Source organism: Vicugna pacos, chromosome 31, assembly GCF_048564905.1.
Source record: "Vicugna pacos chromosome 31, VicPac4, whole genome shotgun sequence".
Classification (NCBI taxonomy): domain Eukaryota; kingdom Metazoa; phylum Chordata; class Mammalia; order Artiodactyla; family Camelidae; genus Vicugna; species Vicugna pacos.
The window spans coordinates 396,371-540,549 of record NC_133017.1 but is presented as its reverse complement, the minus strand read 5'-3'; the positions used below and the strand labels follow the sequence as shown (position 1 = coordinate 540,549).

Below are 144,179 nucleotides of genomic sequence, written 5' to 3'. Positions count from 1 at the left end.
GTCATATGATCAGCTGTGCTCTTGTCTGAACCTGCCGTAGGAAGGTAAGTCTTTGGACGGTAGAGGCAGTGTTGTGGGCCCTGTGGAAGTGCCTGACCTGCTGCCCACCCATTGCAGACTTACCATAAGTACATGTGGAAATGGGAGCTGCCTCTTGGAGGGCTGGGAAGAGGATCAGGAGAAAGATCCTCTGAAGCAGAGAACCCTGAAGATGTAGCTCTAGTTCTAGCCCTGCCACTTATTAGCAGGTTGATATGTAACACCCCTGAGTCTCAGTTTTCACATCAACAAAATGGGAAAACTCTGTTCCATACTCTTCTCACAAGGTCATCATGTGGGTCATGTAACATGATAAAAGACCAAACAGTTTGTGGATTAACAGCTACTTAAAAAAAAATTATGCAAGATGACATGGTGAGGTCAGTGGAAAGAAATGGGCTTGGGATCAGAAGGCCTAGCTCTGGAACCAGCTTGAGCCCTTACTTATTTTACTTCTATATACATTAACGTTTAATTCTCTGACCCCCTATTTCCTCATCTCTAGAATGAAAATATTTATACCTGGCATGCCTGCTTTAATGAAATGACTCATTATGTGAAAGTAGAGGTAATGAGCTTGTAACTGCACTGGCAGAAGGGAAATAACCCTGAACAAGACAGCTTGACTCCTGTCACGGTGGAGCCTGCAGTCTCTTGGAAGAGATGATGGCTGTAAAACTACTTTGCCAATTGTAAAGCAGTAAGAAATGTTTAGTATTATAATTATTGCTAATGTTACAGCATAGAGGAAGGCCATTCTAGGTAGACTTGAAAAATCAGCCATTCATCTTGTTCTATGGTTCCAAATGTTCCAAATATAGGCAAATGCTCAGCAATTTCTGCACTGGTTTTCAGAAACTACATGAGATCTGCTCCAAAAAGTTGAATTTATTTGGGTTTCCATATTTAATTATCAAATATATGTGTGAAAATACGTAGCAGAATGTTTCAGATGTTTATAAAAAAGTAGTTATGTTGACACCAAATCAGATTCTCTAAGTTTGTAATGGAATGCTGGGTATCAGGAGGGTCTAAGAGAAATTCCACTACAGTTCTCAGGCCACAGGGACACCATAAGGAATTCCTTGTCATTTTAGTAAGTGTGGCTAATTCCATCACGTCCTGATGGGCTGTGTCAGTGGTCATAATGCTCTCCTAGAGGCATGGAGAGTATGGCTGCTGTTGGTTTACCTACAATAGTAAAGACTATGAGGAATAGCCCATCGTATCTGCTAAGAGTTTGTCTTAAACAATTTTTTTACATGAAATGTAATTGATTTACAAGATTATATTAGTTTCAAGTGTACAACATAGTGATTCACTATTTCTATAGCTTACAATCTATATAAAGTTATTATAAAATGTTGGTTATATTCCCTGTGCTCTGCATTACATCCTTGAACTCATTTATTTTATACCTAATAGTTTACATTCCTTAATCCCCTTCACTGATCTTACCCCCACTCCTTTAAGTGATTTTCATTTAATATAATGTTTAAAATAAAGGCTAAAGTTGAGGTAGCTTTTTGGCTTTTTCAAAAATAATTCAAGTTGCATTTATATTAGTTTTCTTTTCAGTGTGTTCTGGGTGACAGCATACAAAATTAGCTTTCTAATTCTGTTTCTTATATATTTGAGTGGATTTATACAAAAGGGTCTAAAATAAAAAGGAAGGCCTTTGCATTCAATGGGCATCTTCTGTTTTATATAGTCCTTCTTTTAATTGTTTCTTATTGATACTACTATACCTGCAAAAAAAAACCCAAAAAACCAAGCAAACCCAAAAATCAACCCCATACTCACCTTTATGTGTGCAGTTGGGTGCATCTTCATAACCATTGAAAGTATTAGTAAATTGAAAATACTGACACTCATACTGTAAGGAAATACAGGCATGGAAATAGAAAGTAGAGGAAAGCCTTGGTAAGCTGTCTGGTTTGGCTGCCTTATCACTCAGACAGATGCCTTTTCACATGGAAACTTCAGAGCATTTGCTAAATGATGCTCCTTCCCCATGGGCAGCAGGAGGTGAACTCTCCAGTTAGGACTGTGTTAGGCCATCAAAAGAGGAGGGGCTAGTTGGGTGGAGGTCTCCCCTTGGCACCTATTTAAGCCAGGAGGGGATGACATTTGGCATCCATGTGCTGTGCTCAGCAATGGACTTCAAACCAAACCCTTACAACAATTTTTGGGTTAGTGAGGACATCACACTCAAGTCCTGTCTGGTGTTTGGGAAAGTGTTGCTGTTTTGAGTGCAGTCTCTTTTGCTCACAGCTTACTTTTGGGCCACTCGGGGAATCGATGCTCAGAAACTCTAAAACTCCTGGAGCTATTTTCCTGCTGGCTTTAGAAGTCCTCGGCCCGATGCTCTCATGTGTAACACAAGGTCTTGCAGCAAGGAAGCTTCAAAGGCAAGTGCTCACAAAGAAATGAAGAGGGAAAAAGTCTCCTGAGCCAGGGAACAATTCTTCAACAACTCCTCCTTTACCTGTAATGGTGATACGTGTTGTTTCACCCAGTGGGGCAGAGTTAGAGAATGAGAGAGTGGTATTTTTCTGGCTAATAGTTTCACTATTTTTCTTTTTCAACCCAAAGCTTACTTCCTGGTCACCTTTCCACAAACTCTCTGATAAACTAATAGATCTAAGACACAACTAATTCCTGCCAATGTTCTGCCAGGGTAATCTCTGAGCCCTGAGCCTGTCCTGCTGCTCCGAGAGGCAGGTGACCAGTGGGCTTCAGTATCCCAGTTAGTAAGGACAAATAAGCTGGCCACACACAGCTGTTTTTTTGTGTTAGGCCATTGCCTGAAGCATCCTTCTCTATCCCCAGCACCTGGAATGATGTGGCGGTTGTATTAGGCAGTTGACACATATTGGTTCAGTGAATGAGTACAGATGTCTCCCCTGTCTAAATGGAACATGTAGCCAAAGAGGACAAAATTATCAACTTTACCAAGAGTGGATGTTTTGCATTTCTGAGAACTACAGATTTGAGGTGATAGCTAGTTCATGAAGCCTCTGACCTTCCCAAGAACACCTTCAGAGGTATTTCTTTGGATAAAAGACTTGTAAACAGATAATAATGTTACAACCTTATGGGAACTCAGAGAAGAAAGCATGAGCTACGTATGGAGGAGAAGATATCTAACCATGATGTTGAAGTATGCCTGGTTTACCCGAGGAGGTGAGGAAGGGCATCCTGAAAAGAAAGGTCAGTACATTGCAAAGGAGACAAGGCATAACTGACATGGCCCCTGGGGGAGGGGCAGGGGCAGGGAAGGGTGGGTGGGAAATCAGGCCAGTTGTGTTGGCGGGGAGCACCCTGAGATAAACCATGCTGTCAAACATGAACTTCTTTTAGGTTCTAAGAAGGAAGCGGTAGAAGAATTGTCGGCTGCGTGGTGACAGAATCGGATACTGAAGGACTTCTGGGTAATCTCCGAGCGCTTAGGCTGTCCTGCCCCTCTAAGAGGCAGGAGAGTGGGCTTCAGTATCCCAATTAATAAGGACAGATAACCTGGCCACACACAGGGAATTTTTAGCAGCTTATTTGCCATCACAGAGAGCGTGTGACATAAAGGACACACGGTCATCGTTTTAATAACGTGTGAGGTGTTGTTTGATTTGGGGCATGAAGCTGACTAAAATGGAAAGACAAATGATTGTAAATGAAGACAGAGGTGCTGCCATTGAGAGGCTTACAGTGTAGCTGGGAGAGGTGCTGGGAAGCAGTACCTTACCAGACGCTGGTAGATATCAGTGCAATTGTAATGGGAGAGTCTCATTTCGTGCAGTCCCTTTCCTTAATAGGGAGTAGGTGGCTAGTTCCAAGCTACCACAGAAGATGTCCCAGCTCGAATGCACAAGCATTGTGAAACTTGATCCAAGTAAGTTGGCAAGGAAATGGAGGCTGCATTTAGCAGATCCCAGGCAGACCCTAGGACTCTGGCTGGGGCAGGCAGGTGGTAAATGCTCATTGAGTGTGGGAAGAATTGTGTCTGTTGTGGGAAAATCTCTGAGCTGGAATTACTGAGGTCTGGATTCTTAATCCTGTGGTGTTGGAAAATTCATTTAATTTTTCTGGGCCTCGGTTTCCTCATCTGTGAAACAAAAGAAATGAATGAGATGCTTTCTAAAGTGAATGTTATGGTTTATTATTTCATGAACTGCAGGGAAAATTCTTACCCACACCTGGCATTGGAAAATATGGGGAGTTTTCAAATAAACAAGTGGGGATGCTTGGCTTTCAACTGAGCATAAACATCAAGGCATATCCTGTACATTTTATTAGAGAAAAAGAATCAAGGTGAGAAGGAAGAGGTTCTCCCTCAGTGCATCTAGGAGCTGTGTGAGCCCCCAGTAGTGTCTGAGGTCAGAAGGCCCTTCCTGTCCTCATGTCCAGGAGGGCATTTTCCCCATGCAAATGCCAAGATGGCACTCTCTCTAACCTGTGGGTGAAAAGCTGTCTGTTTTGGACCTTTACATTTAAGATTTTATTCAGACACACTCCACAATGGGAAGGTTGTTCTTAAGAAGGGTATTTGTTGAGAATCTAGTGAGTTTGGGATGACACACCTTGGGGGTTATTAGTTTCATGATTTGACCTGAAATGAGCAGTCCAATTTAGTCAGATAAAAGCATGGAATGGATATGTTCTCTTTGATATGAGAGTTTTCAGGACTCTTTAGCCCAAATAATTAACATAAAGGCAAGAAATAGTGAGAGAAGAGTTAAATGACTGAGGATAGTTACTGCAAACTGAAGAGAGTGGAGACTGACATATGAGGGATGCCCAGAACCTGAGCCCTTAGTGGGACAAGGTGGGGGTGGGGGAAGAGGACTGCAGTACTGGGTATCAGGCTGGTGGATGGAGGTGCCAATGAGAAAGTCCCAAACGAAAAAGTGAATTTCCTTCTTGGTTATGCCTCCAATCAGAGTACATATGTGGTGTGGAAAGTAAAAGAAACAACAAATCAAGGAAATCAGACTAAGTTAATCAGGTTATTTTCCAGGAACTGAAACAAATCCATTTGGCATCTAGCTCTGACATAAAAAAGTGTTTGATCTGCTCCCCTGTATCTTGAAGGTTTTTGGACTGGAAAACAGACTTGATTTTAAAAAAAAAAAAAGGAAGAGGCCATTGTGGGCCCTAAACACTACAGAGTGCATTTGCTTCCATGTGGGTTAACTCTTCTTTGGTCTTTTTAATAAAGCAGTGGAGTTTGGGAGACTTAGACACTAAGCAGTTTCTCCTGGGACCCTGATTAAATGAATAGTGAGTCATACTGGTGATAATAGATCGGAGAAAAGTGGATGTAGGAGTCCAAAAATGTGGTTGTAGAGCCTGTAATAATGGCTCTGTTCATGGACTGTTATTAGAAGTTTTGATGTCTTCAAGTTCCTGTTAAAACCAGACAGGCTTTATCCTGAGAGTCCTGCCTGAATGGAACCTCCTCCTACCCTTGGCATCCAATTTGTAGCAACCAATTCTTTCTGAATATCTGTGATGATCTACACTATAGCTGTTGGGTCATACAACTCCCATAATGTGGAACTGGAGGAGACATGTGGAAGAGGCTGTAATGTTCCCATGGCCCAAGAATAATGTCCACTTGGGGAAAGTGACTATGACCTTGGGAAGAAATGCAACTTATGGGTTTTCTTACTTGCATCAAGTAACTTTTAGGTGATTTAGCATTGAGAGGGTTACGATCTGTATTACAAGGAGCTTGCCAGGCTGTTGTGAATCCTTAACCATCTCTTTTGGGGAACTCTATCTGTGGGTCATTCATAAAGTCAGAATGAAAAGAATTAAAAAATGGAAACTCCTAAACAATAACAAGCACAGTAAATGAAAAACTTAATCAGAATAGTAACAAAGACTTTATATTAAAAGCTAGAATGAACATAAATAGTATAAGAAAACTAATAGAGGATTAAAAATATGTCAGGTTAAGGAAAGCCAGAATACAGTGTTGATAACAAAACAAAGTGAGAAAACTAAACCAGAGAATTGGGAAAATACCAAAACAAAACAAATGTCTACACTGTTAAAAAGGATTAAAGTAGCCAACCTAATAGGAAATTCAGAATATTCTGCCAGGAGAATAGTTTGGAATCGTATACAACTACATGTGGTATGTGATTATCTTTGGGTGAATGGGATTATGATTTTAAAAAAATTCATTTCGCTTGTTTGTAATATGAGATTTCTCTGAAATTATCCTGCATTGTATATGCAATTAAAATTACAAGGAAAACCACTGATGAAAGACATGAAATTAAAATACGTAGACAACATTCAGAAACAAAAAAACATTAAATTAGACTAAATGATAAAAGTACGAAGATCAAGAAAGCAGGGAATAATGAATATTCCACAAAACTTTACAAACCAGAAATTAAAAGATTAAGAGAATAAAAAATATACTACAAGAATGTTAATATTTCTAAAATTTGAGAGAGTATGGGATTTTTCAAAAGGAGAAAATGAAAAAGCTTAAGGAGTTGTTGGGTTCAATGCTCTTTTTCAGGGGCAAAGCTGGAGCATCCCCTCAGCTTGAGGTTCCCACCCACGTCCTCTGGGAGGAGGTCCCAGGGCAGAGAGCAAATCTAGCCTCTCCAGCTCTCCTCACATTGAGGGTCCCGGCTTCTGTGACTTTCTCAAAGTATCCAGCAAATAGTGCGCCAGAATCAAATTCCCCTTGCTCCATACACCAACGACAGAGCCGTCAGAAGTGCAGGCACCCTCACAGTTTCTGAAAATGCCTGGAGCGTGGCAGCTGCGTGTTGCTGCCATTCTTCATTGTCTGGGCTGTTTCGTCCCTGCGCTGAGAGGCTGCTGCAGTGTTTGGAGGCCGGCTCTGAACTTCACACATCCCAAGAGAGGAAGGAAAGGAGGAACGAGAGAACGGATGTGGTCTGGGCATCTCCTCCGTGTCAGGCGTTGTGCTGGGAATGTCACTCCTATGCTCCTTCTTTTGATCTTTCCTGTATCTCATAAAATAAACATTTTAATGCCAGTTTTGCAGATGTTGAATCCGAGGCATAAAGTTCATGTCATTAGCTCAAGTTTACATCCAGTAGCAGAAGTCTAGTTCTAAAACCCTTGAGAGAGGGCTCCTTTCTAGAGGAAGAAGTAAGCCTATGAGGATGGAGGCTTCCCACTGAAGCCAAGTCAGGTCAATGGGTGTCAGAACACATCTTCCTGGTGGTCCTAGTTAGTGTGAGGGTGAGGTTGAGAGGGTCCAAACATGTCAGCTCTTCTGCTGGAGAGGAGGAAGGCCTGCAGCCATGGGAAAGTAGCAGAGAGACTAGAAGTCAGGCTGGCAGAGGCCCTTACAGAGTGGCCACCAGACCATGGGTAGCCACTGGCATCACCTGTGAGCTTGTCAGAAATGCAGTCTCAGGCTGCACCCTGACCTATTGAACTGGGGACTGATGAATCTGGGCATGGACATAGGAAACTGACCAAGCTCTTTGCATGATTTCTAAACACAACAAAGTGTGAGAACCTCTGCTGTAAGCAAGGAGTTGGGTGTGGGATTTGAAGGCAGGGTGAGGAAGCTGAGCTGCTGGGGTAGAGGATGATGAGTGGATGAGGACTCTGAGCTAGTCTACAATATGAGAGATGGGGCGTGATGGGAAGGATAAGAAAAATCAGGCATCAAGATAATGGGGCCAGACATAGCAGTGGGAAATGGCCTCCGTTTCCAATAGCTGAGTGTCACCAGCAATCCCTTTCCTTTCCCTGAGCCTCACTTCTTTAGGTTCAGGTGATGGAGGGGCTGTTGTCACTCATCTCATGGGCTTGCTTTAAGGCTGCAAACAAATTAATATGTGTGTGTCCTTGACATATAGTCAGTGCTCAAAAAGTAGTGTTTGAGCTTGGATTTAAACAGATAGCTGAGCGGGTGGTGTGGAAGAGTGATGGGGACAGCAGTGTCCTTTACCCTCTTGCTGACTTTGGCCACTCAGACAACTTCTGTGGTTGAAATATTCCACTCCCATCTCAAGGCAGCCTGCAGTTACTTGGGAAAGTAAATCCTCAACTTGGACTCATTGAAACAATGAAACAAACAGTTTGCCTGTCTTCTGTTAAGGCAAAAGCTGACTACGTCCCATGAAAGATAAGAGGGATGGGTGTTCTCCAAGTTGTAAACTTTGTGCTGTGTGGAGAGTGAAGAAGGAGGTTGATTCATGCCACCCGAGGCTGGGGGGGCATGTGGCATGAAGGAAAGTGTCATGTGCTCGGAGGGAAAAAAGACCCGGATACGAATCGACCCTGCTCTGGGACTTCCTAGCTGGGTAACCTTAGCAAATGACTTAATCTTTCTGAATTGTAGGTTCTTCATTTCCATAAGGACAGTATTGTGAGGACTGGAGAACAATGAAGGTGGAAGCACTCCTCAGGGTGCCGGGACCCTGACAACTTGTAGGAAATGTTCTCCACTTCTCAGTTCTGCCCCTGGCCTTTGCCCTGAGGGAGGCAGGGTTCCCTCTCCCACGGCTGCACCTGAGCGAGTCCCCCTCAGCAAGGTTTGTTAAAGGCCCTTTGAAGACTCCGTGTCTTTAAGGATCCCATCTATGTTTACCTGGCACAGCTCTTTCCCCTGCACATACTTCGCATTCCCCTGTCTTCACTGGGCTGGGGAGAATTTTCAGCAAGCCCAGCGCTCAGCTTCTGTAAGTAACAGAGGATGTTTCGGGCCCTGGGTCCTCTTGCGTCCGCATCCCCGAGTCAGGACAGCCCCTCCCCTTTCTGTCTGTCTGTGTTTGGAGTTGGGAGTGGGGTCTCTTTCTGGTCGAGGTGAATGAGACTAAGGCAAGAAGCAGCGGGGAAACGGCCTCGTTTCATGACATTGATGGTATCATGAGGCCAGGAGGACTGAGGGGAGAGGGGAGCGTTTCTCATTTCTGTAATCATCTCCTCCAGAGGGACAGCAGCAGAGAAAGAAAAATCAAACAGTCTGCTCCCTTACCCTGGGCTCCATAATTGACCTTTCACTGTCTGCATTTTCATATTTGAGTCTGCAAAACAGAGGACCCACACAATCAGCAACAGATGGCCTCGTGCCATCTGCAAGGGACATGAATTCAGTTAGCATGCACATTGTCATCCTAGGGCGGTTCCAGGGGACTGCTGAAAAGACAGCAGGCCTGCTTTGCAAAATAGATAGAGAGCATGATTAAAATGTCTGGATCCAATTGTATGTTTAATTACAATCCCTTTTTTATCTCAAAGACAATGACTTGTAGCTATTATGACACAATATTGAAAATGTGTATGACACATGGTGGCACTTGGAAGCTGATAGGTGGTCTGTGTTTGATCAAAATGATCAAAGATCCTCACCATGGAGGCCCCCTCTCCTTCTCTCTGATCTGATCCACTTAGATGAGCAAAATATGATTCACAGGAGACAGTTTATGTGATTTTCATTCCCCGAGGGCAGAGGCATAATTTTTACATCACCATTTCCCCTAAAAACAATGGGAGTTTGACAATGCTCATAAACACACAGTAATCCACCCCGCACTCCGTGGCTGTCTACAAGGCATCTCTCCTGCTTCAGCTCTAATTTACTCTCCTATGTTCAAACATTTTTGAATTTTATTATTGGTATGATCAGAAAAAGACCAAAAAAAAATTGAAAGTTCTGAGAGGGAACTTTATTATTTTGGTCTATTCATACAATAAGATATTTTGAGGACTTTAGAGAAAATTAAAGTTGAATGGTGTGTTGACTGTGAATTCTAACTATTTGGTTGAGGATAAAGATGGAATTTCACTAGGTAACTTGTGGAAGCACTGTCAGCTAAAATTGCTGTTGTGTCTGCTGCAAAAAAGAATTTATACTGGAATTTCTTTTCCTGCCCTTTAGCTGAAACTCTGAAAGGCAGAGAAATAAGGCACATCAGTAACTTGCTGGCGTGCCTCATTGTGGGGATTTTACACATGTAACCAGCGTTCTGGGGAGAACTGTTTGCAACAACTTGATGAAAACATTCAGTACTAATTTGGATGACAATTTATCAGATGTAATTATGCATTTCACAGCTACGTAGTAGTATATATTTCACTTCTTGAAGGCTTTTGGTTAGGTTCATGTAAAACTTGGGTTGTAGTTCCACATACATTTGCTTCTCTCTTCTAGCGGTTTCCTGCCCTATGTTGCTCTCCTTTACATTGGTTATTGTTGTGTAAAGAAAACAGAAACATTCTTCACTAGCAACAAGAAACTGAGTCAGGTATTTCTTGTGCTGCTGCTCTGCACACAGTACCATGGTGGGGGTTGCGAGGGGCTTCGGCTGACTTGTGCAGGCTTGAATCCTGCCCTCAAGGATTTTACAGCCCCATGTAAGTCCACAGTGAGTCAGATCTAAGAAAGAAAAAGATGAAGAGTTGGATGGAAGGACAGATAAGGAGAGATGCAGAGTTGGAGAGGGAGGGAGGAAGAGAGCTTGGGTAAGAGGGTGGGCAGTGGAAAATAAATGGCTACAATTCTTTAATCCTTTATCTATTGTGTCCAAGGAAGGGAGGAGGGCATTCCAGGGAAAAGCTCAGTTTACTGCCGTAAAGCTTTGGCTCCAAATTCTTTTGTTGGAATTCTAGCCACAAGTGGCTCAGATAGACCCTGGGTGAATCACAAACTGTTTTTGTATCTGCAGCCTAAGGTTTATCCTAAAAATAGGCTGAATGACCTATTTAACTTTTACCCTAGTTCAGCCCTTTAGATTATTTACCAGCAGCTAATATTTACTGAGCTATTATTATGTGCCAGGCATTGTACTAAGTGCTTAGTAAATGTTTTCTCATCTAGTCCTCACCAAACTCCCCTCTGAGGTAAGGATCACTACCCTATAGTAAAAGAGACATGTACTCTATCAAAAAAAAATCCAACAGAAGCTGTTAGATAATGAAAAGACTATTTCCTTTGCTGTCCTTGGCACATACTTTTGGCTTCAGAAACAGCGCCACTGTCTTGATTTGTTTATCTCTGCTGTACTTTCTGTCATCCAGCACTTACAGCTCTAGTAATTAAAGGGGAATCAGCAGTTTATGAAAGCACAATAGACTTAGGGGAGGATGGCTTTGTTGGATCAACAAAATTTAACTGAAAAGTTATCACTGCAAAATCATACACCAGGGAAATTTTAATGCATAAAAATCATCTTTAAATTAAAGTGCTAAGACCAGAGTTTCAAAGACATTTGTTTTAATGGTGCCCCATTAGCTGTGTAAAAAAAGACCCCAAAACTTTTGAGTCACTATTTTATCTTGCAAAAGTTACATATTCTTTGTAGACAGGAACTGTCTGTTAAAGTAATATTTGACATATCCTGAATCAAAAAAACTTTACAGTGAAAGGCTGACATCTATTTACTATGTAAAAAAAGGCTGCTGTGTATTTTTACTAGCAGAATTTTCCTTTAATAAGGCAGCCAAATGGCATCTACACACAACAAACCAATTTAGAGCCAAGACCTATTGAATACCAACACAGCATCACATGTGCCTAGCAATCCATTTTTCCAGTATTACTCTGACTTGGTACTGAATTTGTATAGGAAATATGGTGTTTTTTATGTTTTGGGTTTTTTTGTTTGTTGGTTGGTTTTTTGGGAAAGGGTATAACAGTAATAAAAAGGCCTGGTTAATTATTTATTTGGTGAACTTTAATCTTTTCAGTGCTCTCAACTTTGATTTCATTATATTAGTAGTTGATCTTCCTTATTTAAGAAGAACAAACTACAACTGAGCTATTTTTATATTTTTCAATCAAGTAGAAGCAAAATCTGTATGTTTGGCCAATTCCAACCAAGATCATCTGTCTAAGTCACTGCAGTTAGGAAGAGACCAGACAGAAGGCAGTCATCTTGGTAAAGAGTTTAAATCTGTGTGTAATCTCACACAGGTGCTGCTTCCTGTGCTCTGGAAAATCCCTCATCACTAAGCAGGCGAACTGAGCCATACCTGCATTTAAGTAGAACACCTGGACCTACTCTTTCCTACTCGCTCATGTTCTCCAAATCGTCCCTAAACACAGGGTGCTTTAGCACAAGTCTGACACCAGAGATTTGTAAGCCCTAAGTGCACTGCCAAATCAAGTTTGATACAAAACACAGCTACCTTTTTTGAATCAAATACATTACAGATATGATACTCCCATCATCTATTTCAATTAGTCAAGCCTCAGGTAATTTATGGGGTCATTTCTGCCACTAGTAATAAATTTCATAAAGGCATTAACAATTAAACAGGGAATTTTAAGGAAGGTTGAAGCCCAACATCTATTAAAGGCCCTAGCTAGCTTCATTGGCCGTGTGCTCTTTGTTTTCCAGTCATATAGCCATTGGATGGGAAAGTCCTGAAAATTAAATATGGGTTTAGTTATTATCAACAAGATGCTAGTTTTAGTGGGTCTCAGTTTCCTTAAGAAAAAGCACATATTTGTTAAACTCTAAATATCTAATTTTTGCTTAATGGAGCTTAATTAATGCTTAGATTTACAGTTATGGGAGGCTTTGTAATTAATTAATGACTATGTATTGTTGGTGTACTCTGGGCCTAGCATTATGCTGGAATAACTGAATTTATAAGTGATCAAGCAAGCTATCAGTGTACTTTGTGTGGCTTTACACGTGGCCTTCCAGTAAGCGCTTTCTGTGGAATTTTGGCATTTCACCTGAGGTAGATGTCAGGGATGTTCAGGGAGAAGAAAGAATGGCATTGAATAGGTATGCCTTTTATGGCTGTCATAAATGATGCAGAAACAATAGGGATTGTGTGGAGGAGGTCCTTAATACATGTGTACACTTCGATAAACACATCTGAATACATCTTCAAGTGTTAACATTTTGAACTGCTGATCAATTCATAACATTGAATTTATTACACTTGCAATGCTGTTATGTTTATTGCTTGAATTCCTTGGACTCAGTTGCTGTTAGTCAAATTCACTGTCTCCAAGAAGGCTTGGAGGTAAAGAGGTAGGAGCGATTGGGGACTTAGGGCATGGTGGGATGGAGGATGTGATGGAGTAGGAGGGGCACAGACAGCACCTGTCAATTGTACTAATGGGTAGCAATCAAGAAGGAAGGCTCTGAAATGCTCACAAAGCAGTTTCAACTCGAAGAGGATATTGCTAGTTTAGCAGAAAGCTCTGAAGCACCAAATGATACCTTATATTCCTGAAGGATTGAGATCGAGAGAGAGAGAGAGACTCTACAGGGTACCTTTGGAATTCAAGGTAGCTTGAATCTGGTCCAGATGTTCCTGAGCAGAGCTAATGGGAGGGCCCCTTGGAAGAGCAGGTGTATATGCCTTGACCTGGTAGTGATGCAACTTGACATTGAATCAGACTCAAGTGCCTGTTCACACTGGAGCCTAGTCACTCAAATAATGGAAGCATTTAATTTTCTTTTCCAAAAGTTTCTCAGCAGTGTGGTTTGTTTTTGATTGAGTGGATGCATAGATGTGATAGTGAATGTATAAAAGAAATAATAGGCTTTCAGGTTTAAGAATTTTTGTAAAATTTATTTTGGTTTCAAAATAATTGAAATTGTCATAGGTTTTTTTCTCTGAACCTCCTACTTTGTGATGTGAATGGATAAATCACCCAGATCAAAGTTAAAATATTCTTGTATCAATTTCTTATCTCTAGAAACAGCAGGGATAATTAGGAATTGCAAGGATTGCAGAGAGCCTGGGAAGTGCGTGAGCAGAGGAAAGGTTTCCATGAAGAGAAAAGTAGGCAAGGCATGAGCACCCAAAAGTGGAAGCTGAAGTATTCTAGAACATAGGCATAGAGTTGGCCTTTACAAGATTATCAAGAAGTGCAAAGTACTGGGAAAAGCAGCTAATGTTCAAAGCTAACAGTTTGGAGAGAAATGGCTCCTACAAGAGGAAGATGTGATATAATACAGACATAGGATACTCACCCTAAAATTGTGTGAAGTTCAAAGAATTTTTGGCAGGGAGAAATAAGTTCCAAAATAGATACCTAATGGAGAGGTGGTGGGAGCTTCCAAGGATGTAAAGTGGAGTAACCCAGGCTGAAAATAATGGGGGTAACACATTGACCGAGGAATAGGAAATGAGTTTTGTGAAGGCAGGGGTCATGGCAGGAAATATTTGATTTCCCAGCTGTGGCCCAAAGCTTGGCACACAGTGGGTAATTAGTGCTTGAAGAGTGAGCAGAGTGGTATAGATGTAAAAAGAAGGCAAAATTAGCAAGGATGGGAGAGCATTTGTTAGGCAGTAGGATAAAAAAAAGATAAAAATGATTTTCTGAGTAAAAGAAACTGTAAGAGTGAGCACAAATTTGCCTTTTTATGAATGAAGTTTAGGTTGGAGCAGCTAATCCTGAAACTCTTTCTTGGGAAATATCTTTCTAAGTTTTAGAGCTTGTTTTCCAATCAAGACATATTCACCTGAGAATATAAAAACAAGATAAAATTAAATGGCCCTCTCAAGTAGTGTAGCTGAGTAGCACTCAAATCTGTAATTGACAGCTGTAGCCCACGTGTTTCTACAGCCAAAGAGGAAGGAGCAGATCATCCCTGCCATCTCACTGCCTAGTCGTACCTTGTTGATTTCAAGTTTGTTGATCACCTAAATTATTTTGATGAGACTGCAGAATGCTTTTCTTTTGCACCCACTTTCTAAAAATGAGAGTATATATAAATTTTTTCTATATAGGATCCAAGTGAGAGATACCTTCTTTTTCTTCTTTTATTTCACAATCATCTACTCTTCCTGGTGCTTTCAATAAGGTATTTTGTGGATGGGGACAAATAAGGAAGACTTCAGTGAGTTAAGGGACCTGAGACTAGAATTTTAATGAAATTCCTGGAGATGATTCACTGTCATCCTTATTCAGGAGACGAAGCAGGACAAAGAGCCTAAAATGAAATGGTAAGAAACCTAGTTCTTAATTTTGGTGTTTACTTCAAGGATTGATCTAGAGGTATTATGAAGAGCAAAATGTTCTGGGTCTTTATTCTTTCATAAGCCACGCAGGAGGCTGCCTGGGAAACTTTTCTTCCCTGATGTGGCTGATGGAGGTTCATGCCAGCAGCTCGGTTGAGTAGCTGCCTCCCCATGCAGTATCCAATAAAGAGATCAAGCTCTTCACTTTCTCTTAGGGTTTTTAGTGGAACACAGGTTGGTCTCAGAGCTATTATTTTATGTTTTTGTTAAATCTCTGAGGTTGAGGTTGATTAACTTTTAGATTAAGCTACACTCTGAAATTAAGTTTAAAATGTCTAACCTTCGAATAGGGATGGAATTCTCACCAGTCATCATTAGAATTCACTGATGTTACAGATTTGTAGACAGATGTTATCCATTAAGATGAAAGCAGAAAGAGGCTATAAAGTTGACTCAGAAGGCTAAGTACTTTACCTTCAGGGAAGCACATATAAAAATCTGTTCTGAACTATATATATAGTAATAGTTAAAGCTCTGAACACCTGGTTCTTAACTGGCCAGGCAGAGTCATATAAAATACTGACATACCTTCTACTTACTGTTATTTTGATCTTTAGGCAGGTTACTGTTTTTATTATGCATGCTTAGGAATTTAGTCTCAGTGATCAGCCAACCCAGAGGGCATTTAGTGAATGCCAGCCTTGTGTGAGCACAAACCTAGGATGACGTCTAGGTCAGGACTGGATTTCTCAGTACCTGCCTTGGTCTAGGTCTTGGACTAATGGCAATAATGGTTAAGTTCAGTAGATTTTTTACCTTTAGTTTTTACACCTTTCCTCAGTGACTTGACAAGTTGACATTTTTCAGACAGTTCAGAATTGCAAAGCGCTCTATGCCTGGCTCAGTTAGCTGTGCTGGTTGAAAACACGACACTAATGAGGCCAAGTTTCAATTCCCACATGGCCTGGGCTGTTCTGAAGGTGAAAAACTGTCCCACAACCCCAGGCTGCATCTCTACCACTGTGTAGTTTCTTGATCTGCCAGCAATCACCATGTTTCAGTAGGAGGACCCCTCCAGAGAGAGTGGAGCTCAGGGAAGAATGAAGGTCATGCCCTGTGATGACAATTCAGTAGCAACACCTCTGTCAATAAGCATCATCCTAGTTAGGGTGGCCACAGATGGGAGAGAGTGGAACCCAAGAAGAGCGTCGTAAAACCGTTTCCATCTGTGTAACGGAATACATGGAACACAGTAACTAATTTTCACTGAGCACTTCCTGTCTATCTGCTATTGCTCAAAGCTTTTAAAATATGCATCGACTTATTTAATCTTCATAGCAATCCTATGAAGCAGGTGCTTTCAATAGCCCTGCTTTATTCATAAGGAAATTGAGGGATGCAGACCTTCATCAGGTTGCTCCAAGTGCATACAGGCAGGCTGATCCCAGAGCTCTTGTATTCACCTCTGCACCCAACACAGGCACTGCTTAGAGAGGAAATGCATTAGCCTGCCAGTCAGCTCTCAAACAGATGAGAGTCACTGAAGGACAAACTCCCAGCTCTCGGTGAATGGAGCTACATAATGTTTTTGACTGTTGCTGGACCACTAAATTCACCCATTAGCTAAAATTAGTTTATGAAATTTTCATCCTTTCAACACTTGTGACACCTTAAACTAAGAAAACGTGGTCTTGAATGTTACTTGGAAATGTTTTTGGGTGTTTTTGAAAAAGTCTTCTAAATTAAAAGCTATCTCTATTATCCATCCAATAAAGCATCGTGTAAGTTATCATAAAAAATTGAACTAGACATTAGAAAATCAAAGTAAAAGACATCGTCTCCCATTGATCCCAGCTTTCCAACTGTCTGTTCATATCCAAATGTCCTTGCTTTTATGCTTGAAATGATAATTGCTCTTATTCTTTAATCTGCTGCAGTGTGCTTTTCTATCCTACTGGAATTCCCTGCAGAGCATCATTCCTCTCCGGTAGGTCAACTCTAACTACCTTCTCTGGGTCCTTGTGGTTTTGCTTGCCCCTTCCCTAGTATTCGCTCTTTCTCCTTAGCCCAGCTCTTGTGTTCATGATGCTACGCCATACCATGCCATCTGAGTTTCTCTCACCTCTCCTGTCTGTTTCCCTCACTCAGCCTGGCCCTGACATAGGTGTTGCCTTCCCTTCTGGTCCTTAGTGCTCTCTTCTCCTCATACTCTGCTCTCACCCTTTGTGATCTTATTTTCATTCATGTGACCAACAGGGACTTGTAGATGGGAGATGCCAAAATCGAATCTGTGCAGCCTTGAATTCACTTCTAAGGTATTTGCCCATCTCCTTGCTATTCCTTTTCCTTCTGATTGGCCTACAAACATTTCAGATTCAATTTGTCCAAACTGTGTGCCTGTCTCCAGACTGTTCTTGAATTTATGCCTTTCCAAGCTGGAAATCTGACTTATCCATGGCTGTTATCTTTATTCTCTACTTCCAAGGCTTTGCCAAGTCCTGTTGATTCTATTTCTAAAACCTTTTAGGAATCAGTCTGTTTTCCAATTCTATTTCTAAGGTCAGAGTTGAGACTTTTCATCCAAAATTACTGAGCACCTACTCTGTGTCAGGCATTGGGCTAGAAGTACAAATGTAGATAAGGGATCATTCCTGCATCAGGGATGCTAACATCCTAACACCATGGAATAAATGATTCATAGAACTGAGACTAGAGCTCTTTCTGTTTGCAGGGGCCAAGGATATATTCCAGAGTTGGGGGGGCAGTGTGGGGAGACAGAGAGAGAGAGCACGAGAGAGAAAGGAATTCAGAGGATTTATGGCAGTATTAAAGAGTCAACCTTGTCTCTAGGCAACCATGACCTTCCAGTTTCCATTAACCCACACTCCTCTGGCCACACTGACTAGTCCTCCTTCTTCCATAATCCTTTCCACCAGGTCTGTTGCTTTCCCATTTGTCTCCAAGTCACCGGAGGACCTGTTCTGTGTCAGGAGATAAAGGTACTTATGGTTCAGGGGCTAGGATGAGACTTGTTCAATTTCAAGAATTGGCAAATACAAATACAATTCTTTAAGGAAAATCAGGTTTCTAATATAATATATTAAGTTACTTTGACATATTTACTATGATTCTTATTCCTAAAGAAACATATAAAAGACTAAATGGAACAAACATTTCAGCTATTGTTTTGTTCATATGATCTTTGAGAGTGTATCCAAGAATATTAATTTGGGGAAAAGTTTCAGTTACCAATTGCATTCAGCGTGGGTTTTATTTACTTATTAACATACTGAAACTCTCAGTTTTCTGTTTTGCCAAAATGTGTAATCCAAAGTGGAAGTTATAATTTCTTAATGTTATACAGTGTTCTAGAGGCTTTCTGGACATAAATAATATTTCAGTGTTATTTTATTTAATTAATAATAGAAAACTATTTTGAAACTATAATATCACCAACAGAGCAAAGGTATTAATCCCAAAATTATTATTCTGCTTTAAGGGTAGGTATATTTTAAAATTTTTATTTGATGAAAACATCACCCTATTCTTCTGTAGAACACAGAAAAAAATTAGGAACTAAAATTTTACTGATAAAAGTTGGTAGTCATCTCAGTACATGGACAAAATACTCACAGTTCTCTTTGAACATTTAAAAGTCTGTTGTATCATGCTCTGGACAAGCTTTTAGGTTTAAAAAAAAGTTGGCTAATTGACCTATTTTAAACTCTTCTCACTATGTCCCCAGTCTGAAGACCAGAGTGCTTTTCTAAAGAGCTGGATTTTTTATGAGGTGTTAAATAAACATTGCCAAATGTGACTTTGTGGAGATCTCTGCACCCTCATAGTAGAGTGATGCAGGCTACTTGATCATTTGTGTATCCTTAATAGCCCACAATTAACCCTTCTTATAAGGAAATGTGTGGGATGGCTTGGTTATATATAAATCATCATGAATAGAATGCATTTGTATTTATGTAGGACCAAGGCCAGGAATCCCTCCATTTATCCATTGATATTTGTTCTGCAGACTTAAACACGTTGGCAGGACAGACTGCATGCATGGCATCTTGAGTAGTGATGCATTCTTGATACACTGATGAAGAAAAATTGGTAAAGCAGCTTAGGTTTCTTAGATTTTTGCAGGGGGAGGAGAAGGACTTTGTTTCAAGAGTACAGTAATAATCTCTTACCTCCACATAGTCCTTTCCATTTCCCTGTGTGAATTGTCCCATATTCACTGCCATGATCCTCCCAGCTTCCCTGAGAGCTGAGAAGGGCAGGTGAGACTCTCAGTTTGTAGTGGAGGAAACTATACTCAGGAACATTTGCTTGAAAATGTACTGAAAATGGCCCTCAAGTCCATTGTCCTTACTTATCCTTTCATTATAGGAGTCTCAGTGTGGTCTCAGGAAGTTTGAGAAGAAAAAGCTTTTTAAAAACTTTAATCTGTAGCATTTGGTTGCTCAGGCCCTAGACCAAGCTGGTGGTTCATTTTTCTGTAATTGGGAATTTGATGACAGAAATCTAGCCTGAGAATAGTATGGGAATGACTGGCAGAGACAAAGAGGACATTTAGGCATTGATGGAGTTGATGGAAGTGGAGGAGAAAGAGAACTCAAGTAAATATTTTAATGATTCCCAAATGAACTTTAAAAGTTTAGATTCTAAATACATTGAAGACTCATTATAACATTGTTTTTGAGGTTTATGCTTTAGAATGAAATTAGAGGTGAAATCTTGACCCTTTTTGGGTGAAGTCTCAATTTTCTTAATTTAATGAAGAATGTTATAGTCATAGCTTAATAGTAAGGCTATGCCTACTTTTTCAATAAAATAGCATTTCTTCCTTTTGAAAGTGTTTGCTAAATAAAGAAGAATAAATTCTTCTCTTGTTTCTCTGGTTATATCGATGTTTGTGTGTGTGTTGTCCTTCTAATCTAAGCTGTAATTTCCAAAAAAAATGGGAGCTAAATATTATACATACTACTCGTACAATAAATATTTGTCAACTTAAATTACCTGTGCTTTTCAGGCAAATACTTACTATATAATCCATGTGCCTATGCAATTTCTCTTTTGTGCAGTTGAAAATACTTTTTAATAATGGCTTTTAAAATAATGGTTCTAGTTCTCTCATTCATGTATATCTACCTACTTAAAATAGATTTGATCTCAAATTCCATGGCTATTAAATGTTACGCATAGGCACATGCCAGATATAATGATTGCATGGCTTTTTCTAGTATGAAGGTCACTATGGCATCATTTGGTGATTTAATGCTGTACTTAGTTCAGATTTCAGCTCTGGGACATCTTACCTGTGAAACTTTGGGCAAATGACTGCAGTGTCCTCATCTGACAGCACTGAGGATCATTAGAGTGTTGTGAGAACCAAATGAGGCAGGACTTGGCATATAGTAAATTCTCCTATATTAGATGTTATTAAGATTATCTTGAATTGAGGACATTTACATAAGTGCTTGCTCCAAATAAGATAATTATAAGATAAGTGATATCCTTGAGTGGCAGTTGAATTGCTTTCATAGTTCACTTTTCTGATCTGAGTAAAAATGTTGTGGATTTTATGTTTCAAGATAAAAACAGATATTAGAAAATGTTTGGAAAATTAAATTATATAATCAATTCACATTTCTAATTGATTTTTTTGTCACAACTCTGGACATCAGGTCTTATTTTAAGTTATTTTTTAAGTAGTAAATATATAGTATGTATTTGCTTCCTTTGATGTGTATAATTCCCTAGTGTGTGGTCTGTTCTCACCACTACACTGTCTTTTCCAAAGATGACAACACCTCCCGCATGTGTCCTTTCATCATCTGAAAACACTGCTGGAGTTACTACAACTCTGAGATGCTAAATCATGCTTTAGTCTTGCCAGGAATCCTTTAGCTATCAAGTGTTTATCAGCCTTTAAGAGGAAAGTACTTCATTATTACATAAAATCACTCATTACATGGTTGGGTGGTTTCATTTGTTTGTGTGGTTTCTGAAAGCTGCAGGAAGGAAAAAAAATGCTACACAGATTTGAGGGACCTCAAATGTAATACACAGTATAGTAGAGATTCCTAACTTTAATCAATTAAAAGTATTTGCTAAACTTACAACTGCCCAGGCCCCTTCCTTGAAGATTCTGAGCAGTAGGTCTGGGGTGGGGTCCTGAATCTGTATTTTTAACAAGTGTGTCAGATGATTCTTCTGATCTGGCCAGTTTGGAAAACACTGCATGTAGAAACCTATGAGAGTACAAGAACAACCACAAGGAAACATTTCTTTATTTTCCTCCCATTTTAGAAATATCAGTAAGCAAAGAGAAAGAGTAGTAAAATAACCTATAATATTATTTCTCAGAATTATTATGGCTGTTAACAAGCATTGCAGGTGGGGGCTCCAGAACCAGACTGTTGGGTTCTAATACTGGGAGGTAGCCAAGTCATGGAGAAGCTGCATGTAGGTGTTCTGGTTGCCAGCCCAAGTCTTTGATTCATCCCAGCCAAGATATGTCAGTGAAGGAGCCTAGAGGTGATTCCAGCCTCCTGCTGTCATCTTTAGCTATCAAATCTTCCAGCTGAGGTCCCAGACATCATGGAGAAGAGATAAAACATTCCTGCATGCCCTGTCCAAATTCCTAAGTCACACAATCTGTAAGCATAGAAAAGATGGTTGCTGTTTTAAGCCACAAAATTTTGGAGTCTTTTTTTATGTAACAATAGTCACTGGAACATACATCTTTCCAACTCCATGAATGTAGTAACCGTATGTCTCATTCATGACTTAATCTTTGTCACCTAGCATATAATAGCCCTCAAACAATTGTTGAACAATGTATTATGTTTTAAACAAGACTTCATTGTCAGGAAACTAGATAGTTTTCCATTATACTCTGTGATTCCACTTTAGCCTTGGAGTAAAGACCTGGATGTGGAAATGCTGAGTCATAGAATATGGTAAATGATCTTGATATGGAGATACTGAAACATTCAATTACTGTTATTGCCCATGAATAATCATCCAGAGAGAGCCTGTCAAAGTTAAACCATTGGCATGTAACTTAAAAAACTAACATGTGCCAATTAAATGCACAGGACTGATTTATAAACCAGAGTGATGACTTTTGAACACAATGCAATTTAATTTAAAACAAGAGGTTTGCTAGACTGGTGGTTCTTCACTTGATGTCCAGAAGTCCAAGAAAGTTGTGAAAAGACGTCCATAGGCTATGTCAAATATTTCTTCAAACCTAATTTATCTTACATGTTCTTGAATTAAGGCAAGATGTTAACAAGCATGATGAGTTTCATTTCCTTTGGCCAGACTTATAAGTCATCTCATGTCGCTCAGGCATTCTGATGTTGAAATCATAGGAATGTTGAGGTGTAGTTGCTTTAGCCATATGCTATTAGCAGAGCCACATATTAGATAGTGTCTGAACTGAATGCATCTCACCCATCATTTCACCACCTCTGATAAGATACAGTGGAGGTAGCCAAAATTAAAGTAAACAGTGCTCAAATTTCTAAATCCTTATTTAAATTATTTACTCATCATCATAGCCTTATTAGTGATTTATAATATATAATATTTATATTAGTGATTCCATAATATTACTGTGAGTACTTGCTGATTTTGAATCTTTAGGTAAGACTTAGATTTTGTAACAGAGCACACATTATGTAATATAACCTGTTTGGTCATCAAAAACCTTTCAAATCATGTAACCTATGGGGACAAAATACTATAAAACCATAGGGACAGAAGTTTGAAAAATACAGATGTGTGTACAGGAGTGTCACTGACAGTTGCTCCAACACTGAAGAACATATTAGGTTGTTTATTAACACAAACTTATAAGAAAGGGAAATGGATTAGTTTTTTCATGTCTAGGATAGTTAGAACCCCCCCATTCACTGAAGAGTAAACATAATTGCAAAAACATTGGGATTTGGAGTCAGAGAACAAGGGGGTTAAATTCTAAGCAGATGATCCTGGACAGTTCCTGGACATCTGTGCACCTCATCTGCAATGTTGGGATAATATTAACTCAGAGTTTTGTGGAGAATAAATGAGCTAACATATGAAAGATCCAATCATAATGGATGGCATACTGGTGTTCAGTAAATGTTAGTGGAATTCAGATTTATTTTCTGGGTGTCTGTCACTGACTTTCAGGATTGGGGCATCCTCTGCCTTGGATAGTAATGTAAACATAATAATTCTGGATTTTTTTCCAGCCACAAGATAATTCATGCTTATGCTGATTTGTAATTTTCCCCAACTGTCAGGTGAGTTTACACTTTCTTTATGTTAGTTGCATTACTGATAACCAAGTGGGCACCACATTTGAAACCATTTCATTGCATGAGTTACCAGAAAGATGATGAATGGTATCTGTTTTGTCTTATTTTAATGTCAGGTCCAGAAGGTGACATTTTCTGATTGTTTTTAATCTCTGAAATGGTATCATATATTTTGGAACTTGTAGATAAAAGTCTACAGGCATCCACAGTGCCCATGAATGAAATGTAGTCAAGTTAATATTGGAAGTCAACATAGAATTCACTTGGTTTTGATATCATTTCCATTGTATTGATTAAGAAATCAAAAACTACAACTAAGTTAAGAGAATCTAGGAAGAAGAAGAAGCAAACTAAGTAATCATCTAACAAAACTCTCACTTAATGCATTTGGGGGGCTAGACGTTCACTGTGGCGAAGCACAGAGACTCGCTCTTGGGAATCACATTTACTAGTCCAGTGCTTTTCCCAACAAGTCCCTGTGATTTTATAAGTCATGAAATTGATATTACCAAATTAATAACAAAAATGTAGATCCTTAATTTCTAGTTGAGCAAATGCTTCATACAAGGTTTGAATACGGTCCTTATGAAAACACTGGGCAAAACTTAGAGAGTTCCTTTGCTATAAAAGGAATTATAAAATTAAATTGGAATATAAGGTGACTTTATAGTGACAAATCTTCAGGTGATTGCAATAATATTAGTGTCTTTTGTATACTTCTCATTTTGTCTTGAGTTTTAAATCCAAACAAAGTCACTGGAATAACAAAAGAATGAAGCAAGTCCCTGGATAGGTTTGAAGCTCAGTTTGATTTCATATATGGTTAAATTGTATGAAAGCTCACATCTGTCTTTGGACAATAGAAACATAAAAATGTACATTAAATGCTGATAAAAGTTTGATTCATTATTTTTCACAAATAAATATTTGATACTGTTTTGATTCATGGGCCCTGAAAGCAGATAGGTATTTAAACCTACAGAGTTTATATCTCTCTTCCTTTTCTTGGAAGTGAATTATTTTTAAAGATTTTTTTTCTAAGCTCCCCTAACATACCACTATCAGATCAGAGCAACTTGACAGTCAGCCTTTGTCAATTCAGTAACAAGCGCAGACTGGACTATATACACTTACAGCTGAGACTGCACCATGGATTCTAATCAACTGCTTTCTTTAATCATCTCATATTTGTTATTCTGTCTTTTGGTTATAGAAACTTAAAAAAACGAGGGTACATAGATTGTTTTACTCCAGCAGTTCTCATGAATAATTTTTCTAGCTCCCTTCCTTTTTTAAAAAAGTAAATGGGACAAGTACCTCCATTTTTGGAATAGAATTTTAACAACTGTAACTCTGAAAAGGGCAGAGGTAGAAGTGAGAATTTTACAAAGGTGATTAGACACAGTTACATATTTATTCTTTGCAGTAAGGGAACTAGAAAAGATAAAAGAAATAGTAGATTATTTGCTAAAAAAAAAAAGTTTGTCAGTAGAATAGTGCCCAAGAGCTGTCTGAAATATTGTTTGACTGTTTTGAATCTGTTCCAAGCCTTCTTAGGTTGATCCCACCCTACACCCTGCCACCTCCAAGTCAGGTTACCTATGATGTTTGTTGTTTGTTAATTGCCTGGGAGTGGGGAAGGGGATTGTGAAGAGGGAAAGGAATAGAAATAAAAGTGCTTTCTTTGCAAAATAGGGAGCATCCATTCAACTTTCCCCATTTTACATATCTGAAAGGAAATAAATCAGATGACCATAGTGAGTGATGTCAAGAGTTTGAAAAGGAATCACTGATTATTTCTAATAGAAAAATCCCTATATCTTTTAAATCCTCTGGTAATTGTTTCTTTAGGTGTCCAGGTGTAGGAAGTGAGAATTATTGTCTAGCATCTATTATCCCAAGATAGCAAAGAAAGCTTAACCATCATGTGTTCCTCCTGTTTAAGCCTAAAGTATGTCTACATGATGATGGCAACGTGGGAAGAAGTCAGCAACAAGTCTTTTTGAAAAAAAAAATTTTTGTTTTTGCAATATTGTGTCAAATATCCAGTTGGATTTTCTTCAGGCTGGTTATTTGACTGCTGCAGGGTGGAAGGGAGGGGAGAGAGGGAGGGAAGGAGGGAGTGCTGCTGGGAGGTTTGGGTTATTTCATCTCTCTCTGGTGCAACACGTTGGGGTCAAGGCTCACTGACTCCGTATAGCTGAACCATATGAAACTGCTGTTTTTATTGGTCAGAATGGTTGCATATCCGTGAGTTCATATGCTGTAACTTATTAGATAACAGTGAACACCTATGCTTTCATTATCCATTAAGTGAACAAGTAATTATTGGATCCCACTTTATATAAGAGGATGTAAAAAACCAAAAGCTCTTCTATAGCCCCTTGGCTTGAGACTTGCAAGCTCTTATTTCTTTTAAGACTACTTAAGTAGTCAGAATTACTTAGTCTTTACATAAGAGTGACCAATTTGTACATATAATTTTCATCTTAACTTTCTATTTAACATGAGAAAAATATTCCATGTTATAAAATTTTCATAACTCTACTTCAAGGGCTATAAAATGTTCCTTGGTGGATAGTTTATTGGCCATTCCTGTATTTCAGGTACATTTAGGTAGTTGGCTTACTGTCTTTGTGCATATAGTGTTTTTCTGTTATTCAGGTTATTTCCCTAGGATAGAGTCCCCAAAGTGGAATTACTTGGTCAAAGGGTATGAACATATAAAAAAATCTCTTGATACACATCAGCTGGAAATAGCTGTATTTTTAATACTGCTTGAAATATGAAGTTTGACTCCTCATCAGTCCCAGGATATGTTAAAAACTGTTTAAAATGACTTGCTTGCATGGTGGTCCAAAACCATATGCAATGACAATGTCACAGTCTGGATAAAGGAAAAGGTTTGGAGTTGCTGGTTTCAAGAGAACCACTAGCTTTTCTCAAAGGGAATGGCCTCTGAGTAAGCTGATACCAAGAAGAAAGACCAAACTCCCGATGCATGCACGATTTCTTAAATTTCTGTTTGTAATTATTTTGCCTTCAGGAAATGAGGGAAAAGGAGATCAAGTTTAAGCCTACATTTGGGGACTTTTCTAAAGAATACATTACAATTTTCACTCCTTGGGAAAGAAGAAGTAAAAGACAGAGTAAGTGTAGGTTTAGATAGTGTGTTTTTGCTTAAAATATGTGATAAACTAGAGGGAATTTAGTATTGGGCAGTAATATCCATTGGAGCATATTTTTAAATCCCTGCATACTTACAGTAATGTCTCTTCCTCGGTAAGATAAAGCAATTGAACTAATGCTAACTAGACTGTAACTTTGAGTCTGAGGAGAACATAAGCTGATGAAGACTAAGTGTCTACATGTGACATCATAGCACTTGGTGAGAGGGGACCTCGGGGAGAGAGAATGGGACGACTGCTGGGTCAAGGTGTGGCTGCTGTGTGTGTCGGCCATCTTGCTTGTTCAGATGATGCTGTGAGACCAGCTTACCCTAGAATCCAGATATAGGGCCCAGCCATGCCTCACATGGGGTCAACATCCCGTAGATCATAGCCATATCCAGAAAAGGAAAATGCCAGGACCATGAGAATATCCTGCTTTGGGGCCAGGGCAAAGCATCAGGAGGCAGGTCAGGGCCTCTGGAGCCACTTCCATGGGAGGCAGTAAAGCACAGTAGTTTGGAGCATGGATCCAGACAGCTTAGGTTAGAAACTGGGTGCCACTCCTTGCTAGCTGTGTGACCTCAGATGAGTTCTTAACCTCTCTGTGCTTTAGATTACTCATCTGTAAGATTGGGCTTATAATAGCCCCTGCCTCAGGGTGGCTTTGAAGATTGAGTTAATACACAGTATGTGCTTAGAATGATCCTTGGCGTTAGTAAGTGCTATGAGTATTTTTTTCTCCCAGTATATTAAAATAAACATCTAAAGAGAGTTACAGAAAGCTTTTGGTTTACCAAATGGGTATATTTAACAAATTCACCTCTTGCACACACAGTATAGTGACTGTAGGACAACTTCATTTGGGGATTAAAGCAAAAGTCTACATCCAATGTGATGTGAGATGTGACAGATGGGCCTCCTGGTGAACCCCAGGCAAGGCCCTGGCAGTCAGGCCACTGCTTCCTTCCTTGATCACTATGCTGATTAAAGAGCTGCCTTTTCCTTTTTTAAGAGTGCTTCCCTCAAGTGAAGCATTTGTTGTGCTAGGGAGCAAATTTGGTATGGTGTCATTGCCTCCTCAGCTTCCGCAGCTACCTCAGAGCAGCCATTTTGAGCAGAGAACATACCACCGAGTCTCCTGCATTAGTGCCCCTGAGATCTGGACAGCTACGTGTGTGGAGCACTGTGCTCGGGACCAGGGAGAAAGTCAAATTGGGACATGCATGGAAAATTCATTGTTCTACTGGTGCCTTGACACTGGGTGGTTGAATAGCAGGTTGGATGCTGGTCAGAAGAAATAGTGCAGAACAAGACATAGGATTTCTTTTGTTTCTATTCTGGTCAGAGGAAACCGAAGAATCTAAGACTTACAGGTCAGTACCAGCCATGCCACGCTTTGGGAAGCAATCTGGAGTAGTTATGCCTGAAAATGTCTAATTCTGTGTTAAATGTAGGAGATATTACAGATCCTTCTTTGTAATTAGACATTTGAAAGGGCACTGTAGAACATTCATACCTGTCTACAAGATCTTTACTGAGGTCTAGAGGACCTCAAGTCATGGTCAGACTTTCAAAAAGCATTGTGCATTTTGAAGAGTGGTACCTGAAATACAGACAAAGGAACCCTAGGCATTTTCAATTTTCCAAAGATCAGATATTATGGAAAGGTGTGTTATTTCATTTCCAAAACACAATCTCACTTAAAGTTTCAACAAAGAATTGCTATTGACTTTAGGTCACTTGTATGTGCCTGTAGTAAAATTAAGACTGTTTGCTTCTTTGAACAATTCCATTTAGCCATTATGGAAACCGTTTTCATGGTTCTTCTCCCTCTTAAATCATTTTTCCTTGTTTCTCAGTATCAGTGTCTCAAAATAAAGCATCTAATTATGAGATGCTCAAAGCATCTTTGATCTTTTGTTTTTCTTTAATATATACTGATATATAGATATATATATAAAGTTTATAAACAGCATTTATTTAAATTATGTTTTTTGACAGTAAAATGGGCTCTCATAGACCTGAAAGATATAATTACTTCAAAAATGACAGGTTAAATGAAATTTAACTGTCTGATTCCAGAGATGTTAGCTATGTGTGAAAAGAAAGACTGCAACATGTGAGTTCAAGTTCAAAGATTCATTAAAATTCATGGCAAATCTCATTGGGAGTGAGTTAAATTGGAAAATATTGTTAAAACTATAGCAGAATATGCATTATACCTCTAGGGGTCACTTACTTGGAATTTTTTCTCACACGTGTGCCATATACCTAGATTTTCATCTGTTCCAAGTGTGGTACTTGAGCTTACACGATGCATGTTAAATCTCCTGCAAAGTGAACTTCTCCCTTGTCCCGCAGAATGATTTCTCCCCTCACCTCACACATGCTCTTGCCAGGTAGTTCTTTCAGCTGTTGAGGTCACTTAGTTGGTGTGCTGCTTTGTGTCTGACAGGAGAGGTAATGAAACAGCCTTGGAGATAAAAACTAGTTGTCAAAGATGCTGGGAAAGATTAAAGACAACCAGAGAATTTGCTGGAGCAGCATGAAAAATAAATTACCTGAGTGAAGTAATGATTAATGAAGCCACTCTTAGGAACCAACTAAAATGGTTAGAGAGTGTTCTTAAATACTTTAAGGGGTGTTTCTCTTTTTTGGTTTGTGCACACAGGGACACATATTGTAACATTACTTAGAATGACTAATTTAGAAATAAAGGGTTTTTAATTAGGTGTTGAGAAATTGGAATATACTTTCTCACCATTGCATAATCCTGACTTCATTCCTCATATCTTGCCAATGGCCTTTTGAAGTATGAAACTTCCATGGTAATAGAATCATTTAATGTATTATCAAGAATTATCCTTGAGGATAATTTAATAGTTAAAATAAATTGGCACATATTAACAACTTTCCTCTGTGGGTTATGCTATTCACACACGTAAGTGCAATCAGCATGTTTTATCAAATGATCAGCAAAAAGCTTTTGTTACAGAAGAACGGGAGCACAAAATCTGCAGGCTAGAAATATTTCAACTTGAGCACATTCATAGAATAACGGAATCCCTGAGACAAAAGCTGTAAATTAATATCATCAATTTTAATTTTGGTGAGGGTGAAGAGAACAGGAAATGGCTAAATTTAAGTATATAGATTGATGTACATATACTTTCTAGATGGGGGGTGGCAAATAGAGCTTAGGAAAATAAAATACTTTTCCATTTCCAAACACTGTGTTTCATATTAAAGTAATTTATCAAGAAGTTATAAGTTATAAATCTTGAGCTTATGACTACAGCAAGGGCCTCGGCTTGATCCCAAGCTGCATAAACCCTGAGATTCCAGCAGATCTGAAAGGCTTGTCATGTGCTTGTCTGGGGACTATTTGAAAAAAAGTCCAAGAAGCCCCCTGAGGAGGGTGAGTCACCATAAGGCAGAGGAAGGTTTGGGGAACCAAGCCTGTATGAAGTGGGGTGGGGGCAGTTCTGCATGGACATCTCAGCTTTGTCTCCTGTGTGGCACAGTTTTTCCTGGGGATGATGCCAGATCCCAGTGGAGAAGACTCACAGTGAAACCAGTAAGAGAGATTTTCCCCTTTATCACTAAAATGTCTGAGATGCTAGGGAACATAATGCAGCGCCACTTTTGGGACCAGGTAGCAGAGTGTGGAGGAAGCGGGGGGCCTCCATATGGAGCTGAGTGGGTTGCCTGCAGTGCACAGATTGGGGTAGGGGTTGGCGGGGCTTGATCACCTGCAGAATCACAGGCAGGAGTCTCAGGAGAAGCATTTTCTCCACTTCAGCAGAGGGGCCTCGGGTAGGGGTGACATCAGGAATGCTTGAGTCTGCTACTACTTAGGCAAGATGCAGCATTGATGGAGGACATGCCTCGGGGTATGGCTGGCTTGGGAGGTTGGCGTGGCTTTGGAGAGTTCATAGTCTCAAGCCCAGTAGAAGGTGTCACTTCTCCCAGTAACAGGAGAAGCTGTAGGAGGAATGCTGAGTGGGATCTGGGAGAAGTCCGGATTTTGAACCTACTGAAGCTGTCCAGCAGCGGCTCCCAGACTGGCAGGGGAAGTCAGACCTGGGGGGAGAGGGTGAAACTAAAGGAGGAACAGTGTTTCATGGCTTATACTCTTAATTACATGTACCCCTCCAAACTCACGTAGCTTCTGGAAAAGTGGATGTTCTATGCTATATTCATTTTATATTTCTGAAAGTACAAACCAAGAACTCATCATCTGGTAACAAAGAATAGAATTGGCACTGTTTATTGAATGGCCATTAAGTGTTAAGAAATATCAATATCCTCTTAAATGGAGGTGCAGAGACCAACATGCAGATTCATCTTGAAGGCCGATGTGGTGGTGCAGGGACTGCTGAGATTCCCTAGGTGGCCAAAGAGGTCCTTCTTTGTATGGATAGTATTTCAGACAGCTGTGTCCCTTCTGTTCACCCACTTCTGCTCTGTGTGGCCACCTCACTCCCACTTAGATTGCTTTCCAAATCAGAGACTTAGCTAGCTCTCAGAGTTAATGTGTGTCGTTCCTTCCCTCTAATCTGTAACCCTCTGGAATGATTCAGTGAGCATCATTATACCCATCTGATAGATGGCAAACCTGAGGTTCATAAGAGCCAAACAGATTGCTAAAGTGGGCAGAAAATAGAGGTAGAATCTTCATGCAAGCCTAGATCCATGTCTTCTTACAACCAATGATCTGTAAGATGTTCTCTTAGGATAAACTGCTGCACTGTAATTAGGGGTAAAAGACCTTACACATAAAAGATTCACTTTTTAGTGCAATTGTCTCATTTAATGGTAGAATATACTGATAGTGTTTTCCCCAATATAGCAAATATGATTCAGTGAAGGAACAACCACATAACTCAGTTATAAATCTAATTCTCCAATTTGGCAAATCTTTAAGCTGTGATTGAGTCCCTTGACTCGTCCTTATATCTAACTTTGTATAAAAGCTATAATGACAACTCTTTGTTTCTGAAAAAGAACAATGGCCTCTAATTGAGGGCTGTTTCTTTAAGAAGAAAGACTACATGGGATGTACCATAAATATGAAGAAATATGAACCCAAGTTTGGTTTCTTGCTATGTCTATCTATTAGGATAATTGCTTTGGTCTTGATGCTGGGTTTATCTATATACAAATGGATAAAATTTGTAAGAATTATACATGAATATTGTCTGTTGTGCAAACACATCATTAGCAAATTTGTGGGAAAGAAGATTGGGTAAGAACAGAAAGTGATTCATAGTTGGCTTGGAAAAGCTAGAGGTCTAGCACAGAACCAAATACTGCCCTATCTGGTTATTTAGCTATCATGTGTGTGATCTTTACTGTCTAATTAAATTATAGCCTCCTGAAAGCAAAGGCCACAACTTATTCTCTGTTTGTACTCTCTGTAGTGCCCTAGTGCAGGGGCAGGCAGAGAAGACAGCCATAAAAATTGTTTCTGTATTAAAATGCAACCTTACAACTAACCTGGATCTCAATTCCTGCAAAGGCATATGTTCTAAAACCACCTCCTCTGCATCCATTTTATTTGACATCCACAGTGACTGTGTGCAAGAAACAAAGTTACTCTCTTAACCTGCAAGGCCCAGACCAAGTGTCAACTTTTCTAGGAAGCCTTGCCAGGCTCCTCACTAGGGGCTACGTGCATTCTTTCTGTGTTCAGTATATACTGAATGTGAGGCATTAATCTCATCTATTAAAATTGATTTAATATATCTGTTTTCCCTTGGGGCCCATGAACTTCTTTCAAGGGCAAGGATCACATTTTTCTCCACACATGCAGCACCTCCCCCAAGTCCCCACTGTCTGATAGGCTGGTCCTCGGAGTCCTTTTTAAAATGATGACCATTTGCATGTGAAAATATACTCATTTGCATATGGAAACATTTATCTTTAAGAAGCCAAACCAGCTGTATCCTAATTAGGAATCGCTAAGTTATTAGCTTTGATAAAATGTGAGACAGCTCTTAAAGTGGGAAACATGGAAATTAAATCCAGGTCTTCAGTACCACCACATTACTGGGATATCACATAGTCCCATGACTGCCAGCTTCTTCCCTTCTAGGAGGCAGTGGGAAAAGCTCATGTTCTGTGTGAACGGGAATGACTGAAAAAAGTGAGAAATCAACCGTTCTCTCTGTGATGTGTAAATATGATGTTACTTATTTGAGTCTTATCTGCAGCTTCTGTGTAGAAGGACTATTGCTGTTTGACTTTTCTTTTTATACCTAACTTGAGTAATAAGACTACTTGAACAAATGCATTTCTTCTCTCCCACCCTCCTGCCCAGCAGCCTGGTCTCTCCACATCTGTGGTTTTCCATTGATTGCATGCCACACAGCTTAAGGCTGAGCCTCCCTGAGTCCTTGAAATGTTGATTTTCTCTTCTTCATTTTTAAGATAATAGAAATATATCTATTAATAATACAAACATTAAGACATAATATTTTCTATACAGTTACTTATTTATAAAGGTGGCTTCAAATAGGTCCATTGTTTGGTTCTGTTGTTAACAGTTACAAGATGTTTGATAATGACATTATCCTGGCTCTATTCTCAGGTATCTGAATGTTACCTTTAAATTACCAAAATGGTTTCCTGAATTTGTACACAGATCTAGCCCTTGGCCTATAAATCTCAATACTGCCATTCCATTTTGGTTCTTGGTGTAAGTAAAATGTGTGTTTCTGTGTCCATATCCTGTGCATTGAGGGAAGAGATTTTTCTTCTCCATTTATAATGGCTAATAATCATAATTGCTAGTATTTTTCTGAAGTTGGGCAATGGGATACGTGATAAAGAGTTGTGCTGGTGCCGCTTGCTGTAACTGACTTTATGAGTTATAACTCTTACTCCAAATGAAATACAATTTTATTTGAGGTAGATCTGCAAGTGGGAGAATGACTATTAATACTGTAATTCTAAAATAACTAATGTACTTGGTGTGAAGCCAGGTACACTGTGAGTTCTGGAGTTAAGTGCTCTTGTGGGAAATACAGAGAGAGACTTTAACATATGGATTCTCAGAAGAAAATGCAACTGTTCCATACAAGAAATATTGAGTTATTCTTAGTACTTTTTAATGCGTGGTTGACTCTGTATTTTTGAGTGGTGCCATTTTTAACACTTGGCAATGCAAACCAAAGATCTTCATTTCCTGGGGTAATTTTACTAACTCACCCATTCATACAACAAGCATTTAGTGAGGATTGATGGTATAGCCCTGTACTTGATTTGATGAGAAATACAAGGAAAGTGGAAGCAAGATATGTCTTCACTGGATTTATAATATTGTTAGAAAATAAAAAAAATATATGTGTATGCACGTATCTATATAGATAGGTACACTTAAGTATGTGCACACACACACACACACACACACACGTGACAGGTAGAAGGCAAAATGGAACTTCATAGTAATGTATTAAAAATTTACATTGCCTCCCCTCTATGCCATGATCCAGGCAGAGGTTTTAGAGTACCTGCCTTTGAGAAGCTCATCATTGGGTAGAGGGATGGGTGGGCCAGATGGATGGGGTGATAATCAAGGGATGAGCCAACTGCCTTGTGAGACATTGTTGACATGATTCTAAGTTCTGCCTGTGAGAGCAGAGGGAGGCTTCAGAGAAGAAGGGGGGTTTGCATATGTTCTTGGGAGAAAGTGTAGTCACACTTGGTTTTGTGTACATACACACCGAGAGAGGGCAGAGAGGAACAGAGATGCCTGTGAGGTCAGAACCAAGTTACATCTTGCAAGAAGTTTACATAGCACAAGGATAAATATTTATAACTTATATTGTCTGTTATGTGCATGTCGAAGAGGGAAGAGTGGGAAGAGAGCCCAGGTGAGAAAACCCTCACAGGCAAAGGGGGAAGGGGTGGAAATAGTTACACATAAGGAGAGTGGTCCACTGAAGTGGAAGACCTTTCCCTAAAATGAGACCAAATTAGGTGGATTTAGGGATAAACAGCATCTGACTGAGGGCTTGGGTCAAACGAGAAACAAAAGCTGTTTAAAAAGATACAAAACATGATGCAGGTGCAGGTTATTTCAGTATATTGGTTAAACACAGACTGGCTTCAAATCAGGGCTCCATCCATCACCGTCTATCTGTATGATCTTGGGCAAATAATTTATTGTCTCTGTGCCTTAGTGTCCCCATCTATAAAAAAGAGGAAGTAATAGTTTTTACCTCACAAGGTTGGTATGAGTATTCAATGAGTCAATGTTTTTAAAAGTTTAGAACAAACCCAGCACATTGAGATAATATATGTATATATGTAACATATATAAAAGGATGTACACTAGGTAGTAGAAAACTATCATGGTTTCTTAAGCAGTGGGTGTTAAAATAAAATGGTGTGTCATGATACACAGGGCAGAGTGAGGGAAGTTCTGGGGGCTGGCCGATGTGATGGGGCAGATTCCATGGATGTCTGGATGAAGACAGTGAGGGCCTGGAGCAGAGCAGAGAAAAACCAAGAGGTTTGAATAGAAGATGTATTTCTTTTTTTGGGGGGTATGTATATAAGTTTTTATTGAAGTATAGTCAGTTTACAATGTTGTGTCAATTTCTGGTGAACAGCATAATGCTTCAGCCATACAGGAAGATACATATATTTGTCTTCATAGTCTTTTTGGCTACAAGTTACTACAGAATATTGAATATAGTTCCCTGTGCTATACAATATGAACTTGTTGTTTATCAGATTTTGTGAGAATCCTCTTATATTTCAAAGCTAAACACTCTGCCAGAGTTCAGTAGGTGTTCTGTGCAATTCAGTGGGTTTGTAGATGTAATTCTTGGTGTATTTGTGGGAGAGGGTGAGCTGTGAGTCTCTTTACGTGCCATCTTGGTACCACCACCCTAGAAAACATATCTCAAAGATAGAAAGAACTGTTAGAACTTGTGGGAGTGGGGTGGGTATGAGGATGTGAGAAGTTGTAGCCAAAGATGACTCTACTGTCGAGGCTTTGAGAAGCTGGGAAGAGTGGAGATGCCATGGACAACTAATGAGAGAGTTATGCATGAATGGACCTCAAAGCTACAAAAATGAAATCTACAGCTCTTAGCCTGAATGTGCTCAAATAATAATAATCACTAGCTAGAATTTCATCTTCCTTTGTGCTTTTCTGCAATTCTTTTGCCATCTTTTCTGGGAACAATTCAGGATGTCAGTGCTTTTTGAACAGAAAGCAAATTCTAAAAGAAGAGATTTCTGATTTAAAAATATGTACTTTCCAAGCATTTATTAACTTACAAAATAAGACAAAGATAAGGAAAAACTTAACTTTCCAATCCCGTGGAGTTTTACAGAATCAAGTTGAAAACTTAGTTCAGTTGGGGATAGAAAAAACACAAACAATGAAGTGCAATAAAACAAAACAAAAACTCGGTTAAGAAATGACCCTGAGGCAGAGTTTTAAATCTTAACGGTCAACAGGTCAGTATACTTTAAAAACTGTAATTATAGCTCTTAACTCTTCCCTGGGCTTACTGTGTCATGTTAGGGTTATTCACTCCCATATACCATAGCCCATATTGTCACTGGAGTTATCCTTGTGGCTTCTCCAGGTATTAAAGAAGCTTGATATGTTTTTGTTTCATTAATCTTTTCTCAGAGGCCAGTGATGAGTTCATCTGACTCTTTTCCATCAAGTTGAAAATTCTTTTCAATTAAAAACTCATCTCTACAGATGGTATTAGCATTAGGAGAGTCCTGTTCTGTCTAAAATAACAAATATTGAAATACTTCAGGAATTGCTCTATAAATCTTTGGAATTAGAATCAACTAAAGGGTTCAGTTGTGTGTGTGTGTGTGTGTGTGTGTGTGTGTGTGTGTGTGTTTTGTTCTGCTTTATTTTATTTTAAGTGAGTAAAAGTTGAACTGATGAGAATTTGGCCCATATGCTTTATTATTGCTCGAATGGATCAATTTCATCCCAGTGCCTGGACAATTTTGTCGCATGTTAATGTGAAATATTGTGAATATTTTAACCAAACTATCAACTATGAAATACTTTATCCAAAACATTATGATTACAAAGGTGATAAGAGAAACAGCTTAAACAAGGAGAGAATGCTCTGTTGAATAGGATTAAAAAGACCATTTATTGAATAGTATGGATTTCTTCCAAGCCCCTGTGTGCAGAAAGCATGCAACATGTAAATAATTCATCTAGAAATTCTATCATGAATTTGTTTCAGTTTCCACAGTAAAACCTGGACACAGAGGAGGAAAATACATCAACATCTGTGACAAGCTCTATGAAGAGACATTGGCAAAGCCTTTCAGGCACCAGGAGCAAAGCAAAATATAATAAATTCACTTCAGTGTCAAATTTGTGTCGGCTGAATAATGACATCACATGTCTGGGCTGCTATGTCACCGTAGGCTGCTCTGAAAAAACACATGGCTTTATGGAAATGGTTGTCACCCTGGGGAAGAAACCTTGCTGGCTATTGCCCTTCTAACAAAGAAAACACAGGCCATCCAATAAATGCAGCTCTGATGATCAGAAATGACTGGTGTTTGGTTTGGTCTGGTTTGAACTAATTGGCCAGCATCTAGAGAGAGCCTGCTGTTTATATTAGGGCATGAACAGTTACAGCCTGCTTTGGGTGTGTTCCTTTAAATCTCCAAATGAGGAGGAGCAAGGTTTTCAAACTGATCAATTGGCCTACTCTGCGTGGGTCTTAATGAGACACCTGTCTTCATCTAGCTCTTAGCAACTCCCTTCACGGTATTTTATAGGCGTTGTCTCACCAATCCTTAATGGTATCCTTGGGAGGTGTCAAGGACTCAGATTTATTTTCTTCCAGGGCAAACCGAGGCACAGAAAGGGTATGGTCACATTAGCCCTTAGGACGCATGATTCTGGGGACAACTCAACCTTCTTTACTCCAGCTAGTTGGCGTTTGAGCAGGCGTGTCAGACACACTTTATGGGAAGGAGGATGTGTCTTTCTCTCCTGGGCTGCTGCCTTCTTCTTCTGGGGTGCACAGAGCTGGCCAGGCACCCACTTCAAGGCTGCTTCTCCACTCGAAAGGTGCTGTGCCTGGGTCAGCAGCCATGTGAGTGGGGATTCCACAGTTGTTGTTGGGATGCTGTTACTGGAGTTTTCCTGCTTAGACACAGAGACTCCACTGCATGGTGATTATGTCCTGGGTAACTGCTCTGAACATCCTGGAGCTCTGCAGGGTACATGGTCCCACTGCACACTGGAATCGGCAGCCCCATGTCAGCTGCACACCTCCTGCTTTGTCAGGACATTGGTTTCCATCACAGTTAGTCCAATGGTACTTACAGTAGATTGTGGCCAAAATAAGCGTTTGGAATGGTTTATACTTAATTTTATTCACAAGGGCAGAGGCAGGACCAAGAAAATTGTGTGACTGAATCTGATATAAGGAAAAATACTTTACATATATATGAGTTTTCCACGTAAGAGCCTTTCCCCAAAGAATTTAAAGTTAAAAACTTTTAGACAATGCATTCAGCAAAAGGTTGCATATCTCAATCACTTAGAGTTTTCCTGTGTGTATGGGGTGTGTGTCTGTGTAACTGATTCACTGGATCCAGAGCACAGCCTGGGATTTTAATAAGCCCTCCCCTGTGAGTCTGATGTGAAGTCAGTGATGCCTCAGAGGGCTGCACATGCCCCAGTTCCTCTAGCCCTGCCACTCAGGAGTATAAAACATCAAGGGCAAAGTGAAACAGATAAAAAGATTTGTGGTTTCCTGACCAGACAGGGGTGTTTCCCATTCAGCAGTGTAATGTAAAGAAATGGAAAGGATATTCTAAAGGCAGCAGTTCAGGCTGAATCTGAAAAATGGACTTTAAGGCATGTAAAGGAAGCCTATGGAGCAAGCACAGTGAGAATTTCTGATGCATTTCTGTGCCCCATCACTATCCTAGTTCCCCATCCCTAGTCATTTGTGATAGTAACCCAGTTCTCTGTTGACTGCCTTTCCCTTTCTTGAAATCGAAGGACAGAGGGTATGCAGAGAAATGATGGCCACAAATTCAGAAAGGATATATTTCTCCATCTTCTTGAGCTTGGGCTGAACCTGTGGTTGATGTAATCAACAAAAACCATTAGAAGGGATGCCATATCCATTCTCAGTCCACATCTTTGAAAGGACTGGCTGCCTATGCTTCTCCTCTCTTACCTCCTTAGCTCAGGGGTTGCTCCCTCTTAAAACCCTACTGCCATCTGGACGTGTAGCCCAGATCACATGAAGAGGCTGCATCCAGACATTTTGTTCAACATTATTACCAAGCTCATGGCCAAGAACCAATATTCATTCTTGGCAAGGAGAGTGAACCATCTTGGGAATTCTAGCCCATTGAGCCCCAGATAACTGCAACCTCCATTAGCATCACGTGGAGCAGAAGTACCACCCAACTGAGCTTGGTCAACTCATACAATCCGAAGAATTAACACAACAGTGGGTGTTTTATGCCCACTAAGTGTTGGGGTGGTTTGTTACACAGCAACAAATAACTGAAACAAAGTGTATTTTCCAGTCCATGGCAGTCTGAAGGTGAAGATTTGGATGACAACTACAATTTCAATGTAGTATTTTGGCTGTACCTTCACCTACTTTGTGGTAACTCCATTCCCATCATGTTCTTCCCACATAATTTCTCTAAGGGATATCTAGAACATACAAATGTGGACCAGTCCTTTTGGCCACCATTTGATATTGGCTATTTTAAAATTCTCACTTGGATGACATCTCTGCTCTTAGGTGCTGTCTCTTTCCCCTGCTGACACTAAGAGTAGGAGCCCAGCCCCCAGTGTCTCTGAAGCTGCACTGCTGTTGACCATGATGGCTGCTGAAGATGACCATGGGCCTGAAGGTGAGGGCCCAGGGATCTGAAGCAAAGTGCCATCTCTGTTACTATTGCAGCTACTGGTGCCACTGGAACTTTGGGAAATAGCTCATTATTATAATTAGCAACCTATGTGACTATATATTTGTACTAAATAACTGTTTTTTCAATTGAACTAAAGAGTTAAGATGTACTGCTTAGCTGATTCTTCCTCTTCCTCTTCCTCTCCTTCCCCCCTCCCTCCTCCTTCTTCATGCAAATGTTCTAAGAACCCCGGATCAATGTTGCTGCAGTTGAAACACTTAGCCTACAAAGAGACCAATCAAACTGTTTTAATAGTGTCCAGGTGGGAGGCTTTTAGTCAGGTTTTCCTCAGCAGGAATTCCTGCTTCATTTATGTGGGCTAAAAGTATTTGACTAATTTTTTATTCTCTAAATAATATAAGTAGAAGATGAAATATTGTTCTCTTTTAACATAAATGATAACTTTAAAAACATCACAGCCTAACAAATAGGAAATATTTAAAAAACAAAGATTGGAAATCCAGAGAGCAGATTTTTGTCTCTAATCCACTAATTTGGTAGATCTTTGGTATCACATTTATTACACCAATATCTTGGGATTATTTCTCAGAAATAGGTTGTATGTACTTCCTTTTTTTACTGTTCTAAAGGACTAAAGTTGAAGCAGATGGAAAATATTTAAAGTAAAAATCATTGTTTGAAAATATGAGGATACATACAAATTTAATGAGATGGGAAATGAGAGAATAAGAGGAAATAAATACAAAGCAGGAGGGTATCAAGGTGGAATTGTCTTCTGAGCATATGTTATAGAGCAGCTCAATTCTCTTGAATGTGGTTTTGGAAGATTGGAGGGAAGGAGAAAGTCCATGTTTCCTGGGCATTAGGGCATCAAGAGATTAATGGGAAATTGAAGGGGACCTTCATGCCTGAAACAGAACCCTCTATGATGTTCTTCTTTGAGATCCTTAGAGAAATAAGATCAGAAAAGGATTCTACTAACTGATTAGGCTACTTCCTACAGTAATATGGTGATTGGACAATGATTAATCCCCTGTGACATTGGTGCATTTCCAGTGTCAAGAAACATCTTAGAAAAATGGAAACATCAGAAAGAACTGGAAAAATAGATGCTTTCCATACTATTTCACCCCCCACCCAAAAGACTTAAGGGGTCCCTTTTCAGAAAGTTAAATACTAATGTTGGAGAATTATTGTTAAATATTTCTAAAAGCAAATTGAGTTCCTTTGAGCTATGTTAAGCTTGGCAGTTTCCACAGTAGAGTATGAATAGGTCCTTGCTTAGTTAGCTTGGCTGTTTTTCCTCATAATGAACATCTGGTTAAATTCTTACATACAAATGTGAAGTAATTCTGTTTTTTGGAGATGCAGTTCTAGGAGTCCATGTGACACTTGGAACTCTCTTTAACCTGCCAAAAGTTGCTCTGATAACTTTCAAATTTTGAGACTCACTTTGTCAGACATGTTGGCAGGAGGCCTTTATTTGAGGAGTAAACCTTTTAGAAGTAGGACCCCTTGGCCAATTTGGAAAACTTTGAATCTTTGTTGGAACAATGAAGTTGAGTTCTAAACCCTTTCACCACATGTTATAAATATTAACAATGGAGGTAATGTGGGTGGTGGAGTTTTTTTTTTTTTGAAATGAGGATTTCAGTATTGGCTGAGATGATAATAAAGTCATTCACTGAGAAACAGAACAGGAAGTTGTTCTAATTTTATATTTGCCCACTTTTCATGAAGAAGAAGGGAACAAGAAATAGCTTCAGCATAGTAATCAAGTTCATAGGGTCAATAATAATGGATATAATGTGTTAGGCCAAATTACACAAGTATTTACAGTTTGAAATTTTGAGTAAGCACTTTGCTTAGTAGTTAAGAAGGCAGGTTCTTTGGGGCTTAAGCCCTAGCCCTGATCCTTATAAGCTATGTGAACTTGAGCCATACCAAACTTAAACAATTTGCCTTATTTTCTCATCATCACGCCTGCTAGGTTTAATAATTGGACCTAAATCATTAAATAGTTGTGAAGATGTATTTTAGTTCTTGGTATGATATCTGGAGTGAAGCACTAAATGCTCAATAAATATCAGATGTTGCTTTCAATATTACTAAACAGAAAAAATTGCCCATGAACAAATTTACTCACTTAGGAAGAAAAAGAAAAAGAATTTCTTGTTAGTGTTCCCTGGTATCTTTCAGATATGGGGAAAGAGAGTGGGTGAATTGAGAGAATTTCCACAATGATGCACATGAATTTAAGGAATTATTCCTTACATGAGCGTTTTACTTGTAATGCTTAATATGTCAACTTTAATGGTATTAATTCTTTTGGTACCCTTCCTTAAACATATACTGAGCTAGAACTCTTCTTCTGCCTTGCTGGACATGGAAGATCTCTAGCATCCCCTTCATTTTATTATTGAACCACAATTATGCTTCCATAAAACCAGCCAAGCAGCAGAGGCAAGACACTCTAGCCGCATGGGAGCATGGCACACAGCAGAATGCAGTTCCAAATTCGGAAGCAAGGTCAGAAAATGTCACTTCTGAAGATGAATATCAGAAGAGAAAACATTATAGATTAGTTTGTCATCTTCTCAACTGCAGATGTAAGCCCTCTGGTTGGAGTCTAATTTGTGTGTCACCCACAAAGCTATTTTGTTTCCAGATTTTTATATTGGAAATGCACAATGTCTCACAAATTCAGTCAAGGGCCCCGTACCTTTTCCCTGGCCCTGTCAAAGTTACTGGGGTCTTTACTTTTTTTTTTCAGAAAAAGAATGTTATAATTTACTCAATCACATTTTTGAAGGAATTATCGCCTTACTGTTTAGGGATGGTAGTGATTTACCTAAATTCTAGAAAAATATTAGAAGACTAGTTTATTGGAGGGTCAGCACTGACCAAAGACTGTCCTCCTGTCCTTTTTGAGAACTGTTCCTAGAAATGGATTGGGTAGCACAGGTTGTCACCCTTTGGTGGTACTTCCTGTGAGCATCACCCAGCTCCTTTTAAATGTAATTTGGATTCCTATGTGACTTTTCCTCTAGAGGAAATAATGGTCTTATTATACTCTAGGGCCACTCTGAGCCTTTGGGAGTTATGTTTATGGCTGTGAATTAATAATTTGTTGCTTCAAGTCAGTGTTACAGGTATTTGGCTCATGTCAAAATCTGGAAGCCCGTCACCCTCAGTTAATAGAAAACCAAAACCCAAAACACAATACATTGCAGAGCTGGACCTAGCAGAGGCTGCAGTGGGCCTTTTCAAGATGCAGCCACGCAGGGCCAGTCTAGGGCAGTCAGCATCCCTGCTGACCTTGCTCACCTGCAACCCTGCAGCGAGGACCTCGAAGCTCAGGAAAATCTAGCCTCCCTTTCCTCCAGCCTCCATCTACAGAGATGTATATTACCACACTCCTGTGAGGCTACGCAGTGTTCTGATTCTTCATAAATTGGCAGAGGGTGGGAAGAAAGTAATTCAATTGACTAAAGAATTAGTGAGGGTAACAGCTGAGATCCTGTGAGGTTTGCTAATCTCAGCTGCAGTTATGACGTCATCGGCACAGCATCAGAGAAGACACTCGATTTGTGCTGCATTTTCTTGGCCCAGATCTAATTCTACTAAAAACTGAAGGTGAGATTTTATTTCTTACACCTCAAGTTCTTGGCAAATATCCAGAGAAGTACAGGATCAAAAAGTAGTGTTTGTTTAAAATCTGTCTTGTTCGAGGGGGTAATAATAAGGCTGATGGCTGAGGAAATGTGTCTGAGAACTACAGAAAGGTGAATGCATATAATCAAAATATGGCTAATATTTAAACTCGCCCTCACGTCCACCCATGCCATTGGTTCCTGAACATCTTGGATCTTGATGTGGTTATAAAAACTCTTATCCTAGAAGAAGTAATCTCCTCCCACAGTCATTGAGGCCCAGATAATAAAAAGTTTTAATTAGACATGTCCTGTTTGTTCTCATAAAATCTAAAGAAAATATTGACTATTTTTGCCTGCCCTGTTTAGTTCATGGAGAAATTGTATTCAAGAAAATCCATATGCCTTTTGAGAACCAGTTTGAGATGGGGAATACTTTTCCTGGTTTTATATATATATATATACATATATAAAGTGCCAACCCAAACACAGCCGTGGCTGACAGCCGCTGCCCTCTGCTTTACCTGTGGGAAGTGGCACAAACACCAGGAACCTGTGCACAGAATGCCCCAGGCACCAAACCTGCAGTCTTAGAAGCCATAACAAGCTGATTTCTTCTCATGACACTTTGCCAGGAATATAAAGAAGATGGGTTACCTCTTAAACTCCTGGCTACCTCTGCTCCCCCTGCAGTCACAAGTTCTTCATTTATCTTTTCTTTTGGAACCCTGGGAAAAGTATGTCAAAGTGACTGGGTTTGCCAAAATTTGTGCACTTAACAGCTGGTGCTGTGACAAATGCCTGCAGAGAAGAGAAAAGATCCCTGTGTTTCTGAGTGTTATTTTCTCCCTTGAGAGGTTTCCAGAGACTTGAAAGGAGGGCCGTGCCAAGGAACTGATTAAATTTGCTTGTATGAAAATTGAAAGTCGGTGTGAACAACCCATTCTCTCTGCCTCTGCCCCTGGCCCAGCAGCCCAGGTAACCAGGGCTCCTTATCAGAGATGAGGGCTGGAAAATGCCAGCACAGCCCCCATACCCTAATACAAGTGGCAAGTGGAGGGCTGTTCCCTGTGGTCTCCATTGTTTAGTCTGGTTGAATTTTAAAACATGCTTCAGGAAGACAGTGGTCCAGATTTCCTTGGGGAGTTCCTTCATAGATGAAAACTTGTTCAGCTAATAAGTTGAAGATTTCTTTTGCTTCAGCTCATCCTAGTATTTTGAGACAGTCTTTGCCTCTTCTGTGCTTTGTGGTCTTAGGAAATTATTCAGTTCTCCAGTTTCTCCACATCTGAAGAAGGGGATTGTATCATCATTAAAATACTGCTTGGAGAAGACGGGAGGGAGCCGGAGCCAAAGCAAGTGTTTAAACCATCTGCTCCAGGACAAGTTCCATGTGGCCTCAATATTACTTCAGAAAACTCGAGGTTTTCAGAATCTGAAGAAAGCCCTGGTGAATCTTGCTGTTGGCCTGCTGTGTTGTGGAGATGCAGTGCTCAGGACCGAGAGGAGAATCTGGGCGCTAAGCCTGGTGGGACCTTCTGATATGAAGCCTTGACTGAACTGAAAAGGTCAGTAACATTTTTAGGGAGTGCTGACCACCACACCCGAGGCCTTTCTTCCACTGCCAGGCTCCCCATGTGTTGTTCACATCACTCCAGGGCTCTCCTGTCTGGTACCCTTACCCTCATCCCCATTAAGTGTCACCTTGGAGCTGACCCTGGGGTACCCCTCCTCCCAGCCACCTCAGGGAAGTTACCTTTAACAGCAGAGATTGCCTTTAAATGAAAGGAACATTTTCCAAACTCCTGAATTCCAGGTGCCTGGGACAGAAGTGGCAATTGTGGAACATTTTTTTCCCTTTGATACTGAGGAGCGGGGGTCTTGTCACAACACTTCCAATGTCATGCTATGTAAATAAAAGTATAGACGACATGTGAGAGCCTAGTGATATGCTTGTTGAACTTAAACTTGACTTCCGCCTCTGTTAGGCCAGTACCATTGTAGTTCCTAGTCTCTGGATAAGCAAACCAAGTCTTGGGAAGCTTAGGTAACTTGGTCAAGATTCCACAGTAAGAGACAGGATTGGAATTGAACTTAAGAACTCTGCCCCAAATCTATGTTCCTCAATCACCCTCACTTTTGGTAGTGGTGGTGGCTGTGACACTCGCCATGGCAGAGAACGTCTATTGATTGCTTATGCACCAGGCATTGTGATAAGTCCCTCATGGGTATTATCTTATTTAACCCCATTAATCATTCCATAAGGCTGGTAGATTTAAAATATCCTCTTTTTATATACAAAGAAAATCAGGCACAGAGAGGGAAAGGTTGTCTCATTCAAGGGAGTGTTCATGGTTGCCCAGCTAGTAAGCTGCAGAGTTGTGGATTCAAACCCAAGCAAGCTGACTCTGCAGTTTGTGCTCTTCCCACATACCTGCCTTCTGTGAGGACCCAGGCTTTGTCTCCTCAGAGATAGAGGTGGCCCTGCCACGTGGCCATGATGACATGCAGGCCTTCAGCTGTTGCTGTAGATACTGGCCCACTTATAACTTACTGTACTTGTTGAGGATGTAGTTGGCACCCAAAGGAGGCAGCAGGATGACAGAGTGGGCCCAGTACCACGTGGTCCATCATCTCTGTGCTTCCTTATGTAAGTACAGCTGTTCCAAGTGGAAGCAACTTCATCTCGCTTTAGTTTCTTGTCGCCCACTACACATGTAAAACATGATCAGAACGCCAACCAAATGCTGTCTTTCAGAAGGCCTCCCAAATTGACACCACATCGACGACACTAGGGAGAAAGAGTTTAGATTCTAAGCTCAAAGTCAGCTGGGATAGAGATGCCAGGTGACTATATCCCAAAGGGCTGAGAAGCCACCCGGGAGAAACACTGGCCTGAGGGAAGGAGGAACTGGGCAAGATGCTCCCCAGAAACAAAGCCTGGTCATCAGTAAGGAAGATGGGAGGAGGATTCTGAGTGTGGCCTGGAATATTTAAGGGGCTGTGGGTAAAATTTTAAAGAATTCTTCTATGCCTAGCTCTGTGGCACTGGAGAATAAGCAACACTGCTTGCTGACTTGCTCTTAGAGATGCAGAAGGCCTTCCCCTGCACTTCTCCCTTCCCCAGGCCTTCAGCCTTCCTGAGGCCCTTGTGTCCCCTGGCCAGAGTAGTTCAGGGATGACCATACAACCCCACTGGAACCAGTCCCTGGTCTTTTACAAAAGCCTTTTTTAGGAAGGAAGGCTTATTTCCTCAGGGATTTAAATCTGGGAGGATATAGCCTGTTGGTGCTGCTGGTGACCATGTTTTCATCACAAGACCCCTGTAAATGAAGCCATCATGGAGGACTGCAGACTTAAGAGAGAGAGACATCATCTGAGCCTTTGGATTAATGTTGCTTCCTGCGTAAACCAGTCTGATTTGGGTTTTCCGACTTTTGGCACCCTGAGTTTCCACAGTGGGGTTGGTGGTGATGGACTGGGTCATTTTTTAGTTAGATTTGATGGGGCAGACCTCTCTGAGCATCTGGGCATCTATAGACCAATGTGCTGATAGTGCACACCATTTCCCAGGGCAGGATTAGGGGTGATTTTTTTGTTAGAAACAATTGTTCCTTTGTTAATAGCAAAATATTGAATATACAATTTCAACTTTTACTAGAATTGTGAGGCAGTCCACTGACCACACTGCTTCTTTGCCTCAGCCCCTCGGTATTGGAGATGGAAAATTTTGTCCTCTCAACTCACAGGGAGGATGATGAGGGAGCTCACAGCTGTGCTTTTGCACACACACACATCTTATTTGTCCTCCTTTAGTAAGGTGAGGTTTTGTCCTCTTTCCTGTAACTTGGTTTAACATCTTTTCTAACCCAACAGGTTTCCAAAATCTCAAATCTTGTGAGGTCAATTGTGGGGTTATTTGTCAAATAAAATCATGAATTTATTATGATATCCTCATACTGGGAGCTGATGGTGACTAATAGCTTCTGGAGGCCAGGTGGTCCTCTTGAAAGGGACTGGAGTGAGGAGAATCCAAGTATGTGACCAGACTTGTTTTCCTGGCATGTGTATCTTCTGCTTGAACACACCCACACGATTCACAGGAGAGGTAAAATGGGAGGCTTTATTTGAATAAAAGCCCTGAAGGTAGGCTAAAGGCTCCACGTAAACCCAAGGTCATCTTTGTCCTCCATCTGGGTAGGAATTAGGAATTGTGCGTGAGGGGGAGACTAAGGGGAGCATGGGGCCCTTAAAATGACTAAATTTACTAGCTCCTCTGAATCAGCTTCCTGTACTCCATCTTGGGGAAAAAAATTCAGAGCAAGTGACAAAAAAGTACTTCCGGGCTTTTTGAATACCCTCAGGGGGGAAGGCTTCTAATCTTTCAGAAATCTTTCAAATTGAAGCTTAAAGAGAATGTGTGTGAGCTCTTGTGTGCTTTCCACACAAATTCTGCTTTTACTGTTAGTTGCATGGGGACTTAACTCTCCTGAAAATGCCTCTTCATGTTTACTGTGGATCATGAGATGAATAATGCTAGCGGTCAAAACCGAACTGTCTGCTGTGCCGTATAGAGTCTCATGTTAACGGGATTACTGGAGTACTGGATTGTATGCTTAAAGGTTTGCTTAGAGGACAAATCTTAAATTGTGTTCTTGTGCCAAAAATATATGTAAATAATAGGGTGAGAGGGAAGTTTGGAGGTGATGTCTGTTTCCTGGGTGTCTATGTACCTCCAAAATCATCAAGTTGTATACATTAATTATGTACAGCTTTTTGTATGTCAAAAATAAAAATCAAACTGGCCCATCTTTCCCAAAATGGAATTCTTCACTTCTTTTTCAATTCTAGTAATAAGGAGAGTTATGGTTGCTCCAAAGATGCTGATCAGTGTGCACTTCCAGCAGCAGAAATTAGAGGGATGGGATGTGTTTCTCTAAACAGATACATGTGTGTCTCTTGCCTTGTGTTCTACTTACATGGGCCATGCATGCATTACTCTGTGGTCATCGTCTGTTAAATAATGTGCTATTAATATTTTGCTTCCAAGATTTTGGTAACTTCATAACATACCCTATTATTTCTTAAAATCTTTTAAAAATTGAAGTATAGTTGATTTATAATGTTGTGTTAGTTTCTGGTGTACAGCCTAGTGAGTCAGTTATACATGCATGTACACACATTCTTTGTCATATTCTTTTTCATTATTGGTTATTATGAGGTATTTAATACAGTTCCCTGTGGCAAATGAACTTAATTACAAAAGAGAAACAGACTCACAGACATTGAAAACAAACTTATGGTTACCAAAAGGGAAAGGGGATGGAAGAGGGATAAATTAGAAGTTTGGGATTAGCAGATATACACTGCTATATATAAGACAGATAAACAACAAGATCCTACTATATAGCATAGGGAACTATATGCAATACCCTATTATTTTTAATTATGAATTTTTAGACATGTCTTTAGACATAAAATCTTTAGAGATAAGAGTACAGAGAATAGTGTAATGAACTGCCATCTACCTATCACTGAGATTTAATACATATTTGCTTCATTTCTCAAAGTATTTGAAAGTCAATCACAGACCTATACCATTCCACTCCTAATATTTTCTTGTATGTGCATCTCTAATAGAATTTTTCTATAAAAACACTAGTGTCACCACACCTATAAAAATTAATAATTTTTATTAGTAAACATAAGTAGTAAAGTTTTTTTAACTTTATGTAACAGAGAATGTATTTTACGTGCTAAGTTTTTAAGTTTATACTCAGAATCTTCTTGAAATTTATATCATTATCAACAGACAATAGTTTTGTTTTTTATATTTGGAAGAACCTTGACAGAACATAATGGAATGAAATATTTCTGGTGTTCCATCCTAGAGGTTTTATTGAAAAGCTCGCAGAATAAATCTACATCATTTTTCTCTCACATTCTTTAACATAATGTTTTCTTTTTCAAAATATATGTGCTCTTATCATGAATAATCATTTATTCCTTTATGATTTTTTTTGGTAGGAATTGATGGCTTACTCTGAGAAGAGCTGAATCTCCTCTCAAGCCCTACTTCTGGTGTACATGAGAACAGATGACATATTAAACTGTTTCCATTCTATGGGGTTTAAGTCACTGATATGTTGGATGGTCAGGTGTAAGAATTACCACATTAGACCAACAAAGTTCTCTCTAAGGACCTTATTAGAAACCGTGTATTTTCACAATGTCCATGGATGCTTTATAAGAACAGCTACTAAAAGGTGACCAATACAAAAGCTCATCCTGAACACTAGGAAAGAGCTCTAGAATCCCAATAAAAGTCATGTGTTGAGTTCCAGCTTGCATCTTACCTGCTGCATGAACTTGGATCAGCCAACTGACTTCTCTGAGCCTCAGTTACCTAATTTGTTAAATGGAACAAATCACAAAGTTATGGGGATTAAATGATATATTTTAAAAAAACCAATACTCCATTGATGTAAAATGATAGGGGCTGAGCTATGGACAGACTTCCAACTTCCAGAACCATGAGAACATAGGCCTCTGTTAAGACATAAAACCTGTGGTCTCTTGCCATGGTCACCCAAACTGCCTGATATAGGGTGAAAGGAAAGAATATGTCCTGTGGGTGGTGATCTCCTATTTTAGCTAAAAGATCAGGAAAGTGGGTGTACTTAGTAGTAGCAGGAAAGTAGGTGAAACATCATGTAGAGGAGGAACTCTGGCCTAGAATGACAGCTGGAACTTCTAATCTTGCCTTGGGCCTTGCCTGTCTGAGTGATCCTGGGCAAGTAATAAAAGATGAGAGCTTTTGGGATCTTAGGTTCCTAATTTCCAAAATGAAGACATTTTAACAACATATCTTTCAAGGTCTTTCTCCCTCTTAGAAGTTGGTTCAAGTTCCATGATCTTTTCTGCCTTCATCTGATGAAACAGTGAGACACTTGAGAGCTGTCTGGGAGAATTATGGAGGCATGCACCGTATAAGTGAGACTGAACCTCACCTGTCTTGAATAATACCTGCTGTTTACCTGTGAGTAAACATGCTAGTTTCTCTCTGGCATTCTCTCTGGTCACCAAGTTTTCTGGTACCTGGTCTTTGCTTTAAATAGTCTGTAGATAGAAATCATAGATTTTTTTTTAAATTGAAGTATATTTGATTTACAACATTGTGTTAGTTTCTGGTGTACAGCATAGTGGTTCAGTTATGCATATATATATACACGTTCTTTTTCATTATGGGTTATTACAAAGTACTGTATATAGTTCCCTGTGCTATGTAGTAGGACGTTGTTGTTTGTCTTTTATATATATAGTAGTTTTTATCTGCTAATCCCAAACTCCTACTTTATTCTCCCTTCCCCTTTGGTAACCATAAATTTGTTTTCTATGTCTATGAATCTGTTTCTGTTTTGTAAATAAGTTAATTTGTTTCAATTTTTAGATTTCACATATAAGTGATATCATATGACACTTGCCCTTCTCTGTCACATTTACTTCACTTTGGATGACAATCTCCAGGTCTATCCATGTTGCTGTAAATGACATTATTTCATTCTTTTTTGTGACCGAGTAGTATTCTACCATGTATATATACCACAACTTCTTTATCCAGTCATCTGTTGATGGACATTTAAGTTGCATCCATGTCTTGGCTATTGTAAATAGTGCTGCTATGAACATTGTGGTGCATGTATCTTTTTGAACTAGAGTTCCCTCCAGATATATGCCCAGGAGTTGGATGGCTTGAACATATGGTAAGTCTGTTTTTAGTTTTTAAGGTGTCTCCTTACTGTTTTCCATAATGACTGCACTAAATTTCATTCCTACCAACAGTGTAGGAGGGTCCCCTTCTCTCCACAGCCTCTCCAGCATTTCTCCTTTGTGGGCTTTCAAATGATAGTCATTCTGACCAGTGTGAGATGAAACCTCATTGTAGTTTTCATTTGCAAGAAATGATACATTTTTTAATTCAATAGACAGAAGCTGTGGTAGGGTTACTAATCCAGGTAAATGTATGTTAAACCTTACTTTATACCTTGAGAAAGTGTTTCACTTGTTTTGAGCCTGGCCTTGTCACAGCGATTTTAAATACACACACACACAGACATTAAATGGTGGCCCCTCTAAAGCTCTATCACCTCGAACCTGTGAATATGACCTTACTTAGTAAGGACCATGGTATTTGCTGTAATTCATGAAGGATCTTGCAATAACCCTGAATTTCCCAGGTGGGCCTTGAATCCAATGACAAGTGTCTTATAACAGGCAGAAGAGGAGAAGCCACAGAAGAGCAGAAGGCTGGTGGAGACAGAGGCAGAGATTTCAGTGGTGCAGCCACAAGCCAAGGAAAGGATGCCTGGACCCACCAGAAGCTGGAAGATGTGAGAAGGATTCTCCCCTGATGCCTTCAGAGGGAGCAGGGCCCTGATAACACCAATTTCAGACTTCTGGCCTCCAGAACTGTGAGAGAATAAATTTCTGTTGTTTTAAGCCTCCTAGCTAATTCATGGTGAGTTGTTGTGGCAACTCTAGGAAACTAATATACATACCTTTTTCTTGTCTACACTTTCATTTTATACCACTTCCCAATAGATCCACTAACTAGATTGAAACAATTTTGCATCTTACGGAAGACAGGCATGTTTCTGGAGTTAAGCTGTGGATGATTATGGCGCTGAAGGGTGAGTCATTATCAGCACACCAATATGCTTCTGGTTGAATATTGAGGGGGATCTTCCTGGTGATTACTGTCGGCTCAGTTCTGAAAGGCAGAAGGACAGTGGTAATGTTGAGTAAGATGAGGTTTTTAGCATGAACAGAATTTTTCAGCCTCAGTCCCAGTGATGTTTGGGGCCTGGTAATTCTTTATTGTCGGGGGCTGTTCCATGCATTGTAGGGGGTTTAACAGCATCTCTGGACTCCATGCAGTAGATGCCAGTAGTCCTCCCTGCCAAGTCCCCAGCTGTGACAACTGAAATTTTCTCCACACGTTGTCAAATGTTCCCTGGGGGCAGAATCTTCACACCTCCCCCATTAAGAACTGCTGTTTTAAAAGATGACAGATGTATAGGCTCTGGGATAAGGACAACAGTACAGCAAAAATGGCAGAGGATTTTCAAAGCAGAACCGTTTTCTTAACAATCATAAATGACCCTGTAACTTAAAAGTGGATGTACATGAGAAAATATCTGCCATTGCTATGATTATCACCCTGACAGTTTTTAATGTGAAAGAGGATCATCCTGTGACAGAAGAGAGATCTTTTCTCAGAGTGGAAAGTTATATATATATGTCTTTTTATATACATATATATTATACACGTACACACGTATACATATATACACATATTTCTGTACACATACGTATGAATGTATGTATGTGTTTTATACACATATGTAGATATGTGTGTGCACACATGAGTACATGTGTATGGCATGTATATGTGCGTGCATATGTGCAAATGCTTTGTTAATGAAGAGGCCTGCAGGGGTTTCATGGTCTTCATTGTCCTGCTCGGGAATTCTGAAGATATGGAGCATAATGAGTCATTTCTAATGATGACGGAGTAAATGAAAAGCCTTTGAGAAAACTCTTCTTTCAGAGCAGGTACAGGGCACATTAGTATAAGCAGGTTGAACTGGAATAATAGTGGTGCTAGTGTTTTCCAAAAGCCTTCATGTCTCTCATGGATCTAAGACTCGTCCAACTAATATGAAAGCAGAATTTTGTTCTTTCATTGTGTTCCCTGCAAAGTGCTTGTTCCCTATTTGGAGTGTTGTAGTCCTCCCCATGCAGTGCTGTGAGCCACCCAGCTGGGAACCGCTCTGCCTGCTCACACACACAGTTGCCCAATGTGTCTCATAAGCCACATATAATTACAGTGAATACATCCTTCTAAGGATACTCTTGTGGTGAGCCCGGGTCCTTCTGGAAGAATGTTCACTTGCGGAGAAAAATGCTCCTTTGACAGTATCTAAAATCTTCTTTTAGTAGAGAAGTGTCTATTTATCTTTACCTTTAAAATACATTTCACAGGGTGCAGGTAGAGGCTGAAATGTGCTAAGGGCTGTTTCCTGGCTTGGCAGTTGGACCGAACTGGCTGATGTAATGGTTCTCTGAGATCTTGTTAGAATGACACCCCTTTCCAGAGACAACAAGAACCATGAGATAAGCTCTGGAAACAAATCAAGGATTTTGTGAGAAAACTCCTGGGGTCCCAGGGAGCAAGGAAAACTGTAGGGAGTGTCTTCTTAAAATTGACTTTTGAAATTGAGTTTCATGAGTCACAAGTGTTCCTCAGATTGTCTACAGATATTTCAGATACTCCAGATGGTAACTGAGACACAGGTAAATTAGCTTAGAAATGAAGGAGAACATCAGGCCGGCAGACAGCTATGGGGTTTTCTTGCACAGGGTTATTGGGGGCAGTTTGAGAATTCTTTTCCTGCTTGCAGCTCATTCTCATGTTTGGAATGACTAGCAGTCTACTGGTGGTGGGAGCAGTGCAGTGCCCTGAGGCTGTAGCCCAGTTTGGAGCCATGTTCCAGGTGCATGTCATCTGGGAAATAGCTTTGTGCCTGAAATAATTAGTAAGATGCCCAGTTCTGGTTATAGAACACACTAGCAGGTTTTTTTTTTAATTGAAGTATAGTTGATTTACAATGTTGTGTTAATTTCTGGTGCACAGCATAGTGATTCAGTTATACATATGTATATATTCTTTTTCATTATAGGTTATTACAAGCTATTGAATATAGTTCCCTATACTATATGGTAAGACCTTGTTGTTTATCTATTTTATATACAGTAGTTTCTGTCTGCTGATCCCAAACACCTAATGTATCCCTCTCCCCTCTTGCCCCTTTGGTAACCATCAGTTGGTTTTCCGTGCCTGTGTGTCTTAGAGATGATCACGCTAGCAGACTTTTGAAGAGAACGGCACCTGCTCTCAGCCTGCGGTCCCAGGCCACAGGGTGCGGCCGTTTCAGTGCCAGTGTGTCAACCGCTGTGTGGATGTCGCTGGCGTAGGCTGGGTTTTTCCACCGTTAACTGGACAAGAACTTGTTCCTTACACTTTTGTTTGTAGAAGTGCTGGCTTCTGCCCACACAAGCAACTCCAAACTCCAAACTGTAAGTCTCATTTGTGGTTACTGGTATGGGACCTGATGGAAAATTTGACCATAAAGACAAAAAAAGTCATGTGAAAAAAAAAGTCCTCTCGTACAGAAATCAGGAAAGGATTCAAATAATATATTTGTGTAACCAGCACTTGCTTCCCTAACATTCACAGCAGCCTTCCGGCTACATGAGCCGGGTGGTGACAACACTGCCACCACCAACACTTTATGATCTGAATCCCCACAGCAGGGTCACCGGTCTCTCAAAACTAGCCTTTCCCTGCCAGAGTCTGAGGGTCTCCGCCTCTCTCTTTCCCACCTTGGATGCTCTCCTGGCGCTGCTCTGCCTCAGAAGTGGGTCTCTGCAGCCTCACCTCAGCTCCAGAAGTGGAGCGCCCCTCGCACCACAGTGTTATAAGTTCTTCTGTCTCTAAAGCAGGAATGACTCGCTCCTGCCTGGTGGATGCATCGTGTTAGGCCCCGCAAAACTCTCCTGCTGCCTCCAAGATATACAGTAATAACAGTAGCCGTCATATTTATATCTGATATAGGAAATGACTGTTTCTCTTATAGATAAGTTATAATATGACCTTACAATAAGATACTGTATCTTAATATTAAAAAAAACTGTGCATGGACTCATCTTTAGAGAACTTCACTCTTTTTATCAAACAAACAAAGTCTAAAGTAAAAACATATTTTTATTTTTTTTTAATTGAAGTATAGTCCGTTTACAATGTCATGTTAATTTCTGGTGTACAGCATAGTGATTCAGTTATACATGTATATATATATATTTCTTTTTATATTCTTTTTCATTATAGGCTATTGCAAAGTATTGAATATAGTTGCCTGTGCTATACACTAGGATCTTGTTGTTTATCTATTTTATATATTATAGTTAGTATCTGCAAATTCTGACCTCCAAGTTTATCCTTCCAGATCCCCTTCCTCCTTTGGTAACCATAAATTTGTTTTCTGTGTCTGTGAATCTATTTCTGTTTTGTAAATAAGTTTATTTGTCTCATTTTTTCAGATTCCATGTGTAAGCAATATCATATGGTATTTTTCTTTCTCTTTCTGGCTTGCTTCACTTAGTATGATAGTCTCTACATCCATCCATGTTGATGCAAATAACAGTATTCCATTCTTTTTTATGGCTGAGTCATATTCCATTGTGTATATATACCATATCTTCTTTCCAGTCATCTGTTGATGAACACTTAGGTTGTTTCCATGTCTTGGCTATTGTGAATAGTGCTGCTGTGAACACTGAGGTGCATGTATTTTTTCAAATTAGAATTCTTTCCAGATATAGAAAGTATGTCTTTAGAATACAAACTCCACATGCCTCAACCCCCCAACCAGGAGGCTTTTCTGGAAAATCCACAACATTTTCTTTCAGGGGGCTAGGTTTGTGTTTGTGTTTTCAGCGTCCTGGAAGCCATTCTTTAAGGAACCTTGTGACTGCTTTCCTAGGACCTGGGTCATTGGACAATTAGGGTGTCCCCACCACCTCTACTCTCAATTGATCCTGGGTCTGTCACGCCAAAATTTGCTTCAAAAGTCACTCTCCATCTACGCTGCATATGCCACTGCTCTCCATTTTGAGAATAAAAGCTAGCAAAGTGTTGCTTCTCTTCTTTTTTTCTTCTTTTCTTTCATACTCTGAAATGGAAATCTCATCCATGGGAGACACAGTGGAGGCACTAAGAGGCTGTAGGGTGAAGCCACGTGGATCTTGAGTGCTGGGGGCTGACTTACTGCTTTGCAAATCTCCATGTTGCACTATAACCACCTTCCACCTGACTTTCCACTGGATCTCTGAGTCTCAGAGTGGGGAGGAATGTGTCACCTTGTGGTTATGTGGCTAAATCGTTTATTCTCATAAAACATTGAGCGCAGTCAATGTTTGACAGACAGCCCGCCATTGCACCTCACTATCATCATCTCCATGAGAGAGCTGAATTGGCTTTTTGTGCCAAGATGGATAAAGGGCTTTTTAAGTGGCTGGGGTGGGAAGAGGGGGACCAAGTCAGGAAGCTGCCTCTCTCCCATCCCAGCACATCTTCCCTCTGCTTCTCGGTCTTCCTTGAACTGGAAGGTCTTCCTGAAGTTGTCTGTCAGGGGCTAAAGTAATGGTTGTAGAGCAGAGTCAATCAGAGGAGAGCAGTTTGCTATTTATGTTTGGAACTAACAGATCCCATAAGATCCCAGAACTGCGCATTGGAGCTGCTTTCATTTTTTTTTTTCTTATTTCTAGGGATACGTGACTTTCAAAATGGAAACTTGAGGAGTTAAAAAAAAAGTCATCAAATCACTTTATAAAGACTTCTTTTTTCCTTCTAATTTCTTTTATCTCATACAAGTCTTCATGGAAATTCACAAAGCTTTAAAATATGCCTAAAAATCCCAACAAGAATTGTGTCTATTTGTCTTCTGTCTTACCCACTGCAGAATGGCTCTCTAGGGTTGGCAGTTCTCACAGTAAATTCTTCAGTTTGGGGTCTCCACAGCTATTTTTGAGTACAATTTTAATTTTTTCTCTGAATGTGATTATAATCGAGGTAGAACTATTCAAAAGACTTAGAGTCTTAATTAATTGATTTTCTTAAAACATCAGGTGAATTTTTGAGCAATAATTATAAAAATTAGTGGAAATTTGAGTGGTGGTCAGCTAACGTGCATGCCCCCAGCATGGCACCTCACCTCAACCTGGTCTCACTGGGGAATGACCCTCACGGCACTTTTAAAATTAACATTCTCATTCCTTCCATTGGATAAATGGTTAACTTCAGGAGAAAAGGAATCAGATAGCATTTACTACTAGGTACTTTATATATTCTGCCAGGGAACTTTACGTTTTAAATATTTGAACTTGGTAGACTAAAGAAGAGGAGAATGGGACAGAAAATGTCAAATATGCACCTTGTACTTTGTGCATGTGAGAAGTCACCTTGCTGTACTAGGAACCCCGCACCCCTCTCTCTCCCCCTCAAAAACCCAGTGGCTGGAATGAATCAGGGGTCATTTTTATCTCATGCAAAGGCAGGATGGAGATAGATAGTTTGGGACCGGCATGGTGACTTCATGATTCATCAAGGATTTGGGCTTTGCCTTTGCCATCCTTGAGGAATGTGTCTCTTGTCCTCACGCTCCCAAGATGACATCTGAGCCCAAGCCAACTTGTACACATATCAGGGAGAAGAAGGGAAAGGGGAAAGGACAAAAAAAAAGTCCCACCGGCATCAGTAGCCTTTAAAGAGTTTTCAAAACCCTGTCCGGTCTCTCTGCTTATACGTCACTGTCTATAGCTTGTGACCACCCCTCTCTATAAAGGAGGCTGGAAAACACAGTCATTTATTTGGTTCTTTGTAACTGAACACTTGCAACCCTGGAAAAAATTGGGTTCTGCTGGACAAGGAGAGAATGAGTTGACTCTTGAAGAGGCGTCAGCAGCTCTGCACTCTTCTTATCATACAGCGTATAAACATCCCAGTTAGAGAAACACTTTATCGACTAGAGTCAACCCCTGAATCTTGACCAGGACTTTTTAGTTTGTCTTCTGTCTCTCCCCACTGAGGAACATGGCTCTATGGGGTTAGGAGCTCTCACAGAGAACTCTTCAGCTGTGTACATCCACAACCTGTTCTGAAGCATTTTCCACTGTTAGAGCCATTTATATTTAAACCCATTTCTACTGGTAGAACAACCCATCTAACAACCCTGAGCATTAAACACCTTAAAACTACTCATAATTCACTGACCGAGCGGCGGGCGGAGAGAGCGCGTCAGTCCGCCGGAGCGGGGAGCTGTGTGCAACTCCGCTTGGGACTCGTCGCTCCCGGGAGCCGCGCAGCTCCCTTCGCGGTAGCAGAAGCGACAGAGAGCGCCATCCGCGGACCCTGGCGGCGCCCAGGCCTCGTTGCGCGCGCCCCGCTCGCTCTCGGAGTCGGCCCAGCCCGCCGCCGGTGGAGGCTGAGGCGACGACGGGCGACCGCCGCGAGCCGCCTTAGCCGCTGCGGCCTTCGATCCTCCCTCCGCCTCCTTCTTTGCCCCCCCCGCTTCCCTCCTCCCACTTCCCGAGCTCCAGCGTGTCCCGGCCACGCTCGGTGTCGCTGCGGGAACAAAGGAGGAACCCGCGGCGGCGACACCACCTCCGCCTGCGGCTACGACCTGCTGCCGGCCGGCCGCGGCGGCTCCAGGGCGGCCGGCTTACCTATCCCGGAGGCCTCGGCCCGGCTCTACTGCGCCGGCGTCGCGCGCGAGCCCGGCTCCTGCCCCCGCAGGGAGAACAATGGCTCAGGAGACTAACCAGACCCCAGGGCCCATGCTGTGTAGTACAGGATGTGGCTTTTATGGGAATCCTAGGACAAATGGAATGTGTTCTGTTTGCTTCAAAGAACATCTTCAGAGACAGCAGAAGAGTGGCAGAATGAGCCCAATGGGAACAGCTAGTGGTTCCAACAGTCCTACCTCAGATTCTGCATCTGTACAAAGGGCAGATACTAGTTTAAACAACTGTGAAGGTGCTGCTGTCAGCACAACTGAAAAATCAAGAAATGTGCCTGTGGCTGCCTTGCCTGTAACGCAGCAAATGACAGAAATGAGCATTTCAAGAGAAGACAAAATAACTACCCCGAAAACAGAGGTGTCAGAGCCAGTTGTCACTCAGCCCAGTCCATCAGTTTCTCAGCCCAGTACTTCTCAAAGTGAAGAAAAATCTCCTGAGTTGCCCAAACCAAAGAAGAACAGATGTTTCATGTGCAGAAAGAAAGTTGGCCTTACAGGGTTTGACTGCCAATGTGGAAATTTGTTTTGTGGACTTCACCGTTACTCTGACAAGCACAACTGTCCTTATGATTACAAAGCAGAAGCTGCAGCAAAAAGCAGAAAAGAGAATCCAGTTGTTGTGGCTGAAAAAATCCAGAGAATATAAATTACTACTTGTGAAGAGACTGAAACATTGTTTTTATTTTAATGTATCGTAGGAAAACATTAAAGAGCAGATGCATGGCCATTTTTCTTTGATGTTCTCCAGAGTTTTACTTCACACTTGTCTGTCTTATAGTTGATATTTTAGGTTGTTTGGGTGTTTGTTACAGGCAGAATTGGATAGATACAGCCCTACAAAATGTATATGCCCTCCCTTGAATAAAATTGGATGAAAATCTGCACAGCAAACTGAAATACACAGATAACAGGGACAAAATTTAGTTCCCTCGTGCCAAACAATATATGTGAAATATCTGCATGTTTGCAGCATATCTGCCTTTGGGAATGTAATCAAGGTGTAATCTTTGGCTAGTGTTATGTGCCTGTATTTTTTTTTTTAAATGGTACACCAGAAAAGGACTGGCAGAAGTTTAACTTCTACCATAGTTAAACTTCACGCTGTTAATTTCTACATGTTCTTTGGAAGCAGGAAGAAAGCTATAAAGTGGATCAGACCTTTCCGTGAAACCAGTATTCGGTGCCATATGTGAGCCTAGTTAATTAGTCTTCTAAAAGCTGTCAAATAAGACATTCTGTGAGAGGTATACATCGCAACTGGTTACAAAGAGTAAACATCAAGCCAACAGGGTCTTGAGCTATCTTTGAAACTTACTGTGCTGGCCTGCACCAGAAGATATCTGCATTATTCTCATTGCTAAAAATGCATAGCACAGAACTGCACTAGGATTAACTTGTTTACAAGAAGAAATTAAAACTCTACGTTTGGTTTTCACATACAGTAGCTCTGTTGAATAACATGCATCTGAATTTTAAGTTGCAAAGGTATCTCAATAATTTTTCATGTGCATATTTTGTTGAGTGTTTTGGTTCAAGAAAGAATGTTTAAAGCTTTTTTAAAGACTTCAGTTCTTAATGTAACTGTACCCTTCTGCATGGAAAATCATAACCAAAATGGCTGCAGTAGACTTCTTAGTGGTATCCAGCACCACTTGCAGAGGGCTGCTTTATCATATTAATTGTACTTGGGTGTAGGACTCTAGTGTTCTTGGGTGTATTGCATGGGCTGCATTATCTACAGCATTGTACAATAAAAACTAGAAGAGGCAGTATACTTCACTGATGCTTGTCTGGTAATATCACTTCTGTGTTATAATGGAAGGTTTTTTGTGATGTATGAAACGTGTTTTTTTATATATAAATGAGTATAGTTAGATTAGTGTCGTGGTAATGCCTGTTTTCATCTGTAAATAGTTAAGTATGTACACGAGGCAATACTGATTTACTGCAGTGTTCAGTCTTAGTTTTTACTTTTATTCTTAAAGCATTCAGTTTTGCTTTCAATTTTCTGTATCTTAGTTTCAGTTAGATCTGCAGATGTGTATGGATAGTTCATATTTATGTATTGCACATAATCATGCTATTCAGCATTGATGCTATATTGTATTATGTAAATAATAAAAGCCATGTACAGAGGGAAACTTCCACTTGTTCATTGGGTTTTTAAGCCATAGTTAGAAATCCTAAAGGGGGATAATTAGAAAATGTTACATATTCAACTTTTTAGTTGCATATGTAGGCTTTGCATGGTTATATTGTAAACTTTTCCATTGCCATCCCTGAACATGATATATTCAAGTGAGAACCATGAGATGAGTGTTGTGAAACATCTTAAGTATGGTATGTAGTAGACAATTTAATTTTGAAGAAATGTATAGGCAACTTTTAGGATCAAAACAGTCTTAGAACTTGGGCCATATTTGTTCAGTCTTCACATCTCTTCTTTAATTTTTTTATTTCATTTTTTGCTTTATAAGTAACACTTCATGCATGACAATTTGTGTACAAAAACCGGCAAAGTTTTACCTGTTAGGGGTTTGGTTCTAATGTTGAGATGGACCCATGGGCTTGGTCTTTGCAGGTCACAGGTGTCATGTGAGATAAGAAAGAATAAGGAATAACAGTGACATGCTGACTTTGCCAATGCAGTTGCTGAAGTGAGATAGCAGAACCGTGGCTTCTCAGTGATGGAATTTGAAATGGAAATGCCTGATGCACTACCATCTGTCACAGTTCTTTGAATGCTGCTACTTTTGCTTCAGGTGGGAGGAAATATATACTGTATTTAGGATGAGCTAAAGGATAGTTATCTCCTAAAATACGAAGGATATTGAAGTCACAGTTGAGCTGAAGTTCTGGTATTTGGAAGACAAACTTAATTTTTATTCAAAGTTTCAAGATGTATTTTCCCTCTTAATGCTATCTCTGTCATCAAACATTTGATAGATTTTTAAATCTTAAGGTTTTGAAATCAGAGTAGTGGGTATACAGAAGACTTAGATGGGAAGATGATGGACCCTTCAACTTCATTGGTCTGTAATGATCTTTGAAATAAGTAGCATGAAATTGTAATAATTTCCATAATCATTTCTTATGAGAAACATTAATTTAGAACATTTGGCTTTGTGGATTTGATTGGTCAGGAAAATCAGTTGTGGAGAAGAATCAAATGTGTAAAGTAAGGCAGCTAGGAAGATTCAATTTCACCTAGACTCCTGTACTCAAACCTAAATTTTTCTCAGGCAGGACTATAAATGGGCTTTAACTTTGTAATGATGTACACTGAGATAGAAAACATTTCAAGAATATACCACTTTTCACCTTACAGATTCACTTCACATCCCCACTCCAAAACTGTTTTGGGAGGACAGTGATAGGAATTAGCTGTATGGCCTAGAGCTAGTCCTTTTGTCAAATCTATTCTTCAGTGGACTTCATCTGCAAAACTAGAGCCTCTGGTTTGAGCTGGTGTTTCCCACAGCATGAATTTGGAAAGGAAACAATTTTGAGTGGGATGGCATAGTGGTTAAGATTATTGTCCCTGGAGCCCTGCTTCTCTATCTGTAAATAAGTATAGTAACAATGCCCAGCACATAGTAAGTGTTCCCTGTTAAATTTTTTAAGAACTTGGGTTTTTTTAGAGCAATTTTAGGTTCACAGCAAAATTGAAAGAGGTAAGTGCAGACTTCCCATGTACCCTCTCCTGCCACACGTACACAGCTCCTCCGTTACCAACACCTACCACAAGAGTGGTACATTTGTTAAAATTAATGAAAGTACATTGACACATCATAATGACCCAAAGTCCATAGTTTGTAATTCACCATTGTTTTCTATGGGTTTGGACTAATCTATAATGACATATCAATCATTATAATACAGAGTATTTTCACTGCCCTAAAAAATCTGCTCCGCCTACTCCTCCGCTCCACCCCAGCCCCTGACAACTACTGATCTTTTTACTGCCCCCATAATTTTGCCTTTTCCAGAATGTCATATGGGATCAAAAAGTATGTATGTAACCTTTTCAGATTGGCTTTAGTTAATGTTACTCATTTAAGTTTCCTCCATGTCTTTTCATGGTTTGATAACATTTCTTTTTAGTGTTGAATAATCCATTTTCCAGATGTCCCTCAGTTTATCCATATACCTACTGAAGTACAACTTGAAGCTTCAAAGTTTGGGCAATTACGAATAAAGCTGTCATCAACAGCAGTGTGCAGGTTTTGTGTGGAAAAACTTTTCAACTCCTATGAGTAAATGCCAAATGTGATTGCTGGATTGTATGGTAAGAATATATTTAATTTTGTAAGAAACCACCAAACTGGCTTCCAAAATGGTTGTACCATTTTGCATTCCTGCCAGCAGTGAATGAGAGTTTCTATTGTTCCACATCTTCACCAGTATTTAGTGGTGTCAGTGTTCTGGGGTTTTGGCCATTCTAATAGATGTGCAGTTAAATTTCATTGTTTGAATTTGTATTTCCCTGATGACATGATGTTGAGCATCTTACAGGATTCTTAATTTGCCATCTGTGTATCTTTGATGAAGTGTCTAGTAAGGTCTTTGGACCATTTTTTAGTTGAGGCTGTTTTCTTACTGAATTTTAAGAGTTCTATATTTTGGATAAGAGTTCTTTATCAGATGTGTCTTTTGCAAGTATTTTCTCCTAGTCTGTAACTTGTTCTCTTGGGGTATTGTTGATTTTAATGTCCTAGAGTAATGATTTCTAGAACTTGGAAAGAGAATTGTTTGATAACAAGATTGGTTGCAGTAAGTCTTACATAGTGAAAAGGTAAAGGTCTGTAACTTTTAAAAACTTTAATGTGATTAGAATCATTTTTTTCAGCTGCATTAAATGAAGTTATTTGCAAGAAAACTAAAAATGAGCAAATGTCTACTAAGTAATCTGATAGCAACATGTTAAGCATGCTGTTATAATTGTATTTTTTAATTGGTACTACATTCACAGGGTTCAAAAATGGATTTATTGATATACACTGAAAAATAGCTTCTCTCATCCTGTCACATGTGTCCCACTCCAAAGACACATTTTAGGTACCTGTCATAAGTTGGAAGGTTTCTCTCTTCCACATCATGTAAACATCTGACTGTGTACAGAGACTTAATTTGACTCTTGTTTGCCTAATTGTTTGCAAAGTTCTTACAGCGATTTTTGTTCATAAATTTAGCTTATAATTTTGGAGAGAATGATGGGTGTGGTTTCTGGTTGATGAGCAATAGATTATACAGCCTTAATAGAAGGGTTTCTGTGGGTAAAGTAGCACATTGTTAATGAAAGTAATTTGAAATTTGAAAAAAAAAATAAAATAAATAAAAATAAAATAAAACTACTCATATAGTTTACTCTTTAGCTTACAACGTGATTTACACCATCCTCCCAAAGAGGCAGTCAACTGAGCATAGCCACCTGTTCCCCCCAGCCTCACCCCTACCTGGCCTTTAGGTAGAAACAGCATCAGCCTCTCAACCACTGCAGGGCTTGCTTTGAAGTCACAATTTGCTAAGCTGTCCTGGTCAAAGCAGCAACAGTTAAGTCTGCCTTTTTAACTGGAATATTTGTCTGTGAATTTCTAAGTTAATGCATTTTGACACTAACCTGGTTTTTTGATCTTGATTTTCTTCAAGTCCAATTTATGTTCTTAGTGCCTCAGAACTTCCCTGAAGTAGTCTTCCACCTAAATGATGCTACTTTTTCATGTAAACCCTGGGCTGTCGTCTTTACTACCCCATTACCTGAAGAAAAAGGTACTTTACAGTGTTTTTCCTGCCACATCATCTATAAGGTAAATCACTCCTTTACTCTTACCATTGCTAAATTATCTGCCTATGGCAAGAGATCACAGAGAAACTACTAACAGGGGTCTATCCACACTGCCTGCAGTCTCACGGGTCTGGCAAGAAACTCTTTCTATTCCAGACTTCTCCCTGTTCACGGCGCTCTCTTCTTTAGCAAGTTCCCTCTCATGATGCTTGCATCCTGAATGTCTCCTTTCTCTCTGCACCCGTAACTACATCACTAGCTCTGAACCCCTTCACCCATATCATGACAGTGAAATTATCTTAAATAATGAAGTAAAAGAAAAATGATGAGCAGAGTGTGAGAATGACTTTCCAAAGAAAACCCTGGAATGTTTCTGATGTATTTTAGCCATGTACACCTTTTTTTTTTAAGCTCTTTATTCATGAATTTGTGGTAGTTCCCCAAATTATATCTTTTTTTACCAAGTAAATTTAAAGTTCACTAAATTGCCTCAGATTTGATGAAGGACCAAGCTCTGAAATGTGATTGTTTAAGTGAGGCATAGATTAGCAAAATGATTTCCTTTTCTCTACGCATGGAAAAGATTATGCCACATTTAGTGAGGACATACTGGAATTCTTGACTGCAGTTAAACCAAGTTAGTATTTTCCTTTAGGTAGATGCAGAGTGGTTGAGTCTGGTGAATGATTCCATATAGGTGAAAACTTGGCGAGGAGCCTTATAACCTCAGACTGTGAATCTGAGCTGAGCCATAATTTCCACACATCCCTCCACATCTCTTAGAATACATATGGGGACTAAGTTTTAAAGAGATACTGGAATTATTTCCATTTACTCAAGAACTGAACAGAGCTATTAGGAAGAAATCTTCAAGTCTTCTTTGGGATGAAAATAATTCTTACACTGCTGCAAGACAGTGATGGAAGTTTTGTGAGCCAAGAGGAAGGCAGCTGAAAAGGAAAAGAAATGTCATTACGAGCATTTTCCACTCCTTCAAGTCGTTAAAATTGGCTAAAACTATTGAGAATGATTTTTCATTGCAATAGCTCCTCCTACTGTAACCTGTCAAAATAATGGTTCCCTTTCTTTCTTGATTTTTAAGTGTTACACTGAAGTAAGGTAAGTTTATTCAGAATCATGACTGTGCTGATGTTTCTAGAAGCATTCACGCTCTCAGGTGTCCCTTTCTTTCTTAATGAGCATAGGTTTTTTTTAAAAAACAAATTTTTAGAGCAGTTTTAAGTTTACAATAAAATTGAGAGGGAGGTACAGAGATTAGAGTTTGGACATCCACACACAAGAATAGCCTCCTCGTTAACAGCATCACTCGCCAGTATGGTCCATTTTTTACTAACGATGAGGCTACACTGACACATCACAATCATCCAAGTCCACAGTTCACCTAAGGGCTCACTCTTGGTGTCGTATATTCAGTGGATTTAGACAAATGTGCACGATTGGTTCTTAGTAGTGATAATACTGAGTCAACAAGAAAGTATACTTTTTATTTGATAATTATTAGCAAATTTCTCTCCAAAAAGGCTGCCCCAATTTTGACTCCCCAGTAAAGGCGTCTGAGAGTGCTCAAAACTCCAAGCCCTGACCAGAGCTTGATATTTTAAAAGTTTTAACTTGGTGGCCCTCTGAGAGGTAAGATCACCTATTATATTGGCAAATCATTAGTACAGGATTTAAATCTTAAAGTCCCGGGCAGTTTCCAGGAGCCTCATTCATGAAGTGCTATCTATATTTGAAAAACATGACCTAATTTCTTCCTTCATTTGGCTTGCCTTTCTTTCCACTGTTTAATTTCCAGGTGAAAATACCCTCCTCCTCCTCCCCTCTACGTCCTTCCAGGCTTCTGCTGAGTCCTGTTTGTTAGCCCAAAGTCAAACAAACAAGGGATGATCTTGTCATCACAGTCCCTTATTGCCAGAGAAACTTCTCTAGGCTAGTCCTGTCTCAAATCAGCAGAGACTGCGATGTTCAAATTGGAGTGTGTATAAAAGTCAGAGCATTGTGAAAAAGATTTGTGGGGTCTCCTCAGTAGGGTCTCATCCTGTAGATCTAAGATGGAGCCTTTAGGCTGTAATGAGGCTTTGGGAGGGGCAGCTAAAAAGCCAATACCTGATGGCAGTTAAGAAAGGATTTTATTCACCTGGTGACCACTCAGTCACCTGTAAACAACTCCACTGAAGCTCCTTGGTGCAGCCGCATCACATGCCCTTCCAACTGCTCTCTTCACTTCATACCATCTGGACCACTGTAACCTCAATGGAATTGGCAGAACTGTCAGGGGCATCACCATAACTGCGGTATGTAATTGTGTCTTGGGAAGGGAAGGAGGGAAAGGAGGCATCCAGAAGTAGCTCTTGTTTGTCTCAGAGTTTTTCAGCTCTCTCATCAAGTTTGTAGATGTTGCTATTAATTGGTTCAGCTGGCCTGGCTCTGCTGGCTTCTGATTCCTTTTGCTGGCTTGATCTGCACTTAGCAGGGTTCCCAGCTCATGTATGTAGTCAATACATGTTTATTGAAGGTTCATATGTGCCTGCAGCAGATGTCTTTGGAGAGTCTGACTCTGGGTGGGCATTTGGGTCCTAGAGGTATGAAGGCAACCAAGGTGGACGTGGTCCTTGCCCCAGGAGGGTTCACATTCTAATTGTCAAGTCCACTGCAAACTGTAGTTCTATCAAGTGCTACAAAGAAGAACATACAAGCTATTGTGGGAATGAGTAATCTAACTGGGGGATCAAGCTCAGAAAAGTGTTCCTTTGGAGCATTCAAGACCAAAAAGAAATAAAGTGAATCTTTAAGTCAATATTATCATCTGTTTTGGAGTACTTTAAGTCATTCTAATGGAGAGCTTTACAGGACTGATGGGTTTGTCTTCTAGAGTAGATGTATAATGTATAGGGCTTCTTAGTCTGGCTCCCTGGTTCATTCTTAAAGTAGGCATCTTTTGCCTCTTTTTGCCCAATATCCAGGCATGTGCTAAGTTCCCTGTGATCTTTCAAATATCAGAGCTAATTTTAGGCCCCAGATGTGGCTTCCAGCCAGAGCGGTCATGTGACCAGCTCCTGATGTGCTCCTGGAAGCACAATGACTACTCTCTGGAATGCTGATCAGACTTCTCTGAGCAGTGTGTTTTGTAGACAGATGACCCCATGGATGGATGAATGGTGAACAGCTTGAACATCCTTATGCACTTGTTTTTCAGATATCTCTTCATCACTGTATATAGGGACATCTGCCATTGGGATTCTGTGAAATAAATTAACTTATTATGATTTGACCAGTCTGCACAGATGACCTGGATACTCTGGTTTTCTTTGCTCCTACTATGCAAATAAGTAGTTACTAATACCTATTAAAGTAATCCAAAAAAAGTATGTGCTGTGGACACAGTGACATAATTAAGAATGCTCTCTGATCCACAGGGAGAAAGCTTTTAATGTGCTTATCACTGATACCATTGTAAGCACGTGAATCCAGAAGTGGCTGTGGAGTTGCAGAGTGAAACCTCTCTGAGCTAATTTCATATAGAATCTGAAACTCCAGCAGTACTCAAATTTGAGAATGCATAAACATTAGAGTGTCTGTAAGGGATTGATGCCCTCTGGCATCATAAGATGAAATATTAAGAAGCAATGGTTTGTGCTTATCAAAATCTGATGATACCCGTTTACCCTTCTGGAGAGTGACCTTGGACTGACTTAGAATTCCTGAAGTGACTCAGCGATTGTCCAGGTCAACTCGACATAACTGATTAAAGACCTAAACTGTTCCAGGGACACTGTGCTGGATGCTGGGAGGTGATAAGAATGAACAAAGTAAGGTTTCCACCCTCAATATTCAATTAACCCCAGGGAATTTGTGGTATAGAAATCACAGTGCAGTTGACCAATATCAAGACAGTTTACTGTAATACCCCTTGTAACATAGGACAAGGTGCAGTAGGTGTGGTTAGTGACCAGGGGGTGAATAACACAGTAACGCCAGCCTTGATGGAGTGACCAGAGAGCATCTCATTTTTACATCTTTCCTAAAATTTTCACATCTAATATAACAGAGCAGTTCCAAACTAAATGAAATCTCTCTGGAAATTATTTTATTGGTCTACTGTTCACTTTTTAACATTTAGTGCAGTTGTTGCCTCTCTTGTGTGGCCACCCTGCCTGCCCTCTCACTTTGATTCACACTATGCCCTCTATCTTCCCACGGCTGAGGCGGCTCAAGCCGCAATGAACACTGCCTTCTGAGAATCAGAACTTTGGAGTATTAGAGAACAACTAAAAAATCAATCAACTAAAAAAAAAATTCTCTGCATAGCCCATTTGGATCCAGTCAGCTATTGCACTCATTCTGTTAAAAACAGGAATGTACTTTTTGCACCAGGGAAAGGTGGGTGGGGGAGGGGAGTAGGAAGCAGGCATCTCAGTCTTAAATAAGCTGTCCTGGCAGTGGAGGTTGCTGACACCGTGTTGGTCTGCACTGAAGGCCCATGCTGAAGTGGAATGAGGGTGACTTCTTGCAGGGAAGGAGACAGAGCAGCCTGAACCTGTACTCCTACAAGTGTCAAAACCATTGCTCTGGCTGAACTGTAGCTCTTGACCAACTTATCCCAGAAGGCTGTCAATGGTACTCCTGCAGATGCCCAAACACAGCCATGTCCGGAAGGGAGGAAGGCAGGAGGGGTGATTGAGCTCCTCCGCTGAGAAGTTGATGGAGTTAGAATGTTGGGATGGACAAAGATGGAAGGTTGTTCCAAGTGCTTTTTTGGTGCACTTGGAGAGTTAATAAACGGTTCTGTGATTTGAGCTGGGCCTGCCTGGGACTTCAAATTCCTACTCCCTACATTACATAGCCGGCTAGCATTTGGGGGCTTCTCTGCCTAGAAACCATCATGATCATTCAGTGTCAGGTAGTGTGAATGCTTACATTTTCTGGTTTTAATGAATGAGTATCATAGTTTCTCAAGATGACTTTTCCTGTTTTAGAGTCTGTATTTCATAAAGGGAGTTTGATGTAATGTAAAGGGTGTGGGCTTTGGGGTCAAGTGGACTCCAAAGTGGGATTTGTCTTCAAATCCTGGCTAGGGCCTCTGGTAGTGCTATGACTCTGGGGCAAGTTACTGAAACTCCCTGAGCCTTAGTTTCCTCATCTATCGGGTTGTGAGGAAAATGCTCACCTTGTAGGATATAGTGAGTAGCAGTGATGTATATAAGGCATTTAACATAATATCTGGCCAAGAGTAGGTGCTGAATAAATTACTGAATCATTTATTTCCTTGAATCTGCCAGCAGGGCTTTGGTATAATCTTCTATAGTCATGGTCAGGGCTCAGCTGTCTAAAATGAGTTATGTATGTGGCAAAGAGTACCTTTCTCTTCTTTCCATGATCCTCTGGGTGAGCCTGGGCAGAATGGATTTCAGAAGTTGCTCTCTTTAGAATCTCCCAAACGGGGGGGGGGGGCGGGGTAGAGGGTGGGAAGGGATAGACTGGGATTTCAAAATTGTAGAACAGATAAACAAGATTACACTGTATAGCACAGGGAAATATACACAAAATGTTATGATAAATCACAGAGAAAAAAATGTGACAATGAGTGTGTATATGTCCATGAATGATTGACAAATTGTGCTGAACACTGGAATTTGACACAACACTGTAAAATGATTATGAATCAATAAAAATGTAAAAAAAAAAAAAAGAATCTCCCAAACAGGGCTGCATTTGGTTGCCTTAGAGGTAGAAAATCACTCTAAGGTTGTGGTCCTATCTGTGAAATGTCAGTCTCCAAACTGTGCCTGAGGATGGTGAAAAGACTTCCTTCCATAACTGTGCAAGCTGGTCAGATATCTTGGCACCACATGAAGCATGGTTTTATGGGAGCTCACTACTGTACATGTTTTGGCTGTAGAGATGGGAACTCTAGATCTTTTTGTTCAGGATTTTCTATTTTGTTTTTGGAAAAACAGGCAGAAAAGTTATTGGAGTTTGACTGGCAGCAAGTATTAGCACACTGCTTGTCTACCCCTGAGATGCTATTTCCTGTGCGAGATGGCCCCAATTCCGGAGTAAAGGGCACACCCAGTTGCCTGCAAATTATATTGATGCTGAATTCATGCTGGCTGCTTGATTCCTTTCTTCATCTTGTCACCTCGGTATGGATTGGTTACAAAGGGGCCAGATGCTGCAGGGGAGGCAGAGGTGACCACAGGCTCCTCACCTGTGTACGCAGCTTCTGTGGGAGGGCACAAGGGGCATACACCCCAAGTGTGGAAAGAACTACTGTACAAAGTACTGGATGAGAAATGTCTTAGGAGGTGTAACAGCCGAGTGCCATGGAGATTCCAAGGAAGGCAATGCTAAATCCAGGGGTGGAGAGTTGGGACATTTTTGGAGAGGAAAACTCCTTCCTTGTGGTTAGAATATCACGTGTTGGGTAGCAGTAAACCAGGTAAGAGGCAAGTTGGTCTTAAATAAAACCATGCTCTGTTATTGAAAAAGCAGCATTGGACTAATATGACTCTTAGTCACTTTAACATATAAGAACAGAAAAGGGAACCACTAGTGAACTAGGGCTCCCCAAGACACACACTGCAGACTCTTCCAGGAGACAAAAATGGGATTTCTTTTTAGTGCAAGAGATTATAGCTTATTAATTGAAGCTTAAATACATAAATCTAAATAGAATGAGTGCACAGATTTCTGAAGGCCAGTATCTCTCTGGAGGGTAAGTAAATTTTTTTTAGAAATGTTACCAGTGTTAACAGTGTCAAGGATCCATAAATCCACCATTCTGTGTTTAGTTCATAACACCTTCAATCCTAAAATAAAGCAAGCCTGGGTGTATGACATATTGATAGGGTCTTAACTGGCTTAAAATAAATAAAATTTTTTTTCTTTAAGAAAAGGTCTACTTTTTCTTTCTCAAAACATTGATAGCAGAAACATGGAGAGATGTACCAAATTAAAGGGGGACCCACGTCCCCATTTTATCTGAGTTTTATTGTGGGCCTGGAGTGGCCTTTGTATTTCTCCTCAGGGCTTTGTGTTCTTCTGGCAGGGATGGGATTTTATAATTGAAGATTTTTCCATCTGACTTTGGCCCTTCAAGTAAATACTGTATAAGCTTTTCATTTTAAATCATGCTGAGTTTGAAGGGAGTCAAAGCAGATGTGCAGTTCCTGTCTCCACCAGGAGACTCCCCTGCAAGCAATCTCAGCTGCTCCTGGTCTTTATCTGCAGGGGATGAAGATAGACAAAAAAGGGATTTTGTGACTGTGCCATTCAGTGCCTTTTCATGCTGCCCCAGTTACTCACCGTCCACCAGGAACATCCCCCAAAGGATCAGTGCTTAACGCACCTTTCAGCATAAACCCCGAACGGCCCCAGCTCCACGCCTCCCTGCTTTCTCCTCTCTCCTGTGCTGTCTTTGTGCTCTGTCTCCTCCCCACTCCTCCCCACCATCCTCTCTGAAACCTGAGTTGTTGCTCACTTGCTGCCTGGGACGCCCTTTATCCCACTCTCCATGGTAACTTTCCAATTGTCTTCCATTCCACAGCCCCATTAAACACCTCTTTTCTCTCTTGTATCCACAACCTTTCCCTCCCCACTGGCTTATCTTTTCCTTCTGCTCATAAACATCTTGTTTTTTTCATGTCTTAACAAACAAAGATTAAAAACAAAGAAACAGCGACAATGAAAAACCTTCCTAGACACGTAATGGTCATTTCTGATTTCTTTGATATCCAGACTTCTGATGAGACGAGGCTGTATTTCTAAGCTGTTACTTATTCCACTAAATGTTGCTTTCCTCTCCAAGCTCTTCAGACAAACTGCTCTTCCGAAGGTTACCTGAGGCTCCCTGAGATCAGATGCATTGCAGTCTCTCCACGCCCATGTGAGCTGACTTTGTACAAACTCTGACATTGTCAACCCTTCCTCCAGCCCCCTCATCCTCCATCCTTTAGATCTTCTCCACTGCTGGCTCCTTGTCTCCCATCTGTTCCTCAGAGGCATGTGTTTCCCAGGGTTCCGTGCTGACCTCCTGTTTGCCAGGCTACGTTTTCCCCCAAGGGGGGAAACGTTTCCTCCAAGGCTACGTTTGTCTCATTTAGGCCCAAAGCTTTGACTGTCATGTCAACACAGATGACTCCTAAATCTGGCTTTCTAACCCCAATTTCTCTCCTAATTACAAAGTCTTTCCTGAGACTGTTGAAAAAATCTGTGGATATGCATCCAGGCTTTTTAAACTCAAAGCATATACGTCCAGTTCATCTCCAGTTTATTTTCCCATCTAACCCTGCCTCTCCCCTGGCAGCCCTCATCTTTGGTAGTAGTGTCCATCTCAAAGACAGGCAGGCTGGGCCCCTTTGACCTGGTTGACATGTTCTCCACCTTCACTCTTGCTGTCTGGTCAATCCAAAGTACCCCCAGTCCAGTAGTGGTGGGGTCAGAGAGTTCTGTGTCACTAAAGGGGGCTGGGGTCTGAGGAATATATTTTGGACATCAGACTGTACGTTTTCCCAGAGAAATGTACAATGAGCAGAGATTGCGGGCACCACGATCCACAGAGGGGCTGTGGGAAAGGGACTCAGATCAGGTTCGGGAGGTGCTTGGAAGACAGTGATTCTCTGATGCCCTCACATGGACTTCTAGAACAGTCTCAGAAAGGCTCTATCCCCTTTCTTATTGTGGTCATTCATTCACCTGCTTGTGCTTTACTTAGGATGACCTGTAATTCTATTAGAAATCTATTTGGCCCTGAGAAGTGACTTTGCATTTTCATTGGTAAGTAATTTTTTTTAATTAAAATTATCTAGTACAGGCTACTTTCAAGCTGTGATCAGCGCAGTGTTCTTTCAGTGAATGGAGGTGATTCCCATTCTGTAATGTGTGCCCTTCAGTGTTTAATAAAGCTTGTAATAAAAGATGTTTCTAACATCAGCAACAAAAAGTCCTCAAGTGCTAGGGAAGCTATAATTTTTCTGCCTTGTGATATATTGAAAAGCATCCAACATCTGCAGGTTAGTGGTCTTCAGGGTATGTTAGAAGGAAATGTAAAAGATTGTGGTGATTTTGAGTTCATTTGGGAAGTCTTTAACTGTTGGTGAGTTAAAAAATAGACCAAAGAAACAAATGAAATGCTCAAAAGATTATTTTATCCTCAAACTCTTTGAACATCCTAGGTACTAGATTTCTCACGAGATTTTAAAAGTCTGGTAAGATTTGAAATTTTACAAGGGTACAAATTTGAATTAGATATATGATTGAAAAGTTTTAACTTAAAAACACTAAAAATCTTTGTTTCTATGATTTATAAATTCAAATCAATTTATAAAATAATTCCTTTTCAATTTTGTCTTAGTAGAACAACAATGTTTTCCAAACTAAAGAAATTAAATATAGGATGTTGGGAAGTCATAGGATGAATTAAGAATGGGTTAAAATTCAAAATTCTATGACTAACTGAATCAAATCAATGACTACTCTAAATATGGATCATAATTTTATATCTCTATATAAATATGGATGAGAATTTTAAAATAATTTTAACATGTACCATATATAAAATCTGAATGGTAAATTCTTTCTTTATAAGAACAAATTCAAGTTTTTGTTTTCATGATGGCATGTGGCTAGAAGCTTGGTCTCTGGGATCATACTGCTAGAATTCAAATTCTAGATCTGCTGCTCACTAGCTGTGTGGCCTTTGCAAGTTTCTGAACTTCTCAGCCTCAGTTTAGCTATCTTTAAAACAGGGATAATCATAATAGTTATCATCTTTTGAGCATTTTAATGTCTATCAGCACTATTTCAAACGTTTTACATATATATTTTAGTAATTAATTTTCATTAATATTCCTATTTTGTTGATGAAAGACACAAAAACACAGAGAGGTTAAGTAACTTGCTTAAGGTCATGCAGCTAGTTAAGGGTGTAACCAGCACCAGCCCTATCTCACTCCAGTATCCATGCTATGCTCTTAAATGCTTAACTACTAGGCTAAACTCTCTGGAAATACATCTTAGGGAATCTGCTTGTTGGATTTATTATTATAATTAAATACAAAGTCCATATAAATGGAATTGTCTCGTTAAGTTAGATGAGCACTTTTGTGTTCAGTTAATGTTAGCAGATGAATTATTATTATTATCATCACCATTATCATTAATTGGCTTTTCACTTGGTTGCTGAGATACATTTACCATAAATGGACTCCCAGTTGTCTTTCACATTAACTATCATCATAAGATCTATTCAAAAGTATGCAGCTGTTTCTAAAATAAAAATTTCTGGCATTTCCAACCACAGTGTTTTGCAGTAACAGGTATTTTGAGGTATATAGTTTCTAAGCTGTGTCAGCAGAAAGCCGTTCTGGTCAATTTTTTAACATTTGACATCTAGCACGATTTGTTTTTCCATCTTGCAAGGTCCAAAAATGTATTAGGAATGACCAGATCTTAAGAAGCTATGAATTCAGTTTTTAAAATTAATTTGAAGTAGTGTTGATAATAAAAATGTGCATAAATGTAATAGTGTATAAAAGTCTTGTATCCACCGTAAAGACTGACACATTGAAATTTTTATGTCAATGCTGAATCCTTATTCGGCAACAGCAGTGTCTCATTTAATACATCAGGAACATGAAACTCCACAGAGGTGAATGTTCCGATACTTTATGTTGTCTCCTCTGCATATCTTTTTCATGTTAGCCCCATGCTGCATAGCAGCCTCCTGTTCAATCTGTCTTAAGAGCCTCAGTTGCTTAAATCAAGATCTCCATTCACATAAAGTTGATTTTGCCTTATCACATGCTTTACTAAGACCTTTGCTTGTGAGATTTTGGTAGACTGAGCTTCCCTGTAATATGAAAAACAGCTTTCAAGTTTGGCTGTTTTCCTGTTTCCAAATCCACAGCTCCATTCTGAAATATGAGTTTCTTCCTTAGAAAAGCTTTTAATTTTTTTCTTTATAGCTGACTTTCTCTTTTCCACTATCACCACACCTGTGTCATATTATTCTGTAAATGCATATTGAGTGCAAATGTATTTTTCTCTTTGAGGGATATAAAGTAACATGTATTCAGAAATATGAATCCATTTCTACAGAGTATATGCAATCAATCATTGCATGAATGAATGAAACTTTGGTACTAATCTGGTACTTTCAAATAGCTTCTTAATAATTTTAGATATTGATAAATTAGTGTGCCATTAACTTGTATGTATATGGCTCCCTTTTGTAACAAGGATGTGTTTTAGAATAGTTTTTCCCCAAAAGATTTTAAATGCAATTAGAGAATGAAGTAGGTATGAGTGGATAAATAAATAGCTTAGAATAGATGGCTACTATGAATAAAAATCAGAAGTGAATTCTTCAACTGATAAATATGTTTCCTAAAAGCTGTTCATTCTAGGGACTTAAGAATTTGCCTTCCAAAGATGAACCAGCTGTTTCTCACCTCGATGAGCAACTAGAAGCATATGGTGAAACTTAATAACTTTAGTATATAGCACCTTTCACTCAGGCATCTCCAAATACTTAATAGATACTAAGCTTCTGCTAGACACCAACTCAATGGCACTTTTCAGAAAACAAGCCATTCTCTCAACCAACTAAAACTGAAGTAAGATTTTGGTGGTGATAGGTCTGCCAAGGTAGTCTTGGCAATTATTCATTAGCTATTGTCTAGGGAGGAAGGAGGGTGGGAATGAGCTAAATGCTGCACAAACAGGATCTGGAAGACTGCTACAACATCCCTCAATGTTAGGGGCATGTATATCCCATAGTCAGTTCACTATTGGAAAACCAAAATCCTCTGTCTACATCTGGGCTTAAAAAATTGAGTCATAACCCCACACTCCAAATTCCACCTTAGTTTCCCATTTAAACATAATTAGAGCTTTTTCTGTTTTGTTTTGTTTTTTTTCCTTAACTGGCTAAACAGTGCTGCTCCCTGCTATTGAAACCCTTTCTCCCTATTCCTGTTTGCAAGCTATTGTTTAACCACAATTGCTCATTCTTCTCTTGGGAAGTCTACACTGTGCAATTTTTCCACACTTTTTCCATATTTCTCAGCTACCAAAGACTCAATAGTGCCCATTTCTCAAGGACTTCAGCACCTTCCTTCATTTAATGAATATTTATTGTCTGCCTACCATAACAGAGCCAGAGAAAAGCTGGTAATTTTGTTCCCTGCTCTATTGAAGTGTAGATTGGCAGGCTTGATTGTTCACTCATCCATATCTGTGTTTCTCACGGATTCAGCTGGATATAATTTTCACATGCTCACCCAGCCTATGTACAGGCAACTGTTCCATGTATCATTAAAAAATGAATTTAATTTATAAATGTTGACAGGTCTTGAGTGTTAATAAGAATTGCTTTGGATTTTTAAGTCTGTAACAGGGGCACACATTCGAGAATCTGCTTTTACCTTCTGAAAAGCTATATTAGGTGTCGGCAGCCTTGAGTGAGTAGGCCGTGGGGCCCAGGCCAAAGTTCACAATAGCTTGCACCTGGTAACAGGTAAATGTATGCGTGTGCTAGTAGCATGAGTCAGCATTATGAATAATATGCATGTGCCAGTGCATGAGTCAGCGTTATAAACACTACACATGTGCCACTAGCATTATAAAAGTATAAGTGTGTGCACCTGAGGCATGCATGCCACCTGCTTGTACTGCAATAAAGTGCTGTTTTGCTCCATGTCGGCTCCTTGTGCCTTCTTCCAGCTGGGCAGCTCACCTCCTCGAATCCCTCTTCAGCCACCCTCGGCTGACATTAGGTTAATGATTTGTTGCTCTTTCAGTCTTTGGACTTTGAAGGATAGTGTTTCAAAAGACATTGCTAATCATGTATTCAATAACGTATAGAAATAAACTAGATGTGTGACTACTTTATTAACTACAAAGATCTTCCAGGGTTGTGTGTGCATTTGTGTGTTTGTCACTGAAAGCATGTCAATAAGTGTTTTCCTGCAAACATCAAGGGCTGTCAAGGAAAACCTCAGGGATCAAGAACATGTGCAGGACACCTGACCTAGCCTGAGGATCAGCCCTGGTCCCTGTGGGAGGGAGACTGTAATGGAGATTGGATGGATCTTGATTAGCAGGTCAGATGCAAGCAAGAGTGATTCCGCTGGAGGGAGCAGCACGTCAAGGGGACAGAGGTTGTACTGCAAGAAGGTCAGTGAGAGGTGGCTTCAGAGACCAAGATGGATGGTTTGAGATGAGTCTGAAGAGGTGGGCAGGAGTAGGGTCATCAGGCCTTTAGAGCCACCTTAAGGATTTTGGCCTTTATCATATTGGGTCACCATTTTCCAGTCTCTACCATCTCCCACCATTACTCGTCAGAACCTCAACCTCTCTTTTGTTGATTGTTCTCAATCACTGGCCTCATGATTCCTCAGCACCTCTCACTATTCCTTCACAGCTGGTGTAGGTATAGCAGATAGCACAAAAATTGTTAACCTCAGTGCTGGGTGGAGAGTACTAAGGAAGGGACCAACAAGGAAAGGCTCACAGAAAATATGATGTTTGATCATCAGCATTTCTACAGGTAGACATGGGCATTAAAAATCACACCCGGATGCTGCTGTCATTCTGTGAAGACTTAGCATTCAGAGGCTTTAACACAGGGTGAGGGTGTGATCAGTTTGATCTCTTAGGAAGATACCTCTTAGGGGTAATTTGGAGAAAGGACAGAGCAGGCAGGGACCAGAGACAGCTTCCAGTTAGGAATAGGTCTTGATAGTTTAAATCAGACATAAGGAGGACGCAAAACTCAGGAACTATTTTGGCAAAAAGAGTGCTAGATGAAAGAGATTTTCAAAGAGAAAGATCTATAGGATTTGAGGACCAAGGAAAGCCAAGATTGACTTACAAGAGTTCTTTCTTTTGGCTAAGAATATGAATAATGAAGACAATATAAGAAGTGGTAATGACAGAGGGTAGGATATATTTGGTGGTGAAAAAGGATAACTGAATGGGGATGAGGAGGAAGAAAGAATGCGGTGATATTTGAGATAGGTTGGGTTCAGCATCTGTGATTAATAGGAATTTCAGACTATCTTTACTTTCCCAACTTCCATCTCCCCCTCTAATATCTCACCAGTGACTCATGTCAGTTAATTCAAGGACTTCAGTTGGCAAGGCTTCCAGATTCACATTTCTCATTTCAGCCTCTCTTCTGAGCTCCAGGTATGCATGTCTAGGTTCCTGGCACAAATCTATGCCAGATCTGGTGCTCTCAGGGACCTCAGATTCAACATATTTAATTGGCTCTCCACGGCTCTTTCAAAGACCCCTGTCTCAGTTAAAGTGAGATGATGCTTTGAGGCATTATTTTCAATACCTCCTCTATCATGCCTACATCCAAAATCATTGCCAAGTTCAGATGATTACATGTCTCAGACTTGCTAAATCTTGTTTCCCTTCTTCCCTATTTACACTACCCTTGTCTTAGTTTGTGCCTTCAATATGACTCAGCTGTCCTCTCCACCACATGTCTCTCCTACTTCTGTTCCATCCTGCACATGGACGCCCAACTCATTCTCTCAAAGCTCAGATCATCTAATCATGTTTTTTCTAGGCAAGCAATAACAACACCAACCAACTGACCAAAGACAACAACAAAACCACACACACACAACTTTGATAATTCTCCTTTGCCTAACAAAATGTCCATTTTATTTTCAAAGAAGATGTGTTCTTCATGCTTTGTTTCCAGCCTACTTTTTTCCATTTCCTTCCAGCAGGCAGTTTCCTGCACCCAATGCTCCATTCAATGTAATCCACTTGCTGTTTTTCTCCCTAATTAAACCGCTCACCTCTGTAACCTTTGCAGTGCCTGAAACACTGCTCAGAGCATGGCAGGTACTCAACAGATGCATTTGTATTTGGAAATGAGGTAATGATAACTGTGTCTGAGTGAAGGGAGGATTCCTGTATTTTAGGGGATGGAGCAAAACAGTAACAAAAAAGGTATAAGATTTACTTCCTTTTAAAGATTCATTAACATTTAAAAATAAGTTAAAAAGATACTATTATACATCAGAGTGAAGGAATGTTTTTACCCTGAAACTTGGGTTGAAGTAAAGTAGAGCCCTCAGGTTCTAGACTTCTTCTTGGTTTATAAATAGTTTTATAGATTTGTGCACTTTGTTTGTAGGGGTGATATGGGCAGCTGATGGAATGTATCACTCTGGAATTTACTGTTTGTTAGTCCATTCTTTTTTTTTTAATTGAAGTACAGTCAATTATAATGTGTCAATTTCTTGTGTACAGCACAATGTCCCAGTAGTTTTTTTCTTCTTCTCCCCTCTTCCTTCTTCTTCCTTCTCCCTCTCCCTGCCTCCTCTCCCCCTCCTCTCTGCCTCCCTTCTTTTTCTTCTTCTTCCTACATTATGTAGCAATTCATTCCTTTTCTTTCCTGAGAAAGTTAAAATTGTTAATTAGATTATGCCCAATATGTGCTTTGATCACTTCAGAAATGCCATAATTACAATTAAATTTTAAATGCCCCCAAATACACAAGGTAATGATACAGATAAGTGGAGTACTAAATCCCCAAGCCCTATTTTAGGACATTTAGCTTCAACATTCCCCCATACTAAACCTTTCAGGAGTTCTGTTATAAACAGTGGAATGATATGCTTTATGTCTTAAACCCTTCTTTCCTTAGTGTCAGGAAAATATGTAACTATAAAAGAAACTAGAAACAATACCCACAAGAAAAGCCATCAGTGTTCTAAAAACTGGAAATTCAGATACTGATCAAGTTGACTATAAGTACTAGATTATGTAGAAAAGATGTTCAGACTAATTTTCCTAATTTCCATTGAGCAACACCTGCTTAGAATTCAGGAATATTTAGGGGTCTTCATTTCATGGCTGCAAGAGTGACCCAGAAAATAGGGTGATTTGTCTAAAACCCCATGTTTACCTGATGGCTTTGGTGGGGTATCATGTGGGTGAGCAGTAATTTCTAGCTTACAGTTGGGGTGACCATTTCTACGACATTTCCTGGAATGTGGAGGAAGCTCATCAAAGGTCACAATGTGTATAATAATGCTGCATAATTGAGATTGCCCTGAAGGCCACGTTTGTACTTTCTTCTCTGGGCCGAGGAGCTGGTGATGGGGGCAAGGATGGTAACAATGGCCATCAGAACTCACTCTCTCCCTGAACTTTCAGAGAACCACTTTTCATATGTTATATGTTTCAGATTATATTTGAAAACTGAAGTTGGCTGAATATATAAATAGAAGTCTAGGGAGCTTTTGTCTTTTTCTGTCTTCTTAGTGTGGTCAGGTCTTCTCAGTGATCTTATGAACAATAAATAGTTTAATTTTTTTCTTTTTCTAAGAGTCAGTCTGAGGTGTAGATGAACTTCTTATGTGGCTAAAGCTTGTATATCATTGTAATAAGAGACTGTCATTAAAAACTTTCTAGAAACAAGTTCTTACTGTATACTTGCTGAGGAAAGTAAATTAATCATACATGCCAGCTATTTAATATTGTAATTGGGTGTATTTATAGATGCATCATCGATGTGACACCAACAATTATTGGCAATGGATACATCATTAATGATCATTTATACTCTGAGGATCTTGCTTCAGTCTTATTAATGCTTTATTGTGGAAAGGTGGCAAGTTCATTAGACCGTATGTATATGCATGTGTGTATATACAATATATGTATTTTTAGGCTAAGATAAATGTTTCTACATTTTCTTTCTTAGCTGTTTTCACAACATAAAATGATGCTCTTTTAGAGCTTTAGAGAGAATAAAGGATGCCATTGGGGAAGAAGTGCATTGTAAGAAGGGAGATGGGGGTCATGTGAGGGAAAGGGGCAGAGGGACAGTGAGAAGGAGAGATCAGTGGAGCTGTGTGTGAGAGACCTGAGTGTGACCTGAGGGGCGTTTGAGGCCCTTGCCTCACCAGTTACCTCTGATCGCTTCTTCGGTATCACTACACAAAGTTCAAAATTAAGTAGAAGCCAAGGTCAGACAGGACTAGCAGGAGGCTGTTTTCTTTCCATTACAGTAAGATCTTCTTTCTTCATTCAGCCCTTTATTGCTTTGTTTCATCTTTCCACTGCTTGAAGCTGTTGCTGTGTTATCTGTGGAGTAGAAACAGTATCTCTGATTTTAGAACTAGAACCCTGGTCATATACGAATGAGCACAAAGGTGGTGCTATCCATGCTTTCAAGGGCAATTCATCTATTAGGCTAACACCCATGGACTCATCTTTCCAAAGAAGCAAAGGAAAAAAAAAAACACATTCTCTACCATTCTGTAACTCCAGGGTTATTTTACTAACTAGATAAAGCTCTTTAAAATTAGACTTTAAATAAATCTTATTTCATTCCGATTAATTTGAAGAAAAAGCACTGGTTTCTACAGAACTTCTTTCTCCAATAGATTATTTGTGTGCAAAATTTAGAAGAACATATTAGGTTATTTAGGAGCGTGAGTACTTGGTGGGGGATGGGCAGTGTAGCTTCTATTTTGTTATGCTGTTTAGTTTTAATGCCAAATTGTTTTATGAAAATCACATTGTCATGAATCACTCATGCAGAATCTATTTGGTTGTAGGCCATGTAGGTTTATATTAATATTATTTTCATTATTGAATAAATCAGGATATTTTCAGAGGTTTAATAGTCTGTTTTAAGGAAGCTTTTTTCCCAAACATGTCTCAAAGGGCTCATAGGACTGTTTTTTTCATGTGTGATAAATTTATTTGTGTTGGTTTGCATGGATATAGCAATGATGCGCATGGGGAAATGAGGAGATGTGTTAAAGCAGCCATCTCTGTTAAGCATGGTAATAAATGTTTTCTTAGATATTTTCCCCCTTAGTTAACATAGATTCTTAACGAAAAACTCAGTGGATAGTCATTACCTTAAATTCTGGGTATGATAATTTCCTGCCATTTTTTTCTCCAAAATCTGTCTGACTGTTAAATTCTCTTCTTCCCAAATTATTCTTATAGAGAGAATCTTCTTGAATATATAAAGGCAAATATAAGATGTCTTTTCTTTGAAGCATAAGGGTAAAGCAGCTCAAATAAGGAATCTGTAAGAATAGAAAATGAATCTTTAAAATTATCTAGGAACAGGAGATAGATCAAATGTTTCCAATTTATCCTGGAATTTGGCATATGGCCTATTTAAAATAAAAGATAATTGGGGTCAAACCCAATGGCCTTGGGGATTCTTTTGACCACCCACCTCACCTCATGATGTGTGTGTGTGAGGGGATAGATGTAATTATATATCTTCTGATCTTACTGGAACTACTACTGGCTATGAAGGCAAGAAGAAGTCCCATAGTGATTTGAGGCTGATTAACTTTAGCCCATTTGTTCACATGTTTTGCCCTTGAACCAGCCTCAGTGTGTACACTTCTGTTCATCTATATTTAGCTCTGAGAATCGTTGGCTTTGTCATTTTCTAGATACAGGGCTTTTTTTTTTCCTGAGCTTTGGGGGAATTTATTGAGAGCAGCTTTCTTGTACCAAGACGATGCTGAGCTTTTCCCCATCACTGGCAAGTGTCAAAGCAGGTGGCCTCTTGATTGCCACTAGTGTGGGGTGTGAAGATTTCAAGTGAATTAGTTTTGAATAAAGAATCTGAAAGAACAGATCTGATATGATCACAAAGTATCTCATGATTTTGTAAGCTAGTTGCTTTTCCTTTATATTTCAAAGTTTATTGATTCCATGCCTAATAATGAACTTACATGCAGTGTGATTTTTATCAAATGTGGATAAAGATGAAACTCAATGGGAAAATTTACCTGATGTCATTCTTTTCTCCTGTGTACATTTTTATTCATTTAACAAGTATGAAATGAATGTCTGCAAGTGAGATGGAAAAATAGGTGGCATGCATGCTGTACTTTCTCCTCTTGAGCTCAGAGCAGACATCACTAATCAATCATCTGCAGTCTTGCTTGGTGTAGTCTAGTCATGAATTCACAATCTTTCTCTGTGTACTTCTCCCTAGACAGACACTGCCACTAAAGTGGAAATGGGAAATAAGACATTTGTTATTCCTACTTTACTCAGCTCCATTCTAGGCATTGCAGGGAAACATAAGTGTGAGACCTAAATCTTTAAAGAGCTTATAGTCTATTTAAAGAAAAACAAAAACAAATAAAACAATTAGAGAGCAGCATAAGGCTTTAAATTTCAATTTAAAATGAATTGTAATTAGAAGAGGGAAATATTTCAATCATCTGTCATATATTTAATCAACACAACAATAATGTTTCATTTATTCTGATCCAGTCATTTGAAATTTTATCTGTTCATTTCTTCAATTTATCAATAATTCATGACCTTTGAATAGCTCTTGAAGAACATCTCTGTGTCCTTGAACACAATTTCCTAGATATTTTGAAGACGATTTTGTTTCCTTTGTTCCTCTGTGTTAGCTTCATTTCAGGATTAACTTGGCTAAAGATCAGAAGATAGACAGCCTAGTCAAAAGTTACAATGTATTAATAAATTTCAAGGGCTTCCAATGTTTATGTTCAGAGATGTCTGTGAAGAGCTAATGAAAATCTGAACTTAAAATAAAATATCCTTAAATTGGATTAATTTGGAACTTATGATAATCTGGTCAGGGCCTGGGTAGATGGTGACCAGTCTGTTAAGTATTTGAAAGGACTTAGAAAATGTTAATGCTGCAAATAAAGTTATAAGACAAAGTCCTTAATGATGTTAGAGTATTGTTTTTAACAACTTTAGAAGCATCTGCTTTAGTTTTTACAGTATAAGTGCATGTAATCAGAGGTTTGCCTTTTGAATTCTATTTTGATATAGTAATTATAAAGCCTACTAAATTATGACCTTTTCTAGGCATTGTTTCTTGACCTCGTTCAAATTCCATTGTGTACTTAGAATTAATCATAACATTTCATTAAAGAATTTATAATTCAGAAATTAGGCAAATGTATTGACTTCCCCTTATGTAGTATGAGACACTATCTTGATGCTGGTGGTCTTCTTTACCTTATTTCATTCAAAAAAAATTATTTCCCCAATCATATTTTAAACTCCAAAAAGAGGCATTGGATCTTAAAGGTCCTGGGAACCAGATGGCTTAAAATTAGATGTCTAGATGGCATTAGGGTCCTAGCTCCACCTCCTTCAGGAGTGAGGGAGGCAGTAGAAAAACTAAGAACTTTGATGTCCATCAGACCCAAGGCCAGGTCTCAGGTTGGCCTTGCTCTCTAGGTGTGTAAATGCAGGAACTAAACTCATTTCTTCATTTATGAAATGAGGATAATTCCTGTCATCAAGGGGCTAGTCAGTCATGATTTAGTATAATAATTTTTGTAGAGAATTTGGCATAGGACCTGTATGTTAGATAATATACTTTTGGTTATAAGAAAAGTAAACCGATTGCAGCTAACTTCACATAAAATCAACTTATTACAGTTTCTCTCTCTCTGTCTCTCTGTTTCTCTCAAATCTAAAGTTATTGCTACGTCTTGGGCAGAGGACATATCAGGGCAGTGTTGGGGTTCTCAGCAGTAGGATTGCATGATTATTTTCTACAAGGGTTTATGTTAATAAAGCTCAGGTTTAGCCAGCCTCTGTTTACATTTCTGAGGGAGAGAATCCCATGAGCTCATCTAGGTCTGATATAGATCAATCAGCTATGGCTGGGAAGTGTGGAAACACTGATGACATAGCTCCTGGGGCCCCACTCTGTGTAAAGTGTGCCTCCCTCAGAGGGGGAGTCAGGCAGCGAACTGTTTACTGTGTTCCACCACATAGCTCCTGATGCTCCTGCTCTTGCTCGTGCATTTGTATTCACACAAGCCCACCCTACTTTCTCCTATTTTCAGATATAAACTGCTATTTGGTTAGAATTAAACTGATTAATCTAACTTCCCTCTGAAATCTTCCATGGAGTCCAAGCAGAACCTAACTGCTCAAAGGAAAGGAAAACTGGTGGGCCAGCCAGAATCATAGATTAAATTTGAGTCTTAGAACTGATTTTCTGGACCTTCCCATTCAGTTAGTAATCTAGAGTCTGGCCTCTGTAGTGGTACAGTGGAGATTTCTGAATTCCTTTATCTCCCTTTAGTCTATCAACAGTGTGGCCACCTCTGAGTGATAGACTTTCTTCTGTAACATAGAGCAAAAGCCCAAGAGAGTTGGAGGATTTAACTCAAGTCCACCCTTTCAGGCCACAGGTATTGTGAGGAGACAGACACTTTTAAGGGAAGCTTGGAATGGAACACAAGTTGCCCAATTTCTCTCTCAGACCGAAGTTCAGAATAAAGGAGACCATCATTTCAGTTGATGGGAATTTGAGGGTAGAGTGGATTTTATCATGTTCATATCTGGGAGTCTAGGAAGAAGTGGCCCTAAGCAGTGGTTCTCAAAGTGTGGTCCCAGGATTACCAGTAATCAGTATCACCTGGGAACTTGGTGGAAATGAAGATTATCATGCCCAACTCTAGACCTACTGAATCTGAAACTCTGTGATGAGGCTCGGCAGTCTGTGTTTTAACAACCCCTACAGATGTTCTGATGATTGCCTAAGTCTGAGAACTACAACCCCTCTCCTCCTTCCCTGCCCCATCTCTGCTGCCCCTATTTAGGGAAGAGGAGACTGGAACCAGAGACAAGTTTGTTCCCCAAAGGCCCTTGAGATTCTGCATGTAAAAGATAATTGTGGTCTTCTGACTCTTTACCGCTAGCATCACAGTACACAGAGGTGCCGTATGGAGGCTCCTCAGGTTTCAACTGTATTCCTCTTACATCCTGTGGGGAAGTAGCAACCATATTTTCCCCATGCTATGAGAAATACTCTAGCAAAACAAAGATCTGTGCCCCCCCTTACCCACAACTCTTGAAACGGCATATGGAAGAATTGCCTTCTAATGCAGTGAAATCATTATTTGTCCCTAGGAAGAAAAATTCCTCTTTTGGGCACTAAATTCTTCAGTCAATAGAGTTTAAAATCTTGGCCATGAAGCAGTTACTTTGCAAATGAATCATTAGGTATGTTGACGAGAAACACCAGCTCCACCTAGCCAGACAGCTCCCCAGATTTCTTATATTCTGACCATTAAAGAAATGGCAATATATTTGGGCTGTAGGCCTACAGTATACATTGCATCCCTCAAGACAGTATCCCAGAATCATCACTATAGCTGAGTCATAAGGTCAGTGTCATCTTTCTAAAAAGTCATCTACCTCTGGATGACACTGAAAGTAAGAGGACTATAAATGTCATAGGGATGAGCCCATTACCACACTATGTAAGAAGTCAAAGCAGTGTGTAAGGGATTCAGTAAATCCATGTGCAGAAATGATGGTGGTTTATCAGCCACGCAGCCTACAGCATTCTGTTATAGCAGCCTAAGACAGTAAATAACAAGCAGTGAACCGAGGGGTACAAGTTGGGGACACCAGGGATGACTGTGGAGGAATTCCTCAACCACAAGGCTTCTTATAAGTAAATAGGGGGTTAAGAGGGTCAGTATTATCAGGTGTGGCATTCTCTGGCTTGGGGACCTGGTACCAGACATCAGCAAGAATGTAGAACTGAACTCTACTTTGAATAGCATGAACCTAGAAAACCAAAATTATTTGTCCAAGGTTACACAAGTGACTACTGTCAGATTGAGAGCTAGTATTCCTCTCAAACTAGCCATTCATTAGGACATATTCAGCACAGGGAAATATAACCATTATTTTGTAATGGTTTTAAGGGGATATAATCTATAAAATATTGAATCACTATGCTGTACACCTAAAACTGACATAATATTATAAATCAAGTATGTTTCAATTTTTAAAAAAATAGGCAGCTGGTTTTCACTGATGACCAACATGTTCACAAAAGTCATTCCAAGGAGCAACACAAAAGCAGTGATATCAGCATATAGCAAAATGAAATTCTTTCTGGGATAATTAATTACAGAAATTGTAGTCACACAATGGCTCAAACTTCAGTGATCCCAAAATCTAATTTTCATAATCTCATCAGCAATATCACTTTACATTTCCAGTGACCAGTTTAATAGTAAGGAAAGATAGTCAACTATAAAATTACCAAGATTTCATTGCTTTTACAAAAAGCAGTAGAAAGCAGTTCCTGGCATGTTACAAAATATCATAATTAAAATATGTCTACTTATTACAATAGCAAGATAGTGATGCCATAGCCTAGTTCTTTATTTCCTTTAGTAACAGTCATTTGTAAAATTCAATAACTTCCAGAAGTTACCTGTTATTAGTACATAATGGAATACCATATATGATTAATGACAAAAGAGAAAATGGGGCAATGACTATATATTTTACTGAAAGACAAAAATTAAAGTTTTCATGTGGGAAAAAACATTTCAGAAATGAATCAATATTTTGCTAGCACTCAGTTGAAGTTTTGGAGACAATTACTGAAGTTCTACTTATGAGTAAATTAGTTATATTCAACATCGAAATGTTGGTTGAATCTGTCTCTATTATTGAAGATATCAATATGAAATTCAAACAACAAAATTCAAAAACCTTCTCACTTGTTTTAATAGTAGTAGCTTCATTTGAGCAGAGAACATGTAATCCAACCTCGACAAATTGTGTACCAAGAAACTATGATGAATTTGCAGATTATTTTTCCCAACTATGGACAATATCCAGCACTAGATTTTTTTTTTTAAAGATCACTTGATTTTGGAATTGAATTTGGAATCAGCTTTCCTGGGTTCTTCAGGGTGGTGAAAGAGTTAATGGCACCTTACTGTTTTTCATTGTCTCCTGATGGGAGTGTCTTCCAACAACTAATTGCTCCTATTTTGCCTTCTCCAAGCCACCTAATTTTTATCCATGTCCTTAATTGCTTCGGCCATTGCCACCATATGTGTCAGCCCACAAGTAACAATCTCAGTATCATTTGCTGCAAGATGATCCTCGTTCCAGGTGGTTTCATAGCAAGATGAACAAAGGTGAATGAGAAAGTAATTTATTTTTTAAAAACAAGAATGCCAGTTTACTAATGGACAGTTAGAATTGTAACTGTCACACAGACTAAAATATGCATCAGTAAGAGTTGGGCTGATAGGAATATTCTGGTCTGTGTGACAGTCATGAATTTTATTGTAGCTTACACATTTGTTAGCATGTAGGCTGGTGTATAAGGAAAGCCAACTTTCATCCAAAGAGTGAGTAAAGGAAAATTTTCTATTTGAACATTAGTAGTACCAGGCTGATAAAACCTGGGGCCATAGCCATTTCCAAATGGGGTGAGCCTATTATAATTTTAGAATAGAGTCCTATTGTGCACCTGAAAGTTAAGAGATTGTTATTTAATCACATTATGTCAAAAATAATCCAAATTTTACATGTAGGGGACTATAGCAATAATATTTTGGCATATCTAATTATTTTTTCAAGGATGTAGTTCCTGAAACATAGGATCATTAAAGATTAAAATTAATACCTTGAATCTTGGAAAAGAATATTCAGCCAACATAGTGTGCAAAGCACTGAATAATCTCAATTCAAGTCATATTTGATGATACATCTCAGAATAAAGAATTTATATTTCACTTAAGTGTTGAAAGCAGATATTAGCACTTTGGCATGACAATTGTAGTGCATCCATTTTTGTTTTATTATTTTAATTAAGTCAGCAAATTATTATTTATTTTATAACAAAATCCAGTCTAAACAAATAGTATTTATTAAAATTAACCCAGTATTTACAATAACATTTTATTGTGTACCTGAAAGACCACATGCAAACATATATTAGTAATTTGAATCCATTTGTGAAAATGATTTATATGCTTGACTATATCTAAATAGCCAGCATTTTATCTATGATATTGGTAATGTCTTATTTTCCTAGGTGTTGTGCAACATTCATAAGTGCTGAGAAGTTTGAGGTTACATTTTGAACATGGATGTAATTTTTTGGGAAGCTGATAGAAAGTATTATTGCCCTCCTGTAAAAAACACACACAGACACAGATAAATACACGTAGTTTTTCTGACCATTTTTAAAGACACAGAGAAAGAGTTGATGAGTAAACAAGATGGTAAAATGATTTTGAGTGATACCATGTCCTTTAAAACAAATCACATAAGTTGTGTTAACAAGCAGGAAGTTAGTCCAGTTGACCCTTAAACAACACGGGGGAGGTTAAAGGGGCTGACCCTCTGCATGGTGGAAAATCTGCATATAACTTTTATCGCCCCTCCTTACCTGTGATTCCACATCTGCAGATTAAACTGACCAGCAGATCCTATAGTACTATGATATTGACTACTGAAAAAAATCCATGTATTAGGGGACCTGTGCAGTTTAAATCTGTGTTGTTCAGGGGTCAACTGTGTATTGAAACAGCAGTGCAACTGACTTCAGATCATCTATCTTAATTCATCCATTTGTTCATGCCTCCACTCATCTACCAACATACCCTTTCAGGGTCCATTCAGAGAAAATGAAAATTGGTCCTTTCTGTTGACAAGTGCACAGTCAAGACAGGAAGATTATTTAATCCTTTAAGCAGTGAATATTACTTTAGGTCATTGGTCTTAGCTTGTTCTTATATTACTGTGTAGTGTGATCCTTCCCCCTTTCAACTTAGGTTTCTATTCACTATAGCTCTAATTTTCTGTTTTAATGCTTTGCCTTCCTTCGCTGCATTCATCACTTCTCACTGAATTTCTCTGGATACATTTTCTGATAGGTAATCTGCCCTCTTCTTGGTTTTACTCTTTGATGCTTGTTAATTGTTCTCTTCTGGACCTCATGGCCATCCATTGCTTGGTTACCCACCCTCTCCTAAACTTTCTGCCTCTGATGGGTCTGGCTTCTGTTTTACTGGAAGGTAAACCATGAACCAGAAGGATAGGGACCTGGGTCCAGATAAAGATGGTGACCATGGTTGCAATAACCATCACCATAGGCTGATGTTTCCCTTAGGGGAAGGGCTTTCAGAAGTCATAGTTTTAAAAGATGAGTGGATTAGTTAGTCCCTGCCAAAAACTGTCAAAATGCAGAAAGAGAGGGAGAGGGGTTTGGAGGAGATTGAGATTACTTTGGCAGTTTTCCAGAATGTAACTTTAGGATAAAAATGCTTATAAATTTTCTAAATTTAGTTTTCCTGTATACGATGAGATGTAACATTTTCCTCAGTAAAACTTAAGGCATTCCAGTAGTCTCTGGGACTTTGGAGTTGGTTTTGTTTGGATGGAGCAATGTACTGAGACCAGCCTTAAAGAGAGAAAAGGAGTCTGGTTGTATTCAGGATGACTGTACTGTGGTGCCATCCTGGTCAACTTCAACTTACTCCCTGACGCTGTTCCTGACATGATAAATCATAGTTGCTATTAATACTTCAAGGAATGACACATTTTTTTCTTGAACATTGGGATCCTTCAGGGTAGATGTTGCTAAACTTCTGATCATGATGTTTAGCAGGGACTTGAAACTGGTGCGCATCACAATTATCTACACACCTTTAACAAGATACAGCCTCTAGACAGGGCCACAGACCAGACCCACACAGTCAGCTTCTGCCAGAGGGACCTGCATGTGTGCATTTTCAATAAGTTTCTTAAGTATTTCTGAAGTTCAGGATGGTTTGAAAGCTTTCATGCCTTCCTTTGTCATGACCTCAGGGGCAAGGAATTCTGACCATGTGCTCTGCTTTTGAAAGTAGGAAAAGTGGATGTGGAACTTAGAAGCCTGGATGTATAAGGCGTTGAGGTCATTTTGCTGAGGGTGCAATAGAAAAGGGAAGAAAAGGAAAGCCTAGGAGGAAGTGCTGAAGAGTGCATTTAGTGGAGGACCTTGGAGGAGGAGTTTTGTTGGGGAAGAAGACAAAGGCAGACCGTCAAAGATGTCAAGAGCTCTGTCTTACTTCAGGAGGGTGGAATTATTCATCAGGGCTGATGCTCCAGGACGGTGAGAATGCCGCAAAGGCAGGTGGACTTGGTGATCCAGAGGTTTTCAGGGATGTTCAAGGGAGAAAATAGTGTTGGAGGTAGAAATCAGGTCGCAAAAGTTGAAGGCTAGTCCTATCAATCCTGACTGTGCCTCATAATCACTTGTGAAGAATTAAAACCAAAAGAATTTCCGATTTCTAGCCCAGATGTGCTAAACTGGGATTTCCAGAAGAGAGGCCTGAACATTTGTTATCCGGATTTTCAGAAAGCTACACAGGGCATTTGGTACAGAAGCTGAGCCCAGGGGTTGGGGAGGAAGTGGAACATAAGGAGGGCGGCAGGAATATAGACCACTCTCTGAAAACAGAGGCAGGGAGGAAGAAAAAGCAGATTGCAGAGAATGAGAGGTAGGTAGAGCAGGTGGAAGGAAACTTCTGTGCTTTTGTATTTTCTCTGGAAGGAAATGAACATGTTTGAAGGGAAAGAATGGTTGAGACCAAGAGGTTACAACAGCAACTAAGAAAGAGTAGTTGAAGTAAAGTCCTTGAGAAAATTGCATTAAAACCTACCTTGGTGTAAGGGGAAGGTTAGGTCAACAATCAGCTCTCATTTCATTGTTAAAATAGCTGAAGGTCACCCTGAAGAGCCAGAAAAGTAATTGGTTCTTATCTGTGGCTACTGAGGGTTCACCTGTTTGAATGTTGCTTTTCAGTGTAAACCCTTCAACCCACTTCCCAGCTTTGACAATGATGGGCCAATGTCAGGCTTGAACAAGCTAGAATGGGCCTGTGGGGGTGATCCTGAAGAAGTTCAGGAAGGCCTGAGAAAGGTGGCTGAATGCTAGGTGTTTCCATAGGTTTATGGAAATGGTAATTAGGCAGAGTTTAAGCTTCTGTAGACTTTCAGGTATATTAACCTGTAACTTGTCTATTAACAAGTTATAAATCTTCTGTATTTCTCCACAAAGATAGCCATTGATTCCGAACAATGATTTTTTCATCACATTTGAGTGCTGAGCAGCACTTATTTCTGCTCTCAAAGAAAGTTACCTTTTGCTCTAAGATGATTGATTTTTTATTTTAGGGGACTTCCTTTCTCCTGCCTTAAACAGTAGGAAATGTGGGGGCGATGGGTATTCAGCACGTATTGCAAGTAAATCATTAGAACTCTTGCAAACACACCTTATAGCTGTCAGCCAGCTTATTCTCAGTGAATGGCTCTTTGGCAAAATGTGTTTAAGCTGGTGACAATGAATACAAAACACGGGGTCGAATTTTAACACATGTCATGCCCAGGCAATAGCTTAGTTCACCCAGCTACTACTTATTTTCCTTTTCTAGGTGCAGCAAACAAAATTTCAAAGAAAATAACCTAACTATTAAATTGTTTTCAATAAAGTCTAGGGCAATGTGGCTGCTGCTTGTCATTGTGTTTATCTATTCCCTTACTTGTTGTGGGGGACAGTCATGCCTACCTCCCCTTTTATTGTATCATGCCCTCTGTTTAGGGATTAAGAAATGCAGGTGAGCTTATTTAAGCTAATGATTTCAGAGTTAGACCTAAGCAGTAAATTTTGTTAGATTCTCTTTTTCATTCAGCTGTTGCATTTTGTAAGATAAAGTTAAAATCCACTGGGCCCTTGAAAAATATGTCAAAGGGATGCATAATCTACTTGTTAACTTTACAGTCTTTTTGAAGCAAGGGCCCAGGATCGAGAACTCACAGAATTTCTCCTGGGTGTTTATATTGCCTGGTGAGAAAGAGGTGAGACTTGTTCCTGGGGCCTCTTGGAGGAGGATTTTCTGTCTAAACTCTAGCAGATGCATATGTTCTATAGTAATGCCACGTGGACCATTTGTGGTTATTTTAGATGTTACTCTAGTAAGAAATTACTGTTCCCCCAAATTTTGAAGACTTTATTGCTAAATTCTAAATAATTTTTACAAGATCATTTATTTATTCTGCCAGCAAATGGAGTACCTTCTGCTGTGTGCTAGGCACTGAGAGTGGTGTTGAAGTCACAGAAATGGATAAAATGGATCCTGACTGCAAGAAAATCACAATCTGATAGAGCAAGCTGGCTTGTCTGTTACTAATGGTTAGTACTTTAGAAATATTTTAATATTATGCATATTTGAATGAAAACCTGTACTTTCCATGCTGATGTGACCATTTAAGAGTGGATTGCTAATCCCCGAGAATCAATTAGGAAGCCTGAAATAGTCTTTGAAAGGAAATGCCTTCACCTGCGAAGCAATTGAAAGCCCCACCTCCCCCTCGCCCAAACCAGAGGGCAACCAGGAGGTGCAAGAACGTCAGTCCTCCTTAAGAAGTTACCTCACCTTACTTGACCATCACTTCAGTTCTCTCCCTGTGATAAGTCACTTCAGTTTAAATGGAAGAGGATTTCTGTTGTCAAAAGCCCATGGTAGGATGAGTTCCTTCGGTAAAAACCCAAGCCCCACAAATATTGAAAGTGAAAAGGAAATATACTAAGAGGAGAAATCTATCCAAAGATTGATTTTGTTTCCTTCAACAGCCAAAGTGGGTTTTGAAGATCAATAAGTCCTTTGCAGTGCTGCCAAAAGCCAGCAAACGTGCCAAGTCATAAGCTGTCCGAGGAGTAACTACAGGAAGGCTGCCGGGTCTGAGGCAGCTGCTTCACCGTCTGGCTGCCACTGGCCTCGCCACGGCATGGAGCCAGAGCTGGAGCCGTAAATCTTCACCTTGTCGCCGCCGCGGGGTGACTTAGGCTTACGGGCAGCACGTGGATGTGAGTACTTCAGATCTGGGGAGCCTCTCTGACCTGGTGACTGAGTTCACACACTCATGTAAGAACCTAAATATGAGGAAAAGCAAGTCCCATTCTTCCTTTTAATCTCATTTCCCCAGGAAGAGATGGGCCCCAAACTGTGCCATCCTTTCCAGAAATGCTGGAGCTGGTGTGATGGCTTTTCGGGGTTTTGGAGCATGTGCGAGGGGTCCCGGCTAACTGGCAGAGATGTCAAATCCATGGGAGTGATTTGAAGCTTATTTTGCAAGTAGCTCAATATGGGCTTCTATGAAGCAAATGCCATTATTAAAATAAGTTTTCCATGGGTGTTCAGGTGGGGAGGAGAGAAACAAGTGGCTCTCCTGAAAAGACAGTCAACTGTTTCAGTTGTCAGAATGTTCTCTCAAGAAACCAGGATTATTTGCTGGATTTTGATAGAAATCTTAGGAAAGTAGTGGATAACTTATGTTGAAGTAACTGAAACAAATTTTAAAATCGGTTAAGTAACTTCTATGAACAACCACAAAGAACTATTTTGCAACCAAAAAGGTTGTGTGATGCATGAGTGAAGTGTCTCTGAAACGACATCACTAGATGTGCAGTCGCTGTTCTCGGTTGCATCGCTGCTGGACTAAGGGGAAGTGGTGCAGAATGTGGCAGAATGTGACTTGGGCCCATCTCTCAGCTCTGTTAAATGAACCTTATGGACTGGCACATCAGTGAAATAGATAGGGTCTCATTTGCATGATAAAGAATTTGTTTCACTTGCTATGTATTTATTTATTTATTCATTCATTTATACAGTACCTAATTAACTCACCCAGCAAGGGGCTGGGTGAATAAGTCACCATGAAAAATATCGCAGTCTACAACCTTAAGGCACGTAGCACTGAGTTAGTGGGAGAGAGACCTGCAGGTGCCGTTAATGAGGAAGCCAAGCAGAACAAAACTGAAAGCTTACATTTTGTCAGAAGTTATTTACTGAAAGTGAGGTGGAAATGGTTGGCCATTTAAGCAGTGCTGGAAAGATTTGGAAAGGCTAGCAGGTAGCACTAATTTGCCTTGATGAAGCTGAACCATCCTCAAAAGTTGCCCTGTGGCAGATAATGAGGACCAGGAACACATAAGAAAGTCCTGCGGGCTGGAGGCCACTGAGGGTGGTTGTCTCAAAACAGGACACTTCTGTCTTCTTAAGAGATGATAACTCAGGAAGCATGGAGTGGGAAATAATTTCCAGCCTTGCCAAAGGCACATAAGAGGGAAAGGTTAACAGGCAAAAAGTCACTAGTAATGAGTCAACATCATGGGGATCGGGGTGAGAACACAATCTTGCAGTGCACCACTGAGGCGGTGGGGTGTAGCGGAATTACTGTGGCTTTTTGTAACTCTGTTTAACCTTTAGAGGAGCTGCCGAAATGTTTCCAAAGTGACTGTTATCCCATTTGATATTTCCACAAGCAATGTATGAGGGATCAAATTTTACCTCATTCTCGTCAACCCTTTTTAATTCTAGCCATTCCAGTGGGTAGGGAGTGGTGTTTTATTGTGCTTTCGATTTGCATTTCCATTACGGCTACTGATGTTGAGCATCTTTTCGTGTTGTTTTTAGCCATTTGTATGTTTTCTTTAAAGAAATGTCTGGATACTCTACCTGGCTTGTCTTTTACTATTGAGCTGTTAGGTGTTCTTTAAGTGGTCTAGGACAGTTCCACATCAGGTAAATGCTTTGCAAATATTTCCTCCCATTCTCAGGTGTTTTTTTTTTTTTTCATTTTCGTGCTTTCCTTTGAAGCACAGATTTAAAATTTTTGATTAGATCCACTTTATTTTTTTTATTATTTGTTTTTGCTTTTGTATCTAAGAAATCCTTGTCTAACCCAAGGTCATGTAAATACTCCTATAGTATGACTTTTGAAATAGGAACTCTTGGATATGGATAGCTGAAATGTGATACATCCAAACAGTGGAATATTAATCTTAAACATAAAGGAATAAAGTACTAATACATACTACAAACTGGTTGAACTTGGAAAACAGTATTTTAAGGGCAAGTAGCCAGCCACAAAACAGCAAGTGTTATACAAGTCTATTTACATGAAAGGTCCAGCACAGGCAAATCTATAGAGACAGAAAGTAGGTTAGTGGTTGCCTATGGTTGCAAGGTTGGGGATGGGAGGGTGGGGGATGGAAAGGATTGTGGGGAAAAAAGGAGTAATTGCTAATGGAGACAGATTTTTTTTTTGTTTTTGGTGAAGATCTAAAATTTACTGATGGTTGCATAAGTTTGAATATACGAATATACTAAAGGACATGAATTTTATACCTTAAGGGGGGTAAATTGTATGGTATGTGAATTAGCTCAAATTGTTATGTGTATTCTTAAAAAAAAAAAGATTCTGTGAGCAAGACCTCTGCCAAGTCTTTCATATTAATTATATTGTTTAATGATTACAGCAGCCCTGTTAGGGGGGATTATTATTACCATTTTACAGATGAAAAAAACTGAGGCTTAGAGAGGTTAAGTAACTTGTCCCAGGTCATATACTTTGTAAATAACAGATTAAGGCAGGCAATGTGTTTGCAAAGCCCAAAGCTAACCACGGACCTCTTCTAGCTAAGGAGACTTTTTATTTCAGCTCAGCTGACCTCTGCGGGTCATTTTTTCCATCGTTGGTCATAATTTTTGTATCAGTATAGGGAAAGAAAAATGGAGGCTAAAAGCTATCTAAATAATGTGAGTAGCCTTATAAATTTGTACCTACTAAAGAAGAAGCAGAATGATGGATGCCAGCTACTTAAGATGACAGCTCAACTCTCCATGTGTTTTTTTCTGCATAGACACATTCTTCAAGAGAATTTATGTCTATGAACATTTTTTAAAAAGACTGTTGGAGAGAATGGCTTGTTTATAACACTGATTTGTGCTGCAATGAATTAAGGCAGGGGCATAAGGCTCTATTTTGCTCTTTTAAAACTCTTTTGCCATCTGGTTCTCAGCGTCCCCTCAACATAGTTTTCAGGCTGTGAAATTCTGTACATCTTTGTGAAGCCCAAGACTTGACCTTTGAGAGGGAGAAGTCTTAATTTATTATGCTGACACAACATAGCATAACTCTTATTTTGCTTGGAGATCTCATTCAATGTCATCACCAACATGTGCAACAAGAGATATGTCATGTTTATCGCTAGAATATTCCTTTTATTTCCAGTTACAGTTTTCCCATAAAATTTCTACTGAAAATAATCTCCATGCAGTCATTGAATATTATTGCTTGGAACAGAAATGCTAAAACAATTTGCTTATTTAGGATCCTGAGTATTTCCCAACATTTTGAAGCATCTCAATCCTCCACAAAATATCTTTCCAGCCAGAGCAGTAGTAATATAAGTCTGTGGCTTTTCTTGTCATGTATTTTATGGGACTATTACCTCTCACGTGTATTTTGTATTCCTCCCACGTGTATTGGAGTACAACGGGGAAATAATTCTATTTGGACTCTTCTAGATATTTTATAGCTATGATTGACATTCTCTCAAGAATTGTTCATTAAAAAATAAAATTTCCCAATGAGATTCTTGGATGGTGAACGGCAGAGTCTGCACATCATACTGAAATACATCTTCAAAGTTAGACCTTGTTTTCTCCCTATCTTTTTCTATATGTACAAGTTCCCTCTTGACCTGGGTAAGCAAGCTGGGAGGGTGACCTTGCCCCAGGAGGCCAAGGGCAAGAGAAGCAGGGTCCCTGGAGAACCCTGAAGGTCAAGTCCTGGGAACAAAATTCAAAGGGTTGATGAGGGGGGAAGGTTGCATTGGAAGAAGCTGAAAACAAAGGTCAGAGAGGAAGAGCCTGGCAGAACTAGCAGGACACGGGCAGAGGAAGCAGTGATTTGGGTGATTTCCATAAATGGAGACGAATGTGTAAAACTTGGTACTTGTGATCTGATGCAGTGAAATGACTGTGGTTTTGGAGTTGGATCTGAGTTCAAATCTTGCTTAGTAAACTAGCTCCAAGAAGTGATATTCCCCTCTGCACCTGACCTTATCTATTTGATGAGCGTCTTCATCATCACATCAACATCATTACAACAGCTGTCACTTTTCAAATACCCGTTATATGCTAGTTATATGCTACATAGAAAATTGTGTTTAACCACTCATACAATCCAATGAGGTATTTCTTTTTTATCCTCACTTTGCAGATGGGGGAAATCAAAGCTCAGGGAAATTTTAATTTGCTCAAGGTCCTTTCCAACAGCTGGAAAGTAATAGAACCAGGATTTTAATCCAAGTCTGTTGGACTCTGTAGTCCACTGGACCACTGGCTCAGAATGATCTGGAATACATGTTACCAGAGGCTCCAAGACTCCCCCATGAAACTTCTGTGCTTGCATGTCTGTGGTGGGTCCCAGAAGTGTGCATTTGAACTCAGCTCTCAGGTGACTCTTATGCTCTACATAAAAGTACTTGGTCCTCAAGGTGGGGTCTGTGGTCTAGGGGCAGCAGCCTCAGCACCCACTGGGAGCTTGTTAAAAATGTAAATTCTCAGCCCCTACCCCAGTCCTGCTGAATTAGAGTCTGCATTAGAGCTAACCAGGTCCCAAGGTGATTCATGTGCCCTTAAGTTTTAGGGAGACCTGTTCTACAGCGCTGTTGTGAGGATGAGAGTTACCAAATGTAAAGTATCTACCATACCAAAAGTACCCTTTGTTACCATTCCCTTTTTGATCAAGTAGAAAACGGTGTTCTGGGAGAGCCCACAAGCATAGAGTTAAGGGTAAACACCTGTTCTGCTCTCCCCTTCCTCTGGGATCTATGTCAAGTGCTGTTTTGGGATTTCCCAGTGTATGCCACACCCCCTTCCTTTCCTGAAGGCAGGTTGTGATGTCCTTACTCCACCAGCACTGGAGTCAGAAGATATGGCTTTGACTCTTGGCTTGGCTAATTATTGTCTGTGTCTTTGGGAAAATTAATTAGCATTTTAATGGCCCTCAGGTTTATCAATTATAGAGAGAAAATGATGATGAAAGTAATACATTTTATCACACTAAAACTGAGTTAGTCCTCTCTGCCTATAGCATTCTTGGGGGTATCAATTGGAGAAGTAAGCAAGAAACAGAAAATTCTTAGAATGTCTTTTCTTCTAAATTTTTAACACTTCAGTCCTTTGAATACATTTATTTAAAACAAAGGCCATAAAGAAGGACATTTTATAATGATTAAAGGAGTGATACAAGATGAGGATATTACACTCATTAATATCTATGCATCCAATATAGGAGCACCTAAGTACATAAAACAATTACTAACACAGATAAAGGGGGACATTGATGGGAATACAATCATAGCTGGAGATTTTAACACCACATTAACATCACTAGACAGATCTTCCAGACAGAAAAGAAATAATGCAACAGAGAAGTAATACAATAGGAAAATTAGATTTGGTGAATATTTTCAGAGCATTATACATTCTTTTCAAGTGCACATGGAACATTTTCCAGGACTGATCATGTACTTGGGCACAAAAGAAACCTCAGAAATTTTAAGAAGATAGAAAATATCTCAAGGATCTTTACTGACCACAATACCATGAAACTACAAATCAACAACAGAGAAACAAAGGAGAACAAAAGGAAAGCATGGAGATTAAACAATATGTTATTAAGAAACCAATGGGTCAATGAAGAAATCAAAGCTGAAATTAAAAAATACCTTGAGACAAATGCAAACGAAAGCACAACCACAAAATTTATGGGACACAGCAAAGGCAGTGCTAAGAGGGAAGTTTATAGTGATACAGGCCTTTCTCAAAAAAGAAGAACAATCTCAAACAATTTAACCCACCAGCTGAATGAACTAGAAAAAGAAGAGCAAAAAAACCACAAAAGGCAGCAGAAGGAAGGAAATTATAAAGATCAGGGAGGAAATAAATAAAATACAGATTAAAAAGACCATAGAAAAAATAAATTAAACCAAAAACTTTTTTTTGAAAAAGTAAATAAAATTGACAAACTTCTGGCCAAACTCACAAAGAAGAAAAAGGAGGGAGCACAAATAAGCAAAATAAGAAAGGATAATGGAGAAATTACAACAAATAAAATAGAAATACAGAAAATCATACAAGAATATTATGAAAAACTATATGGAACCAAACTAGACAACCTAGACGAGACAGACAAGTTTCTGGAAACATACTGTCCACCAAGACTGAATCAAGAAGAAACTGGCCACTTGAACAAACTGATCACTAGAGATGAAATAGAAATAGCAATAAAAAACCTCCCCACAAATAAAATTCCTGGACCAGATGGCTTCACTGGGGAATTCTACAAAATGTACAAAGAAGAACTCATACCAGTCCTTCTCAAACTCTTCCAGAAGATTGAAAAGGAGGGAATACTCCCAAACTCATTCTATGAAGCTACCAACACCCTGATACCAAAACCAGGCAAAGACATTACCAAAAAGAATTATAGGCCAATATCACTGATGAACATAGACGCCAAAATCCTCACCAAAATATTAGCAAATAGAATCCAACAACACATAAAAAAGATTATACATCATGATCAGGTGGGGTTCATCCCAGGACACAAGGGTGGTTCAACATATGCAAATCAATCAATGTAATACGTCACATCAACGAGAGAAAGGACAAAAAACACATAATCATATCAATAGATGCAGAAAAAGCACTTGATAAAATTCAACACCCATTTATGATAAAAACTCTTGACAAAGTGGGTATAGAGGGGACGTATCTCAATATCATAAAAGCTATATATGACAAGCCTACAGCCAAAATAGCACTCAACGGTGAAAAACTCAGAAGCTTCCCACTAAAATCTGGGACAAGACAAGGATGCCCACTATCATCACTGCTATTCAACATAGTCCTGGAAGTCCTAGCCACAGCAATCAGGCAAGAGAGAGAAATAAAAGGGATCCAAATTGGAAAAGAAGAGGTGAAAGTGTCACCATATGCCAATGACATGTTACTATATCTAGAAAACCCTAAAAGGTCCACACAAAAACTACTAGAGCTGATTGAAGAATTCAGCAAGGTAGCACATTACAAGATTAACGTTCAAAAATCAGTGGCATTTCTTTACACTAACAATGAATCAACAGAAGAAGAAAGTAAAGAAACAATCCCCTTTAAAATAGCACCCAAAGTAATAAAATACCTAGGAATAAATCTAACCAAGGAGGTGAAAGAATTATACACGCAAAACTATAAACCACTGATGAGAGAAATTAAAGAAGACTTTTAAAAAATGGAAAGATATCCCATGCTCTTGGATTGGAAGAATCAATATTGTTAAAATGGTCACACTGCCCACGGCAATCTACTGATTTAATGCAATCCCTATCAAATTACCCAGGCTATATTTTACAGAACTAAAACAAATCATAATGAAATTTATATGGAACCATCAAAGACCTAGAATTGCCAAAACATTAGTGAAGAAAAAGAAAGAGCCTGGGGGAATAACTCTCCCAGACTTCAGGAAATACTATAGACCTACAGTCATCAGGACAGCATGGTGTTGGTACAAAAACAGACATATAGACCAATGGAACAAAATAGAGAGCCCAGAAATGAACGCACAAACTTTTACTCAACTAATCTTCGACAAAGGAGGCAAGAATATACAATGGAAAAAAGACAGTCTCTTCAGCAAATGGTGTTGGGAAAACTGCACAGCAGCATGTAAAGCAATGAAGCTAGAACACTCCCTTACACCATACACAAAAAATAAACTCAAAATGGATCAAAGACTTAAACACAAGACAAGATACAATAAACCTCCTAGAGGAAATTATAGGCAAAACATTATCTGACATACATCTCAAAAATGTTCTCCTAGAACAGTCTACTCAAACAATAGAAATAAAAGCAAGAATAAACAAATGGGATGTAATGAAACTTAACAAGCTTCTGTACAGCAAAGGAAACCATAAATAAAACAAAAAGACAACCTACGGAATGGGAAAAAAAATTTTGCAAATGAAACGGACAAAGGCTTGATCTCCATAATATATAAGCAGCTCATACAACTTAATAAGAAACAACCAAACAACCCAATCCAAAAATGGGCAAAAGACCTAAACAAGCAATTCTCCAAGGAAGGCATACCAATGATCAATAGGCACATGAAAAAATGCTCAGTATCACTAATTATCAGAGAAATGCAAATCAAAACTACAATGAGGTATCACCTCACACCAGTCAGAATGGCCATCATTCAAAAGTCCACAAATGACAAATGCTGGAGAGGCTGTGGAGAAAGGGGAACCCTCCTACACTGCTAGTGGGAATGCAGTTTGGTGCAGCCACTGTGGAAAACAGTATGGAGATTCCACAAAAGAGTAGGAATAGACTTACTGTATGGCCCAGGAATCCCGCTCCTGGGCTTATATCCAGAGGGAACCCTACTTCAGGATGACACCTGCACCCCAATGTTCACTGGAGTACTATTTACAACAGCCAAGACATGGAAACAGCCTAAATGTCCATCAATGGATGACTGGATAAAGAAATGGTATATTTATACAATGGAATATTATTCAGCCATAAAAACTGACAACGTAATGCCATTTGCAGCATCCTGGATGTTCCTGGAGAATGTCATTCTTAGTGAAGTAAGCCAGAAAGAGAAAGAAAAATATCGTATGAGATTGCTCATATGTGGAATCTAAAAGCAAAAACAAAAACAAACAAATAAAGCATAAATACAAAACAGAAATAGACTCATAGACATAGAATACAAACTTGTGCTTGCCATGGGGGCGAAGGGTGGGAAGGGATAGATGGGATTTCAGAATTGTAGAATAGGTAAACAAGATTATACTGTATAGCACAGAGAAATATACACAAGATCTTATGGTAGCTCACAGAAAAAATGTGACAATGAATATATATATGTTCATGTATAACTGAAAAATTGTGTTCTACATTGCAATTTGACACATTTTTAGATGATTACAAATCAATAAAAAATTTTTAAAAAAGAAAAGCCCAAAGTTAACAGAACAGAAAATTCATCTTAGTTAGCTGAGCAATTAAACTATAACATGGAAACCATCCCTTCATGGTCAATGGGCTCACCTTGGGTCCTGTCCATTGTCATCTGAGGAGACATCATCTATATGAACTTGGTCACATTCCTAAAATGGAATTAAAATGATACATGTTAATTTTCAAAAAGCATCTACATTTTGGGGGGAAAAAACAAAAAACAAGAAACCACACACATAGCTATTTTTTACTACAACTGGAGTGTTTTCCAACCATGTCAATCAGTAGGTGGCAGTCTTGTTAAATTCACATTTTTACCTACTTTAGGTCCTTTTTCACTATTAGAAACTAGCATGTCATTAAGAACTACTGTTTACTCAGCTTCAGAAAACACAGTTTTGTGCTTAGAAGGGAAAGTGACTGAAAACAATCAGCATATGTATTCCATGAACCTCAGGTACCTGAAGACATTGCACTGGTCAGAGAGCTGATTCAGTCAGTACCGAAGCATAACTGAAACCAGACATTTTGGTAAACCTAACATGGTAGAAAAATTAAACCTGCTGCTAACTGCCAATGAAATTATGACCTTTGATTGCTGTCAAGCCACACACCAACACAGCCCGAGGCCAGTGTGCGGAGGAGCCCAGACCAGAAAATCTGTTACTGGTTTGCCATTGATTTGAGAGATGCAGGTTTTATTCTTTGTGTGTGAGCATGTGCGTGTGTGTGTAGGAAAAAAGCATGGGAGATGACTTCACAACCTAAATAAAAATAATCAAACATATTTTATTTATTTTTTACCATTTTAAAAACTTTTTTACTCTTTTTTTCCTACTGTTTCACTATTACTACACATTCATTTAAAATACTGGATTTCTGAGTTGATTAGACAATAATGTGATTTGAACAGACCTGGTTTTTAAATCCCAAACTGCGGGTAAACTATTTAGAATAGAAGGTGTGATTGTGGGCTGAAGCCCCACTGGACAGTTTCATGGTTATGAACATGCGGACACAGAAGCTCCCCATGTCTTACTGCTGTGTCCCAAGCCCTGAGCATCTTTATGGGAAGAGCAGACACTCTATAAATACTCGTTGAACAGACGAATGCATACTAATGTGGAGACAAGGTCTCCAGTCCAGAAACAAGTAGCACGCACTTGGCATGCGTGAATATTTTAGTCATGATCCTTCTTTAGGCAGTCAGCCTCCAGACACCCCAGAGGGCTTTATGACAGTTACTTCCATGAAAAGTTTTAGTTAAAAAATATTCGAAGAAATTTGCAAGCCTGCAACCTGTATTGTAAAAGGTTCTTCTGACTAAAGCTCTGGTCATCTTTACTGTGTAGTTCATTTTATAAAATCTAACCTATCCCTTGAGTGCTTAACATGCAACTTGTAACAAAGATAACACAGGTAAAGCACCGCCATAACAAAAGGTGTATTTTTATTTTGTCGGTACCTTCTGAACAAATTATTTTCTCTCCATGGATTTGCGAGGAAGGGAGCAGGAAATAGAAGTGGAAAGAAACTCAAACCAGCTGTTGCTTTAACAGAATTAAAATTGTGACCCCCCCAACCTCTTCTCTAAAGCATCTATTTTCCAGGCAACACTCTCCCAGCAAGCAGCAAGTTCCAAGGAGGAAAAGACTTGGAACTTGAAACCCTCTCCTGCTCTCCTGAGGTCCATAACCCCAGATAAGAAAAAAGGAATAGAAGTCCAGGAGGCCTCACAGGCATTTAAAATACAGGTCATTCCTGGAAAACATGTTTGGGAATTTCTCAGTTATTAATTTAATCATAATTTGGAAGGTGAATGATAGCTGTGTCTTTTCAACAATGTACTTCTGGGTTTAAAAAGTTAGTAAATTCCAAGTTTCTACTATAAGCCATTTAACCAGCCAGAAATACAAAAATGATGCTGTTGGTAAAAGGCTATTTCAGAGTGCAGGGCTAGTGTACAATGCAAACAAATGCAAAAAAGCGTACCCCCTTCAAAGAAACGAAGCCATAGCACCGTAGTGGAGGAGTTTCCTCTCTTGGGAGAAAGAATAGAGGGGAGGAGGAAGCTGAGGAGTTAGAAAAGATACTTTAAAAAGAATTTAATTCAAGGAATCAGAGCTGACTTAAAGTTATGTGGTTAATTCTTGGGGTGGGAAGAATTCTTTGGAAAAGCAGGCTTTTCTTAAGCTGATGCAGTCGATAATTTCCATCACTAATAGAGCAGCCTTATCTTCTCAGGGCTGGGGATGACTCCAGTCTTCCTATTGTTGGGCCACATCCTTTATTTGTTTTCTCCTGCCAGCTTTAGTCAAGACTTTTTGTTCCCAGGCTGATGTCCTCATTTGAAGTATTGTTCAGAAGCGTCATTCGCTCTAATTAAGTAAGGGTCAACAGTTTCTAGCTTTTACCTGCAGATACCAAACTCACTTCACAGTGATCTGATTAAAGCGAAGTTTGGTGTGATGGCCACAAGGAAATCCTCCCTCCCTGTTTTCAGCAGAATTTTTGTAGAACAATTTATTTAAAATTTTTTTAAAAATTATTTGTAGGTTTATTTTTTGGGGGGTAATTAGGGGTGTGTGTGTGTGTATTTTAATGGAGGTACTGGGGATTGAACCCAGGACCTCGTGCATGCTAAGCACACACTACCACTCAGCTATACCCTCCTCTGCATAGAAACATTTTAATCAAAATAGATTAAAAAATCAAGAGCATTTTAACACTGGAATTTGACACAACATTGTAAAGGGCCTGAGTAGTGCTTTTAGGAATTAAAAAAATCAATCATTAAAATGTCTATGGAAAATGTACTTTTGGAGTTGGTGTTCACCCAACAATAGACAAGTATTCTGTTGCACAGACTTTGACAAGATACATCCTAAAGCCTCATCACCACTAAGTCTTTGTATGAGTTTACAAATAATGGCAAAAATGTCTTGGGAAATAAGTTGTGTATTTTTTTTTTAAATTAATGAAAAACTAGGATATCACGATTTTGATGATGACCTATTAAAAACTTTAATTCCTCAAAGAATGGAGAATATTAAGATACCAAAATACCATTTCCTGTCCCAGAAGAGCCGTGTGTTGTGTGCACCTGTACTAAATGCATCTGCGCCCATGTTAGAACTGGTGGGTCTCTGCATTCTGACTTCCTGGAATTGTTCCCACTGTGGGGCTGAGACCCCCCCACCCCCACCTTCTCCTACTTTTCAGAAGCCATCTAGCTTTTTGTTTGTCTTCCTAAGAGCCTCATTTTAGGTTTTCATTTTTGCTTTCTATAGTTGGTTGTTTTTAGTTTCTGCATTCGTTACAAACCCAGAACTTGAGGGAGGGGGAGCAGAAGGGGCCCCAGACCCATCAGGACAACAGCAGCAGCAAAAGTTCAAAGCCCCAGTGGAAGAATCGAGATACTCAGAGGACAAAAATGAAAGCTTTCTACGGTCTCAAGTGCCAAATATATTCCTAAAAACCCTAGTCAGGTGCTTCATGAACAGAGTGCGGAACATACAGGAGTCCACGAGAAAATAAGTTTTTATTTCAGAAAGACTGAATGTGTTGAAAATGTACTTTTGACAAAAACTTCCAAAAAGTATGTGGTAGGGTTTTAAAGAGTTCAAGTCGTCACCGAATCCAAGTCTCAGCAGAGCACTCACAGGGGCCACCGCTGCCAGTTCAGCCAGTTCAGCATATTTTATGCAGTAATCTGTCCCGTTGAACCTTGAAATGCCCAAAGGACCCCTAACCCGTTTGGGTGTCAGACTTGGGGCAGAAAGTACTCCTGGTAGATTCTGCACTCAACACCCATCTAAGCTGTTTGATGGGTGCCTTTGCTTAGAAAGGTGGTCATTTACTCATTCATGTGTCTGATTATTTACTAAGGGGCAGCCGTGATCTGGGTACTGTTCTAGATGCTAAGGACACACCATGAACACAAAAATCCTTACCATCTTGGAATTCACATTCTAGTTGGGAGAGATACCCAAGCAAGAGAATATGCAAAATGTACAATCTGTTAGATAGGGGTAAGTGCGAAAGAGAAAAAGACAGCAGGTGAGGGGAATATGCAGGCTGTGAAGGTGTCTGGGAAAGAGCTCTGCAGGCCAAGGGAAGAGCAAGTTCAGAGGCCCTTAGGCAGGAGGGGAGGAATCATGTGGGCCAGCAGGTGACAGTGAGGAGCTGGCTTTGCCTTGAAAGTAGCATCAAGTGATGGTTCCCTGCCCTTAAGACACTTACAGCTTTGCAGGAAAGACAGAAGCTAATTAACTAACCACATGTGTGAGAAATTAATTGCTGTTGTGGGAAATGCCGCAGTCCCTTCCTGGAGCCCAAAGGAATATCCTCTTGCTAACTAGTGGAAATCTGTTTAGTCCAAGAGGGTTGCAGAGGTCTGGAAAACTGAAATGATAGTTTGCTAGATCAGGAGGGACAGCCCAGCCCACTGTTCATCTTGCTGCCTTTGTGATGAAAGGACTCTAATAGAGATATGCAGTGGAGGACGAGAGATGGTGCACATTCACCGAAGCTGTGGTAATGGAAGCAAAGCATAGCTCTTTGATCCTAGACTCTCAATGCTGGTCCTCTACTTCTGAATGGCTGTGGGTGGGAATGGGGGAAGGTGGTACTTTCTGGGCAAGCCAAACTTCTCTCTAGGAAATACCCGGGCCTTAGAGATGCAAAGGGACTCTGCTCCGTGGCACCACGGGCCACTTCAGCCAGACGCGCACACGAGAGGCGGCGCGCAGGCCCAGGCGGGCGGCTCAATTGTCAGAAGCAGAGTCTGCTATCAGGCCAGGGCCCACGCAGAGGAAAGCCCAGAGCCCTGCAGGCGGCCGGCGACCGGAAACCCTTGGTGACAGGCACCGAGGAAGACCGTGTCAGCACCTATCTGCTAGGATCTGCGTCTCAGGGGTCAAAGCCGCTTCTCGCTGCACCTGCCCAGCCTCTCTGGCAGCAGGCACTGACCAGGGAACTTCTTACCACCCATGCCTGACCCAGGGCCTCCCCCAATCCTCTCCGCTCCCTCTCTGGCTGCAGACTGGCCCCTCAGGGCCCCTCTCCATCCACACCTGAGGAGTCCTCTGGCTCCGCGCGGGGCGAGCTCACTTCCCCCTCCCTCCCCTGCAGGCTGTCCGGCGAGCCCGCCCTCCGCCAGCGCCGTGGGGTTGGCAAGGGCCCCGCGGGGGTCTCGGGCTCCCAGCCCACTGCCCGCCCTCCCTGCCACCCACTAGGCATCGGCCGGGGACGCCCATCTCCAAGAGGGGCTTCCGCTGAGAAAGGACGCCCCTCGCCGAGAGAGACCCTCAATCCGAAGTCACCAGGCCCTCTGCACCCTCCTCGCCGTGCCATGCAACTCCGCCCCCGAGCCGCCCTTCCTATCTCCGTGCAGTACCCCTCGCCCCTCGCTGGGAAGAACGCAGTGATTCCAGCAGCCGTGGTGGCTCTTTGAGCCCAAGGAGCGGGCGGGGCAGCCATTGGCGGAGGCCGCTGCCTCCGGCTGTCAATCCCGGAGCCTGGCCCCGCCCCACCAGCGGAGCTTAGCAGGACGCAGGGCCGCGGGGGCTGTCGGGACGGCTCCAAGATGGCCGGGCGCTTGGATTCCGCATCTGCTGGCGGCCCCGAGCCCCATTCACTGCCGCCGCTGCTGAGCGGAGCCGCCAGTCGGCCCAGCGACTCCTGGGGCTGTCCCTGCGGGACGGAAGGCCGCCATGGCGACCCTGGAAAAGCCGGTGAAGGCCTTGGAGTCCCTCAAGTCCTTCCAGCAACAGCAGAGGCCGCCTCAGCCCCCTCAGCCGGCGCCGCCGCCGCCGCCGCCGCCGCCTCAGCCCCCTTAGCCGGAACCGCCGCCGCCTCAAGCCCCTCAGCCGGCACCGCAGCCGCCGCCGCCTCAGCCCCCTCAGCCGGAACCGCCGCCGCCTCAGCCCCCTCAGCCGGCGCCGCCGCCCGCCGGGCCGTGGCCCAGGAGCCGCTGCACAGACGGTGAGTCCCTGCGGACCCCGACCCCAGGGCCTTCCCCTCGGCCTTCCCAAAAAGCCCGGGCGGGCCGGGCCCCAGGCCGCTGCTTTCCCAGCTGCGAAACTCGGGAAGGAGCAGGACTGTGTTGTGAGCCAAGGCCGCGCTTCCCGTTTGGCTTCCTGTGGGCCACTCCCCACCCCTCTCTTCCTGGGTCCAGGTGTAAGATTTTATCTTCCCTTTTCAACCGACGTTTTGAAACAGTGTTTCAGGTAACTGTCAAAACGCTAAGCATGCAAAACCCTAGGTTAACTTGAGGGAGTAGGAGAGAAGAGAAAAGGAGCGAAGTTCACTGGTCACTTGCTGTGGGGGTGGGTTAGATGGTCACAGTGGTGAGCGTTTACTGTCACATGGCTCCATATACTTATCATTATAGTTATTACTGTTACTAACCCCGGACAGCACAGGTGTGGAGGAGGCATGACCACGGAACATGTGCTCATTGAGCTTAATTTTACACAAACAGTAAGATTTCCACAGAATCAAGACAGGCAGTAAATGCCAGCTGCAGAGGACAGCCTGTGCAGGGTTGGGAAACAGCATGGCATGATCAGAACTTTAGCTTGATTGGCTTGAAATGTAGAGGGAAAGGGAAACTTCACACTGATGAATCAGAGAGGATACAGCTGTTTTTATTAAACTAAAATGGTTAAATCAGTCTTGTTGGTTAATGATTTGCCTTAGCTATGTGAATTTGGAGTCTGCAAGTATTTTATAAGTTCTATAAGAGGCTTTTTTTTAATTTCAGAACTCTTAAGATATTAGAAATTCAACTTTATTTTATAAGAATTTTTTTAAAAAATTTATGTAAGTGCTTATTAAACTCAATTAGAACAGAGTTCCTTTAACATAGGAGACTTTATTATTTCATGTATTAATACCCTCTAGAGGTACACAATGAAAAGTGTAGGCCTTTCTGATTTATAAACAGACACACAGACACAGGGAAAACAAAGAGCATGTAGCTTCAGTAACAGTTCAAGAGAAAACTCAGAAACAGAAATTTTCCCTGGTCAAAATATCAAAAAAAGCACCTGGGGCTTATATCCCTTAATTGGTTTGAGCTCTAAATGGACAAATACACAAATTTTTTTTTAAATTGCTAAAAACAAGATTCTCTGTCACGTTGAATAATAGAGTATTTTGAAGTTTAAATAAATACCAACAATAGAGGTATGAGGGAGGAAAAATATAAAATACTGATACTTTTTTTTTTTATTTGACCTTAAGGTGCATTCTTAAGTACATAGGAGAGAAATGTCATGATGTGTGCAGCTCACTTGCATATGGTTCTACATTATTAACAATGATTGAATTTACGTGGTGGGCATATGGGAATTTATCATCCTATTAAACAGTTTTCTGTACTTCTGAGATTTATCATAATAAAACATTGGAAGGAATCTGTTAGACATAATGCTCTATGTGAAGTAATTTGTTTCCTTTGTGAAATTCTAGGAAGATTAAAATGCACGTTCATAACATCAAGAAAATCACAAGCGTTTACGATGTAATCAGAACTATCTGAGGAGCTGTGAAACTTGGTGAGTTGGTGAATTTTTTAAAATGTCTTAAAACATTTTGTTTTTACAAAGATTACAGGAGTAAGAGAAGATGAATTTTAATCAACTCTTGATATGTTTTTCCTGGTTGATGTGATATAATTAAATGTGAGGAAAAAAAGGTAAATTCTAAAAGGAGACTCTGCCTTGGTGGTTTTCTATGGAGGAAACTCAAGCAGGAGAAAGTTTAATTTAAAAATATAAATTACTGTTCTTTATAATACATTCTAAGTTGTCATTGTTTTGAATGTCTTCCTTTCCAGACAGGTGTGTTATTCTGGGAGGTCATCAGGACACCTGGCTATTTGGAGGTATTGACCCAACCAGTGGAGTTGCTGGTTTGTAAGAAGTTGTCTAGAATTTTGGAAAACTGATTAGTAGAGGTAAATAATGTTTCCTTGGCAAGTGATGACAGAAAGTGACTCAGTGAATTTTCCTTTGTTTTTAGGCAGGTGTACCTAACCATGTATGTTAACAATGATTACAGGCTGAAGACCAAGAAGAACTACCATGTTTGCCAGCTGGGATGCAGAAGAATTTGGACTTCTGGGTTCCACAAATGGGCTGAGGTAACTAAGATAGAAAACTTCTTATTTTCTTGGTCAACATGTATCTCAGGGTAATCAGATGTGTTCCATTACCTGATATGGTTTTAATTTGTATAAATACTCAAGAAAATTTAAGAAATAGAGTTTGTTTTTGCTTTTACATCAGTTTGGCAAAACAGAACAACCTCTTAATTACTGGGCAAAAGCCAATTTTTTCATTATTGCTAAAATATTTTAGTTTCTATTTGTATTTGTTTTGTGATAAGTAAGTAAAATCTGTAAGCTCAGAAAATAGTCAAACCTAGGAAGCTGCTTCTGACAGGTGAATTAGCTTATCGAAAAGCTGATATAGATCCTTGGCATTAATTTTCAAGTTTTTACAGTTTCCTTGGATTTCTTCTGTCTAGGAAAACAACATGCTCTTTTAAGATGACTATACTCTGAGTATAGTCTCTCCCTTATGGATTCCATACTAAATTGTAACCATAGGTGTATTTTACCATTTACAAAAGTGCCTGATTGGGGAGTATAATACAATGATTTTGTAAATTGAATTACTCTAATATTTTAAGGATTTATTTTTAATTCAATTATGATTAATTTTCATTTGTCACTGGCTCTTAATGCTTTATTTTAAAGTGTCTCTCATAGGCTCCCTTCTTTCATCTTCTTCCCTTAGGCTCTCTGTCCAGTAACTCTGAGCTCTTACATGTTCAAGGTAGGCTTGTGTATTTTTTTTAAAGGCAGGTGCACCAAAAAGCACTGTCCTTTGACCATCCTCTGTTTTGTTCATCATTTATGAGTCCAAATTTTATAGAATTGATTTAAAGAATGTCATATCTTTCTTGCCATTGTGTCTGGTTTTTAAAATACTTTCCTTCTGAATCATTTCCTCATACTTTAAAATAATAATATGAATCAAATAAGTATGGGGATAAAATCACAATTACTTGTATCACATTTGATTCCATTTATATTGCAAAGTCTTACTATTATGTTGGTGTTACGAACTTGCATCTCATAATACACTTATTTAGATGAATCAGATCTTATTCATTAAGGTCATTTACTTTTAGAAATATGTAATTTCTTGTGAATACATGTATACAGAAATACATGTGTCTTTCTATAATCTAAGCAGCTTAAAATATAGGTAAAATAATCCAAGATATAAGATAATATGCCTTGTATTAATTTAAATTAATGTGAGTTAAAAGACAACTTGAATATTATTTCCCATTTTCTACTAGCTTCTTGATCATATTCAGCAGTACATTTACTTTCTTTACATATAGTTAAGGAATCTTCTTTATTTCTACTGTAACTCTGTCACAATGGAAACTCTCAGCAGAATCAGCTGTCATCTATCCTGTGTGCAGCGGCGAGAATCCTCATTTGTGGGATGACCACTCACAGCTTTAAATGTTTTTACTGTAACTGTTCTTATAAGGTAGCAAGCTAGAGAGAGAGAAAGAGAAGAGTTCTCATATTCCCATCTGTGTGTGATGACGTTAGTCTTCCTCTGTTGTATTTTTCTAGAATGTGTGTGCATGTGTGCGTGAGAGAGAAATGTCTTGTCTTTGTCCTAATGGCCACTCTTCTCTCCCTCTAGTTGTTTCTCTATCCTCTCCTTTTTTTTTTTCTTTTTTTCTTCATCAGTATCTTCTTTTTCAAAAAATTCTGGATAAATCAAATTTCCAGCTTCCTCACTTTTAATATGGTAAAGTTACTTGGATCCCCAACATCAAGGGATCTCATACTTTAATGTATGTAAGGATTGCCAAGGACACCTTTTAAAAATACAGATTTCCAGGCCTTTGAGCAGTTCTTATCCAGTAGATACAGGGTGAGGTTGAGCATCTCCAAGCCTTCCCCCTTCATATTATGGTGCAGGGGTTCAGGGACAGTTTTCGTCTGCATCTCCCTGCTGTTGCTATGAACAGTGGCTACAGCATCACTAATATTTTCTTTTTTGTTTTAATTGCATTAATATTGTTAACCAGTTAATAGCATTTTCTTAAAATTATGGTCAGAGGCATAGGCATTTGATTTATAATGGTATCTGCAGACCACTCTTTTATTGAATTAATTTGTTTTGTTTCTATTTCCACAATTGTAAATGCTGGGAGTTAAGTGACCACTTTACTTCAACTACAGGAGAATGTGAAAACACTCCAGGAGAGAGGGGTTGCATATATCAATGCAAACTTGTCCACAGAAGGTAAATTTTATTTCAGATTGTCATTAAATAGTATACCAGCATTTAAATCTATCAACTCCAACTCATAAACTAAGATTATCCTCTTTCTATGAGATGCCTCAATAATACCTCCATTTTTCCATTTTACCAGAGAGAAAATTATTATGAATCATAACTAAGCTATTGATCCTGACTTCTTTATTATGTGTACCATTTGCCTATCTTGGATTACTACTTAAAACTTTAGTACTTTTCACATTCTTCCTGTGGAGCTATTTTTAAGTTGGGCTAAAATATTTCATACAGAAATACTTCCTATATGTATTGGAACGACTCTGAAATAAGCACCCACTACAGACTTCCTTTTAACCCTGACATGTGGCATGTGCATCTGTAGGCTTTCATCGTATTACAGTTATTTCTAGGTAAGTATCACAGGACACATGTTAGTTACTGACATACTCTAATGTCTTGATGTTGAATTGAATGAATGAATAAAAAATGAACATTATGGCCTTAATGTTTCCTTTGCCAAAGACCCCTAAGTGCTGCTGCCGTAATGAGCAATGACCCTTACTGTTACTGTGGGAGCTGTGGCCTTAGCAGCAGAGTCCGCTTCTGCAGTCTCCTATCCCGAGTGTGTGCTGCAGCCTCTCTGGCTCCTGAAGTTATTTCCACCTTTGTGTTTTAGTTTTACCCAGACTGTCTCTCTGTCTGTCTATGTATCTATCTATTTATCTATGTATCTATTCTAAAATTTTATTTATTTGTTTTTACTGAAGTATATTTGACTTGTAAAATTAGTTTCAGGTGTACAGCAAAGTTATTATATATATACGTATACATTGTTTTTAGAATCTTTTTCATTATAGGTTATTATAAGATATTGAATGTAATTCCCTGTGCTATACAGTAGGTCCTTGTTGTTTATCTGTTTTATATGTAATAGTGTATATATGTTAATCCCAAACTCCTAATATATCATATATCTCTCCCCTTCCCCCTTTCCCCTTGGGTAACCATAGTTTCTTTTCTATGTCTGTGAGTCTATTTCTGGTTTGTAAATAAGTTCCTTTGTATTTTTTTTTTTTTTACATTCCACATATAAGTGATATAATTTGATATTTGCCTTTCTTTGTCTGACATACTTCATTTAATATGATTACTCTCTAGGGTCCACCCTATTTTTTATTCTCCAGGAATGATGCCTTCATTTTGAAGTCTGTTATATCATGTTTATAATTAGAAAATAAAGTTAGAATTAAATATAGGTTTGAAGTCCATTTGGAGGTATTAAAATACTCTCTTATTTAATTTGCAGGCAATTATACTCTCAGAGTGGACTGTACACCACTTCTTTTCCAGTTGGTATATAAGCTGACAAAAGAGGTATGTAAATAGATCTGTCATAATGTTTTCTGATGAGTAGATAAATCAATAACTTTTGTTTTCTAAATCACTGATATTTAAACTGGTGACAGACATAGCTGATTTGTATAAATAACAAATCAGAACGAGCTTTAATACACTACTTATGTGACATAACTATGAGAACAGTAGTGCTAGTGTCTGTTCGAATAATAGTTCCTAGTAATTATATACATTTGTTATAATGTGCAGGGTCTATTGTTTAATGGGGCAGAGTCTCTTTGATATAACAAAGAATACTGAGCTGGGATGGGGAAGCCTTGGCTGTGAAGATTGCCTTGGCTATTCATTCATTCATTCATTCATTCATTCATTCAGCAAGTATTTATTGTGTGGTTACTATGTATCAGGTCCTATGAAATGAAGTCTAGCAGCAACAGTGATAAAAGGACAAGGTTACTGAATCCAAATACTTTGTCATCTAGAGAGGCCACAGACCTGTAAATGAGGACTCAGACTTCACTTGAATAGTGGATACTACATACAGTGGAGGACAATTATGGAAGAGAGAAGCTAAGACCCTGGGGTAGCTGGTGAGCTTGGGAAGCATTAGAAGGTGTTTACAGAAGGATTAGTGGTTAGGCTGTAAAATGGAAGGATGTGACAGTCGGGAGAAGGTTTTTCCTCAGAGGACACAGGACCTAATAAAGATGTGGATGTGTGAAAGAATATATTTCCTGACCTCTGGGTAATGCAATATGACCTAAATGTAAGGTGTTGGTGAAAAAACTGGTAAGAAATGGGGCCTGACACATAGGCCTAAATGTTCATAAATCTGGTGATGGAGAAATTAAAGAATCTTTAACAAGGTTGTACATTATCATATTTATTCATTAGAAAGATTATTCTGTATCAGTGCAGTGAATAGGTTAAGCTGTAGTAAGTCTAAAAACAAAATGGAAGTAATTCCACATGCTTATTTAGCAAACAGGAATTTATAACTACTAGTTATTGATGTAAAAATTACTCTGAAAACTCTAATGCACTCTGAATCTCTAAAAATTATGTAATCTACTCATTGAGTATATGTGTGCGTCATTTAAATATTCCCCCATTATAGAATTTAACTGTAGAAAAGTTTCTTTCAAGTAGGTATCACTTAGATGACAGTGGGAAGTAGATGTCACATCTCTGTGGGTTCTGTTTCCCAGTCGCCCTTTGTCTTGCCCTGTCCTTTTCACTATTAGTGTCTTTAACATCTCATCCTCCCAAGTGAGCATCCTCCCATGCCCATCACAACTCCCACCATGCTGGAAAGCTTAGGTCCTTGATCCTTTTATTGAAATGTCCCATAAAAACATCTTATCTAAAAGCACGCTGTAAAGACAGTCCCTGTTGGAGAATCCTTCTCAGGAGATACATTTACACTCTGTCCTACAGAGGAGGCTCCTGCCTTTATAGGAGGGGTAGTAAGAATTTTAGGGCCAAGAAGAAGCTTAGGTCTATCCCCTTTGTACCTTTATTCAATAAGTATTAAATGTGTAAGTGGTTACCATAGTGACAGGATGAATCAAACCTAGATTCTGCTATTAGGGTGTTAACTGTGTAGCCAGGAGAGACTATGATAAAGAATTTTCAAATCCAAGATAGAGATTAAAATCACCAAAGTGAATACAGATAAAAAGCGGTGTGGGAAGCCAGAAAGAAATGTCTCAATTTATCATTTTACACGTTGGAATTAAACAGCCTGCTTAATAGGAAATTGCAAAAATTTTTCCCATTTTAAAGGCTCTTTTATGTTAATTTGAATTTAATTTTCATGCCACTTTAGATATAATGTATTTGTCTTTCAGAGTTTTTGTTTTAGGTATTTTTTTAACAGTTTAACTGGGAAATTTAAATGTATCTTTAGAAGTTACATTATCAGGATGAAGTAACTGTCCAGAAGAGAAGAGTGAAATTTTATAATCTTGTTTGATTTGATTGTCAGTGGAGGAATCAGACATCATTCATCTGGAGAAATGCTATTGGTTGCTGAAGGCTCAATCGCGAACTGGATGATTTGATTTAGAGACATTTGGCCCATTGGTTTCACCACCAATTCGTCCATCTCTGAGTGAAGGTGGGAATCCTTCTATTTTCTACAAATGTTCTTCGCTAAACATGTGAGCCCTGTTCTACCTTTGGAGCCTTGCGTATGTCGGTTTACCTTTCTGCACCTGAATATTCTCATATATAAACTCAATTTGACCAAGACAGTTGTTATGAAACTGCTCCAGTGTGGTGCCTCAGCGTCTGGTGCAGGGGTCAGGGTAATGGACATTGAATAGGCAAAGCTCTAGCTTCCACGCATGACCCCACCTCTTCCTCAGCTGAGGAGTCTCTACTGTATTTCTTTTATATAGAAGAAGTTTCCACTGCTGTATCCTTCCCCCACCCTTAAAAAATTAGGAAACCACTGGACTTGACCATCTCTAAGGTCCCCACTTAGCTCTGATCTTTTCACTGCTATATATATATGTTTTTCAAATGAGGTTTACAAAGAGTAGTTGTGGGTGATAATCACAAAAACTGTATTTGAAATCTGAAAGCTTGGGTTCTGCTTCTGATTCAGACCTTTTTAAAAAAACCTATTATTTTTAGCAAGTCAGTTAACTACTTCTTAGCTTCAATTTTCTGCTCTTTGAGGGCACAGAATTAGATTCTTGAAATAATCTGTATTCTTCAGATTTCTAGTGTGTTTTAGAAATACTTGTTAGGGGAGCTAGAACAGACAGGGCTTCTTCAGAAGTGCAGTTGTGTTTTTACCTTTTTAGAATTGGAGATTGAGAAATCATTTCATTTGAAAACAAAATGATTCCATTTATTTTTTATGAAAAGTTTAAAAACCACAGGATTAGATTATAAATTGCCCTTTATTTGTGAAATTTAATATATTTATACAGATTAAGTGGTACAATGAAGACTGCAGTACAGAATTTCTTTCTCTTATAGTGTGTTTTCTTTGCTTCATGAAGGAGCTGTATGAAGCTTGTTAATATCACAGTATATGTTTGATAAAGTTCAACTTTTCTTCTTTTTTCCTTTTTCTTCTTAATCTTTCCAAATTAGGATAATTGTGGTCTCTGACTTTTTTCCAGGTAAAATTTTAAAACATATTTTTTTCTTTTTTAAATACTACAATCATTTTTGACTTTTGGGACTAATATAAGATAGAGACAGGTAGGCAGACAAAACCAAACACTGAATGGTAGTATTTTCTTCTAGGAAGTTAAATTTTGGTTATAATTATGCCAGGAAAAACAAAAAAAAAACTTCATAAGACAGTGGAAACTACTGTTAACTTAAAAATTAAGTCAGTTTATGGGAGTCATGCCTCCTTTCATAAGCATGCCATTATTAACAGGAGCTTTGTTGGCTGTGATTTATTGTGTGTTTTCCTATTTTACAGGTTTATTTAATGCCTTTGGTGAAAATCATGACAGCCTCATAGATTTTAAGGAGATATTCTGTGGGTTAATAGCCTGTTGCAGAGGGCCTCTGGCTGAAAGACGGAAATGTAAGTGTGTTAAACATCACAAAATTTGGAAACTATACAGGAAAAAAAATCAGCATTCATTCATGTAAAAAACCATTTGATAAAGGCTTGAATTAATCACTTTGACAAATAGCAGTCTCTTCCTGAGGTTTTACTGAGGTCAGTGTGAAGATTCAATCATCTATTCTTTTTTACTGTGGAGTAATTTAGGATCTTTGTTATTAATAATGGTTGATTTTCCAGATGAATGTATAATTCATGATAAATGAACTACGTCAGTCATGATGTGTTTGAAAATGTTAAGCATATAGAAAATATTTTTTAGTAGTCTATATAGAAAATTTGTCTTGCTTAACTTGAATTCCAGCTTATTTTCTATCACTTGTGTGTACTGATATTTTATTAGCAAAATTAAACTTACAATAAAACATTTTTATTAAATACTAAAATTGTCTTTTAAACCTAGCTAAAATGTTATAGTGTAATTTATAAGCATATTACAGTAATAAATCTTAACCGTATTTGGGAAAATGCAGCAGTTTACATTTAATTGGAACCTAATTCTTATATATTAACTAGGATCATTATTTCTGTATCTTTCTAAAATAGAACTTCACAAATACTGCATATTTTGGGTATGATACTTAATATTTTCATATTCTTTAGTAATGTTGTACTGTGATGCACTCAGTTAATTTAATAGTATAATTATTACAGGAGTGTTTGAAGTAGATAATTATTTAATCTTAAAAATTTAGATTTCTTTTTTCTTCCCTGATAGTATACAATTACTCTAACCTGGCTTTGTGATAGATTATTTGTTCACATTAAAGTTCTGATATTAAAGAGGCTGAAGTCTTTGTTTCTCAATTGAGGTTAATTATTGCCTTAATTTTTTTTATTTATTTTTTCCAGTGTACTAGTGGAAGTTGACCAACTAGACTAACTAGTAATTTTGCTGATATTGATGTTAACTAGCAAAGTGCTGATATTTTGGATTCTTAGCTTGTTGTATATAAAGTTCATTGAAGATTTGAAATGGTTCTTTGGCAAAAATATTGGGTGCATGTTAACTACATTGGAGAGCCTCTTTATAGAGTCATCCCTCATTATCTGCTGAGGATTGGTTCTGAGACCCCCTCAGATACCAAATCCATGGATGCTCAAGTCCTTATGTAAAGTGACATAGTATTTGCATATAACATATGCACATCCTCCTGTATACTTTAAATCATCTGTAGGTTACTTATAATACCTAATACAATGTAATTAATTGTAAATATAATGTAAATGATATGTAAATAGTTGTCAGTGCATAGCAAATTCAAGTTTTGCTTTTGAGAAGTTTCTGGGAAAATTTTTTTTTTTTTGATCTGTGGTTGTTTGTAACAGGTACAGAGGGCTAACTGTACCAGCTTTTTGTTGATTCTTAAAGTAGATGGAATATTTTCAGCATTATAAGAATCAACTCTGATCAGTTTTAAATATTATAAATTAATTTAAAGGCTTGAATTACCTTCTTAAAATCTGTGAGATATTGTAGAGTAACTTGGCCCTTCTTTTTCAGTTTGCAAGAAATTTAACTTTAGATTTAGGTGAAGGATAGTGTTCTCTAACCTGGCTAATGACATAAGGAGAGAGACTTGGGAAGTGTATAGGACTTCCTACAAGTTCAAAGGACTTTAATGACACAATCTCCTCCAAATAAGAACTTAATCTAGAATGTAGTTGTTTGAGGAACCAAGTAATTCTACTAGGGCAGCTTCTAATAAAATGCATTATACGTCAGAATATTAAAGTGATTTTCCTCTGTATGAGTCTTTTCTTTAGTTTGCTTCAAGGTATTTGACGTTGACGGTGATGGAGTTCTTTCTAAGGTTGAACTGAGAGACACGTGGTTGCACATTTAGAGGTCTGGATGGACAACAGCACCGATGATATCCTGGTAAAGTCTGATTGTATACATTTTCTTGCATCTAAACTTTCAACAGGAACATAGAGTGAAGAATTTTTCAAAAGAGGTTGAGAAAAAGATTTCTTACTACTTCTAGTTGCTATATTATGCTACTCAAAATATTCATAGCCAAAGATGCAAAATTGGGAAGAGAATTTGCCTTAGAAAATTTAATAAACTAAATGTATTATGTTAAAAAAATGAAACCACAGGAAAATTCTCATAAATTTTTAAGGCAAACAAGCAATCTATTTCTGGTAATTAAAAAATATATATATACTTGACCAAAAAGTATTTTATAGTTCGGCTACTGGTGAATAAAAATAATACCTGCTGTTTCCTAACTACTAATTTGGGTGTCTGTTTTTAAAGGAATTACATGTGGATCTATCCAACATTGTAGAAGACACATTGAATGTGCATGACACCACAAAGGTGAGTCTAGCAGAGACTAATTTATTCTTTTCTAAAAATACGTTATATTCTGAATTGGCATACATACCTTACATATACATACTTGAATCTTTTCTACATCATCCCTGCTAAATGCTTATTTGGACCTGTGGTTACAATGCCTCCAAGTTGTCTCAAAGGAAAGCCCATTCCATCTTTAAACAACTCCATTAAGTGTTATTTACATAAAAACATTTACTATATTTTATAAGCTAGCCACTTAATAAAAATTAAGTAGACACAGCCCTTACCGTCTGTATTTTATAATCTTTACTTCTCCCGTTTTAATACATTATGGTAAGAATAATTAAACTGTAAATTAGTACGTATTTATGCATGATTGTGCATGTGTGTAGAAGAATTTGTTAATCTGTAATTTGCTCACAAAATCACTCAACTTGGAAAGCAAGCTTCGTATTATAAAAATTACCTCACTCAATTCAGATTCTGCCAAAGGTATGTTTTTAGGTAACCCTACAACTACAGATGCTGAATTATTAATCTTTCCCCAAATCACATTTAAACTGAAATCATAAGAAATTTTTACTGTTGGCTTTGCAGCTATCAGTGACTGTCTAGAAGTGGTCAGACTTTGTTTTCATCCAGTGGTCTTAGTGTCAGGAAGAGCTCCTTTTATTGCTTACCATTTAAATAAGAGTTGGAAAACTCCCAAGTGGAGCTTTTCTAGTGCCATATGACAGCAATCAGAACATGCAGGAATAATCTTGAAGGTTTGATTTGTAACATTGTTTTTACCTGGCTCTTTACTGCCCCCTCTTGATGTTAGAAAATACTCTATTGCAGAATACCTTGGTTAGTAGGGCAAAAGGAAATGAAATAAAGCCCAATCACTTGAGGCTATGAAAGATTCTGTAAGAGTTTATGTTTTAAAGAGTTTGAGTGTTAACTCTGCTATCCTTTTAGAATATTGATAATGTGCTACTCATAAAGCACTATTTTGATGATAAAATGTTTTCCTCTGTCTTTGGGCCAGCAAGCAAGTTCTTGGAGGAGTTATTTAAAAACCCTGTTTCAACAATGTGAATCCCAGTCTTGTACATCTATTTTGTTTTAATGAAAGACAAAAAATATATAAATAGTCCAGTCATACAGAACACAAATAAACTATATATGGAAACATTTTTGTTCTACTAATACAAAAAATACAGTTTAATCAAATTTACAGTATTCTTTATGTGTATTAAAGAAATGGGGTGTTTTATAGTGATGCCCAATGATAAAGTTTTATGAAAGTAATACACATACATTTCTGGAAATATTGCAAATTGCTGCATTTTGGGTGGCAGTATGACTTTAAAATAGTTAATGACATGAACACTTCTGTACTTTTTTACTTGTAATATCAGTCCTAAGAATTTGTCCTTTCAAAGACCATCATTTTTTATGTATGAAATATGTCAAAGTGAAGAGTTACTGTGTGAGGGTACTAAATTGCAGATAATATTTAAGATTTTTTTCCCCTTAGTTTTGATGTTACTTGTTTTTAAATGACAGGGGATAAAATACCCACAGGAGTCTGAATCTTGGAAGCAGAGTTTGAGAATCTTCAAAGCCGTGTAATTTAAACCTGTGAATTTCTGTAATCTAACTCAGTATAGGCAATGAACCTATTGAACAGTTGAGTTTAAAAATAAATCTCAGAAATTGTTTAAAAATGGCAAGTTTTATTTCTTTTATAATAATCACTTTGTATCTTTTAAAACAACAGGTGGTCAAGAATAACAAGACAGAAACCCCAGAGTTGGAATTATTTTCTCAGTATCTTCTCTTCCTGTGACAGCAGCCTGCCGCTTGGACACAGCAGTCTAACATCTGGATGAATATGGGTATGATGTTCCTGAGAATGTTTCCTCAACATTTACCAAGAGGTAACTTAAGAATGCAGCAAGGATACCATGTGTTTCCTTTAAAAAATAAAAAACAAAAGCCTCAAATTCTGGTGCTCAAAATCTGCTGCCACTGTACTAGTAACATATTTCCATCTATTTTCATATGGAATCAATAAATCACTGTGGGGCTTAGATCTGTGGGCATGCACAAGACTAGATGGGATAGAGGCAAAATCTCAGCAGCCCACTGAGAATGGTCCCGTTTTGGTTTGTGAACATACAAAGATAATGAGTAGAAGTAAATTATACATACTTTGTTTCCTTGAGAACAAGCCATTATAAGTTATGTGCTTGACCTAAATTACAGTCTGCCAGTCAATGACTACTCATCTCCACTCAGATTTCTAAGAAGTAGTTTCCTGGGCAGTATCCTCTTTTTTTTTTTTTTTTAAGCAAAACATGATATATTCCTCATGCTAGGTCCAAGGTGCCTTTAAAAAGACAGATAATACAAAACAAAGAATATATTTTTGAAAATGACACATTTCCTCTGAAAAACATCACACCTATCAAAATGACATATAAATAAGTTCTCATTTTATGTATTACATGCAAAAATCTCCCTTTTGTTTCTCTGAAGTTAAATTTTATTGATGGCAGGACTTGCTTAATGCTTTTGCCTTGCAAATATTTGAAGTAGTTTTGAGGTCATCCATTTACACAAAAACTTCATGTTACCAGTGCCAGAATGTCATTATAATATAATAGTATGCAAGAACTACCTATGGACCCAAACCACCCCTGTAAGTGGAATCCTTCCTTTGAAATTTAATAGGGTTTGTTTTATGTCTTAAAGATTATGTTCAGATATTATATGGAGAATCTTTACACTGTTTGGTAAGAGTTACAGGAGAGCAGTAGACTCGGCCTAGCTAAATTTCGTTTTCAGTGAACACATCAAAATCACAGAACAGAGAAGTAAGAATCTCTAAGAAACACTCTTGATTTAATTTTCCATTGAATAATAGCTTTACATTGCTTTCATGTACCCATAGCACATATCTTTTAAAATTCTCTTTGAAAGGTAACATGAGAGGCAAGATGTGTTGTTGCACTTTCAGTTAAGTATCCTTTGTAACTCTTGCTGAGCCTAAATTTTTGCTGCTTCTGTAAATTCCACTAGATTTGTTGGTGCTATTCAGATGTGCAAAATTATGTATAATAAGTGGCTGCCTGCTTAATGAGCGATGCTACAAAAACTGTCTAGAATTCAAATACATTTCTTATGTGGCTTAGGACAATAGAAATTGGACACTACACTTGCAAATGCTTCTGAATCCTAGAACTGGGTCGTTACTATGTTACTGACTTCAAAGATCATCCTGCTCACTGCACAACAGGCCAGTAAATCAGGAGATGAGTTGTTGGGGCAAGAAATTGCGATTTTATTTGGAAAGCCAGCAGACTGAGATGGCAGACTAAGGTTTTGCAGAATCATCCTGCTCCAGTCAGAATATAGGCTCCTTTTATACAAAAAAAAAAAAAGGAGGGGGTATGGTTGGTTGTTGCAAACTTCTTGCTGTAGGAATTCTTTGTTCTTGCAGCTGTCCACGTGGGTCAGGTCATGGTGTCCCTGTAAACCTCCAACAAAACAGAGATTATTTTCTATTCTGCAACTTATCTTTATGTGCGGAAGTGTTAATATCCTTAAAGGTCAGAGCCTTGAGAAAGGCTCTCCTATTTACCAGACAGGCTAAGGGCAACATTGTTTTACAAAAGGTGCAGAGATAGGAAGAATAAGCCTAGAAAACAGGGCACAGTGGTTAAAGCTAAAGGAACAGATGCAATATAGAGTCAGATTTGTTTTCCATTACAATTATGCTACAAATTTGTTTTTAATTTGAAATTTTATTTCTTACTAATTCATTGTGAAATCAATCATTAATCATTTTGAAGTTTATAAAAATATGCTTTCTTGTTGTAATCTTATAACTAATCCTCTGATGTATAATTGGAGAAATTTGCTCCCTTCAGGAATTATCTTCTGCTTGCTAATAGTAAATGACTTGTTTTGCTAGATGTTTAAAAATTGATCATAGTTGCGTTTTGTTCTCCATAATGTAGTTTTCATCTTTCTCATTACTCTTATTTATCAACTGTTTACTAGGCTGTTTTATTCCTTTTGAAGTGACAGGTATACAAACCTTGCCACAGTTACATTGACTTAAACATAGCCTTTTCAACTGACAAGGCTGCAAAAGTCATTGTTAGATGATTTTTCAGCCAGTTTTCAGTGAGTTAATTCTTTTTGGAAGCTCTGAAAAAGCAGATGATGCCAATACTTCATTTTTATTTTTTAGTAGGTGAAGACTCAAAGCACATTTAATGGGAGGAAAAAAGCTAAGTCACCATTAAATAGGTGGGAAATTATCTAGAGTGTATAATTGTACCCTAGATGTGTTATATTGATATGTTACATGTGCTTTTGTTTTGGGTTGCTCAGTAAACTATAACCTTCCATAGGTAGAGATGACCATTTTAAGCTACAGCTTTTGTCTCTAGATGTTGGCTGAAACCAAGGTTTAGCAGATTTTCTTAGCAACCTACTTTTGCTTTCCATAATCTGTTGTCATTTCTTCTCCCTTCTCTTTTGAAGGATGTGGTTAGACTTTATATATTCTTCCTTTAGTCTTTACTCATTCCCCATGTTGCCACTCTTTGTTTCCACCTTGAGCCCTTTGAGAGCTCAAGGTCATCTGCTGTCCTTTTATTGGGTGAGCAGGCCATGATTCCCCCAACACACACTACCTTTTAATACGGCTTTTTTTTTTTTTTTTTGGTCATGGGAAGCCTTTTGGCTTCATTTTAAAGGTCTATTTGGCCATTTAGAGTCTATGCCAACTTCAAATTTTAGTAAAAATTTCCTGTGTTACCTGTGTTAATTGTACCAGTGTGCCAGGTAATTGGGCCACTTAATGAGAGTGATGGGATTAATAATTCAAAGACAGTTTAAGAAAGCAGATCAGGTAAATCCAATTATCTATCTGAAATTCAAGTCCAGTCCCATTTTTGCTCCCCCATTCTTACACTGAGTTGTGGCTTTGCTGTTGAGTGTGACCCAGCTGAGGGCAGCCAGGACACCAATGTCCACTGACATTTGCCACTTTTCAGGGGATCCAAATACTGCCTTTTGTTTTTGGGCCGTTGTTTCATTGTTCTCCCTTTCAAAGTCTCACTCTTAAGACAATTGAGCCCCTTACCTTCATTCTAAAGTTTTTAAAGTCTCTTTATAAAACTATTAAACCTGTAATTCTCATTTCCCATCATTATTTACTTAAGTGGCCTGGCCTCCATTACTGAGAGGGGTGCTGTCATACTCACATCTGCCCTTTTCGTTATGTGGTCACTGTGACAATAGGAAATGTCCCCTCTCCAAGTGCACTGTCAAAGCAGGTCTTAGCCTGTACAGGCTGCGTTAGTCAAATGCAGACCATCAAGGAAAGTCTTGAATATCTGTCTCAGAGGCTGTGCATCATAGAGGAGGGCATGCACCTGTGGCTTACAGCAGTGAGGTGAGAGGACCTCAGGGTTCTGAAAAGACCTGAGTGTCAAAGCCATGTTTCATGTGTCTGGGGTTTTTGTCTTCAGTAATTATGCTGAAAGCCATATCTAGGATCTCAGTGGAAACTTAAACTTTTAAAGTACTGTATGCACAGTTAGATATTTGTCACCTGAAATTTATTATAAAGTAACAGCAAATATCTTTTTTTAATAGAGTTTATTTTGGATTTATTTTAAAATAACATACACATGTTAAAAAAAATTTAAGCAATGCAAAAGTATATAGTGAAAATTCTGCCTTCCCATCTTTTGACCCCTATCTTCCATTCTCTTCAGAGGTAGTGCTGTCAGTTGCTTATATTCTTTCTGACACATGCAGTAGGTTTTCATTGCATTGTGAATTTGGATTATACATAGTTTTAACCAATTCTCTAGTCCCTAGTTCTTTCTCTCCTGTACCCTCCTTTGGTCACCGTAGAGAGGCAGTGTAGTGTCGTGAGTTAAGAGCGCAGCTCCTGGAGCCATGCTGCCAAGAATCAAATCCTGGCTCTGACATCTGTTAGTTGAATAACCAAAGGCAAGTCACTTAACTCTCTTGTCACAGTTTTCTTATGAGTAAATGAGAAAAATAATAGTTTCTCCCTTAGGGTCATTTTAAGATTTAAATGAATTAACTTTGTGAGTGCCTTAGACAGGGTGAGCATCAACAAAAATGTATAGTTCTATTTGACATTTGGTTTTAATTTTCAGTTCTTAGTAAGCAGTCAAGTTCCATCTTGATCACAAGCACACTTACTGAATTTCATACTACATACTAAAACAATTTTTCTGTAAGCTCTTAAGAAAAATCTAAATCTCAATGAATTTTGGTTTGATATGTGTTAAGTCTTTTCTGATCTCCCCATAATCCTACATAACTGTTTTAGAGACATAAAGTTTATGTTTACAAAGTATACATATTCTTTCCATCATTTTACCATCAGAATTACAAGTATTTCTGAATAACAATAATATGCTAAATATGTCACATGAGTTATGTAACTACAAGGATATTTTTAGTTGTCATTCATTTTTATATCTGCATTTGTTTCAAGATTAGTAGTTAAATTAACAAACCATTTCCTCCTCCATATACAGAATTGCCTCACTCTTTTGAATGATGCGGATCGTAGATTGGAATATCTGAAAATCCAGGATGAGCAGCACCTGGTAATTGAAGGTACAATTGAAGGGGAAGAAATTAAAGGTTTAGTTACTCACTGATAATCCATTTTATAATTTTTCCAATTATTATTAGATCATTATATTATTCTTCATGGTAATGAAAACCATGAAACCTTTATGTGATCCTATTGTAATACTATTTAAATTGCTTGAAAAGATAAATATGTCTACATTGACTGGCTGGCAATGGTGGGAACAGGAGTTAAAGACAGGTGAATTCATTTATAAATTCACAAAGCTTTTTAAAAATTTCAAGCTGCCTCTAAGTTAAAGAGACTAGCAAGGAGGGTATAGCTCAGTGATAGAGCACATGCACACACACCCCTACCCCTAACCTTCCCCCACAAAAAATAAGGAGAGTAAATTTGTTGCATAGTTAATGGTGCAGGCTTTCATTAGTCAACACTGATCACTCACCAACAGAACTTAACTTGTATAAGCACAGATTTACACACTGGCATGCACATGTCACTGAAAACCTGGTGTGTCTTTTCTTATCATGATTCATGAAATACTGCTAACAGCCTTTGTATTAAAATGAATAATTACTCTGGCATGTGTCACAAGGTAAGAAAAAATTGTAATAGTTCTAATGTACTAAATTTAAGAGCTTTAATTAGTCCTATAGATGGTTGAGTATAAATTTTTAAAATATTTTCAAAAAAAATTTAATGGAGGTACTAGGGGTTGAACCCAGGACCTGCATGCTAAGCATGCGCTCTACCACTGAGCTGTACCCTCCATCATTTAAGTATTTTACTTAAGGTATGTAACTGATGTATTAGCTTACTAATTAATTCTTATCAATGACTATAAAGTCTCCAGTATAAACAATTGAAATGGTTTCAGAGTCAGTTACTAAAATTAACTTGTTTTTTCCTCTAGTTTCTGGTTTAGAAATAAGAACTTTGTTTTTAAAAGTAATTGAGTGGATGTGATTTGAATGGATAAGAAATTAACACTTTGCTATCTCTGTCTTTCCAGTTTGAAATAAAGATATGAGTTGGCCTGAGGAAATGTCCTTTATAGCAAACAGTAGTAAAATAGATAGACACAAGGGTAAGTCTCCAGTGTATTCTTTTTAAAGAAATTATCTTAAAGTCATTCTTTTATTTTTTTTTTCCTTTTCTCACTATTGAGGTGTTAACAACTTGTGGCTTTCTGGATCAAATGTGATTAGGCCTCCTCTTTTCTTTTTCCTGAAGCATCAAATTTCTTTTTAAACTTGCAACAAAATAAGTATACATTTTTTTAAAGATACAATACTAGAAGAGAATTGTTTGAATTTTACAAAACTGTTATAACAGCTAGAATCATTGCTGCTTCTTGATTACAAATAAGCATAGATATTATGACTGCCAATGATGCTCCATGAAAAACATCTACTTTAGCCTTGCAAGACCAGATAGAGAAATGTTAGCTCCATTTAGCTGATTGGAAGAGTTATAAAAATCATTGCACTGAATACAGCTAACTGGTTTAAAACATTTAGCTACAAGTAGCATCAGTTCTCATATTGTTTGTTCCAGTTCTGAAAGAAAAGGGAGCCAAGGGTCTGAGTAACTTGGGAAGCACATGCTTCATGGATTCAAGCATCCAGTGTATTAGTTCATACAGCCACTGACACAGTATTTTCTCTCAGGGAGACGTCTTTATGAACTCAACAGGTAATTTTCTTGAGTCATTGACTTCTCAACTGTTGCAACTTTGTTATAAACCCAATATTACCTAAATCTCCTCTTTCTTCACCCTGGGAGAGAAAAGTCTTAATCTTATTGGCTCTATTTAGCATGAAGTAAGGACCAAGAGTTACTACTCTCATTTTGAAAAGATATTTTGATGTGAGAAAACAGATGCTAGGTATTTTTCTGCCCATGTGATTGTAATTTAAAAATCTTTGGCAACAAATTTTCTTCTCAAACTTCTAGGACAAATCCCATTGGTATGAAGGGGCATATGGCTAAATGCTATGGGGATTTAATACAGGATCTTTGGAGTGGAACTCAAAAGAATGTCACCCCATGAAAACTTCAGATGAGCATGTTAAAGTAATATAAAGGTATTTAAGTCCTAGATGGTTAAGTAATTATTTTTCTCTACATGTTTTTTATAGTTCACTTTTTAGTTTTAATTTAATGTTTTTGGGTCCTTCACAAGGCATAAACTGGATGCCAGATAATTTTACTTGTTCACATATATGCAAAATACTGCTACAGATGTAGTGGGTAGGAAAAGATCAAAAGTACAGTCTAAATTTAGAATGCCATTGACTTTACTAATTTGTCAAGTGTCTTGTATATACAGGAAACCTTCCTTTCTTAGTCCTTCACTATTACAGTGTTCTAACTGTAAGGTAGAACTCTGAGTCTAATTAATGATTCTCAATCCATTTTCAACATTACTAAGATAATTTTATCTATAGGGTAAAATGTAGCAGAAATAAAGAATGTAATTAATGGATAGAAATTTGACATCAGTATCATATATGGTGACTTTTAGTGAAATGAGCATTATTCTTTATCTTTAAAAGCAAGACAAAAGCTTTTTGGGTCAAAAATTAATAATCATAATAGGTTAAAATTGGCTACTTACAACTTACCAGCCACTATTCTAATTACTTTATGTGTATTAACTAATTTAATCTTCTAAATGACCCTATAATATAAAGTAGTGTTATTATCTTCACCATGTGGCTCAGGAAGCAGGCTTTTAGCAGTTTAAATAGCTTGTCCAAAGCTACAAGCTAGTATAAGTCCTCACAGGTAAACACAAGGCTATCTTGCCTCTAATAATAAAAGTTAGGATACAACAAGACCAGAAAAGCTAACTGTAAAAGAAATACTATAAGGGAATCTTTCGGTGTGAGAAAATGCTATTTTAATATTTCTGTCTTAAGTAGCATCTGTGTACCTAAAGAATTGTTTGCTCACATGATACTAAACTGGAACCCAGTATTGGCCATGATACTTTTTAGGGGGAGAAGAGGGGTCATCTGAGATTAAGATTAGAAAGAGTTCATGATTATCCAAAATATGTTTGCTGAAATAGACACAGACTAAATACTATACTATTTACCTTCTTCTAATGCTCGGATTGAATTATGGGCATGTTCATTCTAAATTTTATAGATACATAGATATATACATATATAGAGAGAGATATAGAGATAGCAAGTAATGAGTTTGATTCCTCTTATATTTATAATGGACCATAGCAATATATGCTCCCCGATTTAGTGGGTTCCAGCAACAGGACTCCCAGGAACTTCTGGCTTTTCTCTTGGGTGGTCTTCATGAAGATCTCATCTGAGTGCATGAGAAACCATATGTGGAGCTGAAGGGCAGTGATGGCCAACCAGACTGGGGTGTAGCTGCAGAGGTTTGTCAGTATGGAAGAAAAGTTAATTGTTTTCTGGGAAAAAGGCCATTTATGGTCAGTAGTAATCAGGTTTCTGGATGGTAAACAACAGGGAAAGAGAACTGATGACCTGCAGATCGCTGGGATGTAGTGTTGGCTGTTCACATGGAGCAGATATCTGCATGCACATTCAGTACATTCCAAGTTCTAAGTAAGTGACCTTATCATTTACAAACTTGGTTTGTAAAACTCTCTGTAATGCATCCATTTTACAAAGAACATACTTTATTCACATGATGTAAAAATGTAGTATGACCAATTTTATTAGAAACAATATGAAATTTTATAAACAGTTTATATGCAATATTGGCAAAGTAAGCTGACAACCCGTATCATTAGATTTCATCCTTTTCAAGGAAGGGATGAAAATTGTCACAAAGAACCACTTCAAAAATGTAATTTTTCTCTCATTGTATTTTAACTTTGTAGTTTTTAATAAAAAACCTTTATGTCAGGAAAATACAAACTCCTTAGGAGTTACTATTACTTTTCTTGTACATCTTCTGAGGAGCTGGGCAGGCTACTTTGTTCCTGACTGTGAAATGTTAATTAAATGCCAGTTTGAAATGTTCCATGGAAAATCATGGCCAAAACTTAGCAATATGTCTCGTCTTTATATATTTTTTAAAAATCATGATTTTCTTCCATCTTGTCTAGTTAAAATCTTATTATGAGGACAGACCAGTAACCTAGATCTCTCTTGCTGTCCTGCCTCCTATTTCTAGTAATAAACTAGGAAACCCAGGCACTATGTAAAAGCTCAGGCCCATCAGAAATGTATGACACATTAATACACTTTCCCCCTTCTTCCTGCAGTGTTTATTGCCTTGGATGATGAAACAGTCACCTGTCAGGTGCCTCTGTGTGAAGATCTGAGATGTCTGCTGTCTGGTCCTGATCATCCTTATGCTGCCAACAATCCAAGATCTAAGTATTTTCTTGCCTGGGGAGCTGAGGCATTCACTTCCGGTCAGCATTACTAGGAGGTGGCAGGCTGTGATAACTTGATAATTGGGGTTTGTAATGATTCTCGGACAAGGAAGAATGACATGGTGGTTGACTTGGAGGGAATTTTTCTCCTTTTTTGTATCAAAGAGATCAGTGCTGTCTCTTTACCTCCTCCCCACCATTACCTCAGTATTTACCTCAATATGTCAAAAGGCCTCTCAGCCACATAGGGGTGCTCCTAGATTATGAAGGTGGTGTGGTGAGCTTTGTCAGTGTGGCCAGCAGTTCCCTCATTTGTAGTTTTTTCATGCTCATCTCCTCTGAAGCCTTTTCTTTGCTCGAGACACCCATGATTAGGGGCAAGTGAGAAATCTGACCACAGGCATCAGGAATGTCAATGACTGAGATCACTAAGTTAGTGCCTGCCTGATTTTCTTTAACTTCATCTTCCTTTGTGAAATGTATTGATTTTAAAGGGTTGATATGTTATTGTTTAAATTCCATTCTCTTTAAATAAAAATAATATCTCTTGAAACACTGTGTGATCTTTATTCTATGTCTTGGTATTTCACTTGATTTTGAGGGAGGCTGGAGGTAACAGAAGACCTGGGTGTGTTTCCCCAGCTTAATAGGTTAAGGCAAGAGCACAGGTTTCTTCTCAAGAGCAGACTTGGAATTCTCTTCTCCTTGTTGTTCATCTTATAAATTATGTTCCTTCATCAAGTCTCAGTTTTAAAATCTCCTTCATGGTATTATTGTTAACCTCTGGACTAAATGAGTCCATCTTGTTGTAGGGACTCAGCACACCTTACACTTCTCTTTTTTAAAACTCAGAGCCTACTATTGGCCTTTCCATGTAGTTGACTTATTAGAAGAAGGTTTATGTCTACATTATGTACAGATATATTCCAAAGAAATAGCAAAGACCTGCCTGCTGGAAATATATCTTGAGTAAATTAACACATGTGCCAGGTCATGAATAAAAACATGCTGTATCACTGTTAAAAAGCTCGTTAAATGTAAGTGTAATCAGATGGGAAAGGGGGGGATACTATGTAACAGAAATGTGAATTAGGCCACTGCCATGTGATCCCCATCTACCTACGATCCGGCAGCATCTCTTCTGGGTATTTGAGAAACCACCACCAACTAGGAAAGGTACATGCACCCTAATGTTCACTGCAGTATGATTTCCTGTGCCCCTTTATCCGAAGTTAGGTGGGTATTTTTCCCTGTCCTGTGTTGCAGAGATATGTATTGAAGAACTCTGTGCAGAAATTGCTGGACAAAGCTACCTATGTTCATAAGATTAAATTCACATACTTCTTCAGGTGTGTGGGCTAATTCTCCCCAGGCAGTAGGCAAGAAAGGCCAGGACCTCTGAAAGGCGGACATAGAGCAGACTTGAGAAGAAAAGCAATACCAGCCATGGGGATTCAGAGACGCAGGTCCGAATCAGGCTTCCACACATCACCATGCCACCTGCGACAAAATCATCAATTTACGTGGGTTTTTTTGCAAAAGTACAATTATAAGTGTATTTTTTAAATTGTATTTCCATTACATAAATACAACATGTAACCTTGTTCCATATTAGTATATATAGAGAATGTCTTTTCAGCCTCTACTAAATATTGCAATGTATGCATGTAACAGTTTCCTTGACCATTCAATTACTGACAATTTTTAGTAAGATTTTAATCTTATTTAAGAATACTTTTAGATTTATAGAACAGTTGCAAAGATAGTACCAAAAGGATATACTATTCACCAAGTTTTAATTTTCTTTAATGTTATTTTCTTGCATTTTCATGGTTGGTTTATCAAACCTAAGAACCCAGATTGTACATTCTACTCTCGACCTCCAGATATTATTCATATTTCACTTGTTTTTCTATTAATGTCCTATTTCTACTCCAGAATCCAATCCATATGCCACACTGCACAATTGTCATGTCTCCTTACTATCGTTTTGATCTTTCCATGTTTTTCATGAACTTCACAGTTTTGAGATGTACTGGTCAGGTATTCTGTAACCGTCCTTCAATTTTGAACTTTCTTATATTTTTATGACTGAATTGGGCTTATAAACTTTTGGGAGGAAGAGCACAGTGTTGAAGCACCCTACTCTTCACATCAAGTCATAATCCCCACATGACATCACTGGTGACATTAAACTTGATCACTTGGTCATGGACCTCTGTGCCAGATTTCTTCATTGAAAGTTCCATTTCACTTTCCCTACTTTATTCTGTGCACTCAAGTCACTAACTGCAGGCCACCCTCAAAGGAAAGTAGGTGAATATTTATGGTTTGGAATTTCTTCAATAATAAATTCAACAGAATTTTATAGGTTTACTAATAGTTAGCAGCTTTCAAAATGATTAGTAAATATCTTTTACATCCTTCTTTGTATTATATATTGGGTGGGTGATGGGCAGGAGAAGTCACCATGCTGCCACAGGTGTTCTTACACCGAAATCTTGCTTTAAAATTCAAAAATTCATCAATTAATAAAATTAAGCACTTTCTTCATTACAGAATATATTTAAACAATACCTCAGGAAACAGATTTCCATGTTTTCAAATACACTTGTTAAACACCTTAGCTGATAAAATAACCTTTGCATCCTCTTTGGTAAGTTAAAAATAAAAGTCCTTCATTTTTCACAGAACTAGAATAAATCATAAAATTTATATGGAATCACAAAAGACCTAGAATTGGCAAAGTATTACTGAAGAAAAAGAAAGAGGCTGGAGGAATAACTCTCCCAGACTTCAGAAAATACTACAGAACTGCAGTAATCAAAACAGCATGGTACTGCTACAAAAACAGACATGTAGATCAATGGAACAAAACAGAGAGCCCAGGAGTGAATCCACAGACTTGGTCAATTAATCTTTGACAAAGGAGACAAGAACATACAATGGAATTAAGACAGTTTCTTCAGCAAATGGTGTTGGGAAAACTGGACAGCAGCATATGAATCAATGAAGTTATAATAATCCCTCACACCTTACACAAAAATGAACTCAAAATGGATCAAATACTTAAACATAAGACAAGAGGCAATAAACCTCCTAGAAGAAAACATAGGCAAAATATTATCTCACATACATTTCAGCAATGTTCTTCTAGGACAGTCTACCAAAGCAATAGAAATAAAAGCAAGAATAAATATGTGGGACCTAATTAAACTTACAAGCTTTTGAACAGCAAAGGAAACCATAAAGAAAACAAAGTGACAACTTAGGGAATGGGAGAAAATATTTGCAGAAGATGAAACCAACAAGGGCTTGATCTCAAAAATATATAAACAGCTTCTATGACTTAGTAAGAAAAAAGAAAACCCAATCCATAAATGAGCAGAAGACCTAAACAAGCATTTCTCCAATGAAGACGTACAAATGACCAATAGGCACATGAAAAAGTGCTCAATATCACTAATTGTAACAGAAGTGCAAATCAAAACTAAAATGAGGTATCACCTCACACCAGTCAGAATGGCCATCATTCAAATGTCCATGAATGATAAATGTTGGGGAGGCTGTGGAGAAAAGGGAACCCTCCTACACTGCTGGTGGGAATGCAGTTTGGTGCAGCCATTGTGGAAAACAGTATGGAGATTCCTCAAAAGACTAAAAATAGACTTACTATATGACCCAGCAATCCCACTCCTGGGCATATATCCAGAAGGAACCCTAATTCAAAAAGACACTTGCACCCCAATGTTCACAGGAGTACTATTTGCAATAGCCAAGACATGGAAACAGCCTAAATGTCCATCAACAGATGACTGGGTAAAGAAGTTGTGGTACAGATATGCAATGAAATACTATTCAGCCATAAAAATGACAACATAATGTCAGTTGCAGCAACGTGGATATCCCTGGAGAATGTCACTCTAAGTGAAGTTAAGCCAGAAAAAGAAAGAAAACTACCACATATCACTCATATGTGTAATCTAAAAAAAATAGAAGACAAATAAATATAAAACAGAAACAGACATAGAATACAAATTTGTCATTGCCAGTGGGAAGGGGAGTGGGAAGGGACAGACTAAGAGTTTGAGATTTGCAGATAATGACAAGTAAATATAGAATATATAAACAAGTTTACACCATAGAGCACAGGGAAATTTATTCAAGATCTTCTGGTAGCTCATGGTGAAAAATAATATAAAAATGAATATATGTATACTCATGTATGACTGAAAAATTGTGCTGTAGACCAGAAATTGACACAACATTGTAAACTGACTATAACTCAATAAAAAAAAACTTAAAAAGCAATCATATTTTAAATGGCATTAGAAATAAATAAAACATTTAGGAATAAATTAAATTAAGTAGATAAAATATCCATACACCTAAAATGACAAAACGGTAATGAGCAAACTGAGAAAAACAGAAACAATGTTAACAGTTTCCATGGTTATGAATTTGAAGAATAATACTGAAAAATGTCTATACCACTCAAAGCTGTCTATAGATTCAATGCAATCTTTATCAAAACTCATATGACTTTTACACAGAAATAGCGAAAGCAATCCTAAAACTTGCATGGAACCACAAAACACCCCTAATGTCAAGTCAACCTGGTTAAGAACAAATCTAGACATATCACACTCCCTAATTTCAAATTTTATTACAAAGCTATAGTAATCAAAATGGTAGGTAATGGCGAAAAACAGAGACCAAGTCCAATGAAACAATCAGAGTTCAGAAATAAACCCATCCAAATGCAGTCAACAAATATTTCACAAGGGAGCCAAGAAGAAGTAATGGGGAAAATATAGTCTTTTCAATAAGCTGCACGGGAAAAACTGGATAATGACCTACAGATGAACACAACTGGACCCTGTTCTTGCAGCACTCACAAAAGTTAACTCAAAGTGGACTGAAGGCTTAAATGTAAGACTTAAAACTGTAAAACTACTTGAAGAAAACATAAAGATAAAGCTCCTTAGTGTGGTTTTGGCAAATATCTTTTGGATATGACACCAAAGTTACAAGCAACAAAAGCAAAAATAAGCAACTGAAGCTACAGCAAACTTAAAAAAAAAATTCATAGCAAAATAAACAATCAGCAAATGTAGAAGCAGCTGCAGAACAGGAGAACATATACACAAACCATTTTTTCATTTTTTAACCAAAAAAACATTTTTGATAAACTATGTAAGTAACTCATAAAATACTAGCAATCAAATAAAAAATTCAAATTAAAAATGGGTTAAAGGACTTGAGTAGACTTTCTTTTCCCCCAAAAAAAAGACATACAAATCACCAACAGATATTGAAAATATACTAATCATCAGGGAAATGCAAACCCAAACCACAATGAAACAGCACATCACACCTATTAGAATGACTATTATAAAAAATAAAAAACAAATATTTGTAAGAATATGAAAAAAAGGTAACTCATGCACTTTTTGGGTGGAAATGTAAATTGGTACAGTCAAATGAAAGTAAGAGACTTAAATTGGACTCCATCTTACACTATTCACAAAAATTAACTCACAATAGATTAAAGAGTCAACTGTATGACTTGAAACCATAAAACTCCTAAAAAATCATAAAGGAAATTCTCCTTGACCTTGGTCTTGGGAATAATGATTTTTTGGATATGACTCCACAGGACAGGCAACAAAAGCAAAAGCAAAAAGAAACAAGTGGGACTAAGTCAATGTAAAAATCTTTAGCATAGGAAAAAAGTTGAAAAAATTAAAAGGCATCCCATGGAATGGGAGCAACTATTAGCGAACCATCTTTTGATGAATGGTAGTTACTCAAGTATATAAATAAATCATACAACTTAACAACCAAAAAAAAATCTAAATTAAAAATACTGGCTCTGAAAAGACAAATTTTCCAAAGAAGACATACAAATGTCCAACATGAAAAGCTGTTCAATGTCATTAATCATCAGGGGAATGCAAATCAAAACCACGAGACCATCTCTCACCTGTTACAATGGATATAGTCAAAAAAGACAAGTGATTACAAGTATTGGCAAGGATGTGGAGAAAAGAAAATCCTCGTGGATTGTTGGTAAAAATGTAAATTACCACACCCACTATGAAAAGCAGTTTGGAGGTTCTGCCAAAAATTAAAAGTAGTATCCAGCTGTCCCAGCACCATCTGTCAAAGAGACTGTCCTTTGGCCGCTGAATGCGCTTTAGTCCCATCTCAAATATCCATTGACATTTTATGCCAGTGTTTACTACTGGGTAGTCTATTCTATTCCTTTGTTAGACTATGTGTGTATTTTAATACAGCATCATGGTGTCTCATGACTATAGCACTATGATATAGTTTTAAAGCAGAAAGTGTGATGGCTCCCAGTTTATTCCTTCTCAGGCTTGCTTTGGTATTTGGGTCTTTTGTAGTCACATCAAAAAATTTTAAGATGGACTTCTATCTTTGAAAAATATTATTGGAATATTGATAGAAATTGCACTGAACCTGTAAATGCCTTTGGGTAGTATGGACATTTTAGCATTAATTCTTCTGGTCCATTAACCATACATCTGGTCCAGTATATCTTTCTACTTGTTTTGACTTCTTCAATTTTTTCCATAAAAGTCTAATTATAGGTTTTAAAGTACAAATTTTTCACTTCCTCAGTTAAGTTCATTTTTAAGTATTTTATTGGTTTTAAGGCTATTTTGAAAGGGGAAAGGCTAATGTCTTCAACAAATGATGTTGGTTACACTGGAAAACCACATGCAGAAAAATGAAATTGGACAGCTATCTTCTACCACTCAGAAATATAATTTAAAATGGATTAAAGACTGAGAGGTAAGATCTGACACTACAAAACTCCTAGAGGAAAACATAGAGAAGAAGCTACTTAACACGGGCTTGGGCAATAATTTTGGGATATGACCCCAAAAACACAAGTCAGAAAAGAAAATATCAACAGGTGGGACTACATCAAACTAAAAAGCTCCTGCACAGCAAAAGTACCAATCAGCAAAATATAAAGCCTAATACAGAGTAGGGCAGAATCTCTGCAAATCATATATGGGATGAGGGGTTAATATCAAAGCATATGTGGACCTCATACAACACAATAGCAAAAAAAAAAAAAAAATAGCCAAACATCCAATATAAAAAATGGGCAGTAAAATTAAATCTATATTTTTCCAAAGAAGACACCCAAATACACAAAATGTACATGAAAAGATGTGCAACATCACTAACAATTAGGTAAATGCAAATTGAAACTGGAATGAGATATCCCCTCCCTCCTGTCAGAATGATCACCACCAAGAAGACAAGAGACAAGTGCTGGCCAGGACAAGGACAAAAGAAAACCCCTGTGCACTGTCGGTGGGGATGTAACCTGGATCAGCCACTATGGAAAAGCTACAGAGGTTATGCAAAACTTAAAGACAGAGCTACCATATGCTCCAGCAGTCCTCCTTCCTGCTGAGCATCTGAAGGGAGTGAAAACAGGGTATTGAAAAGAAAGCTGCACTTGCATGTTTATTATAACGTTATTCACAATAGCCAAGATACGGAAATGACCTGAGTGTACAACAATGAATGAACAGATAAAGAAGAAGCATTTATACAGAATGGAATATTATTCTGCATTGAGAAAAGGAAATTCTGCCATTTGTGATATTACAGATGGACATTGAGGGCTTTATGCTTGATGAACTAGACAGAGAAAGATAAATGTAAGATATCAGGTATACATGTAAAAAAACAAACAAACTCTTAGAAACAAAGAGTAGAATGGTGTTGGGGTGGAGGAACTGTGGAGACATTAAAGGGTACAAACTTGCAACCCGAAGATAAATAAGTCATGCAGATCAAATGCACAGCACAGTGATTACAGAAAACAGAGATGTATCAATCTTCAAAGTTGCTAAGATACTATCTTGTGAATGTTCTTGTCACAAAAAATAAAGAAAATTATACTTGTGAGTCATGTGAGAGGTGTTAGTTAAAGCTGTTTGTGGTCACATTGCTGTATGTAAGTGGATCAAATCAACACACTGCAGACTGTGAAAAAAGAAAAAGTAGAACTGCATGATTTCACTTACACATGTAATCTAAAAAAGCCAAATTCACACAAACAGAGAACAGAGTGGTGGTTGTCAGGGCCTGGGAGTCGGGAAGTGAGAAGATGCTCAAAGAGCACAAATGTCCAGGTTTAAGATGAGTGAGTTCTGGGAAATCTCACGAACAGCACGGTGACTACAGCTAACAATGCTGTATTATTTATCTGAAAGTTGCTGAGAGCAGATCTCAAAAATGCTCACCACAAAAGGGAGTTAGGTGAGTTTATGGAAGCAGCCTTACTGTGAAAATCACTCACAACATATACGTGTATCAAGTCACCACGTTACTTACTGCTAGGGCTGTGTCCTGGGTCACTGTCTAAGAAGAATTTCACCAGAGATGTCTCTCAGGACTCAGAATTCAGGTAGTCTATTTCACTTCATGGGTGAACATATTCAAATGGCCTGTGTATAAAATAAAAATATAATGACTAATAGTTCATTATGAGTGGCTCCCAGAATGTGTTTTAAAATTTTTGTTCCCATGCTTACATTTCACACTACTGTAACAAAATCAAATATGAGCCATCACAAATGGCACATTAGAACAATGATAACAGAGTCCTGAGCACAAAGATTCAATGTTTCTTCCTGATGTTTTCTAATCAAAAGTGTTTTTAAAAATATTTGAACTCAACAGTTCCTAGGTGACAGCTGAAAGTGACAAAATCAGAGAACCCAAAATGGCAGATGATCCTGTAAGTGATTATAGATGTTGCTACATTTTGTGCCAGAAGTTAATTATCTATTAGAAAGTTACATAAAAATACTTGAAGCTCAAACCCTGGAATGCTTCCCAATTTTGTTAAACTCATGTTATTACAATGTCTGTGTCCATTTAGCTGATGAGGTAGGTGAAGATAAAAAGTGATCTGTTCCTCTGTGTTTAGTACAATTAAAATAACTAACAATAATTACACAATGCTTTGAAGAAATCAGGTTAGATCTGGAATACAGATGGAGATATGAAAATACTTTTCCTTGCTCTATACATGAGTAGTAGCCCATCATGTACAAATATGTCTGATGACAAGGTATATTCATGTTAAAAAAAATGCCATCACCACAAAGGAAAGCTTTACTGATTGTACTGAAAATAAAAGGAAAAAAATAGAATTGGAAAAAAATCATGTTGACATAAAAATGCTCATGGTCACAGATACTATAGAGGAGCAACTGTGGCAGATGTATGAAGACGTGGAAGCCATCACTCCTCCACTGAATATGATTACACCAAATTGTGACTTAATAATTTCATAAACTTGACAGACAACATTTCTGCTCTATAGTTTAAAATATAACCTTTAAAATACTGTATAATGAGAAGTGTGATATTCTAATATCTGTTTTAAGAAGTGCGTTAGACACACGTAAGAATAGCCAATGGTCAGAAAGATCACATGCTATCAGCTACCACCCCATGCAAATCAATGGCATTTAGCAGATATTCATATATGTGTGCATATATAAAATGTGTATTGGTATATATGTAAATCAAGTAGAACATTATATTATAATCTAATGTAAAACTGTATCAGCAAAAGCACTGTGCTGACATGTGTCTTGGTGTAAACAGCTTACAATTTTTTATTGAGTTATCATAATGGGATAACATTGTGAACCAAGTAGAAATTGTAAAAAAGTTATCCAAAAAAAAAAACCTCACTACATGAAAAGATGCACAGTTAATATAAGGCCTCTTTCCTTATTTACTATCAGTGTCAGAAAGTCACTTGGAATAGGTTAGGAGAATTAAAAACTCTAACAAGACACAAGAATGCAGTCTCTGTTAAAGAAAATAAACCAAAGGAATAACCGAATGGACAATTAAGATCCTACAGATAAAAATATCAATTTTTATGAGAAATAGTCTTAAAATAAAAAATAAGGTGATTATAGTCTGTCACCTTTTGAATAAAGATATACATTAAGCTGAATACCTTCGTATTTTGCACTTATGAATAGAAAATGTATTTGCAATGAAAAAGCAGCCATTGTCCTGCCTTTTCAGTATTCTGAAGGTTTAGGTTTGAATATATTTCATCTTAAATGGTCTTAAGCACTATGCAGTGGTTGGTGTTTTTAAAATACCACTGTGTTTGGAACTTCTGAAAGTGATTCAAAAAATTTTTAATTATATTTTTGTAATACTTTGGTAGTTTCCTGGATATTATTTTTAACAAGAGTACTCACCCTGGAATGCTGCAAGGTTTTTTCAATGAGTTTATATTTACACATATTTAAGACTGTCACTAAATTTTGAGAAAATGCCAACCGTGGCAGTATTTTGACTTGAAAACGAAATAAGCTGAGAAGCATATTTTAAGTATAAAATAAATGATTGCATTCCTTTAAAGACAGGAAAGTAAAAGCATAATAAACTCTGACTTCGACAAACTTAAAATATACAAGTTAACATAATGTGCTTTTACACACTTCTCTTTAACTCTTTCAGTACTTTCTCAGCCCCTTTCCCATTACACTCGCATCCCCGCTCCTGACCCGCGGTGTACACACCTCCGATCACGCGGGGGAGGGGGGACGCGGGCGGTGAGGACTAGGGGTTCGGACACCCCCGCGGCCCGGATGGACACGGACACTCACCCGCTCCCGGTGGGCGAGGAGAATAGTCGAAGCGGGCCCGCCAGCGCACCCGTCCCCTCCTGCCCGGCCGGGGCCCCAGCTCCGTCAGGTCCACACACACCCCGACAGGAAGTGGGCTCAGGCCGCGGGAAACCGGCATAACCTCAGACAGCAGGCGGGGAGCGTCCTCCTCCAGCGGACACCCGGGCCGCGCGGTCCTGGAGCCGCCATGGCTGCCCCAGCTCCCTCCTGAGGAAAACAAGCTCCGCCCCCAGGGAAGACGCTGGCTGCTGGCGCGGACTGCGCATGCGCACCGCTACCTAAGACACGCTGGCTTTGCGCGCCCCCTGTAGGTCCTCGAGGGCAGTGCAGGATACTCAGAACTCACAATAGAAAACATGACCCCTCCCAGCCAGGATGCTAAATCACTGGAAATCTCAGTGCCCTGGCCTCTTTGTTGATGGCACTGGTGATGTCTCATCCAGCCATGCCTGCTCTCTTGCCTGGCACATGCCTCAGTCCTTGGAATCCCGCCTGAATCAGATTCTGTTCTGGAGTAAGAACAGATGCCCTAGAATCTCAAAATTCCTGACTTAGAAGATGATCAGGAACCTAAACTCAAATCTGGCAACTTCCTGGGGTCCTCTGAGGAGTGTGGTTTTCTCAGAACCATCTGCCGTGTCAAGAGCAGACCAAGCCTCAGGTAGCTTAGAAGGGCTATCATGTAGCCCATGCTTTGGATGGTCCTCAGTTCTGACCTGCATGATCTTGAGACACTTTTGTAACTCCTAACACTCTGTTTTCTCATACCTATAGTGATGGTTATTGACGACTGAGTTATGCTCTTACAATGCGCAGGTGCTATTGTTCCTCAGATAACAGAATGTTTTGAAGGGATCAACTGCTTATCACTCCCCTCTAATCAAATATATTTTTAAAGCACCAGTTCCTGAGGTGCTGGCAGTTTCTGCTCTGAGCTCCAGATCCTGATCCTGTCGGTGGTCTATGGTGATGCCAGTGTGTACATGCTCTTCCTTTTGCACCGGTGTGGAAAGGAGACAGCCCATTCCCCTTCATGAGGCTGCAACATGCTGACACCCAAAGCAGGCACAATGAAGAATCAACTAGAGTCCCCGGTACCAGCTGTCCCAGGTAGAAACATCACCTTCACCACAGTGTTTCTGTGCTCCTATCAGGCCTTCACTACTCCCAGCAGATCGTGCATGAGCAGTGTGACAGGTGACTGCCTGTCCCAGCACAGCATGGTGGTGATGATCCCACCTTATCTGTTTGTCTTTGGAATGTCCCCGCACCTCTCTGAGCTTCACTTTGCTCTTCTCACAGGCAGGGTTGAACAGGCATGAACCTCACAGGGTTATGATAGGTAGTCACGGTAGCTGCTCACCCAGTGGCAGGCTCTGTAGAGAGGGCTGCTGGGAGTGCTGTGTGTCTTCACACTTGTCCTTCACTCTCTCCAATGAAAACACTCTTGGCCTTATCCTTCCCTGGCCTATGGCCTTTCTGTGTTTGCAAAAGAACATGGAAACAATCTGTTTGCAAAGAAGTTTTGAGGTTCTGTCCACCTGGTCCAGGAAATGCTACTCTGCTACATGTGCGGGTGGGTGGGCTCTCATGGGAGGGGCTTGGGCAGGACTTCCCCTTGCAATAAGCTGCCCCACCCAGGCCTTTCCATGATCCAGACTCCTGGGACCAGGGTGCACATCCCTAGCTCCCCACTTGTCAACCATGTGCCCTGGGCAACTTTCTCAAACCCAATCCTTCTCTGTCCACCTGAGGTCAGCAGAGATGGAGGATAACAGGATGTCCTGCACAGAGTGTCTGTGCAGATTAAGTGAGATAGAACAGACAGAAGAGTGGACGGGGCCTGGTCCATTTG

General features: G+C 39.0%; 1 long non-coding RNA gene and 1 pseudogene across 3 annotated transcripts; one reads left to right on the top strand and one right to left on the bottom strand.

Moving 5' to 3' along the window:
- The first annotated feature begins 58,072 nt into the window (after window positions 1–58,072).
- On the top strand, window positions 58,073–59,335 carry LOC140690748 (AN1-type zinc finger protein 5 pseudogene; annotated as a pseudogene).
- Window positions 59,336–80,868: 21,533 nt separating this feature from the next.
- LOC140690755 (uncharacterized) lies at window positions 80,869–142,549 on the bottom strand. Of its 3 annotated transcripts, XR_012066037.1 has the most exons (5): window positions 142,304–142,549; window positions 139,992–140,104; window positions 132,945–133,103; window positions 103,071–103,129; window positions 80,869–81,375 (listed from the first exon to the last, which is right to left on the bottom strand). It is a non-coding gene; the product is annotated as an uncharacterized lncRNA (long non-coding RNA). The 3 variants fall into 3 exon arrangements; XR_012066035.1 differs by lacking the exons at window positions 80,869–81,375; window positions 103,071–103,129 and adding an exon at window positions 127,100–127,238; XR_012066036.1 differs by lacking the exons at window positions 80,869–81,375; window positions 103,071–103,129 and having other exon boundaries at window positions 131,771–133,103.
- Window positions 142,550–144,179: the final 1,630 nt, after the last annotated feature.